Source organism: Lycium barbarum, chromosome 2 (genome assembly GCF_019175385.1).
Source record: "Lycium barbarum isolate Lr01 chromosome 2, ASM1917538v2, whole genome shotgun sequence".
Lineage (NCBI taxonomy): Eukaryota > Viridiplantae > Streptophyta > Magnoliopsida > Solanales > Solanaceae > Lycium > Lycium barbarum.
The window spans coordinates 131068903-131213081 of NC_083338.1; the positions used below are offsets into that span (position 1 = coordinate 131068903).

The 144179-nt window shown below is 33.4% G+C and overlaps 7 protein-coding genes, 2 long non-coding RNA genes and 3 pseudogenes across 10 annotated transcripts; 9 read left to right on the forward strand and 3 right to left on the reverse strand.

Annotated features, from left to right (window-relative positions):
* Positions 1–2740: 2740 nt before the first annotated feature.
* Positions 2741–5674, forward strand: LOC132627272 (uncharacterized). Its single transcript, XR_009577823.1, has 2 exons — positions 2741–3878; positions 5414–5674. It is a non-coding gene; the product is annotated as an uncharacterized LOC132627272 (long non-coding RNA).
* A 15090-nt stretch (positions 5675–20764) lies between these two features.
* On the forward strand, positions 20765–23033 carry LOC132627273 (premnaspirodiene oxygenase-like; annotated as a pseudogene).
* Positions 23034–25728: 2695 nt separating this feature from the next.
* Positions 25729–28361, forward strand: LOC132622351 (pentatricopeptide repeat-containing protein At2g36730-like; annotated as a pseudogene).
* Positions 28362–34476: 6115 nt separating this feature from the next.
* On the forward strand, positions 34477–36852 carry LOC132627274 (pathogen-related protein-like; annotated as a pseudogene).
* A 7272-nt stretch (positions 36853–44124) lies between these two features.
* On the reverse strand, positions 44125–52207 carry LOC132627276 (uncharacterized). Its single transcript, XR_009577824.1, has 2 exons — positions 51992–52207; positions 44125–44340 (listed from the first exon to the last, which is right to left on the reverse strand). It is a non-coding gene; the product is annotated as an uncharacterized LOC132627276 (long non-coding RNA).
* A 2720-nt stretch (positions 52208–54927) lies between these two features.
* On the forward strand, positions 54928–57017 carry LOC132627275 (pathogen-related protein-like). The gene is made up of 4 exons (XM_060342526.1): positions 54928–55260; positions 55632–55764; positions 56294–56595; positions 56689–57017. The coding sequence occupies exons 1-4, from the start codon at positions 55126–55128 to the stop codon at positions 56833–56835; spliced, it is 717 nt and encodes a 238-aa protein (XP_060198509.1). The 5' UTR covers positions 54928–55125; the 3' UTR covers positions 56836–57017.
* A 4780-nt stretch (positions 57018–61797) lies between these two features.
* On the forward strand, positions 61798–63269 carry LOC132627277 (pathogen-related protein-like). The gene is made up of 4 exons (XM_060342527.1): positions 61798–62014; positions 62342–62474; positions 62567–62868; positions 62968–63269. Exons 1-4 carry the CDS (start codon positions 61880–61882, stop codon positions 63112–63114), a joined length of 717 nt encoding a protein of 238 aa, XP_060198510.1. The 5' UTR covers positions 61798–61879; the 3' UTR covers positions 63115–63269.
* A 5257-nt stretch (positions 63270–68526) lies between these two features.
* On the forward strand, positions 68527–70039 carry LOC132622362 (pathogen-related protein-like). Of its 2 annotated transcripts, none has more exons than XM_060336965.1 (4): positions 68527–68749; positions 68895–69027; positions 69314–69624; positions 69707–70039. In XM_060336965.1, exons 1-4 carry the CDS (start codon positions 68612–68614, stop codon positions 69851–69853), a joined length of 729 nt encoding a protein of 242 aa, XP_060192948.1. In that variant the 5' UTR covers positions 68527–68611; the 3' UTR covers positions 69854–70039. The 2 variants fall into 2 exon arrangements, with proteins under 2 accessions (XP_060192948.1, XP_060192955.1); XM_060336972.1 differs by having other exon boundaries at positions 68530–68749; positions 69323–69624.
* A 2375-nt stretch (positions 70040–72414) lies between these two features.
* Positions 72415–75177, forward strand: LOC132628918 (endoglucanase 10-like). Its single transcript, XM_060344667.1, has 6 exons — positions 72415–72784; positions 73109–73422; positions 73513–73977; positions 74062–74194; positions 74276–74451; positions 74661–75177. Exons 1-6 carry the CDS (start codon positions 72415–72417, stop codon positions 75051–75053), a joined length of 1851 nt encoding a protein of 616 aa, XP_060200650.1. The 3' UTR covers positions 75054–75177.
* Positions 75178–75255: 78 nt separating this feature from the next.
* Positions 75256–78854, reverse strand: LOC132627278 (glycolipid transfer protein 3-like). Its single transcript, XM_060342528.1, has 6 exons — positions 78396–78854; positions 78142–78197; positions 76882–77012; positions 76255–76390; positions 75753–75896; positions 75256–75642 (listed from the first exon to the last, which is right to left on the reverse strand). The coding sequence occupies exons 1-6, from the start codon at positions 78592–78594 to the stop codon at positions 75607–75609; spliced, it is 702 nt and encodes a 233-aa protein (XP_060198511.1). The 5' UTR covers positions 78595–78854; the 3' UTR covers positions 75256–75606.
* Positions 78855–111247: 32393 nt separating this feature from the next.
* Positions 111248–123259, forward strand: LOC132627279 (uncharacterized). The gene is made up of 9 exons (XM_060342529.1): positions 111248–111557; positions 111906–111971; positions 119629–119709; positions 119836–119889; positions 119973–120041; positions 121761–121823; positions 122335–122417; positions 122503–122568; positions 122712–123259. The coding sequence occupies exons 1-9, from the start codon at positions 111312–111314 to the stop codon at positions 122752–122754; spliced, it is 771 nt and encodes a 256-aa protein (XP_060198512.1). The 5' UTR covers positions 111248–111311; the 3' UTR covers positions 122755–123259.
* A 2929-nt stretch (positions 123260–126188) lies between these two features.
* LOC132627280 (LRR receptor-like serine/threonine-protein kinase RGI1) lies at positions 126189–130452 on the reverse strand. The gene is made up of 2 exons (XM_060342530.1): positions 127314–130452; positions 126189–126803 (listed from the first exon to the last, which is right to left on the reverse strand). The coding sequence occupies exons 1-2, from the start codon at positions 130141–130143 to the stop codon at positions 126364–126366; spliced, it is 3270 nt and encodes a 1089-aa protein (XP_060198513.1). The 5' UTR covers positions 130144–130452; the 3' UTR covers positions 126189–126363.
* Between the last annotated feature and the right edge of the window lie 13727 nt (positions 130453–144179).

A 144179-nucleotide genomic window follows, 5' to 3' on the forward strand; every position in this document is an offset into this window, starting at 1 on the left:
AATGCTAAAGCTGCTAGAATATTGAACTAACCATTGATTTAACAATTACTCACAAATATTAATAAACACATAATAGACGTGAAGTAAAATAAGCATATACTAAAACAAACTCTTCCAACCACCAAACAGAATAGACATACATATAGACCTGAATGTAAGCAAAATGGCTTAAAGGAGGAGAAATTACCTTCTTCGGATGCAGCGAAGTGAGGCGGAGGTTTCGATCTAACCTCGAACACTTCAAATCTACTTCGAAACACTAAGAAAAACTCGAATTTGTATACCCTTCGAATCCAAACAGATGCCAAGGGCAAAATAGAACAAAAAATGGTGTGGATTTTGACTCGATATTCAACAATACGGCTAAAAGAATTAATGTCTTCTATGGGGATTTCTTGCGACTCGAAAAAACCTCAGTTTCTTGGGGATTTCATGACTCAAAAAGAAAAACTGATTCTAGGGGGATTTCATGAATCGAAAGACCTCGTTCTTGGGGGGTTCTCACCGATCCGAAAAATCCTCCTATTTCTTGGGGTAATTTCATGAACCAGAAAAATCCTCCTCTTCTTGACTTGGACAACGATTATATATAGGGCGAATTAGGGTTTGTTTTGAGAGGAGCGGGGGAGACAAGATTAAGTGGGGGATGACAGTGAGCGTGGGGGGGCAGGGGTAAGTGGAGAGGAGCGTGAGGTGAAGGAGATGAAGGAGAGGAGAGAAAGAGGGAAGAGAAAGGGGCGGGTGAGGGTGAAAAATGAAGGAAAAAAAATGAAGATTAGGTTTTAGGAAAAGGTTTGGGCCAGTCGGGTCGGGTAGTGTATTGGGCTGGACCGGGTATTGGTGTGGGCTGGAGCATTTAAAATATTGGCTGGTATTTGAAATGTAGGCTAATCGATTTGGGCCAGTGAATTAAAAGAATGAGCTGATTAAAAATGTGGCCAAGTAAATTAAAACGTGGACTGGTTTTGTGAATTGGTCCGAAAATAGTATGAGTTGATTGGGCTACTATATTTAAATAAAAGACCTGTTTAAATAACTTGTGTTAAAATATTACTTAATATAAAATATGCAATCATTAGTGCTCAGATAAAAAATGGCGTTGTAATAGCCGTGTAATAATATTTCAAAAATCCACAGTAAAATAAATACTATTATTTAATTATGCAAAGATAAATGCGATGCATGTGCGTAAGCTGGTAAAATGTTGAAATGATAAAAATTGTGAATTATAATAATAGTAATAAATAATAATAATAATAATAATAATAATAATAATAACTGTAATAGAATAATGAAGTGCCGGTGTTGATAAATGCTAATAATTATGGTAAAAATAAATACATATTTTTTTAATTTTCTTAAAATATTAGAAGCGTAAATAGGTATTTAGGAGGAGAGGCGGGACAAAATTGGGTGTCAACAGTTTGATTTCATTGTTTCTTAAGTTTTTTTTTGCTTGTTTACATTTGTGAGCAACTAGGGTTTTTATAGATCTAGATTCTAGACGAACTCTGCTTCAATCAAGCTCCATGTAGATCTGGACAAAGTTTAGGTTCTTGTGATAAGTTACGATTTTTGTTCTTACATGGTCTTCTCCACGTTTTTGCACAGCTGCTCGATTCCAGTCTTGTTGTTTTAAGATTCCATTTTTAGGTTTTGCATAAATAGTGCTCTCTTTCACCTAATTAGTCTTTTTCATTGTTAAGTTGCCGGAATGGTTTGAGGTGGGCTACGCACCAAAGTTGTTTGATGATATGCTTGGATCATCCTATTTGATACTTATTTTGGGGTTATGCTTGTAGCTAAATTGTTTACTTTAGATAAAGGTGAACTGAACTATCATGGTTTGGCAAGCTTTTATCTTGTTGGTTAAAATTAAAGAAAGTAACGACTATGGAGATAAGAAATCAACAAAGAACTGTCAAAAGTTGAAGCACTAAAAGCAGAGTTATTACCCAAGTGAGATAGACTACATGCTTTTAGAACTAGAGCCATTTTCCCAACTGAAACAATTATCAAACTCCATGTCTTGTTTCTACTACATTTATTCACACTACTTCCCCTGTTTCTATCAATTCTTCACATGACAAACTGATCTGTTTTTCTCCCAAATTTCTTCAATCTTGATAAATTTTTAATTGCTTTTACTTTATAATTTTCAACATTTTAACTATTGTAGAAGAATGAGTATAAGTTCGTATCGACATGTGTGCTTGGGATCAACAAATACTAAATCGAGGGCAATTTCATCTTTTGACTAGAAGAACTTAAGCAATGTGTCCATAATATTTTACAACTCCATATATAACCATGTATAAAAAAACATGACCATGTAGGCTTTTTCTAAATCTTCCACAACTTTCGTCGGTACCCAAGCTCTAGCTTTAGTCGCAACTGCACAGGGTAGCATTTTAGATTTTCTGGCAAGCATGTATCCTTCGATCAAAATTCTGGTAAAGCTATGAAAAAGTACGCATTGCTTAGCCTTACACCTCTCAATTCTCATGTTTTCCTCTAGTTATAGTAGTGTAATTAAGCTATATGATTGAGCTGATGACCTTGAGGTGTTTGATAGTTAATATTTTACACAGTTGTGTGTATACAGTTAATTCAAAAAGAGAAAATATGCTTCTGATCTTCCAGTATTGGTGAAGTTAAAAGGCGATGGAACCGGATAAAAATGAAGATAGTGATTTTCCCTTCTCTTTTGTTTGTAAACTTTCTGAAAGGTATTTTTTTTATTCCCTATATTTTCATTAAACATATAAAGCTAATGTTTAGAAACATATACATTTTTGTAATATTTATTTTATATATATATATATATAAACGTTGGTTTCAACGTGTCAGCGTAGGTGTCAATCAATTTCAAGTTGAGGGTATATTTGACTTTCACTATTAAGTTTACGTGTCTTTTATCCTTCGCCTAAATAGACACGTATCACGCCCTTTCTACATCTTCCACTCCAGTACTTCTCTGTTCGGCTTTTTCATGCTCTTTCTCTGTTGATTTGTACATTGAATTCTGAGTAATAATAATAGAAAGGAACTACAAACTTTTCTTATACATAAGCCAGACACGGATTTCGTGGGAAGAAGTAGGGTTCTGAAAAGAGCGATGATGGTGATAGGCTGATTTTATCACTTTAAGCCTATAAGCATTTTCCCACAATAATCTGCAAGAAAATATGTGTCGATTGTATTAATTTCTGTGCGAAGTCTGCTCGATCCTCATTTTGAGCATTGAAAAATGCTCTCCCCCTCTCTTATGATCGTCATGAAAGAGTTTTGTTTGAATTATTAGAGTTTAGGAAGTGGTTCGTTGTGCTATTTATTCAGTCTTAGAATATCAATTAGTCAAACTGAAATTAAGTAGAAATTAGAAGATATGCTTTGGGCCATTTTTTGATTGGGGATTTATGAAGAGAATCTGGGCTTCTTTTTTTTTTTTTAGATTTTAAAAAAATAAGATAATCTGATGTTGGAATTATTTGTCTGCCCCTAACTTGGATGAGTATCTATTTTGCTCTGAGCAAGGACATAAACTATATATGGTGAAATTGTTTCAGTTTTTGTTTCATTCAGTATCCTATTTTGTCACTCATGAGTATTACTGTTGTCCAGAGAAGCTTGGCGTTGCAAGGAGGAGGGAGATCCGCAATCGGTGATAGGAGGAAAGTAAACAAGAATGATAGTGGTAGCAAGGTGGGAGGTCATCCTTTGCGATGCCTCCTGGATTTAATAACTTGAAAAAAGCTAAGAGCGAGAACGAGACGGATAAATTGCAGGGTTTAATGGAATGGGGCGGTGATGGGCTCATCGGTTTGCCAAGACTAGGACTGGGTAGTAAAAAGAAGAGCATTGCTAAGATGTTCCAGGTGCATACCTGAAACTTTATTTTGTGCATTTCTTATAATTTCAACTTTGACCAATGGTTGTTTAGATTCCAAGATTCAACTAAAAGTTTGTTACTTGCTATGTTGACGCATTCTCCGTTTTTACTATATGGATGTGTTTGAAAAAGCTTTCTTTGTTGACCAAGGTGGAAGAATTCAAAATCTGTGAAACAATAAAAAGTTCAATCTGAATGTTCATTTTTAAGCCCTCTTCTACATCATTTCTCTGTCTACTTGTGTTTTACTTTTACTATTCTATTTACATTAAGATCAGTGCCTAATTAACTTTTGCGTCCCCGAAAGGCAACATCTCCATATGAGTGGTTATTACTTCATGCTATTCTTGGAAGACTAAGAAAATAAAAGTGTATATGACTTGAATATATATATATATATAGGGCATATATCAATTGGGACAAAAAGCAGTATAGCTAGCACTCACAAACCTCTATTTACATAGGCAGAGCTAGCTAGAGAATTTAATAATATGCTCCTGTGACTGGTTTGTACATGGAGTCTTTTCTTAACATGTGATTTGTGGGGTGTTTTTTTTAACATGTGATTTGGAAGTCCTGGAAGGTAATTTGTATTCTTGCTCTGCAGATTTTCCTTTACTCTCTGCTCTCATTTAAAAAGTGGATAAAAATAAGCTGGGGAAATCACTTTTCTTGTGGAAGTAATAACTAAGAAGCATTTCAAGAGTTGTTCCCCGCACTCTATATTTAAGATGTGTGTGCCTAAATTCAAAGCATTAGCAAATTTTACATTAAAGTCAGGTTATACATATCTGTAGCGGGTAAAATGATGGTCTTTCATTTCATTTTGATGAAGTTACTTATCATTTACTATTATCAGTTTTATCGCACTATTTTATATTTATTTCTAATTTTTTGGGACTATGTTGAATTTTTCCAGTTAGCAAGGTAATTAGCCTTCTCTTTTATAATATCATAGTGTTCTTCACAGAACAATTTCAAATATGCTTGTTGGGGATATTTTTTATCGTGGTTGCTGAATATTCAGATACCTTTTTACTACAACTAAGTTGTAAAGAAATGTGTTTAAGGGTGAGTACATGAGATAGTTATCTTGAATTATATTTCTTTCTTTTTTCCTACACTTGATGCATTACATTAAAGGGATTAGACCTGCTGTAGATTTCATTGAATATAGCTTTTTGCTAGTACCTTTTTAGCTGAAAATGGTATATGAACAGGATAATAAGTTGCAGGGACTATGTTGTGACTTATGCTTTGGTGGTTTAACCTTTGTCTATGATTACTAGTAATAGTTAAAAGAAGAGAACTTAAGAATTCTTCCATGAATTCTTTTACTGCCCAGAAGAAACATTATTTGGTTGAGTATTTAAATTATTTTATTACACAGGAGCAATGCATATCCTAGACATTACTATTTTGTATTAGCGTTCAACTTTGATGTCTTTTATTTTTAATTATTGGGCAAATAATTAGTGTATCTACATCTGATAAAAGATTACTTTTTTGATGGTTTTGTAGGCAAGGCAAATGAACAAGAAGTTGCTGAAAGCAATGAAGACCTTTACTTTAGAATATTGATTCATTGTTTTTGGACCTTTTAGATGTTCTGTGAAACTTTTACTTCGGAAACTTTTGTAAACTTACACTATGTTAACTCATGAATTGTCAAACAATATTGTATATTTCACTTTTACATGTGAATAATACTAATCGGATGATTTGGATTATGACTTTGTTGATGAACATTTTACTGTCGCAGTCTATATAAATTTTATTGTATTCTATTTTATCATTTAGGTGAATAATTATTGTAATAGACAACCAATCGTTTCAATAACTCCTAAAAAGTGTTGCAATAGCTCTTAATAACCCTTGCAATAGCCCCTCATAGTTGTTGCTATAGTATCGAAAGTTTGTTGCAAATGACACAACAACCGTTGCATAAAATGATAATGCAGCGGTTCCCAAACTGTCCCATTACTCTAAACAACCGTCGCAACAGGTTTTGCTATTGCAACAGTTCAGAAAACCGTTGCTATATATTGTCTATTGCAACGGTTTTATAGTCGTTGCTAAAAACCATCGCAGTAGACCTATTGCAACGCAACCTGTTGTAACAGTGCCCAGAACCGTCGCGATAGACCTATTACAACGGTTTTCCTATCTATTGCAACGGTAGTTGAACCGTTGCAGTAGGCCAGTTTTCTAGTAGTGCGTGCAAAATGGTGCTGATAAAGTAATGCTTTGGTTGCTTCATGCGTTATTGACAAATTTTTAAAATCTCTTTTCAATAATTTGTAGTGATTCAATTATCGGACTTTGCTGATTTTCTGGTTGTTTCCATGACCGTGCATTTGTTTTGTGTCATTTGTAGGTAACGTGTCTATTTTTTTTCAATCTATTTTTTATATATGTTGCAAATGGATGCAGATCGACTTTAAAAATCTCATTGAGAACGACAGATTGCTAGGATGAAAATTTTATTTGTGTATGCTCTCCATGGTAGATTTGAAGCAGAAGCAAATAATTGACTTTCATAGTTTGAGTTGAGTAATTCAATAATTCATGATTACGTTTTTGTACAAACAAATAATTAATTACAAAGGCTTATTTTATCAACCAAAGCCTTTCAAATTTACTAGTATATGATAACTCTAAGTTGCAAGTCGGTGGAATCCTCTACAATTTAAAGTGATATTTTGCACACAGTGATATGTATTTGATTCATGCATATTATAATATTAGCAATAAGAACTCTTTTAGGAGTTTACGAAAGGCGTGTGTTTAATACAAATTTGACTCATTTACAATTATATCCACCTTTAACTTGCTCCAGTAAACAAATTTTTAGCTATTTAAGGATATAAAAGTCTATTAAAAGTTGTAAGATGAGAAGTGTAAACATAAGTATGACGATTCACATGTATTTATAATATTTGACCTACAATATCTTTTGAAAATCAATGATATTACAGTGGTGCATATTAGTCCCTTACCAATTTTTGCTGATCTACATTAATCTCAAGTTCATGACGGTTTTTTCACGGTGGATTACTGAGTTTGATATTTCATCTCCTATAAATATTGCAAACAGCTCAAGCCAAGAATTTTGGGGAAACATCATACAGTAGAAGAAAATAATTAGTTACAACCCTTTAATTGGGAAACAAAATCCAGAAGAAGCATTTGCTTAAACTATATTTCGAATGTGGTGCGGATTAGCCAAGTAAATTAGACCTAAGAGAGTATAAAGGTCGACAAATTTTGCAAATTCAGCAAATAAACAATGATTGTTGAATGAAGAAATATTTACCTGAGCATTAGGATCAATAGAAGGGTTAAAAAACACATCAATTTCATGAGTAACTTCATCCTGAAAGATGCCACAGACTATATATTTATTGTACACAGAACAAAATTGAAGTTTGTTACTCGATATAAGCTATCTGTCGGTCTAGCCAGGTAGGAGACCCCGAGACATCAATGCGACTTGCAGCATCCTAAACTCTGTCTATTCGTAAGAGGTGGTTGAAAGTGTTTTTATTCATGTATAATTATTGGTATGCATTTGAAATTTTAGCAATTATAAGTAGGACACTTGCTTGGTATTATAATTCCATGCAAATGAGGAGGATCATCAGCAGTTGCTTGGTATTTTGTAAATTCATGATTCGGCCATACAAACTGAAATACAAATTGCTGTCAGAAAAGAATTAGGATAGTCCACAGGAACAAACGAATTAGGATACAAGCGGTTGTTAAGTCCAATTGAAAAACCATCTTGAAAAAGAATTCTATTTTGGACAATTATATCCACCACTATACAAATATTTAAGGGCATAAAAGTCGATCAACATTTAGAGGATATTTTCGTCGTTCAACATTTAGCAGAAATTATTTGTACTTTTAATATACTAGTCTCTATGTAAAGAGTTTCAGAGAGGAATAATTCTTAACTTGTATTTACATGACTTAGTTTACATGTATTTGTAGGTACATAATAAAGGATGTTACAAGAGATAAGTGACTACATTAGATTGAGTTATCCTCAAGATTGTTGTGATAAGGTTAAAACCATCCTTTGATTTTGAATCTGAATGGATAGGATTATCCTTAACACTCTCCCGCAAGATTGAGGATCCATCCAGGAGACCAATCTTGAATCTGTTGAGCTGAAACTGATTCTTGGACAAGGACTTTGTAAGAAGGTCAGCAATCTGATCCTTGGAGGAGATGTGAGATATTCGAAGAGCATCTTTTTGAACCAAATCTCTAACAAAATGGATGTCAATTTCTAGATGCTTCATTTTGGAATGAAGAACTAGATTTTGACATGTATATATGGTAGAGATATTTTCGCAGTATATTGTGGGAGGTGGAACCGACTAACCAAGTCCTTGAAGAAGAGATTTAACCCATTGAATCTCGGCAGCTGTTCCAGCAACGACCTGTTAGGATTTAAATCCCAAATCCGACCTTTGTAAGCAGGTTCCCAGGAAAGATTGGAGGGTCACAGCTGGACCACTTAAATACCAACCTCCTTAGACAGAACCTACTTACGACGTGATGTAAGCGAAGAATAAATAACACACACAGATTTATAGTGGTTCACCCTCAATGTGAGAGCTACGTCCACGTTGCTGCTGCAGATCTTATTAAAGAAGAAATATTACAAGTGTTTACAACACTCAACCTCACAACCCCAATCCCAATTACACTCAAGAATTTTACCACAGAAAATTCTCTCAAAGACCTTCTCTTACTTAGGCCTTTCACTAAGAGTATTTCTCTTAGATTTTTTCTCTCTTGGGATGTGTATAGCAAATGATCTTAATGATATCTTACAAATGAACCATAAGCTACCTATTTATAGGAATGAATTTCCTATGATGAGGTAAGCGCTTACATCACAACTATTATGAGGTAAGCGCTTACATCACGACTATGTGAACAAAAGAATTGACTTGTTTGGCCAATTCCACACCTAACAAATCTCCCACTTGAAGACTAATTTTAATTTGTCTTCACACTTTGATCGATGCAGCAGCTCTTTCCTACTTTCATACTTCGTGCAGGCGAACTGAAGTTGAGCATAGCTTCAGTTTGTCTATCGTCACTGCCTTTGTCAGCATGTCTACTGGATTCTGACTCCCTGCGATCTTCTCAAGCACTAGCGCTCCATCTTCCAAAGCTGATCTAATGAAATGGTACCGGAGTTGTATGTGCTTCGTTCGAGCATGGTAAACCGGGTTCTTTGCCAAATGAATGGCGCTTTGGCTATCACAATATAGCACACTTCCCTCGTGGTCCTGATCCAATTCCCGCAGAAAAGATTGTAGCCACATCATTTCCTTTGTGGCCTCCGTCACAGCAACGTACTCAGCCTCACAACTAGAGAGAGCTACTATCTTTTGCAACTTGGAAACCCAAGAGATTGCAGTACCTCCGAAGGTGTAAACATACCCGGATGTGCTCTTTCTGCTATCAATATCACCACCGTTGTCAGCATCAACATACCCTTGCAATCCTGTTTTTGATTTTCGGAAATACAGAGCTGAACTCGAGCTGCCTTTCAGATATCTGAATATCCACTTCACAGCCTCCCAGTGTTGCTTTCTCGGATTGCTCATAAATCGACTGACAACTCCCACTGCATGTGCAATGTCTGGCCTTGTACATATCATTGCATACATAAGACTACCGATTGCAGATGCATAAGGTATCTTGTCCATCTGCTTCTTCTCATCCTTGGTTGTCGGCGACTGATCCTTTGACAACCGAAAGTGTCCAGCCAAGGGAGTGCTGACTGGCTTGGCATCATGCATGTTAAACCTTTTGATAACTTTCCTCACATATTCTTCTTGTGAGAGTTTGATGCCCTCCTTGCTTCGGTCGATTCTCATCCCAAGGATTTGCTTTGCAGCTCCCAAATCCTTCATTGAAAACTCTTCCGATAACCCCTTTTTCAACCGATCAATCTCCTGTAGGTTTGCTCCTATGATTAGCATGTCGTCGACATAGAGTAGCAGTATCATGTACGAGTCTTCAAATTTTTTGAAGTAACAGCAGTGATCTGCCTCGCACCTTGAAAAATCAGCTTTCTTCATAAAGCTGTCAAACTTTAAATACCACTGTCTTGGAGCCTGTTTTAGTCCGTACAGACTCTTTTGAAGTTTGCACACCAGATTCTCCTTTCCTTTGATTTTGAATCCCTCCGGCTGTCGCATGTAGATTTCCTCGTCTAGATCACCGTGAAGAAATGCAGTTTTCACGTCCATCTGTTGCAGATGTAGATTTTCCTTTGCTACCAGCCCAAGAACAGTTCTGATAGTCACCATCTTGACTACGGGAGAGAAGATCTCCGTATAGTCAATGCCTTATTTCTGTTGAAATCCCTTTGCAACCAGCCTTGCTTTATAACGCTTGCTTCCATTGGGTTCTTCCTTTATCCGATAAACCCATTTGTTTTGCAATGCCTTTTTATCCTTTGGCAACTCGGATAATTCCCATGTATGATTTGCCGATAGTGAATCCATTTCATCCTTCATTGCCAGCTCCCACTTAGTCGATTCATCGACTTGCATTGCTTCTTCATAACATTCCGGCTCCCCTCTATCAGTGAGTAGAATGTAGTTGAGGGATGGAGAGTACCTGTGAAGCGGCTTCCTGATCCTGGATGATCTACGCAGCTCTGTGATTGGCGTCTGTTCATTTGTTTCAGAATCAGCACTTTCATCAGCACCTTCTCGGATTGTTTGTTCCTCTGCCTCGGTTGTACCTAGCTGCGGCTCAGGTGCCGGAAAGTCCCTCAAATCGACTATTTCCGATTCCTTGTCCTGACATTCTGAATTCTTTTGCAGCTTGTCTTTGTACAGTACCTCTTCGTTAAAGACAACATTCCTGCTTCGGATGATCTTCCGATTTTGTTCATCCCAAAATCGGTACCCAAGCTCGGTGTCACCATAGCCAATAAAGTAACACTTCTTTGATTTTGGATCAAGCTTGCTTCTAGCCGTATCATCATTATGAACATATGATAAGCAACCGAACACTTTCAGAAATGAAAGATTTACCTTCTTGCCACTCCAGACTTCTTCTGGAATTCTGAAATCCAAGGGAACTGACGGTCCTCGGTTAATTAAGAAGGCCGCGGTATTGACTGCATCTGCCCAGAATGTCTTGGGCAGTCTAGAGTGTATTCTCATACTCCGAGCACGCTCGTTCAACGTTCGGTTCATTCTTTCGGCTACTCCATTCTGTTGCGGCGTTCCAGGAATAGTCTTCATCATCTTGATCCCATTATCGGCACAGTACCGTTTGAAATCACCATCAGTGTATTCTCCGCCGTTGTCGGACCTCAAACACTTCAACTTGAGGTTTGTTTCATTCTCGACCATGGCTTTCCATCTTTTGAATACACTAAACACATCGGATTTATTTTTCATAAAATAAACCCATACCTTCCTGGTTGAATCATCAATGAAGGTCACGTAGTAGTGTGATCCTCCAAGGGAGGGTACAGTGGTAGGTCCCCACACGTCTGTGTGCACCAATTCCAGCTTTTCGACCTTCAACTCTCTGCCTGCACTTGAGAAGCTTACTGCTTTTGTTTTCCGAGAATGCAGCTCTCACACGTATAAAGGTCCACCGTCTTCAGCTCCGGAATTAAGCCATTTGTCACCAACAGCTTCATCCCCTTCTGGCTGATATGCCCAAGCCGACAATGCCACAAATCTGTCTTCTTTGTGTTGTCAACCACAGCAACAATATCACGACAGTTATCCGTCATGTAGAGAGTGCCAATCTTCTTTCCTCGTCCAACTACCATAGCACCTTTCGCCACCTTCCAAGACCCATTACCAAAGTTGAGATCATATCCCTCATCATCAAGCTGACCTACTGAAATCAGGTTTCGCATCAGCTTTGGAACATGTCTAACTTTTGTAATCTTCCATGAGGATCCATTTGACATCTTCAAATTAATGTCTCCCGTGCCAACAACGTCTAGCGGCTCTCCATCGGCTAAATAAACTTTGCCGAGATTCCCAGCCACGTAGTTTGTCATTATATCATGATGTGGGGTGGTATGAAAGGACGCTCCTGAGTCAAGCACCCAAGAGTCTATCGGGCTGTCAACCGATAGCAACAACGCATCGCCAATGTCTTCCGTAGCAGCGTTGATTCCAGCCCCCTTGTTGTCCTCCTTCTTTGGCGCCCTGCAGTTCTTCTTGAAGTGACCTGGTTTTCCACAGTTCCAACACTCATGTGTTCGTCCTGGTTTGGATTGACCCCTGCTATTCCTTGACTTCGATCTGCCCCTATTTCGGTTGTAGTTTCTGTCATAATTTCTGCTTCTGTTTTCAACATTAAAAGCAGAACTCGTCGATGCCTCTCCCGAATCTGTCCTGCGCACCTCCTCAGCAAGGATACGATCCCTAACATCGTTGAACTTTAGTTTGTCACTGCCGACAGAATTACTAACCGCTGCTCTCATTGGCTCCCAACTATTTGGTAGGGATGCCAACAAAATTAGAGCTTGTACTTCATCATCGAAATCAATTTTTACCGATGACAATTGATTTACAATGGTATTGAATTCATTTATGTGTGCAGCAACATGAGCATTTTCCATCATCTTTAGATGAAATAGTTTCTTCATGAGAAATACCTTATTATTTGCCGAAAGTTTCTCATACATGTCAGACAATACCTTCATCATATCTGTGGTGGTCTTCTCCTTTGCCACGTTGTGAGCAACGTTCTTCGACAGCGTCAGTCGAATGACTCCCAGAACTTGTCTGTCGAGGAGATCCCAATCTGCTTGCTTCATCTCCTCTGGTTTCGGACTCAGAGGTTCATGAAGCTTTCTGCCATATAAATAATCTTCAATTTGCATTCTCCAAAACGCAAAATCTGTACCATCGAATTTACCGATGCCGTGCGTCGTACCATCTTCGCCTCCCATCATTTCTAAATCACAACACAACCTGTTGCTCTGATACCAGTTGTTAGGATTTAAATCCCAAATCCGACCTTTGTAAGCAGGTTCCCAGGAAAGATTGGAGGGTCACAGCTGGACCACTTAAATACCAACCTCCTTAGACAGAACCTACTTACGTCGTGATGTAAGCGAAGAATAAATAACACACACAGATTTATAGTGGTTCACCCTCAATGTGAGAGCTACGTCCACGTTGCTGCTGCAGATCTTATTAAAGAAGAAATATTACAAGTGTTTACAACACTCAACCTCACAACCTCAATCCCAATTACACTCAAGAATTTTACCACAGAAAATTCTCTCAAAGACCTTCTCTTACTTAGGCCTTTCACTAAGAGTATTTCTCTTAGATTTTTTCTCTCTTGGGATGTGTATAGCAAATGATCTTAATGATATCTTACAAATGAACCATAAGCTACCTATTTATAGGAATGAATTTCCTATGATGAGGTAAGCGCTTACATCACAACTATTATGAGGTAAGCGCTTACATCACGACTATGTGAACAAAAGAATTGACTTGTTTGGCCAATTCCACACCTAACACGACCCTATATTCAGCTTTAGTGGATGATCTAGCAAATGTCTTTTGCTTCCTGGAACTCCAACTTATTGGAACATGGCCAAAATATAAGAAGAACCCATAAGTTGATGTTCTATCCGACGGATCACCGGCCTAATCAGCATCAGAGAAACCATGAAGATTTAAAGGAGATTGTGGAGTAATATGGAGACCAAAGGCCATAGTAGACTTCAGCTATCTTAGAGAACGCTTGAGAGCCAACCAATGATGATGATTAGGACAATGCATGAATTGGGAGAGTTTGTTAACAGTACAGGCTACATCAGGCCTCGTAAGATTTAAATATTGCAAACTTCCAACCAGTTGCCGATAACGAGTGGGTTCAAGAGCTACTTTGATGCAATATGACTTGAGTAAAGAATATGTTGTAGAAATCGGAGTAGACACCTCTTTAGCACCCTCTATGTTTGCATGCTGAAGAATCTTTCTAACACAATGATGCTGAGAAAGGAAAATGTCTTTTGAAGTTTTATGAACATCAACACCAAGAAAGAGAGACAACTCATGGGGATCCTTTAATGAGAACTGCGCTCCAAAGGCTTGAATAAAACACTTGATGAAGGATGAGTTGTTACCTGTAACAAGGAGATCATCCACATAGACCAAGAAACAGCAACAAGTGGTACCTTGAAAATATATGAAAAGAGAGTGATCACTTTGTGACTGCCGAAATCCAAACTTCAAGGTAAATTAGTGTAGTGCTTGGTACCAGGCCCTCGGGGCTTGCTTGAGTCCGTAAAGGGCCTTGACCAATTTACAGACATGGTGTGGTTTGGCTGGATCAGTGAATCCTGGTGGTTGTTTCATAAACACATCTTTTTCTAACAGACTATGTAAGAAGGCGTTGTTCACATCCAATTGAATGAGAGGCCAGAAATGTGTAATAGCTAAAGTAAGAACCACACGAATTGTCACCGGCTTGACAACTGGGCTGAATGTCTCACTAAAATCAATTCCAGGTCGCTGGTTGTATCCTTTCGCAACTAACCGAGCCTTGTATTTTAGAAGTGAACCATCTGCATTTCTTTTGACCCTGAAAATCAACTTACAACCAACTAAATTCTGATTAGAATTAGGGGGGACAAGAATCCAAGTACCATTTTTTATTAGTGCATTGAATTCATCAGACATTGCAGAGCCCCAGTCAGGATGGGACAAAGCTTGTGCAATTGTCGTTTGTTCCGGTACTTCAGGTGGAGGATGTTTAGTGACATGGTGGACATATTTAGGTTTGTAAATGTTATTTTTAGAACGAGTGACCATGGGGTGAGAGTTTTGATTTGAAGACGAAGGAATATTATTTTTTGTTGAAGAAGAAGGATCAGCGTTGTCCGTTGAAGGAGAAGGATCAGTGTTCTCTGTTGAAGGAGAAGTATTGCAAGGTAACGACAATTGTTCAACGGGATGACTGGAAGACGAAGATCTAGTAGAAAAAGAAGTAGACTGGAAAGGAATTATAGTGTGAGAAGATTCAGTAGAAGGGATATCATACCAATTAGAATTAGACAGGGAATCTGAAGGATGGATTTGATATGGAAAAATATTTTCAAGGAAGACAACATGGCGGGAAGTAATGTACCTCTTAGACTTAAAATCATAACAAACATATGCATTCTGATGCAAAGAGTAACCAAGAAAGATGCAAGGGACAGACTTGAGATCAAATTTGGACTTGGTGTAAGGACGCAGGCAAGGATAACAGAGGCAACCAAAGATACGCAAGGATTGATAATTGGGCGAACGGTTAAAAAGTTTTTGATAAGGAGAATAAACTGAAGAAGCGGTGTGGGGAGACGATTAACAAGGTATGTGGCTGTTTTGAAGGAAAATGACCAAAAGGAAGAAGGCAGGGAAGCTGTTTGCAATAGCGTAAGGCCAGTTTCAACTAGGTGACGATGGCGACGTTCCGCAACCCCATTGTGTTGTAGAGTGTGAGGCGGTGTTTGCAGATGATTTATTCCACAAGATTGAAAATACTTTTTGAGTGCAACATATTCTCCACCCCCATCGATGTAAATTGATTTTATCCTGACATCAAAGGTATTTTTGACAAGTTTTTGAAATGGTGGAATAATAGTATACACATCTGATTTTGCTTTTAAAGTAAAGAACCAGATATATTTTGTGTAATGGTCTACAAAGATGATATAATAATGAAATCCATCAATTGATTGCACAGGGGAAGGACCCCATAAATCAGAATATAATAACTCAAGAGGTTTACTGCTTGTTAGAGAAGAAACACCAAAGGACTGACGATGACTTTTATTGCATTGGCAGGGATTACAAGGGGATGCTTTAACGGAAGATGCTGGTAATTTAAACTTGGACAAAATAAAATTAAAGATCCTAGAATTAGGATGGCTAAGGCGTTGATGCCAGGACTCTGATGAAAGTCGAATGTTGAAGTAGACAGGCTTATTCGGAACTGAAGATGATAGAAACTTGTACAAGGATTGATCAAGTAGGCCTTTGAACTGAATCTCCCCGGTGAACTGATCCTTCACAAGAAAATAGTTAAAGAAGAATTCAATTGACACGTGGTTAGATTTATAAAACTGAGATACATATATGAGATTGGCTTTAGCAGAGGGAATACACAAAACATTAGAAAGATGAAACTTTTTGGTAGGGAGAGAGATAGTACCAGAACCAACATGTGATATAGACAAACTTGAGCCATCAGTTTGGTGCAGTTCGTCACTACAATCATATGGTGAATGAAGAGAAAGGTTGTTCATGTCATTAGTGATGTGATGAGATGCACCAGTGTCTAGCAACCATTGTTTATCGGATCCTAAATTAACATTAAAGTAGTGTGCTTGAGGATTATGTGAAAACAAGTTCCTGAAATAGTCACGTGCTCGAAAACACTCTTTGACATGATGCCCCAATTTGTCACAAAATTGACATTGAACTTTAGCTTGAGATCCCGTCCCTCGAGAATGCAGTCTTGATGCAGAATTCTAAGACTTATATGATAAGGAGTGCGTTGGAAAACCAACGTTGGCATTTTCGTATTGATTTGTTTTCCCTGAATCACTTTTTTTTGCTGATAGGGCATTCTAGTATTTGTACCTTTGCGCACATGATTTGATGTGATTGGAGTGACGTCAAAGGTGGGATCTATTTGCCTCAAATATAATTCATGAGCCAACAACTTGACTTGGAGTTCATCGAATGATATGATTGTATCTCTAGCATGAATAGCTGCAGTAATATCTCGAAATTCGGGGCCAACACTACTGAGAACGTGAACTAAAAGATCTACATCAGTAATAGGACTTCCACACAAAGAGAGTTCATCGGCAATTAATTTGATAAATTGAAGATATTCAGCAACTGGACGTGAATCTCTCTTTACTCTAGACAATTTGTCATGCAAGGATAAGATCCGCGTAGCTAATTTGTTTGCAAACGCCATTTGCAACTTGGTCCATGCCTCCGCTGAGGTTTTGGCATCACAGAAGCAATAATGGCTGCCAAAATTAACTGATCTTGACAGTCCCAAAATTCATAATCAGGATTAGAGACTTGTTTACCATCTTTTTCAATGGTGGTCGGAGGTGATTTGCTGGCACCAGTGACATAGCCCATAAGATTGTGACCACGAAGTAAATGAGTAATTTGAGCTCTCCAGGTAGGGTAGTTTTGACAATTGAGTTTCAAAGGAAGTTGAGAGCCATTGATGGAAATTAGTTTTTCTAGAAAAGTGAGGAAGATTATTTGTGCTAGAGAATGCCATAAGAAAGAGAGAGAAAACATAGGGATTATTCAGAAACAATTTGGATCATGCTGTAATACCATAAAGAGTTTCAGAGAGGAATAATTCTTAACTTGTATTTACATGACTTAGTTTACAAGTATTTATAGGTACAGAATAAAGGATGTTACAAGAGGTAAGTTACTACATTAGATTGAGTTATCCTCAAGGTTGTTGTGATAAGATTAAACCATCCTTTGATTTTGAATCTGATTGGATAGAATTATCCTTAACACTATGTACATGCCTCGCACGTAAATCTTCAGTGCAATATTTATATAATTATTGTAAAGCAACTAATGTAGGAAAAAAATACAACAATTTTCTAAATGCTGAAATCGATGTTATTTCATTAAAATAATACCTGAATAAAATGATAGGAAATGGTTTGAATATGCAAAGATGATCATTAGTTAAATTAGTTAGATACTATTTTCTTCAGATCAAAAAAAGAGTTCATTTAGCTTCTTCTTTTTTTGGATAAAAAAAAGTGTCCACTTATCAAATCAAGAAACAATTCACCTTATTCTTTCAAAATTGCCCTTATTTACATATTCCTAAAAGTCTTTTATTACTTCAATTTTCTACGATATCATTAAATAAGTTCAACATTTGGTTATTCCAAGTTTGACTATTATTCAAATTTTTTCCATTCCACATTTTTTCACAGATTCCAAGTTTGGCTCACTTATGGTTTGGTCTAGGCATTTGAATTTTATTCAAGGCATGTGTTTATCTAGTCTTATAAATTCCATTTTTTTTATGCAGAAATCAAACTTTCTTTTATTTATAGGACAAATTTTGGTGGTCAATATTTAAAATTTGCTCCATTTGACGTTTTGAAATTTTAGTGAAAATTTGAAATTTTATTTTGGATATTAAACCAATTTAGATGACCATTTTGAGAAGAGAAGTTTAAAGGTTCATTTGGTTATTCCAAGTTTGACTATTATTCAAATTTTTTCCATTCCACATTTTTTCACAGATTCCAAGTTTGGCTCACTTATGGTTTGGTCTAGGCATTTGAATTTTATTCAAGGCATGTGTTTATCTAGTCTTATAAATTCCATTTTTTTTATGCAGAAATCAAACTTTCTTTTATTTATAGGACAAATTTTGGTGGTCAATATTTAAAATTTGCTCCATTTGACGTTTTGAAATTTTAGTGAAAATTTGAAATTTTATTTTGGATATTAAACCAATTTAGATGACCATTTTGAGAAGAGAAGTTTAAAGGTTCATTTGGTTATTCCAAGTTTGACTATTATTCAAATTTTTTCCATTCCACATTTTTTCACAGATTCCAAGTTTGGCTCACTTATGGTTTGGTCTAGGCATTTGAATTTTATTCAAGGCATGTGTTTATCTAGTCTTATAAATTCCATTTTTTTTATGCAGAAATCAAACTTTCTTTTATTTATAGGACAAATTTTGGTGGTCAATATTTAAAATTTGCTCCATTTGACGTTTTGAAATTTTAGTGAAAATTTGAAATTTTATTTTGGATATTAAACCAATTTAGATGACCATTTTGAGAAGAGAAGTTTAAAGGTTCATTTGGTTATTCCAAGTTTGACTATTATTCAAATTTTTTCCATTCCACATTTTTTCACAGATTCCAAGTTTGGCTCACTTATGGTTTGGTCTAGGCATTTGAATTTTATTCAAGGCATGTGTTTATCTAGTCTTATAAATTCCATTTTTTTTATGCAGAAATCAAACTTTCTTTTATTTATAGGACAAATTTTGGTGGTCAATATTTAAAATTTGCTCCATTTGACGTTTTGAAATTTTAGTGAAAATTTGAAATTTTATTTTGGATATTAAACCAATTTAGATGACCATTTTGAGAAGAGAAGTTTAAAGGTTCATTTGGTTATTCCAAGTTTGACTATTATTCAAATTTTTTCCATTCCACATTTTTTCACAGATTCCAAGTTTGGCTCACTTATGGTTTGGTCTAGGCATTTGAATTTTATTCAAGGCATGTGTTTATCTAGTCTTATAAATTCCATTTTTTTTATGCAGAAATCAAACTTTCTTTTATTTATAGGACAAATTTTGGTGGTCAATATTTAAAATTTGCTCCATTTGACGTTTTGAAATTTTAGTGAAAATTTGAAATTTTATTTTGGATATTAAACCAATTTAGATGACCATTTTGAGAAGAGAAGTTTAAAGGTTCATTTGGTTATTCCAAGTTTGACTATTATTCAAATTTTTTCCATTCCACATTTTTTCACAGATTCCAAGTTTGGCTCACTTATGGTTTGGTCTAGGCATTTGAATTTTATTCAAGGCATGTGTTTATCTAGTCTTATAAATTCCATTTTTTTTATGCAGAAATCAAACTTTCTTTTATTTATAGGACAAATTTTGGTGGTCAATATTTAAAATTTGCTCCATTTGACGTTTTGAAATTTTAGTGAAAATTTGAAATTTTATTTTGGATATTAAACCAATTTAGATGACCATTTTGAGAAGAGAAGTTTAAAGGTTTATTCCTTCTTACTGCTTCGGTAAGTGCTGTAAGTTGGAGCACTTTTAACTACTCCATTAAACGACTTAAAGAAGAAATAATGGAGTGTTCTTTTAATCATTGCAATTTGTTCATACTAGTTAGTGTTAAGTATTGAGTGATGAAGTCCCAAAGTCTCAAGTTAATACTCATGGAAATCTTAATTAAGGGCAGTTTAGTCAATTTATATTTTTTTTTTTTGGAGTGAGTAATTTCTTAAGGGGTGTGCAAATGGCTAAATAAACTCTTTGTTTGATCCGGAGGAAGTATATTGCATTTATAAAGTAGAAATATGCAATGCTGTCGCATGTTACCAAACATTTCTTTAATACATGTAGTTTGTTCGTGTGAGAGGTTCATAGGTGATGTAAGTAGCTGAAGGTGTGAGAATGTGAGTATAACACCAACCCAAGAGAGAGAAAACATGAATATAGTTCATCTTTTCAACAAAGTTGAAAGTGGATCCACTAAAAAACAAAACTCACAAAAGAAAAATCAAAATGTTAGGCAGAAAATTCATGGCACACCAATTTTGAGAATATCGATCTATCTAATGCAAGGTGAATTTTGGATTAAGCCACTAAATCCAAGGCTTTAGGTCCCTCATTTTCTGGGACTCCACTTTTCATCAATATAGGTTATATATATTTATTTATTTTGAAAAATTACTATTGTAGTAAAAGGAATTAGTTAACTAATTGACGGAAAAGAAGGTCCCTAAATTAGTAAGCAATATATACTAATACAAATAAAAATTAAAACCCCTCATTGAAGTTTGACTTTAGGCCCCCAACAGTATTGAGTCGCCCATGATCTACTGGTCTATCTCTCACTTCTGGCCAACATCAAAAGTTGTCACTAATATAACCCTTGGCTTAAGTCCACCTACTACTATGGAAAAGTAAATGGTGTATGTTTCCTTATCACTTCAATTGCCAAAAAGAGAAAGGATTACTTCTATAGTTTTACTTTTCAAACATTCCCATATTATATAAACATGAAGCTAAGCACATAACTCCACACCATAATATCATACAATATACAATTGTTTACCTTCGTGAAATGGAGACTCAAAACTTGTCCTTCATCTTCATTTCACTCTTGCTATTTATTTCCTTCATCTTCCTTCTATTTCAGATATGGAAGGACTCAAAAACAACCCTTAAAAAAAGATTGCCTCCAGGGCCATGGGGGCTACCTTTTATTGGGAATTTGCACCAATTAATGAATGGTCACCTACCACATCATACTCTAAGAAGTCTATCTCAAAAATATGGGCCCATAATTTACTTGCGTCTTGGAGAAACATCAACAGTTATTGTATCTTCACCTGAAATGGCAAAAGAAATTTTGAAAACTCAAGATCTCAAGTTTGCAAGTAGGCCTGCACTTATGTATGGAGATATTGTTTTCTATAATTACACGGATATAGGAACTTGTCCGTATGGTGATCACTGGAGAAATATGCGCAAAGTGTGCATCTTGGAACTTCTTAGCGCGAAGATGGTCAAATTATTTAGCTCCATTCGACAAGCAGAGATGTCAAGTGTTATTTCATCGATTAATTCCATGCGTGGTGACTTGATCAACCTATCAGACAAATTTAATTGGTTTTCAAGTTGTGTAACTTGTAGGTCTGTTTGTGGAAAAGTGGTTCATGATCAAGATAAGTTGATAATGCTGGTGAAGGACGTAGTATCATTGGCCACAGGATTTGAATTGGCTGATATGTTCCCTTCGCGAAAGTTGCTTCATAAGTTCAGTGGGTTAAAGTCCAAATTAATGAAGGCTCACGCAAAGGTGGATGTACTTTTGGAGAATATCATTAATGAACATAAGGAAAATCGAGCAAATGGTAAAAAGGGTAATGGTGAGTCTGGAGGCGAAGATTTGATTGATGTTTTACTAAGAGTCATGGAAAGTGGAGAATTAGGAACTCCAATTACAAATAAGACTATCAAAGCAGTTATTTTTGTAAGTTTAATTCCATTTGAAACTTCTCATGCTTTAATTTTTTTATATAAGGAACTTTTGAAGTTATTGTTTATGCTACAGTATGATCTTGAAATATTAGAAATTGGGTTTAGAATTTGATGGTTTTAATTGCTTGCAGGACATGTTCGTCGCAGGAGCTGAAACATCATCTACAACAATTATTTGGATATTGGCAGAATTGATGAGAAATCCAAGTGTCATGGCTAAAGCACAACTTGAAGTTAGAGAAGTCCTAAAGGGAAAGAAAACATTTGAGGATACTGATTTGGAAGAGTTGAACTATCTAAAATTAGTAATTAAAGAAACATTAAGGCTGCATCCTCCAGCTCCTGTATTACTTCCAAGGGAATGCAGAGAAGAAACAACTATCAACGGATACACAATACCTATCAAAACTAGAGCCTTCGTAAATGTATGGGCAATTGGAAGAGATCCAAAATATTGGGATAATCCAGAGAGTTATATACCTGAGAGATTTGAGAATAGTTCTATTGACTTCAAAGGAAATCACTTGGAACTTATTCCATTTGGCGCAGGAAGGAGAATGTGTCCAGGAATGTTATTTGGTTTAGCTAATGTCGGACATCCTTTAGCTGAGTTACTTTATAACTTTGACTGGAAGCTTCCAGATGGAGTTAATCCGAATGATTTGGACATGACTGAAGAAAATGGGGTAAGTGTCGCAGAAAGGCTGATCTTTGTTTGATTGCTACTCCTTTTGGCCACCCTTAATAGTCACTTAGTGTTACTAGCTACATGTTTATCACCTAGTGATGAAAATTAAGTTTGTACAACAACTTCGTGTGATCCTGTTTACATTAATATCTATTGCAGCGATAAAATGACTGACATGTCAATTAAATAAAACATATATCTATACTATAAGGGATTTCGTACCCTTCATATTTGGAGAAATAATTTATCCGAAATTGCCCATATTTCTAATATTACCCGAAATGACCCCTTTATACATTATTATACACTTTTATACAAGGTTTATACACATCGTCTACAGTAAGCGTATAATATTGTATATTGTGTGTACAAATATTGTTTTTAAAGTTAGCTATACGGATGTAAATTAAAAATATGAGTATATGGATGTAATATTTTATGTTGGATTGTATGTTACTGAAATTATCCCTATTAAAAATTCATCTTAACCAGTGACATGGTTATCAAATTTGATCTCCTTCTCATTTTCATCTACTTATGAGTAGATAAATTTTCACAATCAACTATTGATTTCACGGATTGAACTTCCTTGAAACTTCATAACTATTTGTTGCTTCTTTAAGCACTTATTATGCTTCATAACTATTTGTTGCTTCTTTAAGAACTTATTATGTGCCTCCACAAACTAATTATGTTAGACTTATGAACTATGCTCATCACAGGTTGTTGGTTTTGTACTCAAAGAAGAAAGTTGCTACTTCTAATGCTTTATCTCTCCTTTCAGCTACTTAGAGCTAGAGGTGTTTATCGGTCGGTTCAGTTTTGTGAATAACCGGTTCGATTTATCGACTTTTGATTTGTAAATATGCTAAACCAGTCACGCCCCGAACCATGGTCTGGGCGAAACACGGCACTCGGTGCCTTATTGCATGTGACCGAGCTAACCACATGGCTTGTTGAATCATCATGAGGCATACATGAACGGAATATAACATGAATGTGATGAGCTTTTATAAATCATGAGAATCATTACATTAATAAAATATTGATTTAAAACACGAATGCGGAAATATCGTAAATGAGCCAAAATGGCTAAACACCTTGCATGTCTGGCATAACTAAACTAGTTGGTCTATGAAATAAAGATAACTGACTAAAACCCCAAATGAGATGGGGCTCACCAACAAGCTGATAAGTGCGAAGTCCTACTAGGAAGATGCGTCGTCCTGAAAATCAGTACATGCATCGTGAAATGCAGGCTCTCGGGCAATAAAAAAGAGACGTCAGCACATTGAATGTACTAGTATATAAAGCAATTGAATGAAATAACATGGGACATAGAAATAACATCATGAAAACTGAAACTGAAGTCTGGTTATGAACATGCATACATATAGATATAGCATGAGTATAACATTATAAGTAGGGAGAGCATTGCATAAACCAACAACATGATATCACCACGTGGACACGTGGAGTCTGGTACCTCGCCGGACTAGCAGAGCTCCCACACTTTGCCAAGGGAATGAGATAAAAAAGTGACATAAAAGGATCCAATCAATATAACATGAAGGAATCGTCCTAACTGGGCGGAGCGATTCTTATCTTACGATGGCTAACATAGTTTTAGGCTACTTGAGCCGTCTCGATAATCTGTGTAACTCCCAAAGAAATGAACATGGAAAATAGGTGGCACTTGAGCTCATGATTTTCATAAATCATAACTTGCATGTACATGGATATCATCTCATAGTATTCTTGCATGAAAACGTGTAAAGCATGTAGAGTATTTTCTTGAAAATAAAAATAATAAATTATAACTTGCATGTAAGAACCCACGGAATGCAAGGTATGGGTTTTCATGAATATATATTTTAATTGGGATAAAAAGGTAATTTTAATATAAGCTTATTGGGTTATCGGTTTAACCATTAACTAAATCTTTAAAACCAAATCGATAATCCAATAAAAAAGAATTACAAAACCGTTAACCCAATAACCCGATATCGCTAAACCAAGCGTTTTTATTGGTTTGATCTATCGGTTAAACCGGTTTTTGCACACCCCTATTTAGCGCTAGCTTGGGTATGAATTGGGTTGAAAATTGGAGAAATAGGATATCATAATTAGGGATTGTTTTGATCTTTTTTGTATGCGCTTAATAAAATATTTAAAAAATGACTTTTAACTTAAAAAAATCCAACAAAACTTGTGGGAAAATTGAACAAGACGAGTAACATTTATCCATGCGGCTAAACTAGTTACCAATCCAATTGCACTAATAAGTTTTCCAATAAAACTTGTGAATGAACAAGCGTATTTTTTATTCTCTCGATTGTGTGTCGCCAAGGACAAAATATAACAGTTGCCTCAATAGATCCTATTTGTTGAAATCTCCCTAATGTTGTTCACCTAAGGCGCCAGAAATTACTTGACCGGCTTTTAAACTTTTCCAAAATCCTTTCTATGTAATTCTTAACAACTTGTTGAATGACCGTTACCTATTGTATTATATTGTGTTGTGTTGTTACTTATATAATATTTGTTTATTGTTATATAAAATTAAATATATTGTATTGTACCGTTAAAATTATAATTATGTAATGATGAAAAGTCTAATTTTACGTAAAAATTGATTCGGTGTGATTACGTCGTTACCTATTTCTTTTCTCATTTTGCCTTTGCTTAATATTTAATAATCATATTTTATTCTTTACCTTAACATTTTTTATACTCCCTCCATCTCAATTATGTGGCACCATTTGACTTGACAAAGTTTGAGAAAGAGAGGAAGACTTTGGAAATTTGCGACCCAAAACAAGTCTTAAATATTTGTGTGGATGTAAATCATTTAATAAAGTTAAATTGTTTCTAATTATAGAAAAGGTGATATTCTTTCTGAGACAGACTAAAAAGGAAAGCACGTCACATACATTGAGACAGATAAAGTACTCCATCCGTATCAAATTATTTCTCGTGGTTACTAAAAATAGTTATCTCAAATTATTTGTCATTTTAGAAGTTCAAGACATAATTAATTACTCTTACTTTTTCTCCATTTTACCCTTATCAGAATTTTGTCATTAATGAAAATAACACATAAATAAAGTAAACATTTAATAAAGAGATATTATAACTTAGATATAAATAAGAGTAAAATAGATCAAATACCCCACGCCAATAATTTTTCTTAAGTGACGTATAAACAAAAAAAACAACAAATAATTTAAGAAGGAAGGAGTAATAATTTAGGCTAATGTCCTATTTTTCTTTATAATATTAGTAAGTTTATTCATCACATTCTATCCAAGATTATATTTATCAAAACAATACTAACACAATATATTCCAACAAATCCAACCAAGCCGTAAGTTAACAATAGAAGAAGGAGGATGGAAAATGTCCAAAACCCAACAACTTGTGGCTCTTCTCAACTCTTGTTACCTCTTTCAAATTCATACTCAAATCATCATCTCAACAAAACACTATCATCCTCAAAATTGTCAACGTTTTTGCATCTCATACCCCCCAAAACTCATCTTCTTACGCCAGTCTTGTCATCAAACAATCCCAAAATTCAGGGCGGACTATACTCATTAGAAACTATGCTACAAGCAACAACTATGAAGAAGCCATTCGGTTTTTTGGAGTTGGTTCGGATGAATTCACGTACCCTTTACTATTCAAGGCAAGTTCGTCGCTTTTGGGTTTGAAAGAAGGGAAACAGATACACGGTGATGCAATCAAGATTGGTGTTTTATAACAAAGTGTATGATTCATTTCTATGGTTCTTGCAAGAAAATTGTGGATGCATACAAGGTGTTTGATGAAATGTCGGAAAGAAGGACTGTTTCTTGGAATTCGATAATTTCGGCTTGTGTTGACTGTTGCTGGTATTATGATGCGGTTGAGGTTTTTTGTGTGATGAGGAAATGTGGGGCTTAACCGGATGAGACGACGATGGTGGTTTTGCTTTCTGCTTGTGCTGAGTTAGGTGACTTGAGTTTAGGGAAATGGATTCATTGTCAAGTGATTGAACAAGGGATGTTTGTGAATTGTCAATTAGGAACTTCACTTGTTGACATGTATGCTAAATGTGAGCATTGGATTATGCTCATTTGATCTTCGATAGGATTGGTGAAAGAAATGTGTGGACATGGAGTGCGATGATTCTTGGATTAGCTCAACCTGGATTTGATGAACAAGGCTTGGAACTCTTTTGGAAAATGAAGGATTTTTCTCATGTGAAGCCTAATTATGTGTCCTTTCTTGGTGTGCTTTGTGCTCTTAGCCATGTTGGAATGGTGGAAGAAGGGCGTCGTTTGTTTCAAGAATTGGAAAGCATTTATCAAATCAAGCCTATGATGGCACATTATGGTGCCATGGTAGATATCTTGAGTCGTGCTGGTCACCTTGAAGAAGCGTACAAATTCATCGTTGACATGCCTATTGAGCCTGATGCAGTTATATGGAGGACATTGCTCAGTGCGTGCCATAATTATGATATCAGCGACTATACTGGAGTTGGAGAGAAGGTTAGGAGGAGGTTGCTTGGATTGGAGCCTAAAAGGAGTGGGAATCTGGTCATGGTAGCAAACAAGTATGCTGAAATTGGATTATGGGAGAAAGCAGCAAAACTGAGAAGAGGTATGAAAGACAGACAACTTAAGAAGTTGACTGGAGCAAGCAGTGTATCAGTTTTTTTAGAATCCCTAGAGATTGTTATCAAGTTGCTTAGTAGTAATAAGTTTTCTTGTTCCTGAACAGACACTGTTCACATCACATTAGCGATGGTTAAACTAACTTTGTGGAGAAATCGATAACTAAACAAAGAAACAACATGTCTGCTGCAAGAAAAAATGAAATCCCAAAACAATTCAAGATAGTCTTGAGGACTTTCGGTTCATCAAGTAAGGAGTGTTGACACTCAATTTTGGCCCTCCACATCTTAAATTAAATAGTCAAACTTCTTGAATTTCAAACAAAGTGAAATACCTGTTTATAAAAACCAAAAATATTTTAAACTAGTTTTGGTGCTATTTTGCCATTTCATTTGGAAAAATATCATAATATATATTATACGTATTATACATATAATTTTAAACATTTGTTATGTTCAAAATAGGTGTTTAACTAGGTACGTATTTCAAATTGTCAAATTAAAGTCATTTATGGCTAATTTGCTATAATTAGTCCGTATTTTGCAAAATAGGTATTTTACTTTGTTAAGTCGAGAAGCTTAATTAGTTAATTAGGTTATCGTTTTATCTCAACCTTATATCAATCATGGCTATGATTGAAATGTTTCAGCTACAATTTAAAAGAGAAAATGTTAGTATTTAAATCCCATTTGTGGCCATTGTTTTAACTCTCAACAGCGTATTCTCAAATTAATTCCAGCCCAAAAACTTACAAACCCCAGCCTTTCGGGGTTCTATAAACATAACCCCTAAGTTCTGAACCTTTCAATTACTTGGCTTAAAACAAGAAATTTTCTCTTGTAAACCGAGTTCTTGAATTATTGGAACAAGTCAAAATAATTTTTTCGAGTTCGAGTTAGTTGTCGTGTTGGTTCGAAAGTGATCAACTCAACTCTCGTCAAAAGGCATGAAACTGCTCGAGTATGAGCCCGTGGGACTTAATTCCGCTTTCCTTGCATTATGTGTTGGGCTAAGGGCCCAACCTAATACTATCCCATCGAGTCAACCCCATAGCGAGCAGCCTAAAATGCCATCAGTAGCAGCAGACCAAATGAAACAGCAGCCGTAGCAAATCAGCAGCAACAGAAATGGGTTATCAGCCCAATTAGCTAAATCCTCCCTTTCCTTTATTTATTTTCTTTTGAGTTATGTATTTGTTTGTGGTTTTGTGAAATTGTTACTAACACTGTACTTTGTTTTACTTTCTTAACTTAGATGAATCCCGAGCAGATGTGATAAATCAGTTGCCTATTTACTTTAGAAATTACGTGGAAAATTAAACCCAAGAGTGAACCTTTATTTTTCAAAAGAGCCGAAGGCATTTTTCCAGAAGTTTAATACATCTTTTTAGCAAAAAGCTTTCCAAAGTCGAGGAAAAAAAGAGTGTTAATGTGAAGAATTTTCCAGCTGCTATCACGTTATTTTAGTTTTCTTTTAGCTAATGGCTTTATTAAATGAATGAGCTTTTCAGAATTTTTGAACAATAGCGCACCACTTTTAATAAACTAAAAGTCTGAGTACTTGTCAAATGACTTGGGAGGTTTTCTCTTGGGTTATCAACAAGGAAATCCAGTAATAGAATGAGAAGTTGAGTTATATCTATAATTCAAAGTCTTAATGAACCGTACACATTTTGAAGAGATTATTTCCTTCATAATTAGCTAAATTGTAGACTTAATTCATTAATTGAATTGAGGATATAATTGAAATGCTAAAAATGATTTTCAAAGTCAAAATACTTGTTGAAATAGCTTAAAGATCTCTTGTATCTTTTGAGTTATAAATAGGTGAATTCATTAACGAATTAAGAAGTCGGATTATACTTATAACTCAAAGTCTTAATAAATCGTGCACATTTCAAGGTATGAATTCCTTCATAATTAGCCCAATTATAGAATTAATTCATTAATTGAATTAAGGACATAATTAAATGCTAAAAATGATTATTATTTTTTAAAAGTAAAACGCCCCCCTAAAGATCATTTTCAAAAAAAAAAAAAATGCTTTCCATTTTTAGTTAACTAGCCATGAATATGCATCTTTTTCTAACTTTATACATATGACTATTAAACACATTTTCCAAACAAGTTATACAAATTTTTAGCCATAAAATATTAGATCCTTAGGTAAACCGCATTGGGCGGATCCTTAATATCGGGATGCTTAACACCTTCCCCGGGGGATCACCAGAACCCTTACCCATTTCTCTGGATTTTTATTTAAAGGTTTTGTTTTTCAAATAAAATTAAACTTTAAAATTGGTTTCCTAATTCTCATTCAATAAATTAGGTGGTGACTCTGTTTGTTCACGACAAAGATGCCAAGTTATGAGAACTTTTTATACGCGAGCGTAAAAGCGGACCGTAACAGGGCGCTTATTCAATAAGTATTAAACAATCCAAACTAATTGAGATCATCAAGAAATGTGGATTGTAGGCGTCGAGTGGTAGATTCAATCCCTCGAAGAGCTGCATTCTTGCGCTTGCGCTGCTCAATCTCCCTTACCTTTGCTTGAGCTGCATCCAATTGGTTGCCAAGTTCTTGTATATTGGCTTTTGCAACTTCATAGGCTTCTTTATATTTCATTTCATCATGTTTCAAACACTCTTCTTCATGGTCGATATATGCTACCTCTTGCTTCAGATCCTCGATTTGCCTCTTTAAAGTTTCCTTTTTCACCTTGGCCTTTTCCTGTTCTCCTTGAGTATGACCAAAATCCTCTTCAACATCATTTGCACTAGGAATAGCATGGCCCAATCACGAGTGTCATCTATTTTATCAGTTGTGAAGACGAATGGAACATATGTGGCGTTATCGCCGAAATAGATCATGTGTTGATAGTACAGGCTCTGGCTTCATTGAATGTGAACGCTCGCTCCCCAGTCCCAGAATTTACCATCAAGATCACTCCCTTGCCAATTGATTATGGCCCTAAAATAGCTCTGTGGGTATATCAAAGTGAGGTTGTCGTAGAGACAGCGGCAACCCAAGGTATGACCAGATCCGGGAGATACTATGTCCCAGACGACTTTGCCTATGCTATACTTTGTGCAAATGATGTTGAGGAGGATTTGGTCATACTCAAGGAGAATGGGAGAAGGCCAAGGAGAAAAAGGAAACTTTGAAGAGGCAAATTGAGGATCTGAACCAAGAGGTAGCACATATCAAACATGAAGTAAAGCGTCTGAAACATGATGCAATGAAATATAAAGAAGCTTATGAAGTTGCAAAAGCCAAGATACAAGAACTTGGCAACCAGTTGGAGGCAGGTCAAGCACGGGTAAGGGAGATTGAGAAGCGCAAGAATGCAACTCTCCAGAGGGATTGAATCCACCGCTCGACGCCTACAATCCACATTTCTTGATGATCTCGATTAGTTGGATTTTTTATTATCATTGAACAAGCTCTCTACTTGATGAACTGAAAGTCCTCGTGACTATCTTGAATTGTTTTGTGATTTCATATTTCCTTGTAGCAGACAGGTTGTTTCTTTGTTTAGTTATCGGCATGAGACAAATTCCTAAACATACATTGTTCCTAATTCTTCAATGTGCAAGAGGTTGTTAAGTGTTATCTTAATGAGATTCTATTGGAAAATGTCGTGTTTCCCTCTAGTTCAGTTTATGCAACAGTAAATAGATTGTGAGATAATCAAGCAACCGCCATGACACCCTACAATGTGTTCGATGCTATTGTTGAATATTGCTTTCAGTTACTGCAGTAATTTTCTTGTTAGAATAATAAGTAGATTAGTTCTAGATGAGTCTACTTTATTTGAATTTAAATTTTAGAAAGAGATTAGGTTATTGAGTTTTATTAGGCTTTTAAAATTGTTTTGTAGATTTTATACAGACTTTCTGTTGTTCAATTGGTTATTTAAACCCCCTTTATGCTTAATAAAATAATAGAGAGACTTTTTCAACCAACACTTTCAAACATTTTTGCTACCCCATCTTTTAAAAAACCAACAATTGGTATCAAGAGTCTCCATTGATCTTACGAGATTTGTGAGTTCATACCATTTTTAACCAATTTCAAACAACAATCTCTCTCTGAGTGCCCCAAAAATTTTCACTAGCGAAAATTATCAAATTTGGTTAGTGAAAATGAAATCATATCTTGAAGCCTATGATCTGTGGGAAGTCGTAATGGAAGATAGACCCTTACAACCACTCCCTGAAAATCCTACCCTTGCCCAAATTAAATCTCATTCAGAAGAGAACCAAAAAATTCAAAGCCAAAACTGTAATTCAAAATTCAGTGGCAGATTGAATTTTTTCTAAAATCATTGCTTGTGAGGCAGCAAAAGAAGCCTGGGAAAAACTAAAAAAGGAGTACCAAGGAAGTGACCGAGTCAGGCAAATGCCAATATTGAATTTGAAAAGGGATTTTGAATCTCTTAGGATGCAAGAGGATGAGACTATTATTAAGCATTTTGAAAAAATCTCTATTATTATAACTTTTGCGCATTTTTGAGCAAAACTAACCTATGGAAGTCAATTAGTTTCATTAAGAAATTAAAAAAAAAAACGATTTCATTGGTTTTATAGTGTACGTTAGTTCTTAACGGAATAGTAGACCGACAACAACAACAACAACATACCCAGTTGAATCCCACAACGTGAGGTCTGGGGAGGATAAAGTGTACGCAGACCTTACCCCTACCTTGGAAGGTAGGGAGGTTGTTTCCGAAAGACCTTCGGCTCAAAAGAAAACAAGGAAAACAAGGGAAAAGAGTCAGATACGGACAAGCAAATCAAAACCATGTGAAAATGAGAAATAACAAGAGCAACAAAGTCATGATAAAATAACAAAGATAGACAATACCAACACATAGAAGCAGGATAAAAATACTCCTAATACGAGAAAGGAAACCTCGCGGCCCCCCACTAGCCCTCTACCCTGATACTCGACCTCCACCCCCTCCTATCACCGGTCATGTCCTCGGTAAGTTGGAGTAACGCCATGTCATGCCGAATCATCTCTCCCCAGGCCTTCTTTGGCCTACCCCTCCCTCTCTTCAGGCCCACCACAGCCATCCTCTCACACCTCCTCATTGGCGCATCAGCGCATCTCCGCTGCACGTGGCCGAACCACCTCAACCTCCCTTCCCGCATCTTATCCACCACAAGGGCCACACCCACCTTATCCCGAATCACTTCATTATGAATCCTATCTCTCCTGGTATGCCCGCACATCCATCTTAGCTACCTTCATCTTCTGGACATGCGCTTTCTTAACTGGCCAGCATTCCGTCCCATACAACATAGCCGTTCTAACCACCGCTTTGTAGAACTTTCCCTTTAGAATAGGCGGCACCTTCTTATCACACAACACCCCCGATGCAAGCTTCCATTTCATCCATCCCGACAACGTCCATCAATATTTGTCTCTCCAAAAAATAAGATTATTAGTGACGGTGACACTCATAGTCATCAAATCCTAGATCCGCCTATGAGGACAAGGGCAGAGATTAATAAGCAATACAATGCACACTTACTCCATAAATACTGTGTCTTGTATCCCCATCTGTTGTACGTGTAGAGTTGATAATCATATTCCTTAAATGAAAAAACAAATGATCTCCTTCACTATTTACCTAGTATAATCGAACTAACTTGATTTTTTTAATTTCGTGCATACTAAATTGATACTGTGTCATACACAACTGACACTAATTGCATGAGGTTTTCTTTTTTGTTTCACAAGTTAGTGAATTTAAATTTTGTGAATCCAAAGTTTTTGATCTCAAAAGAAAACCTTACCCAACAAAGTAGGTGTTTGGCCATGAAAACTAAATATTTTTCACTTTATTTGGTATTTTGGAGTTGAAGTTGAAGTTAGAGTTGAAGATGGAATTGTGTTTGGTTACAGTTTTTGCAAAGAATATTTAGTTGCGTGAGGTTTTCTTTTTTGTTTCACAAGTTAGTGAATTTAAATTTTGTGAATCCAAAGTTTTTGATCTCAAAAGAAAAAGAAAACCTTACCCAACTAAGTAGGCGTTTGGCCATGAAAATCAAATAATTTTCACTTTATTTGGTATTTTGAAGTTGAAGTTGAAGTTAGAGTTCAAGATGAAGTTGTATTTGGAATTTTAATGACCAAACGTTGATTTCCAAATAAATTGAAAATACTTTCCGGGAAAACATGAAAAAAAAATCATGGCCAAATGGGCTGTAATACTAGCAAAATAAAGTTTATCGTCCAACTTGGAGATTGATATAGTATAAAATAAAAGGAACATTTATCAAGATACGTGCAAGACATACCGCAGGGCTAGACAGAGGCGGACCTAGGATTTTAAGACGGCGGGGCATCATTACCTTAACATACACGGCAACAAAATTTTTAATGACGATTGAGGGATAATACCGTGTCGGACCGGTCACTAATAGCGTAGCAGTGGCGAAAACACAAGTATATAGGCAAAAAAAATTGTGTCGGAGCCGAGATTTGATCCCGGATGGTGACCAATGAGCACTCAGGGGCACTCCTACCAACTAAACTACTTTTGCAATTATGTTTGAGGGTTTTTTTTAAAATATATCATAATTTTTCAAGATATACATACATACATGCATACACACACACACATATATATATATATATATATATATATATATATATATATATATATATATACGTGTCCCCTTACCCAACACGTTTGGTCCCCCCGGGGCTAGATACCACTAGGCAATCAGCAACAGTTTTTGTCTTCGTATTTTTTTGGATTATGGCAATTTCAAATTAAACTAGGTTCGATGAACCTTACCTGAGATTCAAACTTTTCTGGATTACCAATAAAATTTATTTGAAGTAGTGAAAACTAATTATTGGAGATTGCCTCACTTGCTCTTCTGTGAAATAGATGGTTGAACTACTCACATGGAAAAGAAACATGTATTTTGCATATGTTGATTTTTATTTTATTTTTTTTGCCACATCAAAAAATTTGTATTCTCGCTTTGATAGGTAGCTTTTATGATTAAACTGTCCAATCTGATGTAATTAAACAACAGTAGCTAGGACCGCTGGAAGAGCATAATAGTGGAGTTTCATAGTACTTTCTCCGTCGCAATTGATGCAGCATTATTTGAATTTTGAGAGTTAAACGAATCGTTCTTTGATTATGATCTTTTCATATATCTTTTAAATATTTTAAATGGTTAATTATTGTGACTTATATAATTTTTTACATAATTTCTGAATATGTAAATGTTATTTTGAAAAAAACTTTAAAATTTACGTCAAAATTAAAAAATCTGAATCTCAAAATTCAAAATATGATGCATAAATTGGGATGGAAGGAGTAAGAAGACAACGAAGACGGCACCTATACTTATGTAAAATAAATGATGGAAAAGCCAAGGTACCCTTAAACCATAAAATATCCTATTTTGAACTCCAGTTCACGTTATTTCTGCGACACTTCCATAAAATATGTTTTTCTATTTGACTAACTTGAAGCCAATTAAGACTTGTATTAGCTTAGTTTTCTCATCATATAAAACCACATCTGAAGGATTGTATAATTAGCATCAAATTAACCAAAATGGCCAGTTTAGTAGGAGGGGGAGATAAATACAGAGAATACTTGAGTGATGAAGAGGTCAAAAACATCAAATGGAGAAATGGTCCTCCTAGTTATGAATTTATGATGTTGTTGATAAGCTCTTTGAACAAGAAAGAACTCGTGTAAGTTCTATTTTTTAGAATTTTTATGAGATTACACTGAGTATGATGTTGTTATTGTCTGATTGAATCTAAAATTGTCTAGAAATTAATTCACGAAATAAATACATTCTTCCATGGGTATTTTTATTGATTGTAGAGAAATGTACTTCCTTACACTTACTTTCTTGCAAGTAGCTACAGGATTTGCTATAAGCTTTTACTATCATCTGCCATTATATGAGAGAGATGTGATAGGGTGGTTGCTTCATGTGTTCTGTTTTACCCTGCCTAAATAAATATAAGATCATTCATAACTACCCAAATTTAGAAGTTTAACATTATACTACTCCCTCCGGATAAAAAAAAATAATTCATTTAGCCTTTTTCACACTCCTTAAGAAAATACTAACTCCTAAATAAAAAATAGGTAATTTGACTAAATCACCCCTAATTAAATAAGCATCGGGATTGATCATATAATACTTAATAGGGGCAAATCTGAAAAAACAGGATTAATTCTTTCTTGATTTGATAAGTGGACACTTTTTTTTACCCAAGAAAAAAAGGCTAAGTGGAGACTTTTTTTTATCCGGAGGGAGTAAGTAATAGATACTGGAATTTACCTTATTACATCTTTAGGTTTGATCTGAAGGATCACTTGAAGAGAAGATGCAGAGGCTATTGAAGAGGTGGGAAATGGAAATGGTCGACAAAGCAGATCCTAATGACTTCAAAACTGTTGATCCAACAAAGTTCAAGAAGATTGTGAATGGTACTCTTCTGTAGTTTCTCCAACAGCTTTCATTGTACAGGTGAAAAAGAGCATCCTAAATGTAAGACTCTGTCTTATTGAAAAACAGGCTATATATTCTAAATGGAACATTGTCTCCTTGCTATCTTTTAGTCTTGTCAGAAATTTATGTGTCAGTAGGAAATATAGATAACTTCCATAGCGAGAAAAACTAAACTTTTATAATATTAGATTGAAGTAGATTTAAATAGACGGCCTCAATTTATTTGGGATTGAGACGTAATTGTTATTACTGCTGTTGTTTGTTCTTTGATAATATTGATTGCTGCTTCTCAATATTTCCTCGAGAAAATAAGATCTCTTGGCCTCTTACAGTATGAATAGAAGATTTTTTTTTTCTAGATCTCTTATTATTTTTTTCAGATCTCTTATGTAAAAAAAATGAAGATCTCTTGTAAAAAAATCATCAAACTAAAAAAAAAATTGTAAAGGGCCAAAAATCCATTTCTCCCTTCAATATTCTCTCTACTTGATTATTTGAGAGAACTTTCTCTAATAATTTTTATAGGAAGGAAAGGGTTAACACCGGAAGAATCAGCAAAGCTTGGTGCTGGCTATAATACATTCCTCCAAACTTCATTGCCTGAGAATCTTCGAGTCAACAATCCTGATGAGAAAACATTTGAATCATCACAGAGAATTTTCAGATCAATATTTACACGAGGATTCGCCATCGAAGTCCTCCGTGTATATTCAGGACCACCAGAAATTGTCTACAAGTTTAGGCATTGGTATTACATGGAAGGTCCATTTAAAGGACATGCTTCAACAGGAGAACTTGTAGAGCTCTTTGGAATTGGCATTTTTGAAGCATGTACTTACCAAAAAATATCTTCGTTTTAAGTCCTTTATTTATTCTTTTTCTAATTATATTTTCTGAAATAATTGAATGTGTGTTTTATACAGTTGGACAATGAGAGTAACAAGATTGTTAAGGCAGAGTTCGTCTTTGATAGAGGAGAATTGCTTGGGCCACTTGTCAAAGGAGAAAGAAATGGTGAATCCGCAAGTGCAATTGCATTAGGTGCTTCAAAATGCCCTTTCATGAAATAATTAGAGAATAACTTTCAAGCTAGTTATTCTGTAATTGGAAAAGTCATTTAACTATTATCACGCATGATACATTTGGACGTGTGTAAAGTCAATGGTCATGTTTTTTGTATGTATTATAAGAGCTGGTTTCAACGAGTCAGTTTTTGGGCATAAATAAACTTTTTAAGGGTATTTTAGTATTTGACACATATTTGCAAGATTAGCCTGCTTAAGATGGGTGTCTTCTCTGCTTTATGATTTGGACCTTATTACAACTCTAGAAAAAAGTCCATGCTTTTCTGTTAAATTACAGATCATGCGGGCCATTGGAAATGAGGCCATTGAACTTCCAAATCACGTATGACTTGATCTAATTTCCTCCACAGATTCACATCGTGAAGGGCATGAACATATTTATACCCAGATTTATATAATCAAATTGTGCAGATTATTATGTTAAGAGATTTGATAAGGTGATAATTGATACTAATTAATCATGAATAAATACTAAAAGTTAATTTATAAATACATGTTATACTCCCTCTCTTCCTTTTTACTTGGTCCGTATATTAAAAGTAGAAGTTCTTTTATTTGTCTATTTTAGCAAATCGGGTAAGATTTATTATTTTCTTTCAATATTACCCTTATCATTAAGTAACTACATACATAAAATAGTAATAGTCAAACTTAGATTTTTAAAGCATAATTATGAGATTAATTTAGTAAAATAATTTCCTAATAAATATCTTTTCGAGGGTAGTATCGAGTCAATTGAGCTAAGTAAAAAGGAACGAATGGAGTATTTATTCACTTGATGTAAATGTCGAACACGGACAAAATTTTGCTTTTGTAAAGGATAAACATAATTCACTTCTAAATAACGTATAATACTCGCTATTCTTTTATATACAAAACAAACCAACCAGTACTTGATCAATTCTAATATTCCTGAGTTATTGATTATTACATACTAAAGCTCAAATATTGAACAGAGCAGATTTTCACTGAAAAATATTATTGGATCTTTCTTTCTTGCACACACACGTTAATAAATTCCATATATCCTTGAACACATACATGATAACGGTGACATCCTTCGTGAAGAAGCTAATTTAGGTCATACCATTTATTTAGAGGCAAACATGCTAACACAAAGACCAAAGTCTAGGCACCATGTGAATAATGTTCGATTCAATTTTCAGAGCTTTGGGCTCGTGCTGGCACGGGCCGTAGCACCTAGTTTTAATAGAAATATAGGTGCAAACGTGTATTTCCCTTGAAGATTATTAACGTTTCTTCAACAGTCAAATAATAGTCCATTATTATTTTTTGGAGGGTCAAATAAATGTCTTCTTTGATTAAGATTTTTTGTACAAATTAAAATTATTTTAATTGTAAAAATTGTTACTGGTAACACTTTGCATGTACTGTTGTTTTTAAACTTAAATTGTACAAACAAGAAAGAAAATTGTTTGGATTAAGATGAAAATTATTTGACCATCTTACTTTGAACCTCACTTTTTTTTTTTTTTTTAAGCAAAGTGAACCATTATATGCCACTCCTGCCGTATGTATATGCTTTCTTCGTCACAATTTTTGCTACGCTTTAAGCCTCTTTAGCCAAGTTAATTATTTTTAGTTAAAGAAGATATTATTTCTACTATTTAGAAGAGTGAGTTTTACTCACTCTTCGTCGTCCGTCGTGGGCCCCTCCATAAATAAATAAAAAATTTTGGGCCCCCCATAAATAAAAAAAAAAAAAAATCCCCCCCCCCCCACCCCTCAATATTAAACAGGCCCACAAAAATAAAAAACAAAAAAATTGTAAAAAAAATAAAAATTCCCCCCCCCCCCCAATAAAAAGTGGAACCCATCACATCCAAACTCACGGGAAAAAAAAGTGGACCCCATATTAACAAAATCAAGTAATATTAAAAAAAAAGTGAATTCCGTATTAAAAAATAAACAATATTACAAAAAAAATTGTGGGCCCCATATTAAACACCATGCGTATCCGTAGCAAATACTAATATAATAAAATTTTAAATACAGAGCACAAACTATAATATTAAATTAATCGTGTTTTGAACATAGTATCCCATATTGACAAAATCAAGCAATATATATATATATATATATATAAAAAAAAAGTTAATCCCATATTAAAAAAATAAACAATGTCAACAAAAAAAAGTTCAGACTTTGTATTCTTAGCAAACACTAATATAATAAAGTTTTAGATACGGAGCAAAAATTACAATGTTATATCAATCGTGTTTTGAACATATATATATATATATATATATATATATATATATATAGTGCAAACTAATAATGTTCAAAAGGGTGGGCCCCATACTAAACAACACCAAGCAATATAAAAAAAATATAAAAAAATTATATAAAGCATGGGTTTAGACCCATGCTTCATCGTCTGTTGTCCCTTAAAAAAAGGGTGGGCCCCATACATAATAACACCGAGCAATAAAAAAAAGGAAGAAAAAAAAGTGAAACTCACCACATCCAAACTCACGGGAAAAAAAAAGTGGACCCCATATTAATAGAATCAAGCAATATTAAAAAAAAAGTGAATCCAATATAAAAAAAACTATATAAAGCATGGGTTTAGACCCATGCTTCATCGTCTGTTGTCCCTTAAAAAAAAAGGGTGGCCCCATACTAAATAACATCGAGCAATAAAAAAAAAAGAAAAAAAAATGGACCCCATATTAATAGAATCAAGCAATATTAAAAAAAAAAAGGTGAATCCAATATTAATAAAACAAACAATGTTAAAAAACAAATGCTTAGAAAATCAAACAATTAAATCAATAATGATGGACTCATTGCCACATGCGTATCAACCCATTAGTGGGAGCAAATGAAATTATTGTACAGCAATATACTTAAAATACTTATATATTAAAATAAGATAGAATTTAATTACTTTTTCATTTTTTTATTACTCTAATAAATGTGAAAAGAGATTAATGTCATAAAAGAAAAAATAATATTAAATAGAGATCAAATAATTAATAAGCTAAATTAGTGAAATTATAATTCTAATTGACGTTTCCTTAAAAACCGTGTAAAAAATAACATGACAAGTAAAATGAGTTAAACAAAATATATTTACTAAAAATTAAAAAATAGAAGTTCTTCATGGCTCCATATTAAACACCTACCAGTATTAAAAAAAAAAAAAAAAAAAAAAAAAAAAAAAAAGTGGAACCCACCACATCTTAACTCTTGGAAAAAAATGTGGGCCCCATATATATTAAACAACAACTAATATTAAAAAAAAATGAATCCCATATTAAAAAAACAAACAATGTTAAAAAAAATGTGCTGAGAAAATCAAACAATTAAATCAATAATGATGGATTCATTGCCAAATGCGTATCAACCCATTAGTGGAAGATTGTACAGCAACATACTTAAAATAATTATATATTAAAATAAGATAGAGTTTAATTACTTTTTCATTTTTTCCTTACTCTAATAAATGTGAAAAGAGATTAATGTCATAAAAGAAAAAATAATATTAAATAGAGATCAAATAATTAATAAGGTAAATTAGTGAAATTATAATTCTAATTGACGTTTCCTTAAAAAACATGTAAAAAATAACATGACAAGTAAAATGAGTTAAACAAAAAATATTTACTAAAAATTAAAAAATAAAAGTTCTTCATTTAAATAGAAAATCAAATTTCTACTTCGTTTCATCTTAAACATACAAAATTAATATAATAATTTGAATTAGAATTATCCAAATCAAATTTTGAAAAAAAATTTATATGTATTACTTTACTATTACTACTATATAGAAGAGTCAATTTATAGAGGCAACATCGTCGTCCGTGTTCGGTCCTATTTTTTTATTTAAGACTAAAAATAACCCTTTGTGGTCCCACCCACTTTTTTATTTAAGGAAAAAAAATGACGTTTTATACTTTATATTACCAACTCTTCTAAAAAGTAGATAGAAATACTTTATTATATTTCTATTTTTCTACTATATAGAAGCATCGGTTTACCCATGCTTCGTCGACAGTCACTCTTAAAAAAAAAAAACTGGACCCCACCCTCCCCAAACTCATGAAAAAAAATGGACCCCACCCTCTTCAAACTCATGAAAAAAATGGACCCCATATTAAAAAAAAAAGGCAACATCAAAAAAAACGTGCATCCCATATACTAAAAAATCAAACAATATTCATATAATTCCCAAAGTATTCCCATCAAGTCAATAATAGTGGATTCATTGCTACATGCATATTAACCCATTAGTGAGAGCAAATGAAATTATTTCATAGCAAAAAACATGGACCTCATATTATTACTTTTCTTCAAAATATTTAATTGTTGTATTTTCTATTCCGCCATATTATTTATTTATTATGTTTACAAAAATAAATATACTTAAAATATATATATTTAAAAAATAACATACAATTTAATTACTTTTTTATTTTTATTCTTACTCTAATAAATGTGAAAAGAGATTAATATCAAATAAAGATCAAATAATGAATAAGATAAATTAGTCAAATTATAATTCTAATTCGCGTTTCCTTAAAAAACCATGCAAAAGACAACATGACAAGTAAAATGAGTTAAACCGAGAATATTTACCAAAAATTAAAAAATAGCATTTCTTCGTTTAAATAGAAAATTAATTTCTACTTTGTTTCGTTTCAAACATGTAAAATTAATTTAATAATTTGAATTTGAATTATCTAAATCAAAATTTGATAAAAAATAATAAGTATTTTACACTTTTAAATTAATCGAATTAAAATTGAAAGTATCAACTGATGCTTAAATATTGCTATTATATTATCTCAAAGACAAGAAAATAGTTTTCTTTTAAACAAATCTTCTCTTTTAAAAAGTATTAATAAATTTTTGTAGCAAACACGAATAAAATAAAGTTTTAAATACGGAGCACAAACTACAATGTTATATTAATCGTATTTTGAACATAGTATGTATATATATATATATAACAAATCTTCTCTTTTAAAAAGTATTAATAAATTTTTGTAGCAAACACGAATAAAATAAAGTTTTAGATACGGAGCACAAACTACAATGTTATATTAATCGTATTTTGAACATAGTATATATATATATATATATATATATATATATATATATATATATATATATATTATCATTATTTAAACACAACTACATATATATAGATACACTATAATCCAAAATGTTGGGCCCGTGCGCAGCACGGGCATAGGCCATCTAGTTTAATACTAAAGCAAACATTAAGAGTAGTCGTGCTCTTTTGAACAAATAAGTTACCGAAGTGTTGAGTGACTTTATAGTTTAGAGTGGCACGACAAAAAATAGTTTAGTGACTTCTATAAGAAAAATCTGTAAGATTGATGACCGTTTGAGAAATTAACTCCATATTTAACCTTCAATCAATTTTTGTGTAATTTAAGTCTCTTCATGTAGACAATATGTTATATTTGATAATTTACAAAACTATATTACCGTCATATTTGAAATAAACAATACAAACTTATCATAATACTGTGATTAAGCATTTAAACTCTTAATAATTATGGTAAATTCTTGAATATTCACTAGAAAACAGATTAAAAGTGCACATTCCAATAAATTAAAAATTAAATATGTTTAATTAGACATCACAAGGACCAAAATTAAAATCTACCAATAACCGAGAGACCAAAAAGTCATCACGCAAAAAGTAAGATTAATTAAAAATACACAAGTACTACCTAACTTTCAAGTTAAAAATACACAAGTGCCACCTAACTTTCAAGTTCTAAAAATATTTGGATCATGTTCACCAAAAAAAAATAAAGCAAAGACACGAAGTTGGTCGCTGAGGCGAAAATATATGTTTAACTTGACTATGAACGCTAAATTAATCTAAGGTTAAACTATACCCCAAAAGTCATTTTCACACTTAAACTTTACTAGTACCTATTACACACTTAATATATGAAAAAGTGATATTATTTACACCTCCAGAGCTGATGTGGCATAAAAAAGAATTATATTTAAATAATAGAAACGTGAGGTCAGATTTTTTTTTTAAAAAAAAATTATTATAAAAAAAAATATTGCAACTTCTTCTTCTTTATTCAACCACCCCGCAACCCCTCCCCCTTCTCCTCCACAGCCAACCCCCACCCCAACCCTAACCCTTTCTTCTCCACCTTCCCGCCACCCCCCAAAACCCTTCTTCTTCTTCCTCTCACTGCCACCCCACCCCTCTCTTCTGCCACTTTCATGCCACCTCCACCCCCACCCCCACCCTCACTTCCCAAACCTTTTTTCTTCTTCATTTCACCATCACCACCACCGCCTTCACGCCACCCCCACCCCCCAAAACCCTTATTCTTCTTCTTAGTTTTCATTTCATAAACCCAACAGCCACCACATTAAAAAAAAAAGGATACATAACAATACAATAAAATAAAAAAGAGTAGTGTAGGCGGAGCAGTGCCATTCTCTCTCTCTCTCTCTCTCTCTCTCTCTCTCTCTCTCTCTCTCTCTTTTGGTTTATTTGAAAATAGCTTGATGAGTTTAATATCACACATAATTAAAAATAATAAAATTTATTTTATAGGTAGATTATATGCAAATTTGGTGACCAAAAAATGAAGAAGATCGGAAAAAATGGAAGCTCATCGAAAAATATTGCAGCTCATTGGAAACAGTGGTGGTTATACAATAAGAAAGAGAGTAGGGATAAAGAAGAAAGGGAGGGTGGGGGAGGAGGGGAAAGGAAAAAAATATAAAATTAAAAATTAGAGGATTTTTCGACGTGGCATTGATGTGGGGAGAGAGTGTGTACACTCTCCCATAGTGCAACTGGTCATATTGTATCAGAGAATAAAAAATATCATTTTTAAATATATAAGGTGTGTAATGGGTCAGGATAGTTTAGTGTGAAAATGACTTTTGGGGTATAGTTTAAAGGTCAATTTATGTCTTTTGCCATTAATCTAATTAATTAGTACTAGTTAATTATTCGTTTCTCTGCCTTCCTCGATGGCGTCACTGCTAAGATCAGCTTCTCTTTAAGTTTGTTAATATGGAAAATTACACACCTATATATTTGGATGATCTACTTTACAAAATATGTACAACATATATAGATTGTGTATACTTATACTATAATTACATATACTAGTGAATTTGACCGCGAGAATTACATATACTAGTGAATTTGACCGTTCTTCGCGCGGACGTTAAAAAATCAAAGTAAGAATAAATAATGATTGTTTTGATTTTTGCAATGAAAAAAATTAATCTTTACTTTTCGATTAGTTTTTCTTTTTTTTCTAAACTCCAACCATAATACTATCAATTGTTCTAATAATATTCTCGCAACCCTGTTAGAGGATGTGAACAAGTGAAAGATAGTGGAGGATAAGTAGTCAGTTAAATTGTTAGATAACTACTTTCTTGATATAGTTAATTAGTTAATGAAATAGCCTTTGCATCTCACGGTATATACCCCATATACTTGTGTATATTGAACACTGAATACAGTTACAACTATTTCTTCATTCATGTCTTCTTCCTTATTCATCATCTTGATTCACAATAACTAACATGGTATCAGAGCTCATCTAGCAGATCAAATCAGGCTAGAAGAAGCATACGGTCTTGAGAAAAAAGGTGGATTATCCATCTGTAAAAAAAAATCCGCAAACAAAATTCAATTATGTTCGAATTTCTAAAATCTATCTTTCAAGTTCTTATAATTTCTAAAATCTATCTTTCAAGTTCTTATCAAAATCTTGAACGAAATTCATAATGGGTAGTAATGGAGATCATTCTGCTAGAGATTTAGCAAATAATGGCAATCAATCCAACAGTAATGGTATGCAGATGAATGGTTCAACAAGTCAAGGTATAGACTACAATCATTCCTTGTTTTTGAGTCCTGCAGATGTGAATGGTGTAAGTTTGTTGTCTTTTCAGTTGACTGCCCCTGATAATTACACATTATGGAAGAGGTCAATGCGTTTAGCACTTCTTGGAAGGAACAAGATGGCTATGGTGAATGGAACTGGTAAAAAAGAAAGTCACAGTGAGGAGTTATGGACTCAGTGGGAAAGGGTGGATGCGATTGTTCTTTCTTGGCTGATGAACTCTGTTGCTAAGAATCTTGTTGGTGGAGTGGTATTTGGTTCCAGTGCTCATGGAGTTTGGGAGGATTTAAGAGAAAGGTTTGATCGAATTGATGGATCAAGAACCTTCAACCTGCACAAGGAAATTGCAACTCTACAACAATGTATTCTACTGTTTCTGTCTATTTTACAAAACTTAAAAGTCTGTGGGATGAGTTTGAGGCTCTAGTCCCATCCCCTTGTCATTGTGAAAAGTCTAATGGATTTGTGGATCATGTTCATAGAAAAAAATTGTTTCAGTTTCTTATGGGACTGAATGACTCCTATCAACAAGCTAGGAGTCAAATCTTGTTGTTAAACCCTTTGCCTAGTCTAAATCAGGCTTACTCTATGATTGTTGGAGATGAAGGACAAAAGAATGCTTCTGCTAACACCACTGGACTTGGGATGACTTTTGGGAATCTTGGTAATTTTGGTGTGTCTTCTGGTACTGTTGACTCAATTGCTATGTATTCTAAGACTGGTGGTGCAAATCAAAGGTTCAAAAAGAATTTTAATGTGATATGTGAATTCTGCAAATGTAAGGGTCACAACAAAGAAACCTGTTACAAACTAGTGGGATATCCCCCAAATTTTAAGTCCAAGAAGAAAGAAGTTGGTAGAGGTGCAGCTTACAGTGTTATGAGTGAAACTGGAAATCCAGGTTTGCAAAATGGTTTCAACTATGGGTTGAACACAAATGTGCCAACAGGTTCTTTGTGTTGGGAATCAACAATATTATGTAAGTGAGTCCTCAAAGAAGGCTGAGGTGTCTACTAACCAGTTGCAGGGCTACACATTTACAAAGGAGCAATATGAATAGATCCTTCAAATGCTGAACTATGGTGCAAATACAACTGATGGAAAAACTGCTGACAATGCTAATGTATCAGGTAAAGCTTGTTTAGTTTATGAAAATACTTTAAATAGTTTTGAAAATTCTTCAGATATAGTAAATACGGCTAGTAAAGCATTGTTGGTGTCTGAAAATAATGAAGTATGGATTATAGATACTGGTGCAACCAATCACATGGTTTCTAATATTGAGTTGTTGTTAAAAGGCTCAGTTACTCAAACAGACAGTCCTAAGAAGGTTTACTTACCAAATGGTGATGTCGCTCTGGTTACACATATTGGTTCTAGTAAAATAGCAGCAAACAGTTTCATCACAAATGTCTTCCATTTGCCACAGTTTAAGTATAATCTTTTATCAGTCAGCAAGATTACTAAGAAGTTAGGGTACTCAGACACTTTCTTTCCTCACTTTTGTGTTTTACAGGAACTCTTCAATGGAAGGGTGAAGAGGATTGGTAAGGAAGAAGGGGGACTATACTTGCTGCTGAATAAGTTGACAAAGATAAAAGACAAGGCTATATTATTTGCTGCTAAAGGACAAGTTACAGGAGAACCAAAAAATGCTGATGCTGATGCTGATATAGAGTTGTGGCACAAAAGACTTGGACACACTTCATCTGGAGTTTTGACTAAAGTTTTAGCAATAGATAGACTATCTGTTATTAATAAAGTGGACAAATGTATAGTATGTCCATATGCTAATCAAATAAGGTTACCATTTCAGAACAGTAGTATCAAGAGTAGTTTTTCATTTGATTTGATTCATGTTGATTTGTGGGGTCCTTACAAAACTGCAACTATTGATGGAAATAAATACTTTCTCACCATTGTGGATGATTTTACAAGAATGACTTGGATTTTTTTTATGGAAAAATAAGTCTGATCTTAGAGTGTTAGGATGTTTAGCATATGCCAAAATATTGACTGAGAGTGACAAATTAATGCCTAGAGCAAGGTCTGCTGTGCATATGGGGTATTCTGAGGTTCAGAAAGGTTAAATTCTATATGATTTGCTTATAAAGTCCTTTTTTGTTAGTAGAGATGTTATATTCATAGAGACTGTATTTCCTTTCTCATCTACTACTGAGGAAGAAGCAACAATACTCTTGGACAATTCAAAGGAAGTAAATGTGTTTGAGCAATTTGAGCATATGAGAACCTACTCACAAACAAAGAGTCCTGATGTTGATCATAATTTGGATCAAGTCCAAGAACATACTAATACTAGTCAGTCTGATCTTGTTGATCAAGATGGTCGTAGGGGTCAAGAAGAAAGTGTGGCAGATGCTTCACCAAAATCAGTGTACTCAAGAAGGGAGGATAGAGGGTGATGTCCCAGTTCAAGAAGGCTAGCAACCACAGCTTGAACAAGCACCTCAACAGCATGAGTTGGTAACTCAATAGCCTCTGCAGGTTGAGCCAAGGAAATCAAGCAGAGGTAAACAAGTTCCAGTGTGGATGAAGGATTTTGTATCCTTAAACATCAATGAAGATATTCATTATCCAATGTGTAACTACATATCCTATGATCATTTGTCACCTACTTATCAAGCATATATTGCATTTACCTCAAATCTGGTGGAACCAACTACTTATGATGAAGCAAGCAAGGATCCAAAATGGGTAGAAGCAATGCAATTGGAAATCCAAGCACTACAGAATAACAACACCTGGGAAATTGTTGACTTACCAGATGAGAAGGTACCTATTGGTTGTAAGTGGATCTATAAAATTAAGTATAAGTCCACAGGAGAGGTTGAAAGGTTTAAGGCCAGGTTGGTGGCTAAAGGTTATAGCCAAAAAGAGGGCATAGATTATAAGCAAACTTTTTCCCCAGTGGTAAAAATGGTCACTGTTAGAACTATTTAATCACTTGCAGCATCAAAACATTGGCACATCCATCAAATGGATGTGTACAATGCTTTTTCTCCAAGGTGATTTAGTGGATGAGATTTACATGTCTTTGCCACAAGGCTTCACCAGTCAGGGGGAGAAAGTGTGCAGACTGGTCAAGTCCTTGTATGGACTCAAACAGGAACCTAGGCAATGGAATTCAAAACTTATAGAAGCATTGATCAAGCTACAGTTTAAACAAAGTCAGCATGACTATTCTCTATTTGTCAGGAAAACTAGTGAGGGTACAACTGTGATTTTAGTGTATGTTGATGATATGTTAATCACTGGAAGTTCTTTGAAACTGGTTGAAGAAACAAAACTGGCATTGCAACAAGCATTCAAGATGAAAGATTTGGGAGAGTTGAAGTATTTTCTTGGAATAGAGTTTGCAAGATCCAAAACTGGGATTACTATGCATCAAAGGAAATACGCCCTTGAACTGATTTTTGAAACTGGATTGACAGCTGCAAAACCAGCAGGAACTCCTATAGATGTTAATGTCAAGTTAACTTCAAAGCAATATGATGAAGAAACAGTCACAGATGCACAAACTACAAATGACCCTTTGACTGATCAAGTAGCTTATGAGAAGCTTATAGGCAAGTTACTATATCTTACAATGACTAGACCAGACATAGCATTTGCTGTGCAAACTCTGAGTCAATTTCTACAATGTCCAAAGAAGTCACATATGGATGCTGCTATTAGAATTGTGAAATATCTGAAGAAACCGCCTGGTCAAGGTGTTCTCTTGTCGAGCAAAAAAAAAAAAAACAAGCAAGTCACTGCTTATTGTGATGCAGATTGAGCTGCTTGCCCAATAACCAGAAAATCTGTTACTGGTTTTGTGATCAAAGTTGGAGACTCATTAGTATCATGGAAAGCAAAAAAGCAAACCACAGTATCTAGGAGCTCAGCAGAATCAGAATATAGAAGCTTAGCTACCACAGTGTCTGAGGTAGTTTGGTTAACTGGAATTCTCAGAGAAGTTGATGCAGATTTTTGTTTACCAATTGAGGTATTTAGTCACAGTAAAGCAACAATACAAATTGTTGCTAATCCGGTACTCCACGAAAGGACTAAACATATAGAAATCGACTGCCATTTTGTAAGAGAGAAGCTGCAGCAAGGACTGATCATTATCAAGTATATTCCTACTCTAGATCAACCTGCAGATGTATTTACTAAAGGTTTAACTAGAGTTCAACATGAATATCTATTATCCAAGCTAGGGATCATTAAAATATTTGCTCCACCTAGATTGAGGGGGAGTGTTAGAGGATGTGAACAAGTGAAGGATGGTGGAGAATAAGTAGTCGGTTAAGAAGTTAAGTTGTTAGATAACTACTTTCTTGATATAGTTAGTTAGTTATGAAATAGCCTTTGTATCTCACTATATATACCCCGTATACTTGTGTATACTGAACACATTACTGAATACAATTACAACTATTTCTTCATTCATGTCTTCTTCCTTATTCATCATCTTGATTCACAATAACTAACAAGCCCAAAACATTCAATACCGAACAAATGAAAAATAATGCGTTTTTAAGCAATGAGCCAAAATGCATACTTCCTATTACCGATTGTTCATTTCATCTATTTAATTCCTAGTGTATTATATTAGACATCTTGGTATAATAAAAATTGAAATACTATAAAAATAAAAAATGCATAAACAACATCCATTTAGAGCCAATTCATACGTTAATACATACATTTTGATTATTTAAAACTTATATATTTATGCAAAGTATAAATTTATAAGTATTTTTACATAGTATGCCTTATTATATATGATCAATGAAACTTATTTAAGCTTTAGGTAGCTAAGGATGACTCGAGGAGTACTATAGAATAAAAAAGGTAAAACCAAAATTAAATGTAAAATTATTAAACTACTAATTGACATATAAATTAAAAGAAATTTATGTTTCATTAGTTATATATTAAGACGATGTATTTTTATCTTTTACAATGAAACTTATTTAAGTTTTCGATAGTTAAGAATGATTCAAGAAGTACTAAAGAATAAAAAGGGAAACTACAATTAAATGTAAAATTGTTAAACTACTAATTGACATACAAATTATAAAAAATAAAAAAAAACTAAGTTTTAATTGATTGTACAATAAGAAGATATATTTTTATCATTTCTCAGCTAATTGCAACACCATCTATCACCATTTATTCACAAATTAAATTCAATAAAAACATTAGAAATTATATTGAGACATCTAACTGATATAACCTCCAACTAGGGGTGTCAATGATTTTCAAAAAACCGACGTAATCGACCGAATCGTACCGAACCGATTTTAGGTTTCCTTTAATAAAATCGACAGTTTTTATAAAAATTTATACGTACCGAATAATTGGGTTGGTTTTAAATTTTATAAAAATAAACCGAAAAAATACCGAACCGTACCGAATACATTTTTATGTGTAAAATATATTCTATATATTAGATTTAAATATAATAAATATTAAAATTTTCGCCTTGAGTTCGGGATGATGAAATAATTAACACCTAAAGTTCTAACTCTAAAATCTGTTATACTACTCCTATTGAAATTAAATTAGTTATAGTGTCTCAAATAGTAACTAGCTACTCTTATTGGATACTTAATCTTAGTAGTCGCAGTTCTTGAGTCCAATCTTGATTGATTTTTGCCCCCTCGTGCGATATAAATTATACTTTTTGTCTTTGCTTAACATTGTTTTACACTACCATAAAATAATGGGATCAATCTTTATTCTTGTCGTCTTTCATATGTTCTTGATTCATCATCTTTTAAACGGTAAAAATGTCTAGAACTTTAGCCAAAGTCCCATTGAAGTATGCATGATATCGTGTCTTTAACTTTTACTAGTGACTATGACATGATGTTGCTTTGTTTTTTTAAAAAAACTGAATAGTACCGATACCGAAGAAAAACCGAGATGATGAGACGGTTTCGAAAAGTCTAATTTTGATTCTCCAAAGTGAAATAACCGAAAAATTGGTATGCTATAAATTTTATAAAATAACCCCCGAACCGTACCATTGACACCCCTACCCACAACTAAGGCAATAGGAGCCCAACACCACCTATCGTAATCACAAATTAAGTACTTCACTAAGTTAACTCTTACCATAAACAGATATTACCTTAAATGAAAGCAAACTTTGAATTTGAGTTTATCTTTTAACATTTTGTAAATAGTCATCTAAAGCTTTGATATTCATTATGATACAACAAAAGATTCACGGAGCAAACAATCTAGTACTTTTTTTATGGAATTTTTCATGCACCTCCTTTCTTTGATAGATACAAATTGGTACATTGGTATTATTCTAACATTTAAATTTACATAAATGTTATTCTTTCAAGTTTCAGTTTAACATTTTACCAAAACAAAAGTGAAGCTTTAATTCAAAGAATATATTGAGTTTAGAAATGGTAAATGCACTTGTATAATATATTGTGTAAACAGATATTATCTTAAATGAAACCAAAATTTGAATTTAGCAGCTTTTCTAAAAATAAATGAAAGGGTCACTCCTTGAACACAAACCGCATCAACAACAAAAAGTGTTAAATATTCATAAAACATGTACTCCTTAAAGAACACATTAACAGAAAAGGGAAACCGAAACATGATCCACGGAATTCCTAATAAGATAGTATTCCGCAAGATGCAATATCAAGCCCGGGGTGGCAAATGGGCGGGTTGGGCTGAAATTGACCCAATCAAAATGGGCTGAGGTAGTAAATTGGTTGGGCTAACATTAGACCAAAAGTTACTTGGGCTGAAATAGGTTGGGCTAAAAATGAGTTGGGTCATGACCCGCCCAACTTGACCCAGTTTTTTTGAAGGGTCTATTTTTTAGAAAAACATTTTTCACGAAAAATATTTTAGCGGATTTTTTGTGAAAAATATTTTTGAGGAAAACATTTGCCGTGGTAAATATTTTCGAGAAAAACATTTTTCATGAAAAATATTTCCCTTCATATTAAACATATTTTCGTGAAAAATATTTCCCTTCATATTAAACATACCACAAACTTATAAGATATATGATATAAGAAAAGTGTATACATAAAAATAAAAAAAAATAAAAAGTAAATCTCAAGCAATAAACCAAAATTTAAGTAAATCGTAAAAATGGGCTAGAATTGGGCTAAGTTGGAGATTACTTTAAAATAAGATATGTTGAGTTGGGCTAAAATCAGCCTAATATGAAAATATCTTGAGCCAACCCATAAAATTTTGGGCGGGCCATCATCTTTTGAGCCAAATTTGACACCCCTAATCAAGCCTAATCCTACGAATAAACAATAAATTGTGGATGAAAACTTATATCAAAAAATTGAATCAAACATTCGAAAATTAGAAACTGGGATAGTCTATTAAACTGGGTAAGAGTCTGACCTTTTCTTCGGGGGCTGGGTCTCTAGATTGCAACTCATCAGTGAGAGCAGAAGCATTCCCATTTTCTGCCACTATATTGGCTGTCTCTTCTGCGCTATATTACACCAGTGGTTACGGAGGAGCAACAGTTAATAGAAGAAGAGGAAAAGGTGCAATTCAGGGAATTAAGAGGCGTAATTAATAGAATTAAGAGAGCGATCTTTCTGTCTTTGTCATGTGTATACTGATTAATTTTAGAATGAGGAAAAAATTCAAAAAATGAGAAAAAAGATAAATGCATTTGGAGGCCTTAGAGAGGTGCCACATCACCTTATCTATGCATAACTTTATATTATAGATATAGATTATACATATAATATACTATACTATACATACCATAGTGTATATGTTGTGTGTACAGAGGCGGAGCAGGATTCAAAGCTTGTGAGTTCAGGGTTCTAATTTTTTAAAATTACTGGGTTCTTATTTAATAATTTGTACATAATTGACAAAAAAATTAATACAAATATATGATTCGGACAAAATCTACTGGGTTCGGCTAAACCGGCACCGGAAGGGCTAGCGCCGCCCCTGGTTGTGTATACTTCGGATATATTGGTAACCTAGTTGGTCCAACTATATATATCCATAACTTTCCCTCTCTGTACCCCCAAAACATGGCTTAAACAAAGTCTTGAAGTGGTGTTAGTTGGGCAAGAAAATGGGCAAAATAAAGGGTGATTGCGCTGCATCCAAAAACAGTTTTCGGAAGTGACAAATTAAGAAGGAAAATCTCTAAAGGGTGTTGAAGATTTTAATATATGTATGAAAAAAATATTTAAATTATAAATATAATATAATTTTTTTGTGAATAGTGTTCAACTAACAATCCTTTATTGAATGTAACTTCGTCTCTGAGTTACGATGAAGCGGTAAATTTAACTCATCTTGGCGGACCCTATATAACATGTGAGCCTCTATTGGTCAATTTTTCTTTTCCTAGGACATGGACAACATACATATCACTTGTAAGTATGTCCCAAATGAAAATAAAAAGATTGGTCAATTGGGACAAGGGCAGAGATTAATGAGCAATACAGTACACACCTACTCCATCAATACTGTCTTGTATCTTCATCTGTTGTACACTTGTACGTGTAGAGTTGACAATCATATTCCTTAAATGAAAATTAATGATTTCCTTCACTATTTACCTAGTATAATCGGACTAACTTGATTTTTTTTATTTCGAGTCATACTCAATTGATACTGTGTCATACAAAATTGACACTAATTGCGTGAAGTTTTCCTTTTTGTGTGACAAGTTAGTGAACTTAAATTTTGTGAATCCAAAGTTTGTGATTCCAAAAGATAAAAGAAAACCTTACCCAACTAATACTAGCAAAATAAAGTTTATCGTCTAACTTGGAGATTGATACACTGTAAATAAAAGGAACATTTATCAAGATACGTGCAGACATAACGCAGGGCTAGATACCACTAGGCAATCAGCAACAACTTTTTTCTTCGTACTTATTTGGATTATTATGGCATTGTCAATATATACTAGGTTCGATGAACCTTACTTGAGATTCAAACCTTTTTGGATTACCAATAAAATTTATTTTAAGTTGTGAAAAAACAAATATTGGAGATTGCCTCCCTTGCTCTTCTACGAAATAGATGGTTGAACTGCTCACACTTCCACATCAAAATAATTTGTATTCTCGCTTTGATTGGTAGCTGGGGACCGCTGGAAGAGCATGATAATGGAGTTTCATAGTACTTTCTCCGTCGCAATTTATGTAGCGTTATTTGGATTTTGAGAGTTAAATAAATCGTTCTTTGATCATGATCTTTTTAAATGTTTTTTAAATATATTAAATGGTTAATTATCGTGACTTATACTATTTTTTACATAGTTTCTAAATATGTAAATTGGGAAAATACATTAACCCCCCCCCCCCCCCCAACATATAGCCGGATTAATTATGACGCACCCAACCTTTGCGGGCGACCTATTACCTCCCCACCCCCCCTCAGTCTTAATTTTTCAGTATTTTAGTAACATTTTTTGGCTGACGTGACAAAAAAAAAATTGAATCCCAGTTGCACAGTGGAGAGTGTTGCACACTCTCCGCCACGTCACTGCCATTTTTTTATTTAATAATTAAAATTAAAATAACACATTAATAATTAAATTAACACATTAAAATAACACATTAATAATTAAAATAACACATTAATAATTAAATTAACACATTAATAATTAAAATAACACATTAATAATTAAATTAACACATTAAAATAACACATTAATAATTAAAATAACACATTAATAATTAAATTAACACATTAAAATAACTCATTAGTAATTAAATTAACACATTAATAATTAAATTAACACATTAAAATAACACATTAATAATATCTCACCCACCCCCACCCCCACGTCTCCGCCCGTTGTTGCTGCTGCTGGCAGTGGCGTAGCGGCGGCAGTGTGGCGGCGGCGGCAGCGGTGGTTGAGGAGAAAGAAGAAGAAAGAGAAAAAGGAGAAAGAAGAAGAAAAAGAGGGAGGGTGGGGGTGGGTGAGATATTTTAATATAAATAAATTCTTAAAGATTAATTTTTGTTAAAATATCACATTTGGTTCATTTTTACTCGCCAGTTTTTTTTTTTTTTTTTTGCCACGTCAGCCGAAAATGCTACTAAAATACTGAAAAATTAAGACTGGGATAATAGGTCGCCCGCAAAGGTTAGGTGTGTCATAATTAATTCGGCTATACGTTGGGGGGGTTTTAATGTATTTTCTCATGTAAATTTTATTCAGAAAAAAAAATAAAAATTTATGTTCAAATTTACTGTCAAAATAAAAAAATTTGACACTCAAATCCGATGATGCATAAATTAGGATAGAGGGAATTAGAAGACAACACCTATATTATGTAAAAAAATTGATGGAAAAGTTGAGGTACTATTAAACCCATAAAATATCCTATTTTGAACTCCAGTACCCGTTATTTCTGCGATCCTTCCATAAAATATGTTTTTCTATTTGACTAACTTGAAGCCAATTAAGACTTGTAGTCGGTTAGTTTTCTGATCATATAAAACCACCTCTGAAGGATTGTATATTTATCATCAAATTAACCAAAATGACCAGTTTAGTAGGAGGGGGAGATAAATACAGAGATTACTTGAGTGATGAAGAGGTCAAAAACACCAAATGGCGAAATGGTCCTCCCAGTTATGATGCTGTTGATAAGCTCTTTGAACAAGAAAGAACTCATGTAAGTTCTCTTTTTTAGAACGCTTATGGATTACACTGGGTATGATGTCGTTGTTGTTTGATTGATACTAAGAAAATTGTCTAAAAATTAATTCACGATAATATAAATAGTAAATACGTTCTTTCACGGGTATTTTTATTGTTTGTAGAGAATTGTACTTCCTTACGCTTACTTTCTTGCAAGTAGCTACATGATTTGCTATAAACTTTTACTATCATCTGCCATTATATGAGAGAGATGTGATAGGGAGGTTGCTTCATGTGTTCTGTTTTACCCTGCTTAAAGAAATATAAGATCATTCATAAGTATCCAAATTTAGAAGTTTAACATTATACTAATAGATACTGGAATTTACCTTTTTACATCTTTAGGTTTGGTCTGAAGGATCACTTGAAGAGAAGGTGCAGACGCTATTGAAGACTTGGGAAATGGAAATGGTTCACAAAGCAGATCCTAATGACTTCAAAACTGTTGATCCAACAAAGTTCAAGAAGATTGTCAATGGTACTCTTCTGTAGTTTCTCTAATAGCTCTCATTTGTACAGGGGAAAAAGAGTATCCTAAATGTAAGACTTTATGTCTTATTGAAAAACAGGCTATATATTCTTAATGGAACATTGTCTCCTTGCTATCTTTTAGTCTTGTCAGAAATTTATGTGTCAGTAGGAAATATAGATAACTTCTATAGCAAGAAAAACTAAACTTTTATAATATTAGATTGAAGTTGATTTAAATAGACGGCCTCAATTTATTTGGGATTGAGACGTAATTATTGTTACTCTTGTTATTTGTTCTTTGATTATATTGATTGCTGCTTCTCAATATTCTCAGAGGAAATAAGATTCTTGGCCTTTTACAATATGAACAGAAGAATTTTTTTTTTCCAGATCTCTTATGTGAAAAAAATGAACATCTTTTGTAAAAAAAGTCATACAACTAAAAAAAGGTTTGTAAAGGGCCAAAAATTCATTTCTCTCTTCAATATTCTTTCAACTTGATTATTTGAGAGAATTTTCTCGAATAATTTTTATAGGAAGGAAAGGGTTAACACCGGAAGAATCAGCAAAGCTTGGTGGTGGCTATAATACATTCCTCCAAACTTCATTGCCTGAGAATCTTCGAGTCTACAATCCTGATGAGGAAACATTTGAATCATCACAGAGAGTTTTCAGATCAATATTTATACGAGGATTTGCCATCGAAGTCCTCCATGTATATTCAGGACCACCAGAAATTGTGTACAAGTTTAGGCATTGGGGTCACATGGAAGGTCCATTTAAAGGACATGCTGCAACTGGAGAACTTGTAGAGCTATTTGGAATTGGCATTTTTGAAGTACTTACCAAGAACCATCTATTTTTAAGTCTATTTATTCTTTCTTTTTTTAATTATATTTTCTGAAATAATTGAATGTTGTGTTTGAAACAGTTGGACAAAGAGAGTAACAAGATTGTTAAGGCAGAGTTCTTTTTTGATAGAGGAGAATTGCTTGGGCCACTTGTGAAAGGAGAAAGAAATGGTGAAACTACAAGTGGGGTGGCATTGGATTCTTCAAAGTGCCCTTTCATGAAATAAGAGAAATTTTACTAGCAAGTGTTGCTTATTCTGAAAATAACTTTCAATATCTGTTGTTCTATGAAGAGCAGTTCTAATTCTGGACTGTACTTGGCACCAAAGATACAAATTTGGCCAGTTTTTCTGTACTGGGGAAGACATTAAACTATTACCGTACATGATACATTTGGATGTGTGTAAAATCTGTGGTCATGTTTAATTTTAAGCTTATATGCATTGACAACCTATTAAAGGTAAGCAAATCATTTAGCCAATCAAAGTATGACTTGTTCCAATTGAGCACATGAACATTAGTAGATACTTTAATTCAAATTTTTGAAAATTTTTTTGCGCGTGTTCTCAAGTCCATATCATAAATAAGTTAACAATTGAAAATATGTCATTTCTTTTAATTATACACATTTATCTCAATAAGTGTAAAACCCAGGACGTTTTCTAATTGAGGTTGATGTCCAGCATAGGAATTTAGATTTGTCAAGGAATTACTCAAGAAATTTTTTTTTGCACAAAAAATCATCATTTAAAAAAAAAAAAAAAAAAAAGACAAACGTTGATAATGTAAGGATAAAATGGTTATTTTAATAAGTTAATTAAGATAAAGGGGACCAAAATGTATATTGTTTAAAATTAAGGAGGGAGTTTGATTTTTAAAGCAATATCGTGGGTATGAATGATTTTCAACCATTTAAGAAAAGTTCTATGGCATAGACGGATAACGTACGCATCAAACTATAAATTATTTGAATAAAGCAAGTTATTTTTCTCACATAAAATACGAAGAAATATAAAATTACAAAATAAGAGGCGAACTTGTCCAGATAACAGTTTTGACTTTTGGTCAACCAAAAATGAAGGAATGGAGATTTACATAATATCTAAAATCACAAGGGAGGTATATATTACAAGTCAATACATCAAGGAAGGACCGTGAAATTATCCCTTTTTTTTTTTCCATACGTATCACCTAACTTTCAAGTTCTAAAACTACTTCAATCATTTTCACTAACAAAAAAGAAAGCAAAGACGAGAAGTTAGTCGCTGAGGCGAAATGTTATATGTTCAACTTGACCAAGAACTGTAAAATAATCTCATTAATTAGGAGTACTAGTTGATTATTTCATTCTGTCTTCCCCTATGGCGTCACTGCTAACATCAGCTTCTTTAACTTTTATAATACTCTAGTCTATATAATAGTGGCGGAATTAGAGTTTTTATCAAGAGGTGTTAAAATATGAAAAAGTAAATATACAAAGTAATTAAGAAAATTCAACATATAAAATGTATTCATAAAAAAAGGGCAGAATACCTAAAGAATCCCTAAACTTAGCGTGTTTTATTAAAAATTCCCTTTAAACGATACATGCTCCTAATTATCCGGCCCCTTGTTCTTTGTCTTTTTTATGATTGTTAGCCTTTCAAACAATAGTGCGTCCTAATTACTCCCTTTTAATGCTTTTTTATAATCCAGGTGACTTCAAATGACGTTTAGCGTGTGAGAATTAAAAATAGCAGTCACCTCACATTAATCTGATGAGTAAAAAAATTTAAAATATCATTTCCTTTTATATTTAGCCATTCCAATGACTATTTGCTTATCTCCTTCCATATATCTTCTTTGTTCCTCTATTAAAATATAACTATCAATTTTTCCTTCTTTTCCCTTTTTGCTATGTAGTGGTGGACGATTATAAAAAAGTCTGGTACATAGATAATTAGGATCAAATATAGTTTAAGGAGAATCCGAATAAAATCCGCCAAGTTTAGGGGGCCTTTAAATATGCATGTATATTACAAATCAAAATAATAAAATGCATGATAAATACATGGGTTGCATCCCCGTGACTTGAAATGGAAGCTTCATATAACCTACGTTTATAGAAGTTGAATAGCAGTCAATCGTTCATTCTCCCTCTCCAATGGCTTTCGAAAGCTCGAAATGAGAGAATAAAGAAAATAGAAAAAAAGAGTACGGGAATATTATCTATTTAACCTTAGAGAAAGGTCTCAATGAAATTTTTTACTCTGTCACTAATATCAATTACACGATGGAACATCACTTTTCACTTTTAAGTATGTCCCAAATGAAAATGTCAAGATTGATCAATTGGGACAATAAGGGCAGAGATTAGTGAGCAATACAATACAGACCAGTTCCAAAAATACTCATGTCATGTATTTTCATCTGTTGAGTAGAATTAATAATCATATTCCTTAAGTGGAAAATAACGATTTCCTTCACTATTCATGACGTTAATTTTATGCCCTAGACTAGTATACTCAGTCCAACCATCTATGAAATGGATGGTTGAACTACTCACATGAAAAAGAAACATGTATTTTTGCATATGTTGATTTTTTACCGCATTAAAGTCATTTGTATTTGCGCTTTGATCTGTAGCTTTTAAGATTAAATTGTAGTTTGATTTATTGTTTTAAATATCAAATATGATTAAATATTTTCCAATAATCACATCATGTTAAGAATATCTTTGAGCCGTTTTAGCCCAACAAACTGGTATTAAAGCCAATGGTTTGGCGGGACGAGTATTAAGATGGCGGAGTGTGGCGTAGGGCCCGGCTTAGTGCCTTTGCCCGTCTATGGGTCGGTTTACAACCTTTACCCATAGCTTTGAAGACGCAATCACAGCTTTTGGGCTTCGGTGACCGTAAATAATCTGACGATGTGGGTGGCACATTGACACGTTGAATCTCCGATCCGTAATGAGTCATGTGGAACTTAGTTCGAGAGAGAGATTGATGGTGTACGAACAAAGTACCACATTGGTAGTTGAAAAGAATAGGGAGCTGCTTATAAGGAGTTGGATACTCTTAATGATGTGAGGCCTTTTGGAGAAAACCGTGCGGGCTTGATCCAAAGCGGACAATATCACATCATGTTGATGGTATATTCGGACCGTTTTAGCCCAACAATCTCAACTCAAGTTTAACATTTATAATAGTTGCACTTTCACTTTGATTTCAGTAACTCAAGTTATCCTCTTCACTCTTTGTTTTTGGAAAAAAAAAAAAAAAACTTGAATAGGCGAACAACATTAGTTGGGACCCCCCCGAAGAACATAATAATGGAGTTTCATTGTAAGAAGACAACTCCTAAACTTAGTTTTGTTAAAATAAAGAGATAAAGGGTTAAAACACATCCTAACTATCACTTTTTTTTTAGTTTCATACTTAAACCATCATAAGGTTGGAAAACTACCTAAACTATTACTATCTAGTTTGCAAAATACACCTGAACTAAATGTGTGAATTCATTCTCCAAAAGGCAAGTGAAGATGAAATTTTGTCAAAAAATTTGTCCACATGGCATAAGTAAATGCTATGGTGGCACCTACATGAAAATTAAAAAATAATATTTTTTTAATAAAAAGAAAGTGTATATTTTAAAAAAAAAAAAAAAACTGCATTCTATTTAAAAAAAAAAATCAGCACTTTTTTTAAAAACAAATCTGGATTTAAAAAAAAAAAGTTTTTTAAAAAAAATATCAAAACATTTAGAAAATCATGAAAAAAAAAATGGAAAAGTTCTTTTAAAAAAAATGTGAAAACTAAATAATTAGTTTTCTTATTTTTTTAAAAAAATAACTTTTCCATTTTTTAAACTATTTTTTTTATTTTCTATAATTTTTGATATTTTTTACAAAAATTATTATTTTTCAGTTTGTTTTTTAAAACAATTTTTTTTTAATTCCCATGTTGGTGCCATTGTGACATTATTTATCCACGTGGACAACACTTGACAACATTTTTAGGCTTAATACCTAGATGGACCCTTAAACTTGGCATGTTTTGTACGATAGGCATATAAACTTATAAGGTGACCACATAGACACTTAAACTTACTCAAAGTGTATTTTTCAAGTTTTTCAGTTGTTTTGAAAACAAAAACTATATTTTTCAAACACTCACAATTTTCATGGCCAAACAAGCCCTAAATATATCACAAAATATTTTTTTTTTAAATGCAAAAATAAGGCAAACGCATATACATGAGACTATAAATGTGCACTTAAACCAATAAATACTCGCTAATCGCAATTTTGCAGCTTTCAATTAACTCGGATTTTTTTTTACACTTGAATAATTAAAAAACAATAACTTTAACCAATAAAAATCCTTAAAAAAAGAAATTTCAAATTAAGAAATTTCTAAGTTTAGTATTTCAAGTGTAAAAGAAATTTCAAATTAAGAAAACTGTAAAGCCGAGAAGAAAATCCTTAAAAAAAATAGAAATTTTTTAATTTGAAATTTCTTTTTTTAAGAATTTTTATTGGTTAAAGTTATTGTTTTTTAATTATTCAAGTGTAAAAAAAAAAACCGAGTTAATTGAAAGCTGCAAAATTGCGATTAGCGAGTATTTATTGGTTTAAGTGCACATTTATAGTCTCATGTATATGCGTTTGCCTTATTTTTGCATTTTAAAAAAAATATTTTGTGATATATTTAGGGCTTGTTTGGCCATGAAAATTGTGAGTGTTTGAAAAATATAGTTTTTGTTTTCAAAACAACTGAAAAACTTGAAAAATACACTTTGAGTAAGTTTAAGTGTCTATCTGGTCACCTTATAAGTTTATATGCCTATCTTACAAAACATGCCAAATTTAAGGGTCCATCTGGGTATTAAGCCACATTTTTATATAAAATGGAGAGTGTAGATCACATGTCATTCAATAATAATTTGAGATGTGTTTTGCAAACTAGATAGTGATAGTTTAGATAGTTTTCTCAACCTTCTGATAATTTAGGTATGAAACTCAAAAAACAATGATAGTTGGCGTACGTTTTTTACCCTTATCACTAAAATAAACGATGGAAAAGTTACTAGTGGACATATTTTCGTTGGAGGTACTAATTAATCCCATAAAATATCCTATTTTGAACTCCAGTACACGTTATTTCCACGACACCTCCATAAAATATGTTTTTCCATTTGACTTATTTGAAGCCAGGACATGTATTAGGTTAGTCTTCTGATCATATAAAGCCTCCTCTGACTGATTGTATAATTAGCATCAAATTAACTAAAATGGCCAGTTTAGTAGGAGGGGGAGATAAATACAGGGACTACTTGAGTGATGAAGAGGTCAAAAACACCAAATGGAGAAATGGTCCTCCTAGTTATGATGTTGTTGATAAGCTCTTTGAACAAGAAAGAACTCATGTATGCTCTCTTTTTCATCATCTCACAACTTTTTTTTATTGAATCTAAGAATGTCTAGAAATTAATTCAAGATAATATAACTAGTAAATACGTTCTTCTGTTTATAAAGATTTATACTTACTTTTATGCTTACTTTTTAAAAAGTAGCTCTGGATTTTCTATAAACTTTACTACCATGCGACCAATTATTATATGAGAGAGATGTGAATGATTGCTTCATGTGTTTTGTTTTACCCTGTCTAAAGAAAAATAAGATCATTCATTAGTACCCAAATTTAGAATTATAGCATTATAATAGATACTGGATTTACCTTTTTACATCTTTAGCTTTGGCCTGAAGGATCACTTGAAGAGAAAGTGCAAAGGCTATTGAAGACATGGGAAATGGAAATAGTCCACAAGGCAGATCCTAATGACTTCAAAACCGTTGATCCAACAAAGTTCACAATTAGTGTCAACGGTATACTTTTACTTATGTGATAGTTTCACCATCTTCTTCTTCTTCTTCTTCTTTTTTTTTTTGAAATTTAACTTATATAAATAATTTTATAGGCAGGAAGGGATTGACACCGGCAGAATCTGCAAAGCTTGGTGGTAGCTATAATATATTCCTACAGACTTCATTGCCAGAGAATGTTCGACTCTACAACCCTGATGAAGAAACATTTGAATCATCACAAAAAGTTTTCAGATCCATATTTTTACGAGGATTTGCAATCGAAATACTCCATGTATATTCAGGACCACCAGATATAGTGTACAAGTTTAGGCATTGGGGTTACATGGAAGGTCCATTTAAAGGACATGCTCCAACTGGACAACTTGTAGAGCTCTTTGGGATTGGCACTTTTGAAGTACTTGCCAAAACCATCTTCCTTTCTTTTATTCTTCTTTTTTCAAAATTTATATGCATATTCTGAAATATTTAATTGGATGTTAATTTGTTGAAACAGTTGGACAGAGAGAGTAACAAGATTATTAAGGCAGAGATGTTTTTTGATAGAGGAGAATTGCTTGGAGGCCTTGTGAAAGGAGAAAGCAATGGTGAATCCACAAGTGGGATGACATTGGATGCTTCAAAATGTCCTTTTATGAAATAATAAACATTACTAGCAAGATGTTGCTACTTTCAACTATTTTCAAGATCTATGGTCATGTTTAATTTTACTAGAAATAGGTGCAAAAGTGTAGCTTACCTTTGAAGCATGTGGTTTCTTCAATATCACAAATAAAAAGTACTCGTGTTCCATGATTATTGTTTCCTTGACTACAACTTTTGTACATTTAACTATGAAGATTGTTAGTACTGGTAATAATTTTTATGCAGTTGAGTATTAACTTCATCTAAATAAAAGAAGATGATGGTAGTCCCTTCAGATAGGGCTACTTAAGCTCCTCCTAAACTTTCTTCACTCATCAGTGTCCCATCGCAACTCTTTCCTTTTGGTTTAAATAATGATCTCGATTAAGATGGATAATAATATATTTTCACTAGCATAGCTATGTCTGTGTAATATATTAATTTTAGTTTTGGGATAATCTCAAAGACTTCTCTCCAAGTTTCGCTTCTGTCATACTAAATTTTCTTGTGTTGTAGGAGTACTATATTATCTCCCTTATCTTGATTTCTCAGTAACAATTCTTTTTTTAGACTATGCACAGAATCTACAGTATCAAATATTGACTTATGTATTCAGATTATCAAGCTCAATGCTTGTTGATGATATTGCAATTTCGTTTTGCTTCATAGTTTTCTTCCTCCGTAGTGCTTTCCTATTTCTCCCTTTTTGATTATATATTTCTAACAATATAAAAGAACATATAAGTTTGGTTAAATTAGTCACTTACTAGTTTCTTATATTAATGGTTAACATAAATGTCACAAATAAACTAGAAAAGCGAGGTGAACTTAACATCATAACCCACAGGAGAGGTTAGTGTTACGAAGCGAAACCTGAAGAGAGATGTAAGAAATTATTCCTTTACATTTTTGCTGGTGTTACAGAATGTATATAATTTCATTCTTTAAAAAAAAAAATCAAAAGGGTTAAAAAAATAAATCAAAAGGGTTCCACAATCATGGTGAAGAATTAAGCTTGGGACCCTAATCAGTTTCTATCAAATTAAGAATTAGACAGAGGAGCATAAACCTTAGCCTCGTGTTACAAGTTGTAAAAAAGCAGTCTAGCACAGGACATAATTGGCACACTGGAGCAAAAAATGTAAATCAAGCTGAGGAAAGTTCTTCCCTGACTTCTGGTCAACAAAAAGCACTACAACTTGCTAGTTGCTACTATATATGCTTCTCTGTATATGTTCAACTATACATAATACATTGCACAGTTAAGAAATACAGAAAATATTGGTCAAAATTTTCTTTTCTGAGGACATGGACAATATCACATTCAAGTATGTCCCTAGTATAATGTACGTGTCCAATTTGGAGATTGACATTTTCTTAAAAGAGGAATATTTAACAAGATACATGCAGAAATACAGCAGGGTTAGATACCCCAAGTCCCTCACCAACCCCTTTTGTCCCTAATTTTTTGGAATTAGGCAATTTCACAACTAGGTTCGATGAATCTTCCTTGATTCAAACTGTCCTCATTTTTTTTTTTTTCAACTACATCTAGTCTTGTTAAAACGTGGACCATGTGTTGGTATTACCAATGCAAAATCTAGGTTTATTTTAACTTAGTGGATCCAATTATATAGGGCACTTGTTGGCTAACTTATTTATTTATTCTAACTATTTAGAAGAGTGAGTGTGTACTTTTTTGTCGTCCACCCACCACTTTTTCGTCGTCCTTTTGTGGGCTCAAAAAAAATAAATTGTGGGCTTATATATTTTAAACAACTATTAATATTTAAAAAAAAAATTGTGGCTCATGTATTTTAAATAACTACTAATATTTTTTTTTTAAAATTATGGGCCCCATATTAAACACCAACCAATAATAAAAAAAGAGAAGAAAAAAAAGTGGAACCCACCACATCCAAACTCACGGGAAAAAAAAAGTGGATCCCATATTAACAAAAGATTAAAAAAAAAGTTAATCTCATATTAAAAAAATAAACAATGTTAAAAAAAGTGCTTAGAAAATCAAACAATTAAATCAACAATGATGGATTCATTGGCACATGCGTATCAACCCATTAGAGGGAGCAAATGAAATTATTGTACAGCAACATACTTAAAATAAAAAAATGCTTAGAAAATCAAACAATTAAATTAATAATGATTGATTTATTGCTACATGTGTATCAACCCATTAGTGGGAGCAAATGAAATTATTGTACAGCAACATACTTAAAATACTTATATATATATATATATATATATATATATATATATATATATATATATCCGTTTTCCAATTTTTGAAAAAAAAAATTGTGGGCCCATATAGCCTGATGATTCATTGCCACATGCGTATCAACCCATTAGAGGGAGCAAATGGAATTATTGTACAGCAACATACTTAAAATACAAAAGTGCTTAGAAAATCAAACAATTAAATCAATAATGATGGATTTATTGTCACATGCGTATCAACCCATTAGTGGGAGCAAATGAAATTATTGTACAGCAACATACTTAAAATACTTTAAAAACAAAAGTGTGATCCCCATATTAAACACCAACCAATATTAAAAAAAAAAAAAAACACCAACCAATATTTTTTTTTAAAAAAAGAAGTAAATAAAGTGGAATCCACCATCTCCAAACTCACGGAAAAAAAAAGGTGGACTCCATATTAACAAAATCAAACAATATAAAAAAAAAGTGAATCCCATATTAAAAAAAACAAACAATGTCAAAAAAAAGAGTGCAAACTTTGTATTCGTATCAAACACTAATATAATAAAGTTTTAGATACGGAGCACAAACTACAATGTTATATTAATCGTGTTTTGAACATAGTATCCCATATTGACAAAATCAAGCAATATAAAAAAAAAAGTGAATCTCATATTAAAAAAACAAACAATGTCAAAAACAAATGCGGACGGGGTGGGCTCATACTAAATAACACCGAGCAATAAAAAAAAAAGCAAGAAAAAAAAATGGAACTCACCATCTCCAAACTCATGGGAAAAAAAGTGGACCCCATATTATCAAAATCAAGCAATATCAAAAAAAAAAAAAAAGTGAACCCATATTAAAAAAAATATAATGTTAAAAACAGTGCAGACTTTATATTCGTAGCAAACACTAATATAATAAAGTTTTAGATACGGAGCACAAACTACAATGTTATAATAATCGTGTTTTGAACATAGTATATGTATATATATTATATGCATAAAAATAGTACAAACTAATAATGCCCAAAAACAAAAAGGTGCACCCCATAAAGGGTGGACCCCATACTAAACGACATCAAGCAATATAAAAAAAATGGATCCCACCATCTCCAAACTCACGGTAAAAAAAAAAGTGGACCCCATATTAACAAAATCAAGTAATATCAAAAAAAAAAAAAAAAGTGAACCCCATATTAAAAAAAAATAATGTCAATAAAAAAAGTGCAAACTTTGTATTCGTAGTAAACACTAATATAATAAAGTTTTAGATTCGGAGTACAAACTACAATGTTATATTAATCGTGTTTTGAACATAGTATGTATATATATATATATATATAAATAGTACAAATTAATAATGTAAAAAAATAAAGGTGCACCCCCTATTAAAAAATCAAACAATATTCATGTAATTTTCAATGTATCTCATTAAGTCAATAATGATAAATTCATTACCACGTGCGTGTCAATCCATGAAATTGCTTTTCTTCAAAAGGTTAAGTAGTCAAACCATACAATGTTTTTTTTTTGTTTTTTTTATATTAGCTTGAGATCTAATCTAGATATTAAACTGTTGTATTTGCTATTCCGCCATGTCATTTATTTGTTATGTTTACTAAAATAAATATACTTAAAATATTTATATTTTAAAATAAGATAGAATTTAGTTACTTTTTTTATTTTTATTCTTACTCTAATAAATGTGAAAAGAAATTAATGTCATAAAAAATATATATATCAATGCAGATAAAATAATGAATAAGGTAAATTAGTCAAATTATAATTCCGATCGACGTTTTCCTAAAAATCCATGCAAAAGACAACATGACAAGTAAAATGAGCTAAACCGAGAATATTTACTAAAAATTAAAAAATATTATTTCTTCGTTTAAATAAAAAAATCAATTTCTACTTTGTTTTGTTTTAAACATGTAAAATTAATTTAATTATTTGAATTAGAATTGTCCAAATCAAAATTTGATAAAAAAAATAATAAGTATTTCACACCTTTAAATTAATCGAATTAAAATTAAAAGTATCAACTGATGCTTAAATATTGCTATTGTTTTATCTCAAAGAGAAGAAAATAGTTTCCTTTTAAACAAGTCTTCTCTTTTAAAAAATATTAATAAATTTGCCGATTTTGTGTTCATAGCAAACATTAATATAATAAAATTTTAGATACGGAGCACAAACTACAATGTTATATTAATCATGTTTTGAACATAATATATATATATATTATCACTATTAAAAAACAACTACATACACATAAATGCACTATAATCTAAAGTGCGCACGGGCATAGGGTGTCTAGTTAAGTAGAGAAAAGCTAGTTGTTGGAGCTTGCCTGACTTACTCTTCTACAACATGGATAGTCGAACTATTGACATGAAAAAGAAACATGTATCTTGCATGTAAATATTGATTTTTTTTAATCATATTTAAGTGATTTGTGAAATTTTATTGATTCTTAAGTCAGAAGAATTAGTTTTTTTTGGTTTCTCAAATGGATCGTTTCTCCTAACGAAATGAATGTGAAGCTCATTTTGATTGCTTTTAGAATCCGAAAATTTTCACAAAGAGAATAAAATGTTACTCCTCTTACCTCTTTTTTTTCCCGCTTGGCTAATCTTTCCCTCTAACGCGGTGCGGCGACAACGAATGCGGGCTACTTTAATTTGTAACTCCAAAAATTATATAAATTTGTCTTAAAAGATAATTTTTTGTTTCTACTTCTACTTTTCGAAGAAGCAAAAATTTGAGCTTCTCCCCAAGCCTCTATTGCACAAAAACTATTTTTATATTTTGGCGAAACACTTTAAGTCTTCCCAAAAAAAAAAAAAATGATCCTTTTCTAGGAAAAAGGATTTTTAAAGGACTTGTAACTAGAGACTTGTAGAGTATTTTAAAAGTATTTTTAGGGCAAAAATAGTCACTTTTTGTATATATTAAGGACTATTTCTTTTAAGGGGTATAAATTAAGGACCATAATAGTCCAACCTCTATACATTCAGGACCATTTTGATCATTATCTCAACATACATATACGTTAAAAATAAACCATGGAAAAGTCGTAGGCGGAGAAATTTTATTTAGTGGTACTTATTTAACCCATAAAATATTCCTAAATATAGATAGAACGCCACACGTTATTTTCACGACAGCTTCAGTTCTATAAAATATGTTATCCTATATTAGTAAATTGAAGCCAAGACTTGTCGGAGGTTACCTTTTTGATCCTATAAAATCCCCTAAAGGGTTCCTAGTCAGTATCAAATCAAAATGGCAAATCCAATACTAGGAGGGGGAAACAAGTACAGAGACTACTTGACTGATGAAGACATCGCAAATACTAAATGGAGGTTTGGTCCTCCTAACTATGATGTTGTGGATAAGCTCTTTGAACAAGAAAGAACTCATGTATGCTCTGTTTTCTCTCATTATCAACCCACGTTTTAATATAGTTTACGACTCTTTTTGATTGATTCTAATAATGTCTCGAGATATTCAAGATGATTATATAACTAGTTTTTAATACGTATCTCCTCATGTATTAAATCTTTAGGAATGGCCTGAAGGATCGCTTGAAGAGAAAGTGCAGAGGCTATTGAAGACTTGGGAAATGGAATTAGTCCACAAGGCAGATCCTAATCAATTCAAAACTCTTGATCCAAATAAGTTCACCATTAGCGTCAATGGTACACTTCTGCCACAATATAATTACATTACAATGCCTTTTGGTGATTTAATTTACAAAATAGCCAACAAATTTATAGGTTAAATATATTAAGCATTAAGTATACATATAATATACATACAATACATATATATATATATACACACACATATAATATACATAATCAATGTATATGTTTGTATATTTTGGCTAGCACCCGTAATTAATCTCGGCCAACGGGCCAATAAGACACAATATTGTCCTAGCACATTTCTGATTTTGCTTCTACACACTGACATTGTAAAAAATACTTATAGGTAGGAAAGGTTTGAGACCGGAAGAAGCTGCAGAGGCCGGGGGTAGCTATAACATATTCCTCCAAACGTCGTTGCCAGAGAATGTTCGAATCTACAATCCTGATGAGGAAACAGGAGAATCTTCACAGATAGTTTTCCGATCCGTATTTTTACGAGGATTCGCTATCGAGATCCTCCAAGTTTACTCAGGACCACCAAAAATTGTGTACAGGTTTAGGCATTGGGGTCACATGGAAGGTCCATTTAAAGGACATGCTCCAACTGGAGAACTTGTAGAGTTCTTTGGGATTGGCACTTTGGAAGTACTTACCAAAAACCACGTTCCGTTATTTATTCCTTTTTAATATATATCTATATTGGATGTTAATTAATTTGTTGAAACAGGTGGAGAAAGAGAGTAACAAGATTGTGAAGGCAGAGATGTTCTTTGACAGAGGAGAATTGCTTGGACCACTTGTGAAAGGAGAGAGCAATGGTGAATCCACAAGTGCAATGGCATTGGCTGCTGCAAAATGTCCTTTCATGCAATAATTAGAGAAAGCATCATCCTTTTAATCTGCACTTATTTTCAACTACTTTCAAGATCCATGATCCTTTGCACTTAGTGTAAAAGCTATGGTCATGTTTTATTTTACTTACTAGAATAAGAGTGTGTACTTCCCATTTGAAGACTTGTTTCTTCAATAATCTCAAATAAAATGTACCCGTGTTTCATCATTGTTTTTTCTTTGACTACAATTTTTACGTATACTTTTTAACTGTTTTTTTTACTTACGAATATTGATAGTGCTCGTAATACTTCAAAAGTAATACGGTCCTAGCAGAAAAATTGATGAATTTTTTGGAATCGCCATCTTTGAGGTACCAAAAACATGTAAAAGATGCAGTTTAATGGAGTAATTGGCTTAGATATACACCTCTTGTATGAGTTAATTCCTTGGATCATCATCCAAGTTTAGGAAATTTTCTACAAAAATCACTTTTGTTTCATTTAGGACAATAAGGTCACTCATGTATCACTATTTTCCCTAAAAAGTATTTAAACACATCAAAAGCCTCTTTCTCTCCTAGTTGGCATGCCATGTTACTAAAGTCCCATTTTTTCTTTAATTTTAATAGATATATTTAACTCATCAAACCAGTTTAACCAAATTCATATTTTATAATTAAATATGGCCCGATTAAAAAAGCGGCAAAAGAATCAACCATACTTTTAATTAAGTCACTTTTTCAAATCTAAATTTTCTTTACATCCCGATTCAAATATATTATCTTTCAATTTAAATTAAAATTCAAGTAATTTAATTTTTCTATTCAAATTCAAATCTTTTTTAAATAGCATATTTTTTCCACATTAAACAACATATTCTTCCCACATTAAAATAGAATTACACAGATAACACAAAGATAACATTCGTATCGGATTAACTTTTAAAAATTATAATAAAATCGTATATTTTAAAAAATAAAGTTAGTGCAAATTTTTCCTCTTTATTTTTAGTTATTTATTCTTATGCATGTAGTGTATAATTTTTGGCGTCTCCATTCCATACCATCTAGATCTTTTTATTTCTCAGAGCTTTCATTACTATAATACTTGTTTTAAAGAATTATATTAGTATTCTTATTTTTTATTTTATTTTGAAATATTATACTCCCTCCGTTTCAATTTATATGAACCTATTTGACTGGGCAAGACATTTAAGAAAGAGGAAAGACTTTTGAAACTTGTGGTTCAAAATAAGCCTTGAAAATTTGTGTGGCTGTAAATCATTCATAAAGTGAATTTGTTTCCAAATTAGGAAAGAGGTCATTCATTTTGGCACGGACTAAAAAGAAAATAGGTTCAAAAAAATTGAAACAGATGGAGTATTATTAGTCTTATATGAAATATAATACATTCTTAGTTTATTTCAAGTTATGGTATAGATATTCCAACTTGTCATGTTAATGTCTAGCAATATATAAACTAAAGCTCTAAAGTAACTCAAATTCAACTTTTTATATGTTAATTTTAATTTTTAAAACTTATCTATAGATTTAAAGAATTCATCTTTTAATTCTAGTTCATTTAGATTACAAGCTAGTTTGCTCCTTTGCCATTTTTAAACCGGTTCATATTTGATTGAATATAAAATATGAATTTGATTAAATGAGTTTGATGAGTTAAACAAATCTATTATTTAAAAAATATGAGGCTTTAATGACGTGGCATGCATAACGGTATATAGAGGTGTATATACACCTATCATACAATGTAAATACAATCTCTCTCTAGGACTCATCTACTCATTCTCCTTCCACCATACTACACCAAAAATATATTCATCTTCTTCTTCCATCTACCTATAATATCTTTTTTCAGGGTCCTTATTGAAATAAATAAAGTAAGTAAGAAAATATAATACTCCAACCAAAGGTAGGGACTAATTTTAGCATAACATTTGCTTCTGTTACTATCCATCTTCTCAAACTCTTGCAGGCCTTAACTATTTTCCAGTTCTTTTTATTAACAGGGATTCTTTTCTGTTTTGCTTTGAAAATTGGGAGAAAATGGAGGTCTTGCCTTGGTATTTTCACAGAAACACTGTTTAATCACAAGAATTCTTGGGTTGAATATAAAACATTTGTAAACAGAGAAATAAGGTTATCTACTACAAGAAAGTTAAAATAAGTCCGTACATTTTTACCCTCTAAATCATGTTTATTTTATTACCATTAATTTTTGGGTAGGACAGAAGGAGGGAGAGTTCAATATTCTTATCTTGATCCAAGCAGTTCTTTCCTGCAATGGAGGAGAAAGATAAGTTACAAAGAAAAGTTAGTTCTTGTTTTAGAAACTTTTTATTTTATTTTTCAGCTTTGACTTTCTAATCCAATAAGACTAACAAATTAGATGCCAAAGCCAGCAGCAAGAGAATAAGATTATATGCAAAAATACAAACACAGAATCAAGATTGTAATTTACAACTATTTTTCAGTTACATCATGCATAAGTAATGTCGATCTCCTTAAGACACAAAATCATCATGGGCATTTTATATATATCAAATGTAACATTCTCTTTCAAAGACTAAACAAAAACTTTAACTATGTCAAACTCAGAAAAGTTCAATTCTGTCCAATATGTTCATACAATTTCTGAGGCCGGTCGCCTTCTTCCTTCTGCCAGTCGTTGGAACTCCATAGAATTGGACTTCAATCTCCTTCCACAGTCTTCATTAAATGAAAATTTTGAGTCTTTACCGTCAAGATTTTCAAAATCTGTTGATTTTAACTTGTTTGTTAAAGATAAAATCCACTTCAAACGATTCGTCGTTGTAGCAGCCTTCATAATCCTAATTATACCTGCTCTTATTCTTCTCAAGCATTTTTATCCTCCAAGAAATAACCATAATGGCTCTTCCCACAATATCACCCTTGCTCTTAACAAAGCTCTTCTCTTCTTTGATGCTCAAAAATGTATATCACATTCATTTCTTTACTGTTTCTTTTATGTTTATAACTTCCTTGCCCTGTCTCCTCTCTCGTGGTTAATTTAAGGGATAATTACCTTTTTTGGGCCCTCTTAAATAATAATTTCCAGCAAATGTATATGGTTTGCATATTAAGTATAAATATACATATAATATACGGAAATATACATAAAATATACATATTATATATGATAATCAGTGTATATGTTATATATATTTTTACTAGAGCAAGTAATTAATCTTGACCGGCGGGTCAACAATGATAAAATCCCTCAATTCAGTGATCTTTGTGTGTTGCTTTTTCGTGCAGCGGGGCCTTTTGTGGAGAATAGTTTGATACGGTTTCGAGGAAACTCGGGGATGAATGATGGGCATGGCAGTGAGAAGCATCCAAATCTTGTTGGTGGTTTTTATGATGCAGGGAATAATATAAAGTTTAGTTTCACTACAGCTTATACTGTTACTCTCTTGAGCTGGACAGTGATTGAATATCATGAGAAATATGAAGATATTGGAGAACTTGATCATGTTAAAGATATTATCAAATGGGGTAGCTTATATTTGCTTAAACTCTTTGTTCCTCAAGATAATTCTTCTAGTACTTCAGCCACAATATTCTCTCAGGTACTAATCAAGAATCTAAATTCAAGACTATTTGGTTGCAATACTTTGCCTATACTTCGGATAAAATTTTCAATCTTTTGTTGATTTCAGGTTGGAGGCAATAATTCAAATGCTGAGAATGATCTAACTTGTTGGCAGAGGCCAGAAGATATGAATTATATAAGGCGTGGTTCGGTTTGTGACATTAGTTCTGCGTCCGATTTAGCAGGGGAAATGGTAGCAGCAATGTCAGCTACATCATTAGTATTGAAAGAAGATAAGGACATTTCAGACAAATTGGTGAAAGCAGCAGAGGAATTGTTCATTCGTGCAAATGGAACAGATAAGAAAGGAACGTACACGACAAATGATGAATGTGGAGGACAAGCTAGGCAATTTTATAACTCAACAAGTCACAAAGATGAATTGGTTTGGGGTGGAATTTGGTTGTTTTTTGCTACAGGCAACAAAACTTACCTCAAGTATGCGACAGAGAATTTTGCCTCAGCTGTAGAGGAACAAGTAGCTTCTGATGAAGGCGTCTTCGATTGGAACAACAAGATCAGTGCTATATCGGTAATTGAGACGAGAACTTGATGAGAATTAATGTTTTTATTGTATGCATTTCATCTAAGGCTGGAACTTACTACTATTATGTAGATTTTGCTAACAAGGATTAGGTACTTCCGGGATCTTGGTTATCCATATGAGTCTTCGTTTATATCATCGACGAACAAGATTGATTTGCTCATGTGCTCATATACTTCTGATCTAAAGTATAGCAAAACAGAAGGTGATATCTTACTGTCAATTACACATTTTTCCTATGATTTTGCTGATCATAACTTGAGACTAAAATTTTCTGCATTTTCAGGTGGACTAATCATTTTAAAGCTAGGTACTGATGCAGCACTACTCCAGTATGCTGTGACAGCTACCTTTCTTAGCAAATTGTATAGTGACTATCTCCTGATTTTGCGTACACCACGCAGAAGCTGCTCTAATTCTGCCTTTTCTTCGGAAAGTTTACAAGAATTCGCACAATCACAGGTGATAATTTTTCTTAGGGACCCTTCAAAATTGACAAATTCCCACACCTTGTTATAATGATAATGCATATAATCCTATTCCTGCCTGGTCAAGTATGGAATGAACTTATAATCATAGAACTGAATCGACCATATTGCATGCAATTCACTGTGATAGTTACTTGATGAAAAAATACCTAATTTTGTTTTTCTTAATTATATTTGTGACAGGTGAATTACATACTAGGAGATAACCCTTTGAAGATGAGTTATGTGGTTGGATATGGCGATACTTATCCGGTTCAAGTTCACCATCGAGCTGCATCGATCCCTTGGGATGGGAAACGGTATACATGTTCAGAAGGGAATCAATGGCTCAATGCAAAAAGGGCAAATCCAAATACAATCTTTGGAGCAATGGTAGCTGGACCAAATAAGGACGATATTTTTTCGGACGTAAGAAGCCAACCATGGTTCACAGAGCCAAGTATAGCAAGTAATGCTGGTCTAGTAGCAGCACTGATTGCACTACATGATCCTCCCAGTGGATCTTCTCATTCAATTGGAGGTAATTTAGGAATAGACAAGAATGGTATGTTTGAAAATGTAAAAGAAGTGGCTTGAGCTTCTTGAGAAAAAGGAAAAAGATCATTACAGTGTAGAAGGCAGTAACTAGTTAACCATTTTCTTGAAATTGTTTAGATAATTAAGCTTCATAAGCACAAATAGTTACATCAATTCTATCAAGGATATCAGATCATGATTCTTTTTCCTCTTTCTGAGTTTATAATATCATCCCAGAATTTTCCCACATTTAGTGATAAAATTGAAACAAAAATAAATAAATCAACTATAATTATGTAATAAAAGTTTATATGCGGGATACATGTCCTAAATTAAATTGTTTGATGCAAACACCAGGAGCATTACTTACATGTAGCTGGTGTTTACAAGAAACCACGCAATCTAACCATAAAAGTCACGAATTAGAATAAAAAGTACACATCACTTCCCGTTTTGGTGTTTACAGTACGTAGGTACCAAAGGAAGTGTTCACATAACTGAACTTGTCATACAACAACTTGAGATGTATATTTACATAACAAGGAAAAAAGGATAATGGTCAGAAAACTTAAAAGTTATATACAGCTTGTCTCACTTTCTGGGCACTTCATCTTCAAGTAGATTTTAACCTATCAAGACCATATGCACCCTACAAAGGAAGGCAAAATTAAAAGAAGATAACAATAATTAATATTTGATTATTAGTAAAGAAATTAAGCTAGTAAAAGAGAGAATTGTAAGAATTTATGCAGATCTCACCAAAAGGACTTGAATTTCCTTTAACAAAGGTGCCAGTAGTGAAATGAAGGTGCGCAATTCCTTCTTAAAGTCTTCGTTATTTTTATCTTTGCCCATGAGAATTGTAATAAACCCCTTGCTGTCTGGAACTAGCTTTAACGCTACCTGTAGAGTAAATTTTCATTCAATTTTAAGACCGAATTGCATAGAAAAGAAAGGATTTTCATACTGTGTAGCCGCACACCAAAATAACAGTCACTGAATGTACATTTTTTTGTATATTAATGTATATATACATCTAAAATATATATTTTATACATAACTAGTGTATATATAGCTAGCGGTTTTAAATATTGGCGAGCGGCAAATGTGTAACTTTGCCCAAAAAAAAAAAAACCCATTTCTTTAATTAACGAAATTGAACCCCATTCTCCTACTTCATGTGAAGAATAAAAATTGAATATAGAAAGAGTTTCCAAGAATTAATATTTTGAGGATGAAAATAAAAGAAGAATAAAATGACCTTGAAGGCAGCTGAGGAGATCCATCCATGCCATGGCTTAAGGGTGTTATTGTAAGATTCCTGAACAGCTTGCTCCATGTTCCTCTCTAAATCTTCAGCTAGTAATTGTAATAATGCTAAGGCGAAATCCAACGATCTGCAGGTATATATCCATTATATATGTTAAGTTCAAAACCAATTAAAAGTAATACTAGTCTAACCTACTTTGTTGATACATTCACGTTGATACAAATTAGAAGCGGATTCAGAATTTTATAATATGATGGGTTATTCAACCTTTAAGTTCTTACTATTGAATTTAGTGAACTTTGAGAGATGTGAATTTAGAATTTAATAAGGCTCACGCTTAGGGGGTCGGGGAAAAAAAGGTTCAGAATTTAATATTTATATTCCATGACAAAAATATTGACTTAAGTTGAACCTATTGAACGAGGCTCCATCTGCCTTTGATAGGGATGCCATCTGACTCGTCGTATTTATAGTTTTAGGGCTAGGGTAAATAGCTAAGCACTTTGTTTTTTCTTTGTAAGAAAAGAAAAGGTCAAATTTGATTCTCCTTAATTATAAGAACTTTCCCTAAGTACTTGGTGAATAGAATGAAAGTGAAAGATCCGAAAGTTTAATTACCTGGTGAGCCAAAGAAGAGCTTTGCAACAGCTAGGACCCTTTTTTTCTTTGCCTTCACTAATCTCTTTCTTCAATATCTCGACCATATTTGAGTAGAGGGAAGGATCTGAATCATGCACCTTTTCCAATCTCTATGCATAAAACAAATAGAGAAATGAACTTTATTTAACACACCAACTATATGGTAAAAACAAGAAATTAAAATTGGTCCGATAAAAGAAAGATTAAGTGTGCAACGAAAAGGCATATGAGGGAAGCATGCATTTTAATTATCAAGTAAAAATAATCATAAATTATTTTAACTTGTAATCTTTTACTTTTAATTTCTTTCTTAAATCGATGTATAACCAGATGTTAATTTGCCAAGAATTTGTTATCTTCTTACGAAAAGAAAACAAATTAGAGAGGAGTATAGAACAAATGTGGTATATCAAAAACCAACTTTAGGGGCATATTCTTATAGGAAAAGGACAGTTTCAATCATTCAAGATTTTTTTTTTTTTACAGTAAATGTGATGGGAGATTAACTTGATTAATGCCGATTGATGTTAAAGTAGACAAGGCTTTAAAAACATTATCATTTAGCTCCCCATAACAAAGGTTCTCATGTAGTGTTGTATCTGGACATTGAGAAAATTCCCTCTAATAATTTCTCAAACGACATGGTAAGAGTAATATGACGACATTGCTAAAACAAGCTGTCCATTGTACAAGTACTAACAAACAAGAAGGGCGAAATTATGCACTGAATGATCTAACGATCAATAAAATGGATAAAAATTATAGGAGTCCAAGCGTACTTTAAATTCTACAAAAACTAAATATGATACGATCGATATGATTATTGTTCTAATCTGACTAAACTTTGGTGAGTTAATTAATTAATGTTCGTTGAATCGTAATTAAAAGTATGAAGTAAAATATATAGTACGTAGTAGTTAAGGCGCAGGAAGCCAGGTTGAAAAATCCAATTAATAGTAGTCAAAACATCAATTTATCCGTACAAAGTCAAAATGAAACTTTTGGCAGCATCGAGCTTCACGAAGCTAGCAAACCTATCAATAATAATGTATGTGGGGTGCCAAAATCAAAATCGTGTGTTTTACACATACCACATGAAAATGACTGAGTTTACAACTTTATCCACACAGTAAAAAACAAAGAAAATAGAATTACGTAGCAGACATTATCGTCGATTTCAAGTTAAAAAGTCTTCATATACTAAACTTTTCAAATTATTATTCTAATGTATGATTGTACCTGGATATTTTGATAGACGTCTTGTCTCAATACTGCCATTGTCGGCCCTATCTTATCTGCAAACCATTTCAGATTTCACAACAAAACAACAATAACAAACCAAATCCAATAATAGTATCATAAAAATTATCCAAAGAGCTAACAGAGCTGTCTAGAAGAATAACTTTTCAAGAATCAGCAGCAGAAAAAGGAACCTTTTTTTTTTTTCCCCAAATAGTAATTGGTAAAAGAGAAATAGGATAGTATATACTAACCAAGAACTTGAAGGACCAAATTGGAGATAGAGAGAAAAGGCATGGTAGGAATATGGGAATTAATGGTTTTATTATTATCATCAACAGCAGCATGTTCTTCAGGTTTAACTTTGACTTTGAGGAGCTGCATCATAGATAGTTCTTCAATAGCACTTCTTATTTCAGTTGACTCTACTTCCATATCTCTTCTTCTCTTCATTTCAGCACTTGCTTTTTCTCCTATGGATTCTCCTTGTAACCTAACCAGTTATATTTATATGTATCTGACCAGTTGATCTCAAAACTTGTAAGATAGTGCCAAAACTTGTTAAAATATTCAAAAATTAAATGTTCACCAGCTGTTTTGGTCATTGTTATCGTCACATGACTAAAACATTAACAATATTTCTTCTCTAAGAAATATTCTTTCCAAGGGTCTGAAAGCTGCTGGGAGCTTCTCTCTCTTATACTGTAATATATATAGTTCTCTCTATTGCTATAGAAGGTCGTTGTGTGATGCCATTTATTCCTTTATTCTTAACCAGAAGTCCGTTTTAATCAATGAGGTGAAAGTCATCTTTATTAAAAGAACACTTATCCCTTAAAGTGGGATTTTCCGACATGAATATGAATTAATTAGAATTCAAAACGTTTTAATCAATGAGGTGAAAGTCATCTTTGTTAAAAGAACACTTATCCCTTAAAGTGAAATTTTCCGACATGAATATGAATTAATCAGAATTCAAAACGAGTATAGAACACCGGACAAAAAACAATTAAAAAAAAAAAATCTCATTGGTGATATTTTTCAATTGACCTTGAAGTTATCATTTATCGTATTAGTATAATATAATCAATTATTATTGTTTTGTGTTTATCCCTTAATTGAGTATTGGGTAAGAACTAAGTGCGAAAGCGTCCAAATAGTAATCATTTATTGAGCTTCTCTTTTTTTTTTTTTTTTTAAACGTTACTGGCACAGGAATCTAGGGGAGAACCATCTGTTGAAAACCTGAAATGGGATAACTAAAGCAAGGTCGCTGTTTGTATGGAAAGTTGAAACTGTTTGGTTATGACTTATGATATGCTAGACTTATAAAATTTGTAACTTGTAGGTGATAGGGATAACAATCATTAAACTAATACAGAGTTACAATAAGTTAAATACCATTACCCATTAAGATATACCCTAATACTTGGATGACAATGAGATTGGCTGATTCGTTGGATTAGATTCAAGATTCAAGTTACCAACTTGCCATTGGAGCTATGAATTTATCATTATAATTTAAACAGTATCTTTTCTGTTTTATTTCACGTATATAATTAGGGTTGTTTACGGTTTTGATTAAAATCAAAATCAAACTAAAAATTTAATCAAACCGAATAAAAAAATCGACATTTGGTTTGGTTTGGTTTGGTTTGATTTGGTTTTAAATTTTAAAAACCGATAATATTTGGTTTGGTTATGGTTCTATTAAAAAATAACCGAATAAATAACTGAACCAAACCAATAAATTATATACATAATTTTTATAATTATTTATATGTATAATATTAGTTTTTCATAAATAATTATAAATATTTTATACCTTTTAATCATTAATTTTATTTTTGATCTACTTATTTTACATGATTGTTTAGGGCCCATATTTTTAATAATATGTCCAAGCTCATGTCTTTAAGTCTTTTAACTCTTTTAAGTGTTAATTGTAAACCTGCTAACAGAAGTTCGTGTTAGAGTCTAATGTCTTTAACTTAAATTTTTAGCCTTGCTTTGTCAGCCATTTGATTTTAGGCTGTTTCTTCTTCTTCTTCTTCTTTTTTCGAATTTATACCTTTCTTTTTTCTTGTCTGAATGGGTCCTAAATTTAGACTTCCTTTGTTTCAATTTGTTTGAACCTATTTCCTTTTTAGTCCGTGCCAAAATGAATGACCTCTTTCCTAATTTGGTCACTTTATGAATGATTTACAGCCACACAAATTTTCAAGGCTTATTTTGAACCACAAGTTTCAAAAGTCTTCCCTCTATCTTAAATGTCGTGCCCAGTCAAATGGGTTCATATAAATTGAAACGGAGGGAGTAATATTTTTCATATGAAAAGGACAGAGGTTGTAGATTTGGAGGTTCTTGTAGAAGATACTTCAGTAACATCAGCATTTGCTGCAACTCAAGCGCATGGTAATGCCCTAATACTTCTTCCGTGGGTAATCCTCCTAAAAAGTAGAAAAGAACAACTCCTTATAGTCGAGACCCTAGCCTTGGGGATAACGATTTACACAAAGTTTTTTTTAATAAAATGGGAGAATTGAGGGCAAAATGCATGTACTGCCCCAAAGTTTGGGATCATTACACAAAGTTTTTTTATTTCATATATTTTCATTTTAATTTTTTATAGTCTTTATGTTTAATTAATATGTATGTTTGTAACAACAACTAAAATCTCCTACTCTCTACTTTATCTCCATGTATGTGTATTAAGATGACAAAAATGGTGCAGCCACTACTAAGTTAGTTTTTAGCTCTATATGTAATAGTTTAGCAACTTTGGGTAACTTGAGTACTACACTATCACTAATAGTGAAAATGTTTTTATGATGTATGTTTCACCTTAAATTATAAATAAAAGTTATCGTTTGAACCTAAAAAAAGACATGTTTTTTTCAACTTTTTAATGTTTTACTGATAAGTCTCATGGTTGCTAGTCATAAACCGAAAAATCGAACCAAATCGGTGGTTATTATTTTATTTGGTTTGGTTATGATTTTAGACATTTAAAAACCGACTAAATTGGTTTGGTTATGGTTTTAATCCATAACCAACCCAAACCGAACCATGAACACCCCTATATATAATCCTTTAATTATTTTGCGTCCACTAAAATGTTGACACATTCTTGTGTAGAGTATAGCTTATCAGGGCAGACCCAGCATGTTGTTATGCGTGGGTTCACGGGAACCCAGTAATTTTTGCTCAAAACCTATATACATATTAACATATTCACTAAATATTTATGAATATTTGAATGTGTGAACCCAATTATTAATTAACGTATATTAAGTTGAAGTTGTTGTAGAAATCCATAAAGTTTAATCCTAGATCCGCCTCTGTTAAAGTTATATACGTTGTCGTCAATGTAGGAATTTTTACATCAAATCACATAAAAGATATTTTATAAATAAGTCTCCTTAAACTATGAATTTATAAATTTGAAAGTCCTTAATGAAATGTTATTATATGAATAATCACTGCACATAAAAAAGACCATTAATGAGAACAGTACTTTTGACGTATTTTTTGCTTTTTGTCAAAGATATTCTATATTCCCTTTCTTAATGTTGTCATATTAAAAGATAAGCTAATTAGCACGATTCTTTGTTGTTGTTTTTAGCACTATCTCACCCATGAGAATGTGTTTAAAAAGGAGGCGTAAGGCGAGACGTTTTACCTATGCTTCGACAAGGCGTAAGTCTTATGGGTATTTAATTTTTTGTATAACAATAAAAATATAATTACAATAAATATTTTTAAATAAATAAAATTACATAAAAAATAAAAAAAATTGTATAAATGATATATATATACGCCACTTACAACTTGTAATTATGTATAACATAATCTTACAAGTATAAACAATACAATGAAATAAAAGCTATTATGAAATGCAAATTAACTCTAACATCTTAACTTTTAAATAATGAAAAAATCACAATTTCTTAAAACAATATTACTATCATACTATTCATTTTATCTCCCTATAAACAAATAATCAATAAACTTTATCAGTATTATAATTAAAATGTAACTCCTACATGAATAAAAATAAAATTACTTTCAAATAAATAAATAATAAAATATGATAATTTTGATACATAGGACAAAAGAACAATGACAAGTGAAAATGTACAATTCAGCTATGTATTTTTAAAATAAATATTAAGTGATATTCACCCTCATGGTGTTCTCAAATAGTAAATATTCAATACTACAACTTGTTATTTGAGTTACACCCAATCTTCTTATTTCTATAGATGAAAAACTATTAAGTATCATTCATTTGTTAAAGAATTATGAGGGTCAACGGTTTTAATTAAGGAATTTAACATATAATTGTGTAAGAACTGTTAGGCGAACCCCGAGCGTTGGATGTTAGGCGTGTTTAGGACGTACAATCAGACGCTTAGGGCTCAAGCCTCACAGGAACTATGCCCCGCACGTGAGCCCTGACGCGTTTTGCCAGTGCCCCACCCCGAGGCTAGCTTCGAGGCGAGTCCTGAAACTGCCTTTTAAAACACTACTGAGAATTATGATATTAAAATAAAATGGTTGTCGAAACTTAATACGTCGGTAATTGTTTTTTTCTATTCACCGAACTTTGATAATTTGTTAATAAGGAGGAAGAGGGTATTGTCTTCTCCAACACATGATTATTTTGCAAAATTTTCCCTACATTTGAGTTACTACTGATATTGGTTACAATCACCGCATATATACTTGGGAGTCCGCAACTTAAATAACTCAAAAAGTGATCGGAGGTATCAAAATAACGTAATAAAAAAAATGTTACCAAATTACTCTTTGCGCACTAATTTAGTGCGTAATAGGTGTTTAATAAAACAGCCCCAACCCTTTGTTCATTGGCCCAAAGTTTTGAAAATTCACCTTTTTTCCGTACTTTGACCATAGATTAGTCATGTTTCAAAACGCCGGAATATCAATATTTTAGATAGAACCTGATATCTTTTTTTCACGAACAATCATGTAGGCTCAACACATCAAGTATAACCCTGAAGTAAGTTTTGTTTGTTTGGAAACTTGTTATCTTTAGGTTTAAGTGTTTTATTTTATAGGGTTTTGATTAATTTAGGACTCGCACAAGTTATTATTAAATAACAATAAAAACTAAGATAACTAATTGTCATTAAGAAAATAATACCAAATACACAATCTCCATCCCCCTGGGTCCCACATGTGGGAGCCTTTAGAATAACCTTAGGCCTAAGGCGACCCCCACCACCCTCACCATCATCTCCATCCCCCTTCTTCCTCTTAATCCGTACATGCTTAGTGGCATGATCATCCTGCTTTCTCTTCCTTGGGCTCCTGTTAAAAACGTGCTTCCAATGGAAGACGACGGTGGCCGAAATGTCATCAGCCTTTGGAGATGAGTCAATCTTAGTAGGAGATGGGTCCACAAGCACAGAAGAATGAACTTGAAATAACATATAAATAATGTAGTTTAGATTTATTCTAAACTAAACATGAAATAACATATAAACAATTAACTAATATATTATTTTATTGTAAAAAATCAAACATGTGTGTCGACAAGCTCCTGAGATGGCTGGTGAGAGGGCTCCTAAGCTGGCTCCTCAGCGGTCTCCTGAGCGGCCACAGAGCCGGAGATGTAGATAGTGCTGGAGCTGGAGCTGGAACCTAAGAAACGAAAAATTATATAATAATTAGTATAAATATTTTAATTTGTTAAAATAATTATTTTAAACACTTACATCTTGGCTCGAAAACATGTCGAAGTCCTCGAATAAGGAGTCGAAGTCCAGCTCCGTGCCACCTTGTAGGTCACGAACTGATCGCTCACCCTGTGGATGACGAACTGGCGGCTGTGCAGACGATGGCCAGAACATGTGATTTGAAAATAAATCCGGTGTATATAGAGGTGTTGACGGTCGCCTTGAAGTCGACGGATGCTCTGAAGTCCACAGTCGGTAACAAGTCGACGGGATCTCTGAAGTCGACGAAGGCTGTTGGGCTGGAGCTGGAACTGAAGCATGCTCGTCAGGCTTATCTACTAGACCACCAGCCCCTTTGGCCCCACCCCATCTGTGACCAGCCCCTCTGTCGCTACCACCTCGGCTACCAGCCCCTCTGCCCCTACCCCCTCTGTCACCCCCCCCCCCTTCTGCCACCACCACCTCTTGCATGACCACGATCACGACCACCCGCTGCTTGATGCAGGACCTCTCGTCGAGACGTCTGAGCTCTTGTGCCTGTAGCATACCACCCTCAGCTAGTTGAATCATCCGCGCTGCTTATCCCGCTGTCTCGGGGGACTCCATATGGTCCAAGCTCTCCCAGCGCATCCTTTGTACGGTCCGTAGCTGCATTTGTTTGCAAATATTAATGACTAAATAAATTTGCAACGTAATACATAAGACGATTAATTAAGTTTAAGACTAATAAAACTTACCAATTCCTCATATTGTTCTGTGAGTAATGCATATCCTCGGCCATCTGTACGAGGCCTCGCAGGGTTGCCAATCAATCTGCGAGTGATCCGCTTGTACCACTCCCTGTACCTATGGACCGGAGTCGCATGTTCGACCACCGCTAGCGTCCCCATCCTCGTCTTGCGAATAATGACCGTGCTCCCAAGTAACATGCTCATGTATATTCTGTACATAGCCGAACTATCGTAAGACGCGGTCGAGCGCGTGATCCTCAACGATATCCATATGTATCAACGGACACCGCGACCTCCACATGGGCTCACCAGCCCTACAAAACACCGGCAGCTGATCAAAAATCTGATCATACGACGTCCATATAAAAGCCTGTAAAAAGAATTGAATTAGTTAACAATAAAAGACTAAAATAGTAAAAAAACAAAACAAAAAAAAAAAATAACATACTCATGTTAAATAAAAAAACTTACCGTGTCCACCATCATACGATTTATCTGATCCCTAAACGGGAGAACTCTGTGGTGCGTATCCACATCTCGGATTACGCCTCTCGTCCATCTCCGCTCGTGTGGCACAATATCAACAATATAGTCAAGTGGAGGGTGAGCAACTATGGGCTGAAAATGTCTCATCCTAGTCCACACCCATATCTGAAAGGGTCATTAGAAAAAATGTTTTATTAGTCGTCGTTTCAAAAAGCTATATTTAGAATAAAATTACATACACTTAAATATATTACCTGGAGAAAGGGGCAAAATGCAGCGACTTTAGTCCTCGAACCCATTGATAACGTCCAAATTCAATCCTCAAAGAGAAAGTGTACACGGTCGTCGCAATATAATTTACCCAACTATGAGTCTAGGTCGAATCCACAGAGAACAATATAAAGGCGATTAAGAAAGTAAATGATTTATCACCGACTACATTGAGCCAAACATTTTTTTCATATTTGATTTTTTTGATTTAAAAACTAACAAAAATAAAACTAACTAGAAAGCATATAAAATGATCAATGGCCACAAGCATGGATACAAGGAAAATTATTCTCAAGTAACGATCCAATGTATTTTAAGATTTTACAGCTAAGAGCGAGTTCTAGATGTAATTAAACATGAGCTATGTAGATTTATCAAAAGTCTCTCGACCAATTGATAAATGTCATTTCTAAGCTTTCTCAAGCCTTAGAATGTAGAAAATGTACATCCATTTTATTTCAAGCTAGCTTTCATATCTCTAGCTCATTAGATGGGTTTAAAGCCCCAAATACTTGCTATCTAACTCTTTTCCTAACTTTTACTTTCTTTCTCAAGCAAAGAAAAAGTATTTAGGCACAAATAATATTGGCCACCATTAAAAGTCATTAAAGCTTGAAGAGTTAATAGAAAAACATCAAACTCACTTCATTAGAAATAAAAGTCACTCAATACGTAGGCAAAATAACAGTTTCAATCCAAACTTTAACAAATGAATATTTCCATAAACAAGATTAAAGTGATGGAATAATATGCTACACACTTAGATATACAATACAAAGCAGGAGTTGAAGAAATGGGTAAAGAAATTCTCATTGAGTGCTTCCAAAACTTCAAACCCTAGGTGTAGTTCTTGCTTCTAAGCTTGGAAACTGGCCAAAGATGAAAATAATTTCTCCCAAGTCATCCTCTTATAGCTCCCAATATTCCCACATTATTATATGACCAAAACAGCCCCATATTTTCAGATTTGCAGATCTGCACATTTAGCCACGTTTTTCGTTTTCTTCAATTTGGCCTCTTTTGACTTGTTTTCACTTGGTTTTTTTTCCGATCACTTCTAAAGCACATAAACCTATAAAATAAAAGTAAACGACATTAAATGCACTACTTTATCAATCAAACATAGCAAAAATCTAAGATTAAAGAAGAGATAATTTCTATCACCCATAGACGCTCGACAGAATCATCGATACATGTAAGCCAGAACAGCAACGCCCCAACTGTAACATCCCAAATCGCCAAGATGCTCCAGAAACAGAAAATACCTCAAGCTCACATGGGAACTCGATATGATCGGGAACAAGATGCCCTCGAATATGATGAAAAGGTACAGACAAGCACGTCAGTCAATATCCACTTGAGGTGTATCCTCTGTAATCGGATGCTCCATGTCTACGAGGCGCAAGTGAGTAGAGAGGGAATGCATCGACACCCGACTCTATCCCCATATATCACCTTCCTGAGGCGCGAAACTAGTGAGCCTAGTCAACTCCTCCCGATACGACGGCTTCTGCTGAGGCTCCTCCATATTCAACGCTCGTCCATATACCTGTAAACCATAAATGACCTCTACATCCTGAAGGGTGATGGTGGTCTCACCAGTGCGGAGATGACATGTATGGGTCTCCGGTTGCCATCGCTCAATCATGGCCATCACAAGAGCCCTATCATGTTGTACCCGACCAACAACATCACAATTAGCACATAAAATTAGATAACTAACTAGCAAATAAAATTAGATTAACACATAAAATTAGATAACTAATTAGCACATTAATAATTAACATGGATTAAAATATTTTACAAATAAATAAATTAACAAATAAAGATATTATTTGGAGATTAGTATATTTTTCTATAATCAAACAATTAACAAAAAATTAAAGATTAACATATCATTATCAAATAATTAATAATTAGCTAATCAAACAATTAACAAATAATTAAATATTAACATATCATTAACAAATAATTAACAATTAGCCAATCAAACAATTAACAAATTGTTAACAAAAAAAAAATTAAAAGAAAAAAATGAAAAAAGGGGTTGATGGCAGCCCCTATTGCCTTTTTTTTTTGTGTAATATTTATTTTTTCCGAAATCCGCAACTATTAAACATTAATCATGCTTAGGATAACAATATATTTAACAAAGTAATAGAAAATACATAGTAGAATACCTAGATTAAAGGTTGTTTTTGAGTTTTTGAATCGAGTTTTACGCCGCTTTATTCCGAAATCCAAGCTTTGAAACTTGTTCCTTGTCTTGAATATACCAAGAATATTGACTTTCGGGTTAAAAAATAACACGAAAATGATTTTTTTTTAATGTGGAGACCACTGTTTTTTCGTTGTTGAGTTGTTTTTTTTTTTTAAATGGTTGGGGGACCGTCGGGGTGGGGAAGATGGTGGGACTTTTATTAAAGATCTATTGCGCACTAATTTAGTGCGCAATAGAACTTAAATGTAAAGTTACAGTTTAGTCCTATTGCGCACTAAATTAGTGCGCAAAGGGTAGTTTGGTAACACTTTTTTTTATTGCGTTATTTTGATACCTCTGACCACTTTTTAGGTCATTTAAGTTGCGGACTCATATATTTGGCCTAATGAGGTCTTCTGGGGTCACATTCTAGGCTCATATTACGTATTGTTCATTTTAATTTAAGGACCTCATAATTTATCATTTGGACTATGTGATTAATCCAAAAAGTTAGTATCATGTGAACTACATGTTGTCATATATAACTTAAAACTTTTTCATCTTTTTCCAATCTGAGATTTTTACTAGATATTACGTACACTCCTTCATAAGCCTAATACTTTCTCTTTTCGTCATGGCTGTCGCATAAGTTCCTCAGGACAGAACATCCTTGCAAAAGTGCCCCACCATCTTACCGATTAGGGTATCAATTTTGATAATCAGTGATAATACCCGCTTTGAACTTGGGTTTATAAGACTTTAAAATGTGTTTTAAAGATTTTAAACTTGCTTCCTAATATACCTAGCATATCTTATGTGGTTCAATGGAGTGATGGACTAATTTCAACCATATCTTAACATAAAAATAAGTTACTTCTTCGGGTGAAATGAAGAATTAACTATATAAATTTTCCATAAAGTTCACTTGTCGAAGTTATTATAACAAAACAGAAGAAGGTTTGGGACACGAAGAGCAGACATCTGAACAATATGAGAAAATACTGGCGGAAGTTCTCGTATATTTGCTACAACCAATTATGTAAAAGGAGATTTGATTGCAATATATCAATTCTTAATATGGCTTATGCAACTTTTCTTATATTCCATAAATATAGTAAATAACACTGATGTAAATTAGTAAATAAAATGTAAAAAAGCTTTTCTGCAGTAAACTAAATATGCAGATAAAGTATATAAATTATTTAAAGAGCAATCATTAAAGATATTGTTTGACAATTAAGGATTAAAATAATATATATTTTTTCAAGAATGAAGTATGTAACACTTTACTGTCCTCATTCGTAGGATATATGAGGAATTAACGATGCTTCTATTATTCCAGGAAGCATCATGTGAACTTCTCTACGAACAAAATTAGAAGAAAAAATATTTTAGATTTTAAAAATAGGAATAAGGGCAGATCTCATAATTGAAAAACACAAATTCATCAATTATTATTCATGTTTGCTGTTCCCCAACAACAATTCATATGGATAAGGTCAAACACTCAAGATTAAAGGGGTTCTGGGAGTTCTCTACTTTTATTTTGTTGTTCTTTTTTTCAATAAAACTAGTATCATATTGCAGTACTCCCTCCATTTCCAATTTTCCATAGTACCCGTTATCAGGTTAAAATTTTACACACCTTTTAAATAATAGAAGAAAAGTTATTTGACTATTCTATTCTTATTGATATTTTTAATTTGTGACTACATTAATTTATTTTTTGTAAATAAGAGAACTCTATTTACGTCCCTTTTCACCTTTCCATCAATTATGTAACTAATCTCCACTGGAGTATTAAACTCACTTATGGAATGAAAGACTAATAGTACATAAGTCAAAATAGTTCTTGCTTAGTAAATTTAAATTTGACCACAAGTTTTTGGAAAATGTCTATTTAATGATAAGTGATCAATCTGCTTTATGCTAAGGGTAAAATTGAAACAAAAAAACCTGATATTAAAAAAGGATAAATATTTGGAAATACTTTTTCTTAGTAGATATGATATTAAATGTGAATAGAGGGAGTACAATTTATAAAAATAATAAAGCGATATTATAATTATTATTATCTATTTAAAAAAGGGAGGTCATATGTCTCGAACAATGAAATAAAAATGTTTAGCTGTTTCCAATTCTAATAGCGACAAATTCGACAAAATAATTACAACAAATGAAGTGGATTTTTATAGTAATTTGTTTTTTGTTATATGTCTCGTAAATTGCAGGACATTTAATTGAGCTTTGCATTTCAAGTTTGAAGATTATATATATAAACTAGTATACTATACTCTTAAGCTGATGAACCCCACCGGCCAAATCTAAGATTCTCGATACGCTTTGCTGTTCATTTCAGATGGAAAAATAAAACATATTTCCATTTGGTACGTCCACTAACAAATATTATTCGAACATAGACCTCTTTCCTTGGATTCATGAATCCAAAGAATATCTTTGTTTATTTTGACTATTTAATTTGTCTTTCGGACTATTCATAATAATTGCTGTTTCATGTATTGTTTATTTATGTTCTTCATCAGATAAGCTAGTGATTTAACACTAAATATTGCATATATATATATATATATATAGCTGTTATTTTTCCCCCTTCTATCCGGCTTGACCTATGCAAAATTATAATCTACTTATCAATAAGCAACAACAACAATTAGGTCCTAATTCAAACAAGTCCTTATTTATCAAAATCTTACTATTTTTGGTATTTAAATTAGTGTATTATACTTCATAAATTAAGTGAATTCTAGTAGAAAATAGAGACCATTTATAGCATATATCGCCAATTTTTTGAAGAAAATTTTTTTACAGAAATTATTTTCTATTCCAAGGAAGAAGAGAAATTTATAGTTTCTCCTTGGAAGCATAAGTGGAAAACTAAAAAAAATTTGGATAAAAATACTCTGAAAAAAAATTATTTACCAAATTATCCTACATTAATTTATGACATTTATCTTTCACCAGTAAATACAATTATCTAAGATGTATATTTAGCAAACGATCCCTCCTTAATATATATAGAATGATGCTATTTTGATATATCTAAATTATTATATAAATATTAAGTAATTGTATAATATTTTCACTATTGTTATTTTGATTTAACCAAATATTTACTAATTGAAAATTTTAATGTATATGGGATTTTATTTCTTATATTATAGTCAAATAAGATTGAACTTCAATATAGTCTATCATAATAGATATTTAAAATCAATAATCTGTTTAAATAGTGATAATTGAAAAGTGAATCTTTATATGTTATTTTTCATAATTTGACGCTCAAAAAAGAATTAAAATAATTGATCAAATACATGCTAATGCTCTGATATTCATCAAATAGTTTTCAAATTGATCGATTGAACACAATTATTGTTATTAGTTGGTAGAAAACAGAAAAGTTTTGGCACTTATATTACCTGGTTTGCTAATTACGTGATAAAAATTCTGAGCAGGCATTTAGTCACGAATATGGGGACAAATGAATTGATATTTAATAAGGAGCAAGACAAGGAACTAGACATGCAATGATTGATTAGGAAGATCCGTTTAATTTCATGCCAAACACGAACTATATATATAGCTGACTTAAAACATATTTATTCTCATATTTAAACATATAGCTGACTTAAAACATATTTATAAAATATATTTAAATATATATCTGACTTAAAGCATATCTATAAAATCATATTAAACATATAGCTGACTTAAATCATATCTACTCTCATATTTTCATAAAACCTTTGTTAAGAAATAATGCATTTTGATTGTGAAAAAGTAAGGGCCAGTCACTATGTAGGCAGGAAAAAGGATTCTAAAGAAAAGAAAAGAGATGGTGAATTTGCAAACTCAATTTTGAGATTTTTATTTTAAAAAAATTCAAAATAAAGTTACTTATGTTTTGTGCAAAAAACAGCTCAAGCTTATGTTTTTTCTTTTTACAAAAATTTAAATAAAAATTGCAAACTCTTATATAAGCATCATAATCCTTCAAATTCATATATTTTCGTGTTTTTTTTTTTGGCAGTTCCACACAGTGAATACACATGCATTCATTATTTTTAATTTAAAATTATGTGACAAGTTGAAAATTTTGAATTTATGTAACAAGATGAGGTTGTACTGCAAAATTAAAGAAGTCGATGCAAAAGAGTTTTAATCTGTTCACTAGTTGAGCTATACTTTTTATTTGTTAATTTAATCATAAAATTTGGTTTAATAATTATCATTTTAGGATATTAAGAAGACATTTTTTTTTCAATTCTATCTTGTTCAAATAAATGATTTATACAGTTTTCTAAGAATTCTTACAAATTTTACCAATTATAATCTTTGAAAAAAAATTAAGAAGAAATAAAAAATTAATTTAGTGTAATAATCCTTTTGATTAATGCTACTAGACAAATAAAAGGGAACAAAATTTATGCCTTTAGTACACTGACAGTACAGGCTGAGTTCTTAGTGTTAGTGAGGTTGTTATGTTGTTATCAATGATAGTTTAAAGGCCAAATGGGCCCCACACTCAGATTAAAACTTCCCCAGTTAGTACTGGATGAGGTGGCTACACCTGGAAGTTAATGACATGGTATTAGCCAGGGGCGGCTCAACAGTTATAGTGGCCTAAAGCTAATTTTAATAAGATTTCTAGCTAAACAATTTTAACTGTTTATAATGGTTTGTGAAATGAGATTTTGAGAGAAACGTGAAAGAGAATATGCAACTCAAATTATTTGATACCCTTGTTATTTGACACAATAGATAGATGAGTATGAAAAGAAAAAAAAAGAGAAAATTTAATTTCATTAAGTATAAGAATTAAATGAACTGCATACTGAAGAAAGGGAGAAATACTGCAACCTGTCTTGCTTGTTTGACTGCTTTTCAATTGGAATGTGAGATTATAGAAATATTTAAGTTTATGTAAAGAAAATAAACAAGCTAGAGTAATTTGGATTATAAGATGAGTATATGTAAGTGATTAAGTTGGTTTTTGGACATTGGAGATATTTAGAACTTAGAAGGATTAGGTTATACTTAATTACTAAGAGAGAGGAGTTTATTAGACATTAATATGAAAATAAATTACTATATTGATTTACTGATAAAAAGGAATAATGCAAATTTATGTTTATACTCCCTTTGTTTCATATTAGTTGTCAAGGTTACTAAAAATATTTGTCCCGATATACTTGTCATTTTCTATAAATTAAGATAGAATTAATTGATGTTTTCTATTTTGTCCTTAATATTAATTGTTCTTGAAAGTAAAAATATTTACTAGATAAATTTGAAGAGTTCAAATAAGTGTTATTGGTTGATATTTTGATTGTTCAAATAGCAATAAAATTAACTTAGCCTTATCTACGAGGAGAGATAAGGGTACATAGTAAAAATCACTTTTTATTTATGATTTTTTAAGGCATGTGCAAAAAATAAAAGTAACGACTAATATGAGACGAAGAGAATATATAATAGCACTAATTTTGAGGTTTTAAATTATTGGGGGCCTAAAGAAAGTGTTTGAGGGGTAGAGCCAACATTGGTCTTACCTAGTAAACATCATGCACATTCGATGTTTACACAAACCCGATAAATCAAGATATTTTTTAAGATATAATTTTATTATTAAATTATAATTAATTAATACACATTTTTTAAAAAAAAATTAATACCGGATATTTTAGATCAGAAAAGAAGCCTCCAGATTCCCTTTGCTTATTTTTACTGAGTCCGGAGCCAAAATGGCATATTTTTGCAGCCATTAGCCTAAATAGGCTGCCTTTTTTTTTTTATACCACAATGGGTATTTCGTTGGATAACCAACGAAATACCCACACAGCACTGTTCCGGTGCCGAACTTATCAGTTGCATTTCGCTACAAGTGTAGCGAAATGCAACAAATATATTTATTTTTTTGCATTTCGTGAATATTATAACGAAATAGGTTTTTTTTTTATATATATTTCGTGAATTTGAATGAAACTGTTTTTTTTTTGTATTTCATGAATTAATTCACGAAATATAACTGATTTCTTTTTTTTTTTGCATTTCGTGAATTAATGAAAGAAATTGGTTTTTTTTTGTTTTTGTTTTTTTTTTTGTATTTCGTGAATAAAAAAACGAAATATGGAAAATATAATTTTTTTTATTTCGTTCATCTAAAAACGAAATTGGCAAATATATATATATATATTTTGCATTTCGTTGGTAGATCAACGAAATAGGATAAAATATTTTTTTTATTTCGTTGATATACCAACGAAATAGGAAATTATATTATTATTTTTTTTGCATTTCGTGTATTAGAAAACGAAATAGGATAAAAAAAAATTGTATTTTTGTATTTCGTTTATATAAAAAAATAGGAAAATAATTTTATTTTCATTTCGTTTATATAAAAACGAAATAGGAATACATATATATATATATATATATATATATATATATATATATATATATATATATATATATATATATATATATATATATATATTTTATTTCATTCATATACCAATGAAATAGGATGAATATATATATATATTTTTTTGTATTTCATTTATATAAAAACGAAATAGGAAAAAATAATTTATTTTTTTCGCTTATATACTAACGAAATGTTTTGTTCCACCTGCGAAATGGAACAAAACATTTCGTTGGTATATAAACGAAAAAAAAAAAATCTATTTCGTTTTTATATAAATGAAATACAAAAAAAATATATATATTCATCCTATTTCATTGGTATATGAATGAAATTAATATATATATATATATATATATATATATATGTATTCCTATTTTGTTTTTATATAAACGACATGAAAATAAAATTATTTTCCTATTTTTTTATATATACGAAATACAAAAATACAAAAAAAAAAATTATCCTATTTCGTTTTCTAAAACACGAAATGCAAAAAACAAAAAAAAATTATAATTTCCTATTTCGTTGGTATATCAACGAAATAAAAAAAAAAATATCTTATTTCGTTGATCTACCAACGAAATGCAAATATATATATATATATATGTTTTCCAATTTCGTTTTTAGATGAAATAATAAAAAAAAAAATCCATATTTCGTTTTTTTGTTCACGAAATACAAAAACAAAACCTATTTCGTTCATTAATTCACGAAATGCAAAAAAAAAATCAGTTATATTTCGTGAATTAATTCACGAAATACCAAAAAAAAATCAGTTATATTTCGTTAATTAATTCACGAAATACCAAAAAAAAAAATCAGTTATATTTCGTGAATTATCAAAAACAAAATAAATCAGTTTCGTTCAAATTCACGAAATATATAAAAAAAAAAAACCTATTTCGTTCTAATATTCACGAAATGCAAAAAAAAAAATATATATTTGTTGCATTTCGCTACACTTATAGCGAAATGCAACTGATAAGTTCGGCACCGGAACAGTGCTATGTGGGTATTTCGTTGGTTATCCAATGAAATACCCATTGTGGTATAAAAAGAAAAGGCAGCCTATTTTGGGCTAATGGTTGCAAAAATATGTCATTTTGGCTCCGGACTCTATTTTTACTCGTCATGTTTAGATTGAAAGTTCTTCTTCCTTTTTTTTTTTCTTAACGAGTTAAGTATTTTTTTATGCTCCTGAAGTCAAACAGTTATTATATTGATCATTTGTAGTAGTTTCAAATGTTTCTTTAGAACATAATTGTGCATCGCATCATCCTATTGGCATCAGGAATGTCAATTTTCATTGACCTTCTTATAGCGAAACTAGGAGGGGAAAAAACCAAATTGCAAAAATAATTACGAGAACGTGCGATGTGAATATAATCGAATCTTTGTTCTTGTAAGATATTTCCTCAGAAAATTGTTAGCAGAATTTCTTATCATTATTTTCTTAGCCATTATTAATAGGAAAATGCTAATAATTTTGTATAGCTTCTACTTATAACATATTAATTAAATAAATCTGATCAAATAAAAACCGTTTTCTTAAAATGTCATTTTAAGTTTTATTTTTCAGAAATTTTCCAATTCACGTGCCAGTTTTTTAAACTTTGACTAACAGATCACACACCTTTCGTTTTGGCAATCTACGTACGCAAGATAAATGCAATTACTGCAAACAAGGATTGCAAGAAATACCATCGAAAGAAAAATAAAATCTCTACACACTTCATTCTAAAAATTGTCTAAAAAATTTGAATCTATAAATCAAGAACTCCTCTAGAGCACTGGTAAGAGACAAACAAAATCCTTATGACTTATCATTAGAGGTGTTAAATAGGCGGGTGGACTGAATTTAGGCAGATCAAAATGGGTTGAGTTAATAACTGGGAGCACTTCGCATGAATGTCCTTATTTCGGGGTGGTCTTTAATTTCACCCCTCAAATTGTTGGTCTTTAATTCCTCACCCCTTGTCCAAAATAGAACTGTAGGATACTATAGACTTTAAGGCATAACTTTACCCGAATAGGCATATTTCTATAAAAATCATGCCTTGCGATTTTTTTTTAACACTGCCGGGGTTCAAACCCGAATCTCTGGCTTCGTAGACGCACGAATAAGGGTACTTTGGCCCACAAATTTCATTAAATGAGAAGTAGGGGCAAACATTAAAGACCGGTCCATATAAAGGGCAATGGTGGGTTATTGACCAACCCAAAAGCTACTTGAAATGGGCTAAAATGAAGTTCATAACCAACCCGTTCAATTCTTACTAAGTTTTAATTGCTCTATTCGTTCTTTCATAATACTTTAGTACCTTATAAAATTATTATTTTTCTTTATTATGACTATATATAACATATATCAATTAAAAAAAATTGAAAATATTTTGACAAGATTTGTTACGAGTCAATTTGGACTACATATTAGCCCAACTTTTGATGGGCTGAAAAGAGTTGAGCTAACAAATGGACGGGTCAATAATCCGCCCAAACTTAAACGGGTTGGACGGGTTATATTTTCATGTGTTAATTATACCACCTCTAGTTATCATGTTCAAACTCCATTAGCACCAAGTTTTTAAAAGCATTAACAAAAAAACAAAACAACAAAAAGTTTTTGAAAGGGAAATAAATGAACCAAGTGACAAAGTTTGCCTTTGAACATCAAATGCGACTCCAATTTAATTGTTTACTTCTAATTGTAATTCTCTATAATGGTGGTGTAACTGAATCATCATTACATAACTGTATTTTTAAGTAATATTAACACTTTTGATCCCTTAGTTACTAGTAAATTATTATTTTAGTACTTGTGATATATGACTCAACACATTTAACTTTCAACTAATTTAAATATGTGTATTTGGTCCCTTTTAAGTAGAAAATTGCTACATTTCAACTACTTTTAGAAGTATAATATACCCTAAAATATGGACTAGCAATACAAGCTTAACATAACTCATGAATATAAATGGTAGAACAATTAATAATTTTGGAATTTTGTGAATACTCACAAGCAAAGGGATTAAAAAAAAATACACATTCAAATAATTAAGGTTAGATATGCTTAGTCATATATCACAAGGAATAGATAAGAATTACCAATAAATCAGGAACCAAATAGTTATTATCCATTTCTAATTATAAGAAAACTAACTCCAGCAATTTTAGAACTCAAAATTTTGTCATTTATATTTTAGATTGAAAGATTTTTTTCGGCTACAATAAGGAAGCTTTCGAAGTAGTTTTTAGTAATGTTGTTTGTTTAGTCCTTTTAGTAGGTGTTTTCAGTTGTAACCTTATTCGCTTATTTCAAAAGTATTATTGTGAGGTCTTTTTAGAAAGAACTTTAATTTTTGAGATAGAGTCAACTTAAAGGTGTAGTTACAATTTGAGTTGATTGCATGCGTTAAGTGGCTAGGATTTAGTCTCTTAGGTTTTCTGATCTGTAACCTGAAACTTGAGACAAATTCCTAAGAAGGGTCGTAGTTTTTACTCTATTGAGTAAGGAGATTTTCCATGTAAAAATATTTTGTGCTACTTCTTTTCACACTTTTGCTACAGGAGTTGGTTGGACCGGTACAAAGAATATGTTCCTTGTAATCATGTACAACGGGTTAGGTCTTTCGTAGAAAATTTTTAATAGGTCAAAAATTTATTAAGACACTATTCAACCCCTCCCCCTCTAGTACCTAAATGGTGTTCTAAAATTTCATTTTCAATAAACATGTCACTGTAATCTAAGTAAGTGAAATCTACATGCACAAGGAGTGTCAACCCTTCTCCCACTGCATAAAATAGCCTTGTACGAGCATGGGGTAGCTAATTCAGGCTTCCGTGGCACTCACAAAGAGAAGGTGGCCATTGTTTACTTCATGAGTCTTGATGTGATCACACTAGTAGCTGAATCTGAACTGAGCGTGCACAGATAACAAACAAGTGAATGTAGGCAACAGTACTAAATAAAAACATCTGAAAGTTGAGTCGTTGCCTACAAGTCACACTAGACAATAAACATGACTCATGACCCAATTTATTAAGTCACGGTGGCACCAATCCCAAACATGCTAGATAAACCAAATAGCATTCAATTCTCATTGTAATACCCAGAGGACATAAATAAATCTAATAGCAGGTCAGTATCATAAGAACATAATTGAAACTAATATAGTGCGGAAACAATCAATACAACTCTTAAAAATCGGCAAAACTAGTCATGAGTGTCTAGAGGAACAACAATACAATTGTCTCAACATACAAGTACTATTTGAAGTAATAAATAGTAACGAAAAGATAAAGGAACTCCATGGCGCTGCGAAATAGTTCGAGCAGATCATCACTGTAGTTTCCTAGAAATTCCAGAGCTCGTTCTTTGACTCCGTTAGTACCAGCGTCGGTTTTTGCATATACAGTGCAGAAGTATAGTATAAGTACACCAATACGTACTTAGTAATTAGTTTCATTGGCCGCCTACAAAAAATCAGTGGCGATGGTTGTACTAGAAACAAACTTTCGTAAACATGTGCGATGAGTATATAATAATGACAAAAATAAAGTAAAAAACAATAGAATAGGATATGCACATAAACAATATATCAAGATATACACAGTTACACCATTTATATGAAATGCATAAATCAAGCATGGCTTATAAAGATTCAAACTTTACTCAACATCAACACTTTGCGTGCGCACCGCCTGGGTGCTCGAGTTATATAGTGACTCATGAGGGACAAATTCATATTCCCACGCAATATCTTAGCCTCAAGCTCAACAAAATGTGGACAACTCACACGTATATCATAATTTGCACGGACAATTCACGTGCCATAAACACATCCAGATGCATGTGAAAATATGCAAATTATAATGCATATACGCAGTGCATGACTAACAACTGATCATGTAATCTGACATACATATAGCATATAATGTTAAACTAGCATGTTTAGGATTTCTATGACATTTTACTAGCAGGATAGAAATGCAACATATGGTCATGGCATGCTAAACACAAATAGAAGTATAATTCAATATCCTGTATATAAAATCTCGAAATATGTGTATACGCTTGTCACCTCACACACATATTACCCCCATATACATGGTAGATACCTAGCAGGTCAATTTGGAAAACGTTTCCTCATTAAGGTCAAAGCTTAATTTGCCACAGTATGAATTAGCCTTAATCTTCATGAACCACCCTTTCTCGCCCTGATCCATCAAACAAGTTTGATATACCAAAAGAATACTCAACGAGGTTAAATAAAGTCATCTGATTCAATTTCACATATTTAGGCTAAGTCAAAATTAAAGTCAACTCCGAGAGCACATGGTCAAATCTCGAAATGAGTACATCGCTGGTTACTCATACCCTATAAATCTAAATCTATAATTAAATTCCCAATTCAAGTCTGTTTTAATTTTCAAATCCTCAATTTTACCTAATTCACACAATAAAAAAATTCAAATGAACTGTTTCTTTCAGCTAGCTCCACCTCCGACCCTATATATAAAAACAAGATGTGGTTGAAGTGCAAAAGCAGCCAATACCAAGTCGATGGAACAAATTTCTATATATCTCTGAAGCCACTTATCTCATCGTATTTTGGATTTTCTACTTGAGTTCGAATCTGAAGGCTCTCCACAGTTGATGGAACATTAATAAATAGTAGTGGTCCTTTTGATTATGTTTGTACACTAAATAGTACCTGCTAGTAATAGACAACTAATTGAGGTAGTTATGTTGGTCTTATCGAATGGGTAATTAAAAAAGACAAGTAGGCTCCACACTCAGATACGAACTTCACCGAATAAGATCAGGAATATAGGGACCAGGGAATTGTTAAGTAATCCTTCCGTTTCAAAAGTATTTCGTGTTTTCTAAAATAATTATCTCAAAATTATTTATTAATATTTTAGAAATTCAAGACAAGATTTTTTTTTTTTTCATTTGTCCCTTAGTAGTAATCATTTTAAAAATAAAGGAAATATTAAATAGAAAGAGATGATACCTTAAGACATAAATAAGAGTAAAATAGTCAAAATATCTCCTAATTAATTTTTTTCTTAAGGGGCGTGTATAAGAGAAATACGACAGATAATTTGAGACAGTGGGAGTAAATTCAAAAATTTCAAACTCAAGATCTAAAGTAAATTTTAATACGTTGAAGGAATTTAATATTTATATATACAATAACATGCCCCAGTGTAATTTCACAAGTAAATCTGAGGAGGGTAAAATATACACGGATCTTACCCTTAACCTTTATAGGGGATAGAGAAATTATCTCTGATAGGCCCTCCACCGAAAGAAAGTAATCCAAATGATACTGAAAGGAAAATAATGACATCAAAAGGCAGACACACAAACCAATAGAGCAACATTAGTATTGGTTTTCCTCTATTTACGTAGTATTGTGGTTGCGCTGCCAGGAATGTGGCGAGATATATATATATATATATTTTTAAATAACTAGTGACTTTGAATTCAAATATCGGAAATAGATTGTTTTTGGATAAAAAATGATTTCAATCATTTATTGAGCTTACTCGGCATGAATTCAGATTAATTGAATTAGTAATTTTGAGACATCTAAAGAATTTCCTCTCCCTCCTCCTGCTCAGTTTGCACTGTATTCTTTCCGTTTTCTTTTTGAATTATTCTTTTTTGGTGAACTTGAAGTCAAACACTTATTATATTGAGGATTTGTGTTAGCTTCAAATGTTTGTTTAAACACAAATCAGTTTGTGCATTGGATCATTTCATTGGTATCTCAGTATCAGATTCTCAACCATCGTTGATCTTTCTCTAGCAAAAACTAAAAAATAAAATTCAAGTTGCTTTAAAGTGATTGAATACCCGCGACTGAAGAGATTGAATCCTGTTTGTTTTTTAAGAATTGTTACAAGTATTTGAGAATTAAGATGATTATAATTTCCTTAATCAGTATGATTAGAAAAATGTTATTAATTTCATACTTTAACATTGGGAACATTTATTTTCTCTTTCTGGAGTTAAAAACTTTTTAATTTCTTTAAAGGCGCATTAACATGAAATGACATTTTGTATTATATTGTGTTTGAATATAGGTCTGAACGTTACTGACTGAATGGAGATGAGAAATTATTTCCTCATTTCCTCTTTTTGGCCTGTGGACAAATTCTTTAACTTAACATATAAGTATTTCCTTTTTCTTCCCTCTGTTTTTGACAAATGAATATAGTATACCGCTAGTCATAATACAAAATGTAGTTTAAGTATTGAATTGAACTAAAACTCATTTAGATCGGAGATCAATTTTTTATTTACAAACGAAAAACGCAATAACTGAACCGAATCCAAGAACAATAGACTCTGAGCCCATTTGGATCGGCTTATAAGCTGTTTTCAGCTTTTTTGAGTATTTGGCTGGTCAGCTTAAAGTCATTTTGTGCTTAAAATAAGCTTAAAAAAAAGGAAAAATGACCTAATAATACTACTGAAGACTCTATATTACAAAATATTGGGATACATTTCCTTATTTACAAGATATAACAATAAAATTATAAAATATACCGGATCTGAAAAATTAAAAGGGCAGACCTTCCCTTCCCCATTCTCCTTCACCCATATTTCTTCATCTCCCGACATCGACTCTTCTTCCCCACCCACTACCTCACCGCCAAAAGTGCAGCGACACCACCAAATTGAAGGTCGTCTTCTCTCTTTTTGATCTTGCAATCGCTGCCACACTCTTCTTCTAATTGATGGTTTAATTACTAATTAGTTAACTCATATATGGTGGTTTAATGGAATAAAATAGGGACGAGATTCAAAGAAATCAATCGTGAAATCAATGGTTTGGATCTCAGTTGTTGGCTATCCCATAGTGATTTTTGGTTGAAGAGTGGTGGAGGGCCGGTTTTTCAGAGAAATCAATGGTGGAACCTTAAGCTTCACCTTTCTCCACCAACCCTACCAATGAAACGATCTGGGTGTTGAATTAAGAGATTGGGTAATGAATTGTATGAATAATAATAGAATACCTTCTTCAAATATTGTTCCAAGTCCCACTTTTCAGGTTCCAATACCTTCTAATTTGCTTCTGCACGAAACAACTTTCCTTGTTGAATCAATTGTCCATTCAAGCAAATGTTACGTTTTCAGACGCCCTTTCCTCTTAGAATCTATGCGAATTTGGATTAATTTGATCAATGTTGATTCCGAATTGGTTGAATCATCGACACATTACTCACTTAGACTAGATAAGTATTAATAGAAGCAAAATTTATATTAATGAGCGGAATTCTAAGTTCCAAGCGAGTTTCGAAGCGAGATTCAAAATTATTAATTTGTATGAATATTCTATGAAAGTTGTATGCAATGTTATTGTAGTTGTATTAAATTTTCGAAAACCTATCATACACTTTATACAAATTTATATAGTTATATACAAATTTCATACGGTTTTTATATAGTTTTCATACACGTAAAATGTGAGAATTCTAAGCCTCAAGTGAGATATACATATTTCATACCCAAAATATTGAGCAAAATATTTAAACCTTGAGCGAGATATACATATTTCATATAGTTTTCATACACAAAATATGGAGCGAAATTTTTCAGCCTTGAGCGAAATATACACATTTCATACAGTTTTCATACACAAACTTTTAAGCGAAATTTTAAGCCTTGAGCTAAAATTTGTATATGTTTTGTAAGAAATCTATCGCTATGTTTTGTAAACTGAAAAGTATCGTCATATTTTGTAAATATACCCTATTCTTATGTATATATACGTCATTCTCCCAAAAAATAATTGGGCCCATTTAACTTAGCTTATCTAAAGCAGCTTATAAGCCAAAAAAATAAATTAGACTACCCCAATTTTTTTTTAAGCTGTTTGCAGCTTATAGGCATAAGTCCATCCAAACAGGCTCTCTATCAAGGCTTTGTGATTTAATGATATATGTACATTGAAGTAGACGGTGTAAACACTTGCTGGTATTGGGTGTTTACATCAAATCAATGTAACTTATTATAGTAGAAGATTTAATGAAAGAAAATATATATTATTACTATGTACTAACACAGGTCATGCATTTATTCATTCGATATAACATGCCCGATATGGACAAATTATTACCATGATTTATATACCACTATTTCTAAATCTTGAATTCACCAGTTTTCTACTGTTCTTTCCCTCTTTTATCATTTTTTATATCAAAGTTTTAATTGGAGATATCAATAACTGTTATTGTGGACACCCAATCCAATACTAAATTTTTGCTACTTTACTAGTTTCCTCATTAACAGCTGGCCCCGACGGACTCATACGGAAAAGCAGGGTCGTTCAGTTGGTAAATAAATTATATTGGGATTATATAATAACGAAGTTATAGCATGGAAATTAAATAATATAATTATAAATTATTCAGTGAATTTTTATTTTATCGGTAGATGTTGGTTTATTATATTAAGAATATGATATAGGGGTATGATGTAAAAGATATGTCTCATTTATACTAGATGATTAGGGACAAATTTTTATTCTCAATTTCACCTTTAGAGGACTTTGGGAGAAGAGCCTTGGAAAAAGACCCATTGATCATTTTGGTGTTTTATTCGAAATTGTTATCCCATATTGAAGTATAGGTATAAAAAGCATAGAGTTGCTAAATTATCACACCAATTTAATTTAAATTTAGTCATATTTATGTAAAAATCACCATAATCTCTATTGTATAATTTTAAATTAAAATAAATTTTGAGAAGAAAAGATAGAAATGACATTAAGTAAGCATAAGTTATTAAATTTGACCTAAATAGTCATATGAATTTACTCTATTTGGACCATTGTAGCTAAAATAGTATGGCAAAAAGACATTATTACAATATTGCAGTTGTTACATTGCTAACTCCGAAACAAAAAAGCTTCTTCTTTCAAACTTTTAGATTTTTTTCTTAAGAAAATAATTTTTTCAACCAGACACCAAGAAAATAAAGTTTTAAAATTAATCTAATATAGCTTTTTAATTAAAGAAACTAAAGTTTCTCTTGGTGTTTGATTGAAAACACTTTTTGCAAAAGTTTTTTTTTTCTTTTCCTTTTTTAAAGTTTAAGATGTCACAATCTGAACATATATTTGATTATTAAAAATGCTATCACTAAACAAATAACTGAATAGTGTGTCAAGAACATATCAAGAAAAAACTTTATTTGCATATGATGTTATAAAACTAGCTGTTTGATAAATCGCAGTTTAAAAGTTAGCAGTGATATAGGCAGAGGTTATTGTGAAGTGGTAGCTAATTAATGGTGGTCATAGTAGGCGAAGGTTGGATAGCCATGGTGGTTGTTTGTAGTGATGGTTGTACATGCAGTAATAAATAATATGTGGTGATGATAGTGATATTTATGTGCGGCTAGAGCCTACTTATCTTGATAGGACTCCATATAAGAACAAAAGCTATGAAAATGATTGACGATGAAAATGATTAACGATTATGATTGTTGGTAGAAACTAAGTGGTCGTTTGGTGCATGGCCAAAATTATATCAGAATTATAATTTCGGGACTAATTTATCCTATATCTTAAAATTATTTTAACCATCTACGAGATTATACCATCTAGGCAGTGGCGGAACCATGATTTTCATCCAGGGGGTTCAAAAATTCTAAAAGGTAAATACACGAAGAAGTCAGGGGGTTCAACATCTACTATATATACATAACAAAATAATTTTAACTTTGAAAATACACTGTAATTTTTCGCTAAGGGGGTTCGGATGAACGGATGAACCCCCTGGAGCCAATGTGGCTCCGCCCTTGCATCTAGGAGATGGTATAAAATAGTCTCAGGATAAGTGGTATAAGAAGGTATATCCCAGCTTATACCATGGGATGCATTTTATACTTTGTTTGGTACAAGATATAAATTTATCCCAGAATAAATTTATACCTTCTACCAAACATGGTACAAAAATTAGTGTTGGGATATCTCAACTTATACCTTCTACCAAACGACCCCTAATTGATTGATGATAAAGATGATTGATAGGGGTGTACAAAGTAAACCGACAAACCGCACTAAACCGATAAACCGAGAAAAAAAACCAATTAGTGGTTTGGTTTGATTTGGTTTGGTGTTGAAAAAAAAACCCGATCATAATTGGTTTGGTTTGGTTTTAGCTAAAAAAAGTCAAATTGAACCAAACCAACCCGACATTACATGTATTCAATTTTTAAAATATTTTATACATAAAAATATTTATTTGTAATGTAATTTATAAATATTTCTTAATTTTTTCGTAGTTTTTTTTTATCTATTATCATATTATTCAAGCTTGAACTTAGAATTTTGAATGTCAATAAGTTTTATATCTTATGGATGTTTGTAACTCATATAAAGTCCACCAAAACCAACTCAACACTAATACTAACAAAAGAAATTCAATTTACCACTAGGAATGAAAATAATGTTGGATATCTATTCTTTAGTTTTGTATAATTGGTTTAGAGAGTGAAAATACATAACTTAAGTTTTTTTTCTTGTCATGTAATTAATACTTATTAGCCGTACTTATTTTAACATGACTTAGTATTTTTAGATTATGGTCATTTTCTTTATGGCTTATTAATTAGCAATATTTATTTTAACCGATTTTATTATCTTTTGTTAAATATTTTATTACAATGTCATCACTCTTCTCGCATTTTGTGTTATTTTCTTATGAAACACCTTAATTATATAGTTGTATCTTACTAGGACTAAAGAAATATTTGAAGTAAAAGTTATATATTTTGTATCAAGACTATTCCAAAAAAAAAAACCTGAAAAACCCGAGAAAACCGAATAACCCGAGAAAATCTGAGGTTGAAAAACCCGAATTTTATTGGTTTGATTTGGTGTATAAATTAAAAAACCCAATGCAATTGGTTTGGTTTGGTATTTAAAAAAATCGAACCGACCCGGTCCATATACACCCTAATGGTTGACATTAAAGGTGATTAATGGTGGTGCTCTTTCGCGGAGGCTAATGGTAGTGGTTCTATGGCGGTAATGGTTACAGACTTATAGTAACAGTCATAATGTCACATTTATATGTCTGTTAATTAAATTGAACAACATATTCTTAACAACATCAAAATTATGTATATTACCTGAATAAATAATACCTATTAAATCCATTTAGTTCAGATCTGAACAATTAGATGCAAACTATCGTCAAGTAAATTTATACCGGCCTTAGTTTCTTGTCAATTCTTCGAAAGATTGGCCTTCTACAGCGTATGGCACGGCATCCCAAAGGTAAGGTACTACAAAAATCTAGTTATATACTTGTTTGAAATAACAATTATAGAGAGTGGAAAATGAATTGAGATCCAGAAATGTTGGGCCCGCTGTCAGCATATCAACTATTTAATTGGATATTTATAACCTGGCCGGTAATAATTCTTTAATGTTGTGTTGCATAATAATTATTCGTAATAAATTTCTTGTGTTACATAATTTGTCCACGTCTCTCTAGTAATTATGACTCAATATTAAAATCTTAACCTCATTTGCTCATCTTCCTCAAGGAAATTAATTAAAATTTAATTCACACCTATCATCTCAATCTTCACTTGCCTGCGCACAATTAATTTTTATTATAACAAGTTCAAACAAAATAGAAGCGAAAACAAATAACAAAGAATATAATTAAGAGGGGCACATCGTGTGAATAGTAAAGATTCTCGACAATCAAGATGATTTCATACTAATAAGAAACCCAAAAGAATAGTCTTATGCTTAATAATTACAATTAAGTTTTAGGATTTTCTTCAAAATAGTTCTAATTGACACTTCGCTCTCAATGCGTTTTACTAGTATTAAAGTTTCATTAGATAATATAATTTTTAGTGAGTACACTTGGAGAATCTCTTCCTCTCCCTTTCACCTATCAAAATGTACACCATAACTAGTAACCAAATTCAAAATTTTATCCTTGTAGAAGAACCTACTATGACCTAATCAAAGAAAATCTAGTTAGCTTTACATCATAACGCATATCATGCTTATGTTTGATGACTAACTAAAATATGTTGAATAAATAAATAAATCTAGCCCCAATGGATTTCCTCCAACTACTTAAAAAGAATTTCTTCTTGAACAGCAAATTGCAAGAATGTCTAATATTAGAGTGTTGATATTTTAGGATGATTTTTTTTTTTCTTTTTCCGCAGCAAGACTCTTGCCTTGTGCTGTACTTTGTTACATATTGTTATAAAGGGGTCAACTTAGGAATTCTGAGTTAGGGAGTATTAGAGGACGAAAAGTAAACTTTCTCGCATTTGCCAATATTTATAGATTCCTGGATAAGTTTCTTTCACTTTTTGTTTTGTTTTATAAGAATCCAGTATTCAAATTCTACTGATTCGTTTAATCCAAATTCACATTAGATAAGCCAACTAAGGGGAATAAAGCTCAACGTGATAAACAATTTTTCCATTTTATATTTTTAGGGATCAGACTCGAAACTTTTGATTAGATGTGCAGAGATTTCAACCATCTCCTAACATTCACACCATCTCATAACATACCTCAGTAGTCATGGATAAACTTAAAATTTATGATTTTGCATCCCTTTCCAGGAAATTATACTTAAACCCCTCAATTTTTTGAAGGTTTCCAAATGCACCCTTTCTTCATAAAAGTCCAAGGAAGTAATGTTCATATATTTAAGGGAAAATGAATCTTGACCTAAGATCTCTTAGAAGTGAAAAGCGCCAGTGAGCACCATCAATTTAGGGGAAATTGATAGGATGTTTACCTTTCTTAACGAAATATCAAATACAACATGTACAATAATTTTGTGTGTTATTTTCGACAAACATTTATCAAGCCTATCTTAAAAATAACTGAAAATCTACATTAAGCATCTCATTTTTCTACGAGGGGTTTATCAATCTCTTTTTGAACTTAAGTATCTCCTTTTTCTACGAGGAATTTATCAATCTCTTTTCGAACTTTAAAGCGGACAAAGTTCTACATTTCAAAACCTCTGAGGTCTAGATGAAAATTGCCCAATTTAAGTTAATATATGAGGTAATGCATAAGAAAATATATCTCTTTTCATGTTTCAACCTCTTGCTTATGCTTTCAAAAGCAGCACACAAAATCAAATGGTTGAGACCAGAGAAATGAAATTTAGATTAACTGTATGAAGAGATACAGGGATCGGAAATTTAGAATGGGCTTTAAGCCCATTTAAGAGCTGAAGAACTAAGGATTCATTATGTGATATGATTAGTAAGAATTGCACGCAATAGCCAGTTTTTATCTTGCTATTTAAACTATATCAAATTTTGTCACTGTTGTCTATGCTCCTTCTAAACTAATCAAATTTTCAATCACGGGTTTTATAATAATTGAACCTTAATATTAGAGATGATTTGCTATCAATGGGCTGATACTATTTGCGCTTGTTGTGAATACATGCATGATGCATATAATATATGTTTGATGGAAGCTAGAACAATAATGCAAGGTGACCCTTTCCAAGGTCTAAGAATCAATATGTTTTGTCAACAAATTGAACACCTTGTAGTAATATAGTTACCGTCAAGGAATTTATGCCATATTGTGTTCCTTATGCTATGCTATATTCTTGATTCAAAGTACTGTTTGCTCTTTTTTCTTTTTTGGCTGTGGGCAGGGTCTTGGTAATCACTCTCTTTTGGAGGTAATTAGACTTGGTAGTTTAAATTTTAGATATATGGGTTTAATGTTTGGGATTCTCAAGCCAAACTTAACAAAAAATATCTGAAGTTCAGGCATAAATGTCCGACGTTTGGCTTTGATAAGCGAAACTTTAATAGCGTGTGTATGAAGTTCGAAGTATAAATTTCTGAGGTTTGGCCTGAACAAATAATATGTCAAACTTCAGATAACATTTATAACTTCATACGCAGGTTTTTCAATCACATTTGTCTGAAGTTCAGATGAAAATGTCTTAAGTTCGCTTGCACAAATAATATGTCAAACTTTTGATAAAATTTGTAACTTTATACTTGTACTTTTTCAACTTCAATCGTGTATGTCTGATGTTGATTTTAAAATAGCTACACTTACAAAAAACTAAAAACTCTGGCTACAACTTAAATAGAGTACTGAAATAAGCTACCTGTGCACTTAGCCCGATTGATACTAGGTCAGCCCAATGAAAATAGTGGCCCAATATACTCTCTGAACTCTTTTTTTTTGCGCCAATTGTCCTTCATTTGGGGTGGTCTTTAATTTTTGCCGTTCAAATTGGTGTCTTTAAGTTTTGCCCTTCACTTAACACCCCGAAGTTGTGGATTTGAACCCTAGCTCAGTAAAAATAAAAAATAAAAAAAAATTGTAAGGCAAAATTTTGTAAATCCGTCCATGCAAATTCGGCCTTAAGACAGAATTTGACCCTTAAGGGCAAAAGTTAAAGACCACCAATTTGAGGAACAAAAATTAAAGACCACCCCCACCGAAGGGCAATCCTGCAAATTGCTCCTCTGAATTCACTTATCCAGGAGAATCTAAACCATTAGAACCTCTCTTTATTACCCCACCGCAGCTAGCTAGACATTCCTTTTGCGTTCATTTCTTTTCTTTTCCTCTTTACTTTGTTATTTTTGGTCAATTACTAGAAGATGTAAAAAATTCAAACAATTACCTTTGTTTGTCTTTCATGACACAATGAGAAGTTCTATTATTTAAACGCGAATTTGAACGGGTAACTTTGAGTTCAAACTTTAGGAACCAATCTATGCAGTGGTAGCTCATTTCAAATCATATGAGGAATGCGGCATTCCTAAGCTTTGGAGCATCAAGCTCTGGTCACTTCTTTAATTGCTTGGAGTGTTTGGATTAATGGAAATAAGAAATGTTTTTCACGATACCACAACCTTTGTTTCCATAAATCATATTAGTATCACGCAAGCTGCTGATTTTTTTCTTAAGAATATTATAACATTTTCTTCCCGCACCGCCATTATTCTTGTCAAATGACAATTGCCACCCGATGATATTAGTAAGCTTAATGTAGAAGTGCTTCCGATACTATCACTAAAACAAAGGAATAGGGAATATCTTTATAAACCACACAGGTAGCTGGATACTTGATTTTTCCAAACACCTTCTCTTCACTTCTATTATCCAAGCAGAATTATTTATTTTGTTATATGTTACAACTGACAAGGAATTGAACATATTTTTGCAGAATGCGTCTGACCTGCAGTTAGTATGCTTTATGCTCAATGGGATAAATGAGTCAGTCTGTGCAATACATCTTCCAAGAAGTCAATAATGGTTGATATTTTGTTTAAATATTATTGTGCTAATAATGATATGTCTGTCCTACTACATTTTACTCGATCATTGAACTAGAATTATACAGACAAAGTAAAAGTGGGCTATATGAATTGTGTAGGGAGCTTTTCTTCCATAATTTTTCATAGTTGCATACTTTGGAAGATCAATATTCAATGAATCCTCACAGTCATCCTCTAAAACTGGAGTTTCTTGTATCAACTATACATGACCGCGCAAACGGGTGTTGAGAGTAATTTTTAAGGGAAGAGGTGAATTTTTCAAAGATGTATGATCACCTAAAAGTTTGTCCCTCTGTCTTGTGAACAATTTAAAAAGATTAAAATAAAAATAATCTAAAATCTTGCGACAAACAAAACTTCTGAACAATTAAATAACACAAGATAAATTTTGATAATCGGTCAACTTTATGAATACTTTGTACCAAAGTTACGTCCCATCAAATAACTCATGAACCAAGCAAATTTTGCCAATCTAAAAAGACAAATTATGGCCCAAAGCTATTTTTGCACAAATTTCTTAAACATGGACAAAGTTAAACAAAGTCTGCTAGTTAAATCGAAATAATTGCACGGTTTATCCTTCAAATGGACTGGTCTTTAACTTTTGGCCTTCAAACGGATTAGTCTTTAATTTTTGCCTTTCAAAATAGAACTTATGCTTTGCGAGACATAAGTTCTTTAAGGGCGTGGGTATAACTTGTGGTTGTGGATATTATGATGCGTGATTTCGAAGGGAAAAAAATTTAAAGACCAGCCCATTTGAAGGCTAAAAATTAAAGATCAACATAAAATAGGAACAAATAAATCTTGTATCCTATTTGTGCAAACCTTCCCTCCAGTTAAGCTCCAACGTGAGACCCAAATTAAGTTCAAGCTTAATTGAGTTTCCTGGCCCAAAAAGAATTTCAACAACCAATATTGCACATCTGGATAAACGGTTTCTATAAACTTATTCGTGTGAAGTAGATATTTTCCGTTAGCGGAAACAATGGCAGTTATTCCAACTGTCACCGTGTTATCATCAATCAGCACACGCTTACTGTCCATCCCGCGCACGTTAGCCACAACTGCTATAGCTTCATCTTCTTCTCTCTCCTCTCTCTGCTACTTGAACAAGGGTAGTTATCCTCTGCAACGCTGGACTACTATTCTACCGGCGAGGAAGCTCCTGATACGAGCAGCAAGAACAGAGTCCAAAGGCGTCTCTGTTGGCTTTAGACCTCCCAATTTTCAGGTCCTTTTTCTAAAAAAAAATATACTCTCTCTGTCCATTTTTATTCATCCAGTTTAGAAAATCAAGAGATAATTTATCTGTTTTACCCTCACTATTAACTCTTAACTTGGAAACTTCAATTAATTGTTTGTGGTTACACAACTCTTAAAATATTTTTGATTAATTTCAATCACTCAGTAGTAGTAATAATTAGGGGTGATATAATAAATTGTTACTCTATTTATGGCTCACTTCTTACATGACAAGTAAAAATGGAGGGAGGGAGTATTTTTTTTTTTTAAGTACTGTTGTTTGGTAATTTATGTTTGAATACAAAGAATTTTTTTACTAATGACAGTAATGTTTCAGCTTACGGAGCCGCTCACTGGAAAAGTTTGGAAGCTTGAGGATTTTGAAGCATATCCTGCATTGCTGGTAAAAACTACAATATTATTACTATGATTTTCCTGAAATGATTCAATGTGTACTGTTATTATTGTTATTATCATTGCTGTGAGACAGATTCATGATTTAGTGCAATCAGGGTGGGGGTTCCTGGGAACGCAGTAACTTTTTGTATAGACTCATATTTGTATTGAGAAATCCAGTAAATATATAAGTATTAGTAGTTGGGAACCCAGTTGCAAAGTCATCTGTTGGTCACGTGACAGAGATTGCACCTGTTAAGCTCGGGCGCCCTCCTTCACGAGGGATCGATTCCCCTCTGTGGCACTTATATTGTCTCTTTTTTACCATTGATAGTACAGAAAAGGCTCAAATATGTCATCGAACTATCGGAAATGACTCATTTATGTCACTCATCAATAGTTGGCTCATTTATGCCATCGCTCGTTGCCAAAATGACTCATCCATGCAATTTGTCATTAACACCGATTTTATAATACCATATATGACACGTGGCCTCCAATTAGAGGTCTACGTCGTTTAATTAAACAGCCCAATTTTAAATCCCAAATTAATAAAACATCCGACCCATACACCCTACTCACCCACAACCATAATCTAGTTGGAGGCCACGTGTCATATCTGGTATTGTAAAAACCGGTGTTAATGAAAAATAGCGTGGATGAGTTATTTTGGTAACGGGCGATGGCATAAATGAGTCAAACTATTGACGAGTGACATAAATGAGTCATTTTCTATAGTTCGATGGCATAAATGAGTCAAACTATTGATGAGTGGCATAAATGAGTCATTTCCGATAGTTCGATGACATATTTAAGCCTTTTCCGTTGATAGTATAAGAATCATTAGTTGGGTACCCAGTAACAAAGTTATCTACTGGTCACTTTTTAAGCTACACTTATTTTGTCTCTTTTTTGTTTTAACAAAAAAAAAATAAAAAATTGAGATCGTTGGAACCCATAAACTTCAAATTCTGAATTTGCCTCTAAGTGCAATCAAATGTATACATACATAGTCTATAATTTTTCAGAAATTTACATGGTGCGAATAGAAAGCAGTAGATTCGGTTAAGCGCACTGTGCGGAACTGAATCGTCATCTATCCCTACTCCTGTCCCACTTCTTTAAGTGGATTAATTTGACTTTTCTGATAAAATTTGAAATTTCTAGAGTGATGTATGACCTCAATTCTTCCAAGCCCAAGAAAAAAATTAGTCTTTGATAGACTAGGATGGAGTCAATTTTGAATAATCAAATCCAAAAGGCTAAGTTAAGTAATAAGTTATAATTTAAAATTGAATGCAGTTACTGTCTATAGTTCGATGGCATAAATGAGTCAAACTATTGATGAGTGGCATAAATGAGTCATTTCCGATAGTTCGATGACATATTTAAGCCTTTTCCGTTGATAGTATAAGAATCATTAGTTGGGGACCCAGTAACAAAGTTATCTACTGGTCACTTTTTAAGCTACACTTATTTTGTCTCTTTTTTGTTTTAACAAAAAAAAAATAAAAAATTGAGATCGTTGGAACCCATAAACTTCAAATTCTGAATTTGCCTCTAAGTGCAATCAAATGTATACATACATAGTCTATAATTTTTCAGAAATTTACATGGTGCGAATAGAAAGCAGTAGATTCGGTTAAGCGCACTGTGCGGAACTGAATCGTCATCTATCCCTACTCCTGTCCCACTTCTTTAAGTGGATTAATTTGACTTTTCTGATAAAATTTGAAATTTCTAGAGTGATGTATGACCTCAATTCTTCCAAGCCCAAGAAAAAAATTATAGTCTTTGATAGACTAGGATGGAGTCAATTTTGAATAATCAAATCCAAAAGGCTAAGTTAAGTAATAAGTTATAATTTAAAATTGAATGCAGTTACTGTTATCCCTTTATTCAAATTATATTTACTGAAAAACAGAAAACGTTTTAGTTTCGAGCCCACAAAATTGTGTTTCCTTAAGGAATTTAATCCCCTCACAATTGCCCAAGGATTGGATTAATTCCTCACAGGATAGAATGAAACTCTATTCTGCAATACTAGCAATCGAGATTGCAGAACTTCAGCGAACTCAATAAACGACAGTAAATCACACGACACTTACTTTTCTCTTTGAAAAACAATGCATAGAAGAGGAGATGAAGAAGATTAATTTCAGAGAGTAGTTGCGTGACATTAGTGTGTGAAATGAGGCGAAACCTCTGAAATTTTTTATGGCCAACTGTTGGAGTCTCAACAAGTGCGAAAATGCCTATTGGCAAGAGCGGTTGGGAAATTTGTTACCGTTTGAGAATTATTTTTTACCGTGAATTTAAGTTTAAATTTTTCGCGGAAAAAAATAAATAATCAGAAATGGAATATTAAATAACAGAAAATGGAAATAAATTCGGTCCAAAAAATATATCAATCAAATCATTTGATCAAATCCAAATCTAAATCCGAAGTCGAGCCGAGGGACGACGCAAGGGAATACTCTCTTCAACTCTTTAAGAGCTAGAAGAAGTGATTCTATATATAAGCACATAAGAAGTGTTTACCCCCACCAATGAGGTACAAAGTGCCTCTGCTAAAATGAAATTTGTTTGAATTTCATTTCTCTCCATTTTATTTCCCACCATTTATGAATTCACACTTCATCTTTAAAGCCCAACACTTGAAGTCTTTAAAGCCCAACAATCCCCCACATGAATGGGGAATGACTATATTATGAAAACATGCATGAAAATACTGTGTGATTTACAAGAAACAATTAATTGCATCTGGGTAAGAAACTTAAGGTATTTAATTTACACATTTCTGTTTCATCTTATATTATGTTTTGGTTGGAGATTAAAATCTTCGGATTTTCTACTCCGTTAATTTACTCGATGTGAAGATATAAATACTTGCTCAGGGTAATAAGTTTTTGCATTCGGTTTGAAGAATATAAAAACATAACGTCATCGATTTATTAATTCTATTTCTGTTGTACCAAACAAAGTGGGAGAAACAACGCCACTGTGAATGCTAATGGTTCTGGTGCAACAAATGTTGCCTCGTCCAGCAGCACTACTCCAGCAAGCAATTCCAGTGGCAGAAAAGCCCGAAAAATTTTCCGGCATTGACTTTCAGCACTGGCAGCAAAAGATGTTTTTCTACTTGATCACCTTCAGTTTGCAGAAGTTTATTACTGAGGATGTTCCAGTCCTGTCAGATGATACTCCTAACAACGAGCGCTTTGTGGTGACAGAGGCGTGGAAACATTCTAACTTTCTTTGCAAAAATTATATTTTGAATGGTTTGGAAGATGGTATCTATAATGTTTATAGCGTCTTTAAATTTTCTAAAGAGTTATGAAATGCTTTGGACAAGAAATACAAGACCGAAGACGCTGGACTGAAGAAATTTGTTGCTGCCAAATTTCTGAAATTTAAAATGACTGACAGCAAATCTGTCATGTCGTAGGTCCAGAAATTACAAGTTATTATTCACGATCTCTTTGCAGAAGGAATGAGAATTAACAAAGTTTTTCAAGTTGCCTCCTTTGTGGAGGGACTTTAAAAACTACTCGAAGCATAAAAGCAAGGAGATAAAGTTGGAAGATCTAATTGTTCGTCTCAGAATTGAAGAGTACAACAGATCTGCAGAAAAGAAAGCGAATGAAAAACCAGCAATAATGGGAGGGAGTATTGTTGAAAATGCTCTAACAAATTTGAAGAAAAGGAAAAGCGCTTCTGGACTAAAAAATCTTCCAAGTAAGAAGAAGTTCAAACAAAATTGCTACAACTATGGCAAGTTTGGACACGTGTCTACAAAATGCTGTCAGAGGCGGATCTAAGATTTAAACTCTAGGGGTTCAATCTTTTAATTTTTTAGCATTGAGCCATTATATGTCTAAAGTTATGGGTTCATATCTATTATTTATTATAATTTTAGTAAATTTTTACACATAAATTTGTACCCCGCATTGAAAGTTTGGGGTTCAATTGAACCCTAGTTAATGTGCTGCATCCGCCTCTGAATGCTGTGCTCTAAAGAAAGATAAAGATAAGAAGAAGGGTCAAGCAAACATGACAGAAATTAATGAAGACGTGGACAACTTATGTGTCATGCTTTCAGAATGCAACTTGGTAGCTAATCCAAGAGAATGGTGGATAGATTCTGGTGCCACCCACCATGTGTGCTAACAAGGAGTTGTTTGCTTCTTATGCTGCAGATGGACCTGAAGAGACAATTTTCATGGCAAATTCTGCTATTGCAAAAATAGAAGGAACAGTCAAGATTGCTTTGACATCAGGCAAGATTGTGACTCTAAACAATGTCCTTCATGTTCCTGAACTGCGGAAGAATTTAGTATCAACATCACTTCTAGTCAAAAACGGATTCAAGTGTGTTTTTGTTTCCGACAAGGTTGTAGTTTGCAAAAATGAGATATATGCAGGATAGGGTTACCTTACTGAGGGCCTTTTCAAACTCAATGCAATTGCAGTTGATATGAATAAAAATTCTATTTCTTCTTACTTACTTGAGTCAAATAATTTATAGCATGTACGTTTGGGAATGTTAATTATAAACTTTGCGAAAAATGATTAACTTGGAAGTATTGCCTAGATTTGAATGCAATAATTCGAAATGTCAAGTATGTGCGGAATCTAAGTATGCTAAGCATCCTTATAAGTCTATTGAAAGGAATTCCGACCCTTTTAAACTTAATTCATACGGATATTTGTGATATGAAGTCAATACCATCTCGCGGTGGTAAAAAAGTATTTCATAACTTTTATTGACTACTCGATATTGCTATGTTTATTTACTTAATAGCAAAGATGAATCTATTAACGCATTTAGGCGATACAAACATGAAGTTAAAACACAACTTAACAAGAAAATCAAAATGATTAGAAGTAATAGGGGTGGCGAATATGAATCTACTTCTGATGATAAAAAAAAATACACTTGAATCCGTTTTTGATTAAAAGTGATGTTGAGAATAAATTCTTCCGCAGTTCAGGAACATGAAGGACATTGCTGAGAGTCACAATCTTGCCCGATGTCATCTTTAAAGCAATCTTGCACATTCCTTCTATTTTTGCAGTAGCAGAATTTGGCATGAAATTTGTCTCGTTGGGTCCAGCTGCAGCATAAGAAGCAAACAACTCCTTGTTAGCACACACATGGCGGGTGGCACTAGAATCTATCCACCATTCTCTTGGATTAGCTACCAAGTTGCATTCGGAAAGCATGGCACATAAGTTGTCCACGTCTTCATTCATTTCTGCCATTTTACTTGACCCTTCTTCTTATTTTTATCTTTCTTTGGAGTATTCTGTAGACACGTGGCCAAACTTGCCATAGCTTTAGCGATTTCCTTTGAACTTCTTCTTACTTGGAAGATTTTTCGGTCCAGAATCCCTTTTCCTTTTCTTCGAATTTGTTGGAGCAGTTTCAACAATATTCGCTCCCATTATTGCTGACTTTCCATTCGCTTTCTTTTCTGCAGATTTGTTGTCCTCTTCAATTCTGAGATGAACAATTAGATATTCCAACTTTGCATTTATTCTTCAAGTAGTCTTTAAAGTCCCTCCACAAAGGAGGCAACTTGAAAAATTCGTTAATTATCATTTCTTTTGCAAGGAGATTGTGAAAAACAACTTGTAATTTCTGGACCTGCGACATGACAGATTTGTTGTCAAATCATTTTAAATTCCAGAAATTTGGTAGCAACAAATTTCTTTAGTCCAGTGCCTTCGGTCTTGTATTTCTTGTCCAAAGCGTTTCATAACTCTTTGGAAGATTTACGGACGCTATAAACATTATACAGACCGTCTTCCAAACCATTCAAAATATAATTTTTGCAAAGAAAGTCAGAATGTTTCCACGCCTCCGTCACCACAAAGCGCTTGTTGTCAGGAGTATCATATGATAGGACTGGAACATCCTCACTAATAAACTTTTGCCGACTGAGGGTGGTCAAGTAGAAAAACATTTTTTGCTACCAGCACTTAAAGTCAATGCCGGTAAACTTTCTAGGCTTTTCTGCCACTGGTATTGCAGGCGGCGGAGTAGTGCGGCTGGACGAGGCAATAGGCGTTGCACTAGAACCATTATCATTCACAGTAGCAGTTGGCCCTCCCATTTCTGTTCGGTAAAACACAAACAAAATTAATAAATCAATGACATTTTTATATTCTTCAAACTGAATACAAAAAGTTATTACCTCGAGGAAGTTTTTATATCTTCAAATCGAGTAAATTAACAAAGTTGAAAATCCGAAGATTTTAATCTCCAACCAAAACAGAATATAAGATGAAATAGAAATACGTAAATTAAATTCCTTAAGTTTCTTACCTAGATGCGATTAATTCTTTCTTGTAAATCACACATTTTTTTCATGCATGTTTTTATAATATAGTCATTCCCCATTCATGTGGGGGATTGTTGGGCTTTAAAGATGAAGTGTGAATTTGGAATGGTGGGAAATAAAATGGAGGGAAATGAAATTCAAATAAATTTTATTTTAGCAAAGGCAGTTTGTCCCTTATTGGTGGGGGAAAGCACTTTTTATGTGCTTATACATAGAATCACTTCTTCTAGCTCTGAAAGAGTTGATAAGAGAGTCTCTCCTTGCGCCGTTGTCATCGCTCGGCTCGGATTTGGATTTGGTCAAATCCATTTCCCGATGATCTGCCAATTAGTCACAGCTTGCTTCAGGTTCCCATGATTTACCTAATGCATACCGTCCATACTAAAAAACGCCCACCATGTCAGCCAAATGTATTTACAGTGTGGTAAAAACTGATTCTGCATGTTCCTTTAAGAGAAAGAAAGGTACATGCTACGTATAAATCTCTTCTTCTGTAAGTTTTCCCTAGTCAAGCATCCCTCATGTAGGGCTGTCCATCCGATGCATGCCACTGTAGTTGGGAATTTATTCTCAAGATAATCTTCCGTTGCCAATCTACAGTCTCTCCTTGCCCCTTCTGTCAATAAGTAGTGACAGCCTGACTTCACATAGTATTTTCCGTCCTCTTTCACTTTCCATAAAAGAGAAGCTTTTGAGGTTCGTCCAGGTTTACTCCCAGTATCCCAATACTGAGTTCACTCCAGGTTTTCATGTGGGATATACATGCTGCACATTAATTGATGGTTACTCCTTTGACTTTAGTGTGATGCATGTATTGGGTGTTCTCGAACAATTGACGTTACCATTAATGTCTATTTGGGTGAGCTTGTCTCTTGACCTTTTTCCATGGGTGAATGTACAGGGTTCTGCCGGACCTAGTAGCTTTGACATAAACCTTGTATTTGTCTCTAATGTACAAATTATTAATTTAATACCCATAAGTAACTCAAAAAGGGCTAGAATCCCAAACTCATGAGCTTGAAATCTTGGATCTTCATCATTTATTTCTTGTGGTTGTCTTTTAACGGTCGTCAACATGTACCTTGAAAACAATTCTGTAGGCCATAAAAACCATTCTTATTTGTCCTTAACCCATGAATATTTTTGTTAGCCACAAAATCTAAAGTTATGCCCGCACAAGGTTTTAACTGAAAATTAGAAGCTTTATTGTGTAAGAGCCAAACGTTGAAAAAAGAATCAAAGAATCATGAGTTTTCTTTCCCTCTTCTTTATTAACTTGTCTTTACTGTGATTCATCTCTAATAATTTAATTTGCAGGTTATGTTCATCTGCAACCATTGTCCATTTGTCATACATTTGAAGAAGGATATTGTTAAACTCTCAAATTTCTACATGAAGGTAGGCAGAAAGCTGATTCCATTTCCCTTCATTTCTAATTTCACGCATTACATGCTCTCTCTGCTTTCTGTCAGCTCAGTTGTTGAAAAGAACAGAATAACATCAAGAAGTTCATATTTGCTGCAGAAAGGGCTTGCGGTGGTAGCAATATCTTCAAACTCTGTAGTTACACATCCACAGGTTCAGATACTTTATAACTTATAATCTCTTGATTTTGTGAGACCATTATGTACTTTTGTTGTGAGTTTCTCCATCTTTCACAGGATGGACCTGAATTCATGGCTGATGATGCGAAGCTCTTTAGATATCCTTTCCCTTATCTTTATGATGAGGTGTGCTTCTATAACGAGTTCTTGATGATAATTTTCAATTTAATTGCTTTGGTTGGATTACTCTCTGATTACTCTTGCACTGCGTAGTCACGTGTGGTATCTTTTCTGATGCATTTTTCTGTTTGTGATGCTGTTCTCTCTTAGGTTATTCTTTGTATAGATCACGTTCACTTTTTTCCCCATTTCCTTTTTCATTTTCTATGAAAATATTTTGGTCGCTCGATATAAGTGTCTGGTTCAGTTCCCTTGCCAATATAGCTTACTGTTTCCTATGTTGATGAGGATCCTGGTGAGACTTAGGCAATTCCCAAAAATATAGAACTATTTAACAGAAACTTACATTATTTTTTAGAGCATTGAGTAGGGAAAAGTATGAATGAAGCTGCTGCTGAGGTATGCCTCACCTTGAGCCTCTTAATCTACTGCTGTTTTAACTTTTAACTACTCATATTGGTTAGGTCAACCCTGACAAGAACAGGAGGACTAGGTAATTGCTTGTCACCTTGTTGGGGCCCTACTAATTCAGCTCTTGGGTTAATAAAAAGCGTTCAGTGGTGGTGGAAAATTATATTCTGATAATGCATATGTTAAACAAAGAAACCAACTTTTAAAATTCTGCTACAAATGGTAGGCTCTCAATAAAAACTGTCATACGCCTTTGCAGACGTCCAGTTTAATTCAGCTCTAGATTTGCTGTTGTCTCTTGACGATTGGCAGAAAGAAAAGCATCCAAATCAACTATTTAAGCCTAAACAATGAGGGAGATTGTCTTCTTTGGGCAGATTGCGAGGAACTTTAAGAGTAATTTGTGCGAGCTTAACATCAGTTTTTTTTTTCTTTTTTTCTATAAATTTTTTACCCCAATGTTGGAGGATCTATAGTGTTTCCACACTTCCCCTCCAGGGTGACTCGAACCCTGGACCTACCGGTCGTGGGTGGAAGTGCTAGCTTAACATCAGATTGTTCAACACTCAGGATATGCTTATGAAAGTAAAACATATAGTTTCTGGTTATCCCATAAAAAATGATTATATTGTCTACTTGTTTAACTAGTTAATTTTAACATTCGAAGCACTCACACTTGAGACTAGTATGTACTAAATTTCCATTTTCAAGTAACCATATGACATAATTAGTTAATTTAAATCTAGTCAAGAGATAGTATTTGTAAAGAAACATAAATGTGAAAGTATAATGACTAATATGCCAATGAATAAAGTAAGAAAGCAATCATACCGAAAGGCGTATCCAGGGTTTGACTTTGATGGTTTCAACCTTTAGGTTCTTAACTTGAACCCTTACACTTTTAGAACTATCAAATATTAATATCTGTTGAAATTTTAGTGATCTTCTTATATATATCTATGTGCCATGCGAAAATGTTGGATTCAGTTGAAACAAGTGATTGTATGCTACATGCGCTTCTTCCACTTCCTCTTTGGACTACTTGTTCTCTCATGAGGCTGCAATTAGGTAAAGTTGTAGACTATGCGGTCGAAGTACAATTGTAGAGTTGTTATGTTTGGCAAGAAATCTTCCAAAATGCATTATATTTTTTTTACTCATGAACTGTTGTAAAAAGATGTGGTGTGCACTACACTACATGATATGCATGCAGTAATTTTATCGTCTGTTTGTTATGTTTTTATTTGAAATATTATAGATTCTGTGTTAGGTAGAACTTGTTCGAACTTCTTCAGCTTGGTGTTTTTCTTGTAGTCACAAGAAGTTGCACGAGATTTTGGGGCTGTTTGTACACCAGAATTTTTCCTGTTCAAAAAGGTAATGACTACCCGAGTTATATCTGAAAGCTTCAAGGACAGCGTGATACACTGCACCCCCGCTTTCAAATTTGCATGATTTTCTGCCCCTTGCTTCTTTCCCTAAAAATATGCATTATCCCCCTTGATTGAAATCCGCTCAACCACAATTCATTGGCTTTCTATCCTGGTTCTTACTGAGCGTTTTAGTGTTTCCTCTTATTTCTTTCATTCCAAGATGATAATACTAACATATTCTCAAGGCCAGGGGCGGAGGGTGAACCCCCTTCGGCAAAAAATTACACTGTTTATATATGGTTAAAATTATTTTTTATGTATATATATTAGACGTTGAACCCCTTTGGCTTCTTCGTGTGTTTACTTTTTCATATTTTGAACCCCCTTAGTGAAAATCCTGGCTCCGCCACTGCTCAAGGCCTCAATAAAGTATTCTCTAAAGATCTGTAAGTGATCTTACTTTTTTATTCATTTTGGAATTATTTACAGATTTGAAGAATTTCATTTTGTGTCAGGATGGCAGAAGGCCCTTTGAGCTAGTGTATCATGGACAATTTGATGATTCAAGGCCAAGTAACAATGTGCCTGTCACAGGAAGGTTAGCTACTTTGTCTTTTCAATTTTCCCTCAAGAATCTATTGTATTGTGAATTCCTAATGTAGCTATTATGACACACCCTATAGGGACTTAAGCCTAGCCATAGATTGTGTACTTAGTGGCCAGCCAGTTCCATCAACTCAAAAACCCAGGTATTCTTGTTCCCATTTGTGTTCCCCTTTGTTGTGTATTTCTTTTTTTCTGGTTTGAATAGTATTTCTGGTTTCCTTCACACCTTTGTTGTCAACTCAAGAATCTATTATTTGCTGAATTTATTTTTGTACTTTCTACTTAGCATTGGTTGCAGTATAAAATGGAGTCCAGGGAGGAAGCAGTAAGCACCATCTCAGCTGTCTATGAGGTTTTTCTCAGCAACACATTTAGGTGCAAGAGATTATCCACGTAGCGGCTGATGAGCATTGGAGTACTGGCACATTTGTGTTACTTTGCTATGCCTCTTCTAGCATAGTGAGTTGAGCTTCGAGCTCAAAGCTTTCATTAGGAGACTTGAGATTCTTTGATATGCTACTTATCACACTTCATGTATATATTACTTCCTTCGTATTTCCTAGCAAAGCTCAGCTTTTTACATTGTATGTGCTGTCCTTACTTATGAAAGGGTTGAAATACTAATTCTGTAAGATTTAATGCCAGATCGGGGAATATGTTCCGGAGGAGCCAAAAATAAAAGAAATTGTTGCCAAATGGAGCAATATGCTATCATGATTGGCAAAAATATGAGCCAGTTACTAATTTTTGTGCTCTTTGATACTGTAACGTGGAGTTCTGTTCCTCCTAGTGATTTGTAAATCATTGTATTTTATTCCTTCACCTTCACTTTCACTTTCTCTGCTTGTAATGCTCTAGTTTTTCTGGTAATCAATATAGATCCTTGTGTCTGCACGCCCTTATCCTATATTCTTTGTGCATATTTGTCTGTGCCTAGCCCTTTGTGCACTTGTCTGGGGTTTTGTCTAAAGCAAGCTCTGCTAGAGTGATTACTTCTGTGTAGCTTTTACTTTCTTCTTTCTGTTGTGTTGAAGCCAACTGTGTGGTCAACTTTCCTTCAACTTTTAACACGATATGAAGGGACACTTGATTGTTAGCATTCTGTCATTTAAACTTGACAGAGACCACAAAAGTGTTAAATATTGCTTTCATACTTTATGCTGATTGTCATGTTTAAAGTAGAATGTTAAAATAACTGTGGTTTATATCATCCAATTTCCCTTTCATTTGATGCCAGGGTATCAGAAATCTATCACAAAACCTGTAACTTTTACAACATATTTTATGCTGATTGTTATGTTTGAAGCAGATCTTCTTCCGTAGTTAGTTCAATTTTACATTTTAAAAAAATGAGGCAGCCCGGTGCACAAAGCATCCCTCGTTCACCCAAGTTCTGGGGAAGGGCTCTGTTGCAAGCATCAATGGTTGATTCTATGGCTCGGACCCGTGACCTATGTGACTAAATACTCGTATTATATGCTATGTGACTAAATACTCGTATTATACCCACTTATAATGCAGGCAATATGAGCTACCAGATTAAGCCTATGTCTTCTTGGGATATTTAAACGAGTGATCATGGTAAAGTTATGATATGTAAAAACAGTCACTTCCGCTGGAGGAGTTACTAAGCCATCAAATTCACCCTTTCTTTTTTCTTCTGATGAATAACCGAACACCAATTATTGTTGAAACCTTATTTTAAAAAAAATCTTCCCAGGTTTGCTTATACCTTCTGCAGCTACCACTGATAGATGAAGGCTTATCTCAGACCCTTGATTGACTTATCTTATTGCCGTTCAATCTGTAATGTGGTTTTACTTTTTGCACTACTTTTAAATCTAACACACTTGGCTTTTAGTGATCAACATAGATCTTTGTATCTGCACTCTTTTGTCCTTTCCTCTTTGAGCACGTTGGTTGTGTGACTTGTGTCTATCTTGCCTTGTAAGTTATATGTGCCTGTATGGGGTTGAAAGCAAATTGTGTACGGTTGATTACTTTTCTAGAGAATGAAAGCCAAATTTTTGGATAAACCACCGTCCAACTTTTAGTATGATAAGATGGATAACATGCTAGGGAAGATGCTTTACTGATTATAAAAAAAGGGCAGCCCGGTGCACTAAGCTCCCGCTTTACTGATTATATATATACAAAAGAAACCACAGAGTCTAATATATAGCTTTAATACTTTTTGCTAACAAGTCATGTTTAAAGTGGATTATCTGAAGTTATGGTTTATGTCATCCAAATTTACATTTTATGCTGATGCAGCAGTATCATGCATAAAGCACAAACCTAATTGTTGCTTTAGTACTTTATGCTGATTGTCATGTTTACATATCTTGGGAACTTGTGATTACAATCATGCGTAAGTTTCATTCTATGGTGATGTACCTTTATCTTGACTAAGTACTCATATGGTACTTGTTTTAATTGGATAGAGTGGTTTTCTGTCTTGGATGCTTATCAATATACAAGATTCTTGCCTATCTATTAGTGTATATATTAGAGGAGCTATCTAATTCCACTGTTGGTTTGTATTATTCAAAGTAACTACAGAAAAATGCTTCAAAATTCCTATGAAAATTGGAAAGTTCGTTTATATTTCTCCTTCACAATACTCAATAACATCTTTTAAGTGAGATTATATTCAAAGGTGATGGTAGAAAAACATTCGAAAGAATTATTCTCATTTTAGCAATGAGTAGTTACTGCTTGGAATAAGTAGAATCCTGATTTTAACAGAACATTTTGATTAATACCCTATGTTCTCATAAAGGTTATAGAAAGTTGATACATAATGTATGCTTTGAAGCTTGACGTATTACTGTAACCTACTTGTGGGCCTAAAAGGGTTTGATATCACATGGATAAAAAAGCAACGTACCTTTCAAGAACATGGTGAGCTGAATGCTTCTTCATCTTTTGTGAAAATGACTTGTAAAGAATATGGTAGGGAATGACGGTCCCTTCGTTTTTCCCATATTTTCATGTATCAGATTACATAGTGCCAACAAAGATCTTGTCACAAAGCTGCCTTTTTATCATCACCCCACAAACTACAAATGGGATTCAGTGTTACCAGTTTATCTGCAGGGCCCTATCTGGTTCTTAATCTTTAATCATCAAACATTTATGCTTCTCATTTAATCAATCATCACATATTAATATTGGTTTATTGTCATTTTAATGAGGATCCCTAATTATAGAGAAAGATTGTTCTTGTACTTTACCTCTCTTAATTTTCACTTCATCATTAAAAGCTAAATTAGCCTTTTTTCGGACATGTTAACAGGGGAGGAGCCACTCAGTAACTTTGACTCAAATCCTATATTTGTGTTAAAGAGTTTCATTTAATATATACAAATAATATCCAGAACCCAGTATGTAAAGAGAATTGTGGTCCAGAACTGATCATAAACTAAAAATCTTCGCTCCGCCTCAACATGTTAAGTCTAATCATCTGGGATATATTACCTTCTTTTCTTGCACTTATTTAATTGAATAGTTGTAGGGGCCATGTTTAAATATTTCTTCTAGGGTAGTTGCAGAAATTGGAAGGAAAATAAATGAGCCTTCTTCATTTAAACTAATAAGAAGAAAGCTTGTAGTGTAGAAGGTTGCTGTATTGTCTGTTTATTAAGTTTCTGCACACTTTTGAGAAAGCCAAATAATCATTAGAGTACTTGTCTAGACCGCCCTTCATCTCTCCCTTAACTGTATTAATTACATCCACGAGCAGTAAGGATAGATTTGAAAAAAAGAAAAACAATAAAGGACTTTTTGTTTTGAAACAAATTTAGTTTGACACTATATTTGGGACCGGAGAGGGTAATGTTCTTATTTTGAAATGACTATTGATGCACATTGATAATCTATACATCCTTATTAGTTACTTGAAAGAATGAACTAGTTAGAATTAGACAGAGGCTGAGTTAACTAGAGTAACTGAGGGGAGGTGATCTGATGAGAGGTTGAGATGAACCAGAGAAACTAGGACAATTAACTGCTTCTTTAGGATCTCGATTAGGCTTCTCGAAATCTTCATTTTCGTGCCTAATTTCTGTTAGCATTGCTGCTACATCCTTCATTGTTGGTCTTTCATCGGCACACGGGTTAACACAAAGTAGTGCCACCCCAAGAACTTGAAGCATCTCCTGAGTTTGTGTACCAGACCTTAAAAGTAATTGCTGATCAAGAATTGTTGTGAATTCTGTATGTTTTACTCTTAGCTCCTGATTGACCCAAGTGACAATGTGAGCACCTTCTGGTATGCGGGAATCAGTTGGTTCCATTCCTGTTAGGACCTCAAGAAGCACAATGCCATAGCTATACACATCACTCTTCTCAGTTATTCTTAGACTATATCCATATTCTGCAATTTAGGGCCAAAAAACACCAAATTCAGTAAATATACCCAATCTATACCCACAATATGTCTGTGCACAGCAAATTACGCGGGGTACAAGACTAATATAGAGATGTGTTTTTCAAAGCTAATATTCAAGAGTACTAGCATAATGCTATCCAAAATGTTGAGCACTTGATAAGTTTCTATCACTACTGAAAAAATAGGAATTAGCAAAAGACAAATTTTGTTGCTAAACAACAAAATCCGTAGTAAATTGCTGTTTAGCACCATTATAGTAAAGTTTCTATAATCCGTCCTATTTAGCAACAAATTATAAAAAATTCTCTTAGCTGCGAGCAATTTAGCAACAAATTTTAGAAAACTCTGCTAGCTACGAGCAATTTAGCGACGGATTAGCAACAACTTCTAGCTAATTGCATTTTTATTTTTTATTTTTTTGGTAGTGTGTTATATTGAGCTATTCAAATGTTTAGCCTCTTCAAGAGATTAATGATGTTCAGAAAATGTACTTACCAGGAGCTATATAGCCATAGGAACCAGCTATTATGGTGGAAGCTCTTGAAGTATCTGATGATGATGAGTTTAATAGCTTTGCAAGTCCAAAGTCAGCAAGAAAAGCTTCAGACTGTGGACCAACCAAGATGTTATTGGCTTTGATATCACGATGGACTATAGGAGGTATACAGTCATGGTGAAGATAAGCTAAACCTTGAGCTGCTCCTAGTATGATATTAAACCTAGCATCCCAATCCAGAAACACCCTCTTCTCATGGAGCAATCCCGCTAAACTCCCATTACTAATGTAATCAAACAACAACAATCTTGTTTTCCCATTATTACAACATCCCAGAAGCCTCACGATATTTTTATGCCTGATCGATCCCAGTGTTCTAACTTCCGCAGAAAAATAGTCCCTCTGTGGCACCTCACCGATTTTCTTAGCCAATAGTTTCTTCACCGCGATCACCTGTCCTGATGGAGTCTCAACGCGATAAACAAAGCTGGAGCAACCCTTTCCAACAATGTTAGATTCACTAAGTCTTGGCACTATGTCGTTCACAGAGAAGCTAAGCTTTCGGAATGGGGTGAATTCCCACTCCAAACCATTTTCTTCGTCGTCTTTCTGGCATATCTCTCCCTGATTAGCTCGGATAAAGATGGCAATAGAAGCTGTCAAAATTAGCATGGCCATGAAAATACTGAGTACAATAGCAATAGTGATCTTTCTTATGGATTTTTGGTGATCATTATCACCACTTAAGTGGCATGCAGTTGTGTTAGTGCAGAGTTCTTGATTACCAATAAAAATACTGGTAGGTAAACCCTGAAAAAATTTGGTGTTAGGAAGAATACCAGAAAAGTTATTGTATGAAACATTGAGATAAACAAGGTTATCAAGGTTACTAAGTACTCTAAGACTTCCAGTCAACATGTTATGGGATATATCCATGTTGGCGAGCTTGGAAAAGTTAGAGAAACTTTCAGGAACCGGTCCGGTCAGGAAATTACGACTTAAATTCAACAGAATATCTAGTCCTTGCAGGTGTCCAATCTCTTCGGGGATTAACCCCCCGAGTCTGTTGCTGCTTAAATCCAACAGCTGCAAATCCTGGCAGAATCCAAGCGATTTAGGAACCATTCCGCCTATGTTGTTTCCATTCAGTATGAGCTTGTTGAGTGATGTGAGTTTCCCTACATCTTCTGGAATGTTCCCTGATATTCTGTTCATGGAAAGGTCTAATACATTAAGACCAGTGAGGGACACAAAAGAGGAAGGAATTTTTCCTTGAAGTTTGTTTCCATGAAGATCAACCATTTCTAGCTGTGCACATTTGCCAATAGCTGGAGGGATTGATCCGGTGAATCGATTTTCTGACAATTCAAGAAAACTCAAACTCGGTAAACGCCCTATTTCCGGAGGAATTTGACCGTCTAACCTGTTTGATCCTAGGCGTAATCTGAATAAACTCGTGCAATTTCCAATATCAGGTGGAATTCCACCAGACAGAATGTTCGATATCAGCAGCAGCCTAGTCAAGTTTCCCAGATTGAATAAAGTTTTCGGGATGGACCCTGTGAGGAAATTATGAGAAAGATCCAATGACTGAAGTTTCGAACAATCAGCCAGCTTGTTCGGTATGCTCCCGTGCAGTTGATTCTGCCAAGCGAAAAACAGATTTAGCTCTTTTAGTTTCCCAATTGTAGGTGGAATCACACCTGAAAAGTTATTGTTGTCCAATTCAAGTTGCTTCAAGTTTGAAAAGTTGCCAATATAGTATGGGATTTCACCAGAAATGCTGTTATATGATAATAGAAGCTCCTCCAATGTGCCTAAATTTTCGAAAGAAGGAGGGATTTCTCCAGATAGATAGTTCAAAGAGAAATCAATCACTTTTAAACTTGAGCAGTTTCCAAGATTTCCTGGAATTTCCCCTCTCAGATTGTTCTGCCAAAGCAAAACCTTCTTAAGATTCTTTAACAGACCAAGTTCACTTGGTATTTCTCCTGAGATTTGATTTTCATAAACAAACAATTCCTCTAAAGCAGTACAGTTTCCGATTTCTGGAGGGATCTCACCGGTTAAATTAGCCGTGTAAACTGCAAGAGTCTTTAGCTTCTTCAGTTCACCTATACTGTGTGGAATCTGACCCGAAACACCGGTATCTGCAAGGCCCAAAATGACCAATTCCTTACAGCTTGATATCTGCATTGGGATTTCTCCTCGAATTCTAACGTTCCCACCAGCACGAAAGATCTCAAGACTCGTTAACTTTCCGATTTCTTCAGGTATTTTTCCAGAAAGCTGGTTGTCAAAGAGCTCAAGTTGTTGCAATTCATAGCAACTTCCTATCTCCTTTGGTATCTCACCTTGAAACAAATTCGAACTCAACGAAAGTTGCTTCAGTTCTGATAATCTTCCTATTTCAGGTGGAATATTTCCTGTTAGAGCATTGAAACTGAGATCTAAATATCTCAGAGACGACGACAAGTTTCCAATAGAAGATGGAATTTCACCAGTGAGGTTACAATTTGAGAGGACTAACACTTGTAGGAAGGGAAAAGAAAGAATTTGAGTTGGGAATATTGTGGGAAGATTAATGGACCTGATCTTGATAGCTGAAACAAAATTATTACTAGTGCATTGGATATAATCCCATTTGCATGGAGTTTCATGACTTGGATTCCATGAAGAGAAAGATGTAACAGAAGCAGAAGTGTTAAAAGTCGAAAGCCATGACAGTAAAGAAAGCCCTTCTTGATTTAAACCAGAAATAGAAGTGGGGAATAAAAAAGATATGTTCAGAAACAAGAAGAATAAGAAGACTGTTAGTTTGCTTGACATGATTGTGATAATGATGATGATAATGGTCTGTATGTACTAGTTCTACTGTGCTTTTATTTCAGCTTCATGTTGCCAAATGCACTGCAATGATTTCTTTATCATGGTTACTGGTGTTGGAAAGGCATCAGACTTCTATGTAAAAGAAAGGAAAAATAAATGGAATTTTCAGAAATCTTAATTGTCCTCCAAATATACCTGTCTTCAACTAAATTCATTGTCAAGATTGACACTTGACAGTGTAAGTGTAGGACAGGGTTGGCCAGAGGGGGTATTATTGCAGTGTTTGTTTGGAAGATTTTGTTTGTACAAATATACCTTCTGGCTGGTAAAGTCTAATATGTAATGTGATAAGTTCTTGTCTCCACACTTTTGCTATTACACCCTTCATTTCTTCATTTTTGTTGCCTCCCACCCTACCTTTTCTCTTCCCTAGTAATATCTCTTATCTCCTTATAAAGCCTAATGGTTGGAACTTTATCCTTTTATCTCAATTTCTTATAGTATATTTGTTGTATACAACAAGATTACTTCCTCCCCTATCAGATATTACTGGTCTTGACAAACTGAAGTTGTTTTCAAATATTTAAGGTTTAGAAAAATATATTAAGATGTTGCATAAAGAATTAAATTCGGATGGTTGAAATGGAACGTGGTATCGAGGTGTTATGTAATAGAAGGATGCTTAATAAATTGAAAAGTAAGTTACAATACATAGAATAATTATACGGCCAATAACGTTATCTGAGAGTGAATGGTGAACTGCAAAAGTCCGACACATCCGATGAGTATCGCAAAATGCGGATTTTAATATGGATTTGTGAGAATAAAAGACTAGACAAGTTTAGCAACAAACACATTCGTGAGAAGGTTCAAGTAGCACGCATCAAAGAAAAATAAGATAAGATTGCTTGAGATGGTATGGTCATCAATAGCCGGGTGCACTAGTTGGGAATGTGATTTTTTTGTGAGTTACGGTGTTAAAAGACGTTGAGGTAAATGCAAAGTCACCTGGAAAGAAATTATTTTGAAAGACATACAATTTTTCGGGTGCAGACTTAGCAAAAAATAGGACAAAATGAAAGAATAGGATCTATTAGGCGATACCTATTAGTTAAGAATATGTTTGTCGTGTTAGCACTTTACTTTACGTCCTATGCTTTTCTAGAAATTATTTAACCTTTAAGAGATTTGGACATTAGTAGAAAATATAAAGAACTTTTTTTTGGGGCATGAGATGAGTTTAAATGGAGTGACATGTCAGTGAGCATTCATATAATCGATCCTAACTTGTTTGAAATTGAGCATAGTAATTATTGTGTTACTATTTCAATTAAGTAACGGTGAAGATCTCATGTTCAATTTGTACGTTCAATTGAAAACCAAATAACGTTGCCGACTACTGCGAGACGTATTTGTCAATATCGAAGATCACAAACTCCAGCAAACAGTTGCTTTATCTTTTGACCCTTTCCTTTTTTGTGTCTTTTTCCTTAAGGCCCCCACTTTGGTGAGACAAGTGCTTAGCACAACTAATCCTCCATTAAAGGGGTTGAAAAGCCAAAAATCAGGATTATATCTTGAGTTGAAGTGTCTAGTTAGAAAAACCAATGAGAAGGACAAGTCACCACCATGAAGAGGTGCATTTTAGAACATACCATTATTGAGTTCATATAATTCAATAAAAGATTTTTCCAGTATATAGTCGCCACCAAAATAATAATAAGTAAATATATATTTTTGTATGTTAATTGTAATGAACAAAATTTGTATATATTATCTACATAATTATTTATATTTTTTGTGTATTAACTAACTGCTGTAATTATTTTGTATTCAGCGGCCAAATAGGTTAAAAAGCTCATTCAAAATAATGGCGTAAGAAGCTCTCAAAATCAACTTTCTTTTTCTTATAGAGTTGCCCCATCATAGGACAAATAAACTAGGGCCACCCCATCCACAAAGTGGAAAAGCCCATTCATTCGGCCTCCATTCGTGAACCTTCCCAAGAAAATAGATATGAGGCAAGGCATGGCCTTTTTCAATGCACGTACTCAAGTGCTCTCCCATTTCTACACTATTCTATAACTATTAGATCCACCATTGTCAATATATGTCATGTGTTATGAAATATACAATGGATGTCCACTACACAAATATAATGCCTCTTCCATTATCTTTCACCATATTAATGGTTCTTTCATTATCTTCCACCATATTAATGGTTCTTCCATTATCTCATATATTGAATGCATATGTAGCACTATAAATAGAGGCATAAGTTTTCATATGTAATGTACTTAAAAACACATTTTGGAAGAATAATAAAATCTCTCCTCTTTGTCACTCTATGTTTATAGTTTTCATCCTTTAATATTATTACTCTTTTAGCTTCATTTTATAACACGTTATCAGCACGAGACTCTGTCGTTCCGCGCAAATACTTTAAAAGCCTCGAAGGTATTGACTTTCTATTTCCCTTTACTAATGGCAAATCTTACTAAACGTGAATTTGTAGCCTTAGATATATCCGACAATAGCTATATGTCTTGGATTCTTGATGCCGAAATTCACCTTAATGCGATGGGTCTGGCAGACACCATCAAAGATAAAAATGAGGCATCAAACCAAGACCGTGCCAAGGCAATGATATTCCTTCGCCATCACCTTGATGAGGACTTGAAAATGGAATATCTCACTGTTAAAGATCCTCTTACTCTGTGGAATAATTTAAAAGATAGATATGACCACCTGAAGATGGTCATACTTCCACAAGCACGTTTTGATTGGCTCCATTTAAGGCTACAAGATTTTAAATCTATTAAAGCATATAACTCTGCCATGTTTAAAATTATTTCTCAGTTGAAATTATGTGGTGAAAATATCACTGATCATGATATGCTGGAGAAAACATTCTCCACTTTTCCTGCCTCGAGTATGCTCCTGCAGCAGCAATACCGAGAAATGAAGTTCAAGAAATATTCTGATCTAATCGCACATCTTCTAGTGGCTGGACGACATAATGAATTATTAATGAAAAATCATGAAAGCCGACCCACTGGTACTGCCCCATTCCCTGAAGTGAATGAGGCAAATTTTCGCCATTCTAGGCGTGGAAGAGGTCGTGGCCTCAGTCGTGGTCAAGGAAGAAATTTTAATCATGATTCTCGTCTTGCACCAAATAATACCCTTCACCACCAGCAGTGTAAAAGGAAGGATGAAAAGTATGAAACTGGGCAAAAGAAAAATTCAGAAAATAAATGCTTCCGATGTGGAGGAAAGGGGCACTGGTCACGTACCTGTCGTACGCCAAAGCACCTAATTATGCTGTATCAAGCCTCTCTCAAAAGGGCAGAAAAGGATGCCGAAGAAAATTTTATTTCTGAAGATAATATTGAGCCCATGCATCTAGATGTGGCAGATTTCTTTGAACTCCCTGAAGGAAAAATAGATCATTTGATCGGTGATGGATCTGTAAAAACTTAGATATTTCATACGTGTCGTTTGTATGTGGTTATGTTTCCATGTTTATGTAAATGAAGTGTGTGTAATGTTTTGTTTAAATAGTAATATATGTAATAAATGTGTGTAATGCTTTGCCTAATCATAATATCTACTTCGATATTCACTTTATCTATTATTTCATTTTGAAGAATCTATGAAAATTCCTCAAATTTTATTTGGATCAATGACCAATCATGAAGATATTTGTATGATTGATAGTGGAACAACACATGCCATATTCAAAGATGAGAAATACTTTTCTCACTTGCGTAGAAAAAGGGGAAATATTAATACAATTTCTGGCAATTCGAAATTGATTGAAGGTTCCGGAAGAGCTACTATATTTCTGACTAAGGGGACGAAACTTGTTATAGAAGATGCATTATTCTCTTCTAAATCCCCAAGAAACTTGTTAAGTTTCAAAGATATCCGCCGTAATGGATATCACACTGAGACATTAAACGAAATAAATGATGAATATCTTGCCATTACAAAGAATGTCTCCGGCCAGAAATATGTTTTGGAGAAATTGCCAACTTTGTCTTCTGGTCTGTATTATGCAAAAATTAGTACAATTGAAGCACGCTCGATCGTAAACCAGAAGTTTAATGATTCAAGTACTTTTGTGCTTTGGCATGACCGAATAGGTCACCCTGGATCAATAATGATGAGACGAATTATTGAAAATTCAAATGGGCATCCACTTAAGAACCTGAAGATTCTTGAAAGTGGAGAATTTTCATGTGCTGCTTGTTATCAGGGTAAGTTGATAGCTAAGCCATCACCAATGAAAGTTGACATTGAATCCCCTGCTTTCTAGAACGTATACATGGGGATATATGTGGACCTATTCATCCACCTTGTGGGTCATTCAGATATTTTATGGTCCTAATAGACGCATCTTCAAGATGGTCTCATGTGTGCCTCCTATCGTCTCGAAACCTGGCGTTTGCGAAATTATTGGCACAAATAATACGCTTAAGGGCACAGTGTCCGGATTATCCCATTAAGGCTATACGCCTCGATAATGCCGGAGAATTTACGTCTCAATCTTTTGATGATTATTGTTTATCAGTTGGGATAAAAGTTGAAAATCCTGTAGCACATGTTCATACCCAAAATGGCCTTGCTGAGTCATTTATTAAACGACTACAATTGATAGCAAGACCACTACTTATGAAAACACGGTTGCCCACTACCGTCTGGGGACATGCTATCTTACATGCAACATCTCTTATTCGTCTCAGACCGACTCATTATAATAAATACTCCCCGTCACAATTAGTATTTGGTCATGAACCAAATATTGCTCATCTCCGAATCTTTGGTTGTGCTGTATATGTGCCTGTAACACCACCACAGCGTACTAAGATGGGCCCCCAAAGAAGGTTAGGTATATATGTTGGGTTTGAATCACCCTCTATTATTCGCTATCTTGAGCCATTGACGGGAGATTTATTCACTGCCCGATTTGCAGATTGTCGATTTGATGAAATAAATTTTCCACAATTAGGGGGAGAGAGAAAAGAAATCAAAAGAGAAATTGTGTGGAAAGTTCCATCACTATCTCATTTTGATCCACGTGCCCCCATATGTGAACAGGAGATCCAGAAGATCATTCACTTGCAAAAAATAGCAAATCAAATGCCAGACGCCTTTACTGATTTGAAAAGGATAACTAAGTCACATATCCCTGTAGAGAATGTGCCTATCCGAATTGATGTCCCAAAGGGAAAATCTACTAGTGTCATAGCCTCTGAATCTCATGCACGCCTGAAGCGTGGTAGGCCATTGGGTTCTAAGGATAAAAATCCTAGAAAAAGAAACACGAAAAATGATCAAAATGACACTATGAAAGAATATCATGAAGATATTCAAGATCTGACTAATCCTGATACTCCTGAAGATATTAGGGAACCCGAGACTCAAGTAAATAAAGAACTATCATTAAGTTCTTCTGGTGATGGGATAAATTTGAATCGATCGAAGATTATGGTGGATAATGTTTTTGCATATAATGTTGCACTAAATATTATGAAAGACATTGACGATCAGGAACCCCAATGGCAGTTCAATCAGAATTGAATTCACTTGCCAAACGTGAGGTTTTTGGACCTGTAGTTCAAACGCCTAATGGTGTAAAACCAATTGGCCATAAATGGGTTTTTGTGCGAAAAAGGAATGAGAGAAATGAAATTGTGAGATACAAGGCACGCCTTGTTGCACAAGGATTCTCTCAACGACCCGGTATCGACTATGAAGAAACATATTCACCCGTTATGGATGGCATAACATTTCGATATCTCATCAGTTTAGCTATACATGAAAACCTTGAAATACATCTGATGGATGTGATTACAGCTTACCTTTATGGCTCACTTGATAATGAAGTCTATATGAAAATTCCTGAAGGATTTAAAATGCCTGAAGCAATTAACTCAAAGTCTCGGAAGATGTATTCAATCAGATTACAAAGATCGTTGTATGGTCTAAAACAATCAGGGCGCATGTGGTACAATCGCCTCAGTGAATACTTGGTAAAAGAAAGTTATATAAATGATGCCATTTGTCCATGTGTTTTTATTAAGAAAACAAAATCAGAGTTCGTTATAATCGCTGTTTATGTTGATGACATAAACCTAATTGGAACTCCAGAAGAGCTCCAAAAGGCGATTGAATATTTAAAGAAAGAATTTGAGATGAAAGATTTGGGAAAAGCAAAACTTTGTCTTGGTTTGCAGATTGAACATTTGACAGATGGGATCTTTACCCATCAATCTGCTTATACCGAAAAGGTTTTAAAACGATTTTACATGGACAATGCACATCCTTTAAGTACTCCAATGATTGTTCGCTCACTTGAAGTGAGTAAAGATCCGTTCCGACCTCAAGAAGAAAATGAAGAGCTTGTTGGTCCTGAAGTACCATATCTTAGTGTAATTGGTGCACTTATGTATCTTGCTAACGCTACAAGACCTGACATAGCGTTCTCTGTTAATTTGCTAGCAAGATATAACTCTTCTCCTACACGAAGACATTGGAACGGAGTTAAGCATATATTGCGATATCTGAAGGGAACTAGCGATATGGGTCTGTTTTATACTAACAAAGGTAGTGCAGATCTTGTTGGTTATACAGATGCAGGTTATTTATCTGATCCACATAAAGCTCGATCTCAAACAGGCTATCTGTTTACATGCGGAGGTACTGCTATATCATGACGATCCACAAAGCAGTCCATTGTTGCTACTTCTTCGAATCATGCTGAGATAATAGCTATTCATGAAGCAAGTAGAGAATGTGTGTGGTTGAGATCAGTGATACATTTCATCAGAGAAAGATGTGGCTTGAAGTGTGATACAAAATTACCCACAGTATTATATGAAGATAATGCTGCATGCATAGCTCAATTAAAAGGAGGATTTATAAAAGGAGATAGAACGAAGCACATTTCACCAAAGTTATTTTTCACACATGATCTCCAGAAGAAAGGTGATATTGATGTGCAACAAATTCGTTCAAGTGACAATCCTGCAGATTTGTTCACCAAATCTTTACCAACTTCAACTCTTGGGAAGATGATATTCAAGATTGGAATGCGAAGACTCTGACATCTGAATATTGGTCTTCGTCAGGGGGAGTGAAATACGCGTTGTACTCTTTTTTCCTTAACCAAGTTTTGTCCCATTGGGTTTTCTTGGTAAGGTTTTTAATGAGGCAGCTCTCAAAGCGTATTACTAGATATGTGTACTCTTTTTCCTTCATTGAGACTTTTTCCCACAGGGTTTTTCCTAATAAGGTTTTTAACGATACACATCATCTATGGACATCCAAGGGGGAGTGTTATGAAATATAGAATGGATGTCCACTACACAAATATAATGCCTCTTCCATTATCTTCCACCATATTAATGGTTCTTCCATTATCTCATATATTGAATGCATATGTAGCACTATAAATAGAGGCATAAGTTTTCATATGTAATGTACTTAAAAACACATTTTGGAAGAATAATAAAATCTCTCCTCTTTGTCACTCTATGTTTATAGTTTTCATCCTTTAATATTATTACTCTTTTAGCTTCATTTTATAACATCATGTAAATAATTGAGATTAGTTATTTCCAGGGGCGGAGCCAAGTGGTGGTCAGGGTGTTTACCCGAACTCCCTTTGACAAAAAATTATCATGTATACACAAGATTAAAATTATTTTTTATGTATAAATAGTAGATGTTAAACCTCCTTGACTTCCTTGTTTCTTACTCTTTTATATTTTTGAACTCCCTAGTGAAAAATTCTGGCTCTACCACTGGTTATTTCGTTGTTCTTTTTAACTTTTCCAACTCTTTTTGCGTTTTAATATTTATTTTTTAACCATCGCAAGTAGTAGTCTCTCTTTGAATGACCCACAAACTTTCACCGATAAAAACTACTAAATTTGGTCAGTGAAATTCTCATCTTGAAGCTCATTGAAAGTTACTCTCTCCAGATCAAAAAGAGTGTCCACTTAGTCATTTACACACCCTTAAGAAAATACTAAATTGTAGGCAAAATAGATAATTTGACTAAACTACTCCTAATTAAATGGGTGTTGAATTTGGTCACTTAACACTTAATAAGTGTAAATTTGAAAAAATAAGATTAACTTTTTCTTACTTTGGTAAGTAAGAAATAAAAGAAAAAATATTTACCCGAATACCTATTAAAGATTAAACGAAAAAGGGCCAAAATTACCCCCGAACTTTGAAAAATAGTTCATCCATACCCTTCGTTATACTTTAGGGCCAATTATACCCTTACCGTTATACTATGGGGTCAATTATACCCTTATGTCTAACGGCTGCCACGTGGCATCATCCCAGCCCTTCAAAATTATTTTACCCTCAAATAATTTTTTATCCACTAAAATAACTCAACCCGACCTGAATTATTTTTTTTCCAGCAAAACTAATACGGTTTTTTTTTTTTTTGCTGGAAAAATTATCCGTATTAGTTTTGGTGGAAAAAAATAATAATTCGGGTCGGGTTGAGTTATTTTAGTGGGTAAAAAATTATTTGAGGGTAAAATAATTTTGAAGGGCTGGGATGATGCCACGTGGCAGCCGTTAGACATAAGGGTATAATTGACCCCATAGTATAACGGTAAGGGTATAATTGGTCCTAAAGTATAACGAAGGGTATGAATGAACTATTTTTCAAAATTCGGGGGTAATTTTAGCCCTTTTCCGAAGATAAAATATTTACCCGAATCTGCCCCATAAAAGTTAATTACTTGTGCTACCTACAGGGAGAAAAAATATTACCCGCAAATCGCAATACCCATCATGAATGGCGACGTCAAATGCGTGCATTTCGGCGTCGGTTGGGGTCAATTCCTTTTGAATTGAGTGGGGGTTGTCTGCTTCCTTTTTTTTTTTTTTGTTTTTTTTTTTTTTGTGGGGTTTTCTGTTTTCCTTTTATCCATTTTTCTTTTAATTTCTTTTCTTGTTTGTTTTGTTTTGTTTTCCTTTTTGGTTAGTTTTTCCTTTTGTTTCTTTGTCTATTTTTATCTCCTTCTTTTTCAAGAAATATAGAAATAAAAAATTAACTAATTATTTTCATATTAATATAAATGTAGGAATCAAATAATTAGACTACAATAAGAAATAATTAAAAAGTATTAAATTACTATTTATTAAAATTAAAATTAATAGAAAATATATTCATAGAGGATCGAAGAGTGTTTTTTTCGAAGAAATGAACCAATCCTCTATGATACCCCTGACAGTATATGAATATATCGTGTGGGTATCATAGAGGACCGAGGAGTGTTTTTTTCGAAGAAATGAACCAGTCATCTATGATACCCTGGCAGTATATGAATATATCGTGTGGGTATCATAGAGGAATGAGGAGTGTTTTTTTTTCTCTCGAAGAAATGAACCAGTCCTTTATGGTACCATGGCAGTATATGAATATACCGTGTGGGTATCATAGAGGACCGAAGAGAGTTTTTTTTCTAGAAATGAACCAGTCCTCTATGATATGCTGGCAGTATATGAATATACCGTGTGGGTATCATAGAGGACCGATGAGATGTTTTTTTTTTTTTTTTTTTTTTTTTTAAGAAATGAACCCGTCCTCTATGATACCCTAGCAATATATGAATGTACCGTGTGGGTTTCATAGAGGACCGAGGAGTGTTTTTTCCAAAGAAATGAACAAGTCCTCTATGATACCCTAGCAGTATATGAATATATCGTGTAGGTATCATAGAGGACCGATGAGTGTTTTTTTTTTTAAGAAATGAATCAGTCCTCTATGATACCTTGACAATGGATAAATATACCGTGTGGGTATCATAGAGGAATGAGGAGTGTTTTTTTCCGAAGAAATAAACCAGTTCTATATGACACCCTAGCAGTATATGAGTATACCATGTGATCATAGAGGACCGATGAGTGTTTTTTCCGAAGAAATGAACCAATTCTCTATGATAACTGACAGTATATGAATATACTGTATGGGTATCATAGAGGAATGGGGAGTGTTTTTTTTTCCCGAAGAAATGAACTGGTCCTCTATGATACCCTGGCAGTATATGAATATGTAACACCTCGTACTTTTAACGTAAGTTTTAACCATGATCCTAGACTTGGAAAATCAGATAAAGAATGTGGGAATTGGAATTTTCCTGTTCAGTTGTGAGATAGTGGTTTACGCCCATGAACAGTGGACGTATTTCAATTTACGGGCCGTAAATCAAGTCGTAAACTGGTACCAAGGAATTCTGAGCATTCTGGAATTTGGAAGTTGAATGTCATATGGTTAAATATGGACCGTATTTCACTATACGGCCCGTATTTCAAATCGTAAACTGAAACCAAGAATTTCGGAACATTCTGGAATTTGGCATTTTGATGTCACATGGTTAAATACGGACCGTATTTCAGTTTACGGCCCGTATTTCAAAACTTATTTGGAATTTGGGAAAACTTCCTTGATGAAAGTTGTAGAGCTTTGAAATACCTTTCCAACGGTATATTATGGGCGTCAAACGGACATCTGTGCAAAGAGTTATGACCATTTTACTGAAGAGACGCAGTGCAGTCCGTATTGCAAAATACGGCCCGTATTTCAGTTTACGACCCGTAAACTGAAAATACGGCCAACATTGTGCTGGACGTAAACTACACTTTCCCAGGACAGTATATATTCGTCCATACCAGTTCAAATCATTATTATTCATTCTTTCAAGCCCTAGAACGACTTCCTACCCTCTCCCATCATCAAGAACACCAAGGTAAGCCTACTCTAATTATTCCAACTCAATTCTAACACCTATCCTTGTAATCTAAACAAGAAATTATCATTCTAAAACTAGGGTTTTCAAGAAAACCCATCTCAAGGTTCAAGAATTCAAGATTTTGGAAATCTTCTTCAAAGCTCAAGTCTTTAATTCAAGTTTTGGAGCAATTAAGGTATGTAGAATTTCCATCCACGTGTGGGAATCTCTACGTTCTTCCCCATGCTCCGTTTCTTGATATCCATAAAGTTCAAACCCTAGGGCATTAAACCTAACATATTGGTAGTTTGCCCGTATTTATGTATTTATGTATATGAATCTTGTATCTATATTCGTTATTGTATTCCTAATTTTCCATTACGGTTATTAAAAACCCTAGCTTAATCCATGAATCATGAATTCTTCCTCATGTGTTCTTATTATGTTTATATGAAACTTTATGATTTTATGTAGCAAGTTACAAGCATGTTTTCAAGTCAATTATATATATATATATATATATATATATATATATATATATATATATATATATAATTATGAACTATTGTTATTACTCATGAATCAAGAACATGTTTGCAAGACTATGACAAGTTATCTCATGAAGCCATATTACAAGATATTTCATGAAACCATGTTTACAAGTTATTTCGTGAAATCATGATTACAAATTATTTACAAGTTATTTCACGAAAATCATGGGCTTCTTAGCCAACTATATTATGTTCATGTTTTTGGGAATTGCTTAGTTAACCGAGAAGGCTCAGATAGCCTGAAACTACGTAGCCACCGTAGGATAAGGGTTGTCAGCAAGGAGGCAACACCTTCATTATGCAGTTTGGATCCTTACATGCTTATTATTACTTAAATCTCATATCCCTGGCAAGGTTGTGAGTGTTCTGCTGGTAGGACGCAAGTACCAGACCATGTTGTCGGTTATATTATAGCATTCCCCATGTTACAAGTAGTTTTACATACAAGTATTTCTATTGATTACTGTTTTAAGACTTCACTCACGTTTCATGTTCATGTTCAAGTTACATTCAGTTTCAGTTCGTATCCTATATCTATGTTGTGCCATGTTCTTCATTTCAGCAGGTTTTACATACTAGTACTATTCACCATGTACTAACGTCCCTTTTGCCCGGGGCCTGCACTTCACGGTGCAGATACCAATTTTCAGGAGCATATATCTGCGCAGTAGGATCACTTTAGATATCAGCTTATTGGTGAGCCCCACTTCTCTCGGGGTTCAACATGGAGTCTGCATTAGTATTCAGTTTATGGTAGTCCAGGGCCATGTCCTGGTAGTTAGTATTCAGACATGTTTTAGAGGTTTCATAGACATATGTTAGTTCACAGAGTCAGTTATGCTTTTATGTTTGCAAACTATTGTGTTTCCATGATATTTCATGCTATGAGATAAATTTCAAGACTTTATTCCGCAAATTACATTTTCATGATTTATTTAAATTGCATCATATAGATTATATTGTTTTGATGCCCATGTTGACAAGCAAGCCATGAGGTTCGCTCGGACACATGCAAGCAAGGCCCGAGTGCCGTGTTACACCCAGGCCATGGTTCGGGGCGTGACAGAATATACCATGTGGGTATCATAGAGGACCGATGAGAGTTTATTTTTTGAAGAAATGAACCAGTCCTCTATGATACCGTGGCAGTATATGAATATACTGTGTGGGTATCATAGAGGACCGAGGAGTGTTTTTTTGGAAGAAATGAACCAGTCCTCTATGATACCTGGCAGTATATGAATATACCGTGTGTGTATCATAGAGGTCTGAGGAGTTTTTTTTTTTTTTTTTTTTTTTTTTTTTTTTGTTGAAGAAATGAATCAATCCTCTATGTTACCCTGACAGTATATGAATACACCATGTGGGCATCATAGAGGGTTGAGTAGTGTTGGAATGAATCTGCTATATATGATACTTTGTTAGTATATGATATACCAGGTTGGCATCATAGAGATCTCAACGTGGTCTTGAAGGAATGGACTGTTAGTCCTGTATGATACCATGTCAATATATGATATATCATGTGGGTATCACTGAAGACTGGGTAGTATTTTTTGAAGCAATGATCCAACGTTCTATGATACCTTATTTGTATATAATATATACCATGTGGGTATCATAGAGGACTGAGTGTTTTTCTTAAGGAATGAACTGACAGTCCCCTATCTTACCATGTTAGTATATGGTATATACCACGTGGGTATAATAGTATACTGCAATAGTTTACTTTAACTGCTATTGATTTGGTATACTATATGCTAAAATATGTTGTTTTTTGAGATATAAAAAAATAATATATCAGTTATACTCTTATTGATATAAAAAAAAAAAAATAAAGGAGCCAAAAGGTAGAATTAGATTATGAAAACAGAAAAAATAGGAACTAAAGAAAAAAATGGAAAAAATAAAATTTAAAAAGAGAAATAAATAAAAATCACCAGAAATAAATAAAGAATAATGAATAAAACTAACAAAAAGGGTGAATGAAATTAGATTATGGAGATAAAAAATAAAAAATAAAAGAAATAGATGAAATTAAAAAGGAACAAGAAATTAAAAAAATAGAGAAAAAAATAAAAATAAAGGAGCTAGAATTAAATATGGAATCAAATTATGGTGAAAAAGAAAATAAAAATTGTATGATTTGGGAAAGAAATAAATGAACAAAAAGGGAGAAAAAGAAAAAAAAAACGAAAAAAAAAAGTAAAGAAGAAAGAATATAAGAAGTAGAGAAATAAAAAAGAAAAGAAGAAAAAAGAGACAATTATCTATAAAAGCTACAATAAGTAGGAAGGATACATAATTTTGGGAGTATGAAAGTAAGAGGGACATGCAACAATAATTATTTTGTGTGTAGTGGATATTAGTGTTCTTTCCCAAAAAATAAAGACTAAATGCATTTTTTTTTATCCAAAGGGAGTATAATAGAAGACAGACCCAGACAAACACTCACCGTAAATCTTAACCTTACCAAAAGCAAAGCTCATTGAGAAGAGAACCAAAAAACACAAAGTCATAACTGTAATTTAAAATTCAGTTGCAGAATTATTCTACACTAGAATCATTGCATATTTTGTGGTAATGCAGTCTCCATCTCTTTTAGTATTAGTTTTTATATTTCTTATTTTTAGTAGTTAATACCCCTTCGATCAGTTTTTCTTTGTGCATCTTTTCTTTTTAGAGGGTTGGAAGGTGAACCAGGTAATTTTTTTTTAGG

Bases quoted from the DNA above. Each gene is read 5' to 3' on its own strand.
- LOC132627275 (XM_060342526.1), top strand. From the start codon at position 55,126: ATGACCAGTTTAGTAGGAGGGGGAGATAAATACAGAGATTACTTGAGT. The intron at 55,261-55,631 runs GTAAGTTCTCTT...TTACATCTTTAG, and splicing joins TTGAACAAGAAAGAACTCAT to GTTTGGTCTGAAGGATCACT. The intron at 56,596-56,688 runs GTACTTACCAAG...TGTTTGAAACAG, and splicing joins TTGGAATTGGCATTTTTGAA to TTGGACAAAGAGAGTAACAA.
- LOC132627277 (XM_060342527.1), top strand. From the start codon at position 61,880: ATGGCCAGTTTAGTAGGAGGGGGAGATAAATACAGGGACTACTTGAGT. The intron at 62,015-62,341 runs GTATGCTCTCTT...TTACATCTTTAG, and splicing joins TTGAACAAGAAAGAACTCAT to CTTTGGCCTGAAGGATCACT. The intron at 62,869-62,967 runs GTACTTGCCAAA...TTGTTGAAACAG, and splicing joins TTGGGATTGGCACTTTTGAA to TTGGACAGAGAGAGTAACAA.
- LOC132622362 (XM_060336965.1), top strand. From the start codon at position 68,612: ATGGCAAATCCAATACTAGGAGGGGGAAACAAGTACAGAGACTACTTG. The intron at 69,028-69,313 runs GTACACTTCTGC...CATTGTAAAAAA, and splicing joins GTTCACCATTAGCGTCAATG to TACTTATAGGTAGGAAAGGT. The intron at 69,625-69,706 runs GTACTTACCAAA...TTGTTGAAACAG, and splicing joins TTGGGATTGGCACTTTGGAA to GTGGAGAAAGAGAGTAACAA.
- LOC132628918 (XM_060344667.1), top strand. From the start codon at position 72,415: ATGTCAAACTCAGAAAAGTTCAATTCTGTCCAATATGTTCATACAATT. The intron at 72,785-73,108 runs GTATATCACATT...TTTTTCGTGCAG, and splicing joins CTTCTTTGATGCTCAAAAAT to CGGGGCCTTTTGTGGAGAAT. The intron at 74,195-74,275 runs GTGATATCTTAC...CTGCATTTTCAG, and splicing joins AAAGTATAGCAAAACAGAAG to GTGGACTAATCATTTTAAAG.
- LOC132627278 (XM_060342528.1), bottom strand. From the start codon at position 78,594: ATGAAGAGAAGAAGAGATATGGAAGTAGAGTCAACTGAAATAAGAAGT. The intron at 77,013-78,141 runs GTACAATCATAC...TTTTATGCATAG, and splicing joins ACGTCTATCAAAATATCCAG to AGATTGGAAAAGGTGCATGA. The intron at 75,897-76,254 runs GTCATTTTATTC...TTTACTCTACAG, and splicing joins TCTCCTCAGCTGCCTTCAAG to GTAGCGTTAAAGCTAGTTCC.
- LOC132627279 (XM_060342529.1), top strand. From the start codon at position 111,312: ATGGCAGTTATTCCAACTGTCACCGTGTTATCATCAATCAGCACACGC. The intron at 119,890-119,972 runs GTTCAGATACTT...CATCTTTCACAG, and splicing joins CTGTAGTTACACATCCACAG to GATGGACCTGAATTCATGGC. The intron at 122,418-122,502 runs GTTAGCTACTTT...CACACCCTATAG, and splicing joins AATGTGCCTGTCACAGGAAG to GGACTTAAGCCTAGCCATAG.
- LOC132627280 (XM_060342530.1), bottom strand. From the start codon at position 130,143: ATGTCAAGCAAACTAACAGTCTTCTTATTCTTCTTGTTTCTGAACATA. The intron at 126,804-127,313 runs GTAAGTACATTT...CCTAAATTGCAG, and splicing joins CTATGGCTATATAGCTCCTG to AATATGGATATAGTCTAAGA.